Raw genomic sequence first — 144179 nt, 5'->3', positions numbered from 1 at the left:
GAGATAGACCTTGTGGAGTTACCCAGGTGGGAGTCAATGCTGGATAGGCATTGTGTCAGTGGTTAAGTTCTGGAAATATTTAGGAGATGGAGTCCATCTAAAGACGTGGGGATGGGATGTGGGCAGCAAAGGGAGATGGCAGATTCCCAGGCTTCTAGAAGGCTTGAGTAACAGGACTGGGGGTGCTGTTTTCGGCAGGAACAAACTGGCAGGAAGGTGTTGGCTATAGATTTTTAAAGCCATGTTTGCATATAACATTCTTGGCAATTTATTATATAAAGATTAATTAATGCCTTGTCATCTTTATTTTAAGTAAATAACATTGAATATCTTTTGGCCTTAGTTAAATAGAGATTTATAATTTGCTTTAGAAGAGAATTTCTAGTCAATCTCAATGACATTATTATAGCTTAATAATCCATTATTCATTGGGATTCCCCAGACTGATAAGAAACTGTTGGGTCTATTTACACAATTCTATAACCCTGAAGGAAGTTCAAGATTTAGCTGATGATAAAGAAAAATACTTTTTTTCATTAAATTTTTTTTTACATTTCAGTGTATTTAACATACAGTGTTATATTGTTTCAGGTGTGCAATGTAGTGATTCAACAATTCTACACATTACTCACCGCTTATTATGATAAGTGTACTCTTAATCCCCATCACCTATTTAACCCATCCCCTCATGTCCCTCCCCCCTGTAACTATCAGTTTATTCTCTACACTTAAGAGTCTGTTTTTTGGGTTGTCTCTTTTTTCCTTTGTTCATTTGTTTTGTTTCTTAAATTTCATATATGAGTGAAATCATGTTATTTGTCTTTCCCTGACTGACTTATTTCATCTAGCGTAATACATTCTAATTCCATCTATGTTGTTGCAAGTGGCAAGATTTCATTCTTTTTTATGGCTGAGTAATATTCCACTATATATATATATATATATATATATATATATATATATATGTATATATATATATATATATATATATATATATATATATGCCAAATCTTATTTTTCCATTCATCTATTGATAGACACTTGGGCTGTTTCCATAATTTGAAATAACATTATAAATAATGCTATTATAAATAATGCTCCAATAAACATGATGTGCATATGTCTTTTTGAATTAGTGTAGGACAAAGATGTTTTAAAGGAATAAACGATTATTTATCATCTTCAAAGAATGCACATAAATGAAGATTCAGAGATAATTTAAAATTTTGCAAGTTGGAACATCTTCACTATCTTTTATACATAGTAACTCATAGCAGATAAATGAGTTTATACCTATTCTTATACATCCTTAGAATTAGGTGGGAAGTGATATATGGATGTATGAGAAATTAGCCTTTTACTTGGAGGGGTGAAAGCTGTTTTCCAGAGGGGATGCTTTTCTCCATTTCCTTCAGGAGGGAAAGTAAATGCATAAGGCAGAGAACCTGGGTAATCCTCAAAAGTATGGCTAACAAAGTAAAACATAAATGATTTTGGCAAAAGGTCCTGGGACACATAACTTTTATTATAGTTATACACTAGTGTCTTTTGGGCTCGCCTACAAGCACTAAAAAATTTGTTTTCTAAACAGTAGTTGAGAACATTTCTTGTACTTTACAGCATTCTTAATGGCTCATTTGGAAGCTAAATAAATTCCTATTGAGAGTATCATGTTCTCAGGTATACTAGACTCTTGAGCGTAATGTAGCTTCTGAAACTGGCTGTGATAATTTTAAATCCCAACAGTGGTAAAATGGCACACTCTCTTTTTCTCTCTTTGTAGTCATGTAGTCTTGAAGAATACTGCCACAGTTTAATTTTGTGTCCTGAAAACTTCCACACCAATTAATAATCTAATACTACTGGGATTTGATACTCAGTCTCTGCTTTTGTAAGAGCAAACAAGTGGTGTTGGAAAGGACTTGATGCATGCCAGTGAATGTGAATGAGCTGCAGGGTCCTTATTACCTAACCAAAACCTGCAGTAAAACATTTCTCAAAAATATTATTGGGTCTATCCTGTCCAAACTAGAGGAAACTCACATACACCACATTTATTTTCTATCACATACACAGCCCAAATGGCTAGCTGTCTAAAGTCGTTTTGTGACTTGCACATTTGGTTTGAAAGCTGCTTAATCAAACCAGAAATCATGTCTCTTAGATAGGGAATTTAAAGTTGTATTTATGAATCTGATTTCATACTATACATATATATATATATATACACACACACACATATATATATATAAAATATCAAATACATAATGAATAAATAAACATAGGAATAAATATATAAATAAATATGTATCTCAACTCATTTCTGAACTCTAAGACCCTTAGAACTAAAGCTCTTGTTTGCTTTCTGTTTAAGGCTAAAACACAGCAACAGTGGATTTTCCCTTTTATTTTATTTTTTTCAACTTCACTCAATTCAATAGACAATAGGCAATAAGCCATAGGCAAGACATTCTGCAGGGTATAGTGAAGACTTCCAACATGGTTCAAAATTGACTTCCAATTTTTAGAACAAAGTTTGTCCCTAGCTGTTCCTTGATGATAAGGTAATTGTGAATAGTATTACCACTTTTTTAGCCAAATAATTTGTTCAATATGTTTTGGGGATTAGGGTGTGGTGGGGAAGAATTTTGTCTCATGTGCAATTGGCTTTTGTTGAATTAGTTTTCAATTTAGCAATGCAACCGATTTTAATCTTCTTGGAATTTTGCAACTTTATATTACTTCAAGGCTTAAACTGAAAAAGCACAGTATTTGGTGACCTTCTGGGAAGCGAATTGCACCAACTTTGCATTTAGAATCCTGATAGTATCATCAAAGTTTTGAAGTTTCTGAATTTAAGTATGTGCATCTAAACAATTATCTTCACAGCCTCCATGGAATATGATTTCATAATAGTGTAAACTGTAAATCCTGTGGAAAGGGAGCTTTTGCCCATAAGGTAGTTTACATAGGGAATGGGCATATTGTTGAGAAATACAAGCTTGAGGACATTGTGTACGTAAGAGCTTACCAACCAAAGACAAACAAGACAAAATCTTTTTTTTTTTTTTTTTTTTTTTTTTTTAGTGAATACTAACTAAAATTCTGGAATCTAAGAGAAAGGATTCATCTAGGAAGGGGTATATGAAAAAGAACAAAAAGAGTTTCTTTTTCTCTTTTTGGATTAGCAGAACAAAATTTTGTAATGCAGGAGATTTAATTCTGGCACTGCCTCACCTTGTTTTCCACACTTGTCTCCTTCCATTTAGCCTCAATCCTTAGAACTGCCATATTGCTCTAAGTGCTCCATTGCAAGTTGTTAATATCTGACACCCTCCTCCTCCACGGATCCATATGCCATGACTACCTTCCTCCCACAATGCGGTCAAAACTCCCAAACCAGAGTGCTATTCACTTCAACACATCACTACAAGGGAAATAATTGGGTCAAGCAAATCATACTAAAATTTGATTGGAAAATAGTCACATAACTTTCAAAATGGTATTTACACTTTAAAGAGAAGATGCTTTTCTAACCTAAATGAATTTAGGTTTAATGTCATTCTGATGAGGAAACCAGTTAGTTAGCTCCCCTAAACTGGTTTTATCTTCTAGGGTTTTTTTTTTTCTTCACCTTTGCCCTATAAGGAATTAAAAAAATGATTGGTTTGGGAGCACCTGGGTGGCTCTGTGAGTTAAGAGTCCGACTTCAGCTCAGGTCATGATCTCGCAGTTTGTGGGTTTGAGACCTTTGTGGGGTTTTGTGTTGACAGCTCAGAGCCTGGAGCCTGCTTTGCATTCTGTGTCTCCCCCTCTCTCTGCCCCTCCCATGCTCATGCTCTGTTTCTCTCTCTCAATAATAAATATTTAAAAAAGTTCTTTTAAAAATAAAAAAAAAAAGGTAGGCTTTTCTTATAATGGGTGATTCTGGTTCCGAAGATAGAATGGGTGATTCTAAAGCAGTAGGAATGGGTGATTCTGGTTCAGAAGATAGAGTATCAGTAGGATAATCATTTCTGTGTATGTGTGAAGTGGATGGTATGTGTTTGCAAGTATGAAACTGTCTGATTATAACAGAATAAAGAAGAAAGCTGTTTACCAAATTATAAACCTCTACAGAGGTTTAAGTTTAATTGATATTTTACACATGTTGTTTGTATACCTACGGCCTGCTTGTAAATTAATAAAGCATGATACATTTGATTGGAACTCAGACATAAAAGCTGACTGGAGCTGTATATGTGATTCATCCATCATGTGTCAGGGGAGAACAGAAGGTGCTATGATTCTCTCTTTCTTTTACCCCTTTTCTACTCTGTTGAAAGCTAGACCATATATTTAATAATTTTTTAGTTATTTTCAGTGACCCAGAAATAATGTCAATCATATCACAGGATCCCCCAACTCAGTAAATATTACCTTAGATCAAAGAATGAGTTCAGCAATGGAACATACTGACCCTGACACTGACTTTAGTTTATTGTAGAAGAATTCTCTTTGTGCATGGTAGCAGTAAAGCAAACTCAACATGGTGTATATTAACTAGGCTCAAAGGAGAAAGACTGGAAATCAAGAGATATGATGGATGGTTATAGAAGAATTGGCTAGCAACCACATTTCTCTCTTCCCACAATATGTGGGTTTTTCTTGGCTTGGAGAAGGAGACCTTGCATGTAGTAGCACCCAGTTTTTTTCAACAATGATAATGGGAAAATCAGAAAGTTCAACTTCACTTTAAAAGCTTTCTGGGAGTGTTTAAGATTGCTAACATTTTTTTCTTCTAACAAAACACATGACAAACACACACACAAAATAGAATGAATGTGTGTAGAGTCCCCTGTATACTAGCTTTATCCATAGGTAATCTAGTAAATTAAATGTCACCTATCAAAATATTTCTCTTCTGGCTTCCTCAGGACCTGACAATCCACTATTAAAGATTTGCAGTTTGAGTTAAGCTTTTTGGTTATTCCTATTGTCTTCTTTCACGGACTAAATGCATCTAAGTGGGGGAAGTGTGTAAAGGGTCATGGCTTTTAGGAGCCCTAAATTCATTTATTCATTAGGTCAACAAAAAGCTATTCAATGTCTCCTATGTGTCAGGTGTACCACTAGCACTGAGGATAGAAGAGTGAGTAAGGTAGGGTTCCTGTCCTGAAGGTGCATATAGTCTTTTTCTAACTTTTATCTTTAGCAGCAGTAGGATTATGCATTTCCAGTGTCAATGGCTTGAACTTTCCTTGATGGTCTATCAGCCTCTCTAGGTCAATATATCTGTGATGTAACATATCATCTTTTCTTACAAATTTGCCATACTTTCCACCTTTTTTTTTTTAAATTAAGTTTTATTTACTTACTTTTGAGAGAGAGACAGAGAGAGTGAGCAGAGGGGCAGAGAAAGAGAGGGAGAGAGAGAATCCCAAGGAGACTCGCACTGTCAGCAAGAGCCCGATGTAGGGCTCAAACTCACAAACCGTGAGGTCATGACCTGAGCTGAAACTAAGAGTAGGACGCTTAATGGACTGAGCCACCCAGGTGCCCCACGACCTAATCAGTGGTGCCACCATTTCCCCAGCCAACAGAACTTTTCCTGACAACTCAACTCCACACTAATCCTTCTTTTCTCAAAACTACTGCATTAAAGTAAAAATCATCCAGATTGGCATAATTAAGTGCTCAATTTGTGATCAATTTCATCCCCAGCTATATTATAAAACACTTAAGGGCAAAGATCAATCTTGGCTTCTTTTATATCCTCTAGACCTGAGGTTTCTACAAATGTAGACCCTATAACAAAGCACCTCAATGATTCTGATTAAGCTAAACCACCGCTCTAGACCATAGTATCTCAAATTTTAATGTATTTACAAATCACTTGAGGATTATGTTAAAATGCAGATTCCAATTTAGTTGGTCTGAGAGTCTGAATTTCTAACAAGCTTGCAGATAATACTGATGTTTTGGAGGATGGGTTGAAGATCAAAGTAAGATAGTTTTTAACCCGCAAGTACAGAGTTTGGTCCATGGGGAGATGTTCAACAAATATTTAGTGATTTTATTCAAGACAACCTTAGTGTGAATTAGTTTATACAACTAACTGAATAATTGTGTTCACAGCTGAGAAAAAACGTCATGAAGAAGGATGAGGAGAGTGAAGGAAGATAAAATTTACCTATTTTACTTACCTATGTAACAATTTTAATTAAAGGCTTACCTGAACCTCCGATTTGACACATTTGTAAAGTCTTATATTGTTTTCTAATGTTTCTTATAACTTTCTCCTCAATATCCCTGTAAGTATAAGCAAATATGCTAATCTTATCTTTGAAAAAATAGTATATCTATAAGATATATCACAATACCAGTCACTTAACTTGACATAAGCTTGTTAAATTGAGCTTCTCTAAGTAGACCTAATAGGTACAGAAAAAAAAACGTTATCTATCTCTGTATAATTTTTAGAGCATAGCACTAAAAATTACAGAACTTCTACAGTTTATGTTCTTGAAGCAATTGAAAAATGTTCTAAATACTGACTTGGTGGAATGTAGTAGCTGAATGGCAAATGGACAAGAAGAAAATATATATTCTGAAAGAACCAACTGGTGTAGAGAAGTGCATAGTTAATCATTAAGCCTTTTCAGGGAAACATGAATGAAATAATGAACATCATTGTCCTAGATCGGATGAATTTTGTATTAAACTATGACAATATTATCCTTGGTTTTCTGCTATTTCAGAACTACACTCTTAACATAAAACACTGTCATGCCTGGTACATGGTGCGCTCACCAGCAGTCAAAAGCAATTAAATGAATGGTTTGGAGAAAGCCAATTTTTGTATATTGCATGCACATTGAGAAAACAAGTTCAAATAAACCTCAAACAAGACTAAAATTTAATAATGAATGGGTTTTATATTTCATGAGACTCTTAACTACAGACAAGTAACACCTACAGCCTGTTACTCTACATCTGTCTCAAAGTTGGAATAAGGTGTTACTGAAATGACACTTTTGCCAAGACCTTTTAAAAAAATTATGGCAAAAATAACGCTTTTATTAAAATTTTGTTTAATCATGAAGAGGAGAAAAGACAAAAGTAACACGATTTCCCTTCAGTGACTCAGATCTATGGAAGCCTTTCCAATAATTTCACCTCTAACTGCTGTGGAACTTGTTCACAAGGGCACAAATGAACATTCAGTTCAGGAACCAGTTGTATGACTCAGAGAAAAAAATGAGTGGACTAACTTATACCCCAGATCAAACCAGAACTGAATGCTTTCCAGGGTTTTAAAGCATCTGGAAAATCTTTCAACAGTGTCTCTTCTTTTGGTCCTATCTTTTCACTCATTTCCATCCAAGATTGGGGTGGGGGAGCTGAAATGTCATGAGAAAGTTATACTGAACTAAAGTTTATGTAAGAAGAACCAATGCTTTTTCCTACTTGACTTCCATTCCAATGTCGCATACTTAAGGGCTGGTCTTTTAAGGGTGCCAGCATTCCCCTGAACCAAAATAAGCAAACATTCAAGTACTTTGAATTTTCTTCCTCAAAATTGTGCTTCATTATCCTGGGATCTTGACAGAATAAAAGACCACTGCTCAATTCTAAAAGGTTTTCAAATTTATCTGGATATAGAGTAATATGGAGGAATTTATCCATTGGATTTACCTTTTCCCATTTGAATTTTACCCTGCAGAATTCCTGACAAATTTGAATTATCATCTGTATAAAGAAGAGGCAATCCAGAGAAAAGCTCCTCCTTTTCTCCCAGAATCCCCCAATCCACAGCCTAGTCCAGCAGTTTAACGAGACTTAAGGGAGTTCTGCTATAAGACATTGCTCCCACTGACATGGTCACTGTTAGAAATTACTTTGAATGAAGGCATTGAAGACCCCTGTGAAAACAAGTTTTACTGCTTTTGTGTATAAGAGACCCCAAGTGAATTAAGACTGGAGAGTTTTCCACTGTGGCTTTCACAAATCCTTGTACCCCCACCCTCAAATCTCTTGAACCCCATAGCTTTTCCTTCCCATCCCCTCTTGCAAATGACTTTAACCCCTAATTCTTCCTCTTCACCTCTCTCAATAAAATCCAGACTGCCCCAAAAGTGACTCTTATTCCACAAGAACAATCCTTGTATTCCCATTTCCGAAACTAGCTGGACTGCAGCCAAACCCTGTCCTGCTAAGTCTAGCTGAATTTTGGCCAACCCCCTCCTGCTAAAGCCATGCAAAATTTTCCACTGTCCTTCTCCAAGTTAAAATGGTTCTTTGGAGCCTTCCTTCAGAGCCTTATGCTAATGGCTCTCTAGTTGATTTTATTCCATAGTTTTGCTGCTACGATTCAGGCCGGATTGGCCCCTTTGCTGTTCAGCCCAGGCCACTTAGTTAGAGGACCAACTCCTTCTATGGACTAGACCAGTGCCTGGCTCTCTTGGTCTTGAAGCACTGTCTAAGCCTTTATTCTTCCTCTTTGTCTTGTATACAAATTGTATACATCTCTTGGTTTGATTTTTTCTACTAATGAGGTTTTCAGTCGTAGTGGGGCCATGACGCTAAGGAGATTTTCTTAACTTGTTCAGGGCACTTGAATATAGGCGTAACATTATAAAGCCAATAACACTAAACTTTGGAAGCTCTGTGAGTATTCTAGGATTTTGGTGGCCACCCTGGGGAACTTGGAATACAAAGTGAACTTGGAATACAAATAAGGCAATCCATTTTTATGGTAACTTAGCATCAAAGGATTCAAAGATTCCAAACATTTAATGGTCAACAAGTTTTTAACTGGTATGAAGAGGCCTCTTAAAGACAAAAATCCTCTAAGAGAAAAATTAAATTACTTCTCTTAAGGACTCCTTAGGAAAATCTAATACAAATGTGGAGGATCTAAAAATGCAAACTTAAAAAAAAATGCAAACTTAAGTTCTCTTTTTTCTCTTTTGCCTTATCTTTGGATTGGCTTTCCTCCTGGCCTCCGGTCTCTCAACTTCCTCTTTCCCATGCTTTATTCCTCTTGCTTATCCTCCTGCACATTCTCTCACCCCCTCTTTCCTATTCTCCACTGTCCCTTCCTAAATATAGTCCTTTCACTGGAAAATGTCCCTTCATGATATCTTTTAATGTAGATAGAATGGTCCCACAGCTTTAAACCTTAGTCAAGGTCAGATTTCCATAATGTAGCAAAGGACTTTCTAATCCCTTCTAAGGAAAGTCAAAAATTAGTTTAAGAATTTAAACCTTTTTACCTATAGTCAGGGACTCCCTGATCTCTTTCAATTAGCTCATCTTTTTGTGGGAGCCAGAGATGCTAGCACTTGGTTTGAAAAGCATGATGGATTGATTAATAAAATGGTAGAAAAAAATGTGACAAAATTTAACTGCAGGTGGATATAAAAAGTGTGCAAATAAGACAAGCTGTCTTAGTAGCTATTCCTGAGGCCTTTCCTGTCAAAACCAATTGGTCAAAAATCCAGTTATGGAAGGAGGGAAAAAAGCAGACCCATCCCTAATTTCAGAGATGGCATAGCTACTACCTTCTAGAATACTCTTTTCTCAATAAGATCAAAGATATCACAACTGCCCTAACCACCTTCTTTGTTGATGGTTTTAAACCTGAAGTGACAGATTTAGTTAGGAAACAGAAAGCAGAATGGTAGACTGTCTTCTTTCTGAACTACAAGAGCTGGATGAGCACTTTGAAGATACTTTGGCTCAGAAAAAATATTACAGATTAAATTAATAACTCTCCAGATTAAGCAATTAGATAAACACAGGAACAAAAACTGTCTATAGCCAGTTGGAACATATATGTGGAAGATATATGTGGATGTTATAAGGAAAAGAGACACTGGAAAAAACCTTGCTCGGCCTTCAATTGAAAGAATCTAAAATAACTTTTTGTGACAAAATGCCTCCCTTTTGAGTAAGTAGATCCTTTGGTTTGTCCAAAATCACCTTTAAAACAAAAGGGAGAAATTTCCATGCAGTTGCAAAAACTCCAAGCATGTTTCTTTTTTGTTGACACCGGACCTACACATTCTACCATAAACTTACCTTTCCATCATTCCTTCCTTGGAGTAACCAAATGACAAGAATTTCAGATACTCCTCTCACTAATCAACATGCTTTTCTGCATAATGATTCCACGCTGGTGGATCTGTTGGAGTGAGGTCTACTTTGCAAATGGGGTGCCACTCAAATGTGGACTGGGCAACCTATTTCTGCAACTCCATGGAAGAAAAGATTATTTTATTTTGGTACAGGTTAATTTCCCAGTACCAGAGACTTTGCCTGAGACAGACTCACCTAGAGCCTTCTGTAACTTAAAAGTTGCTCTTCAAAACTCCTGTGCTTGCACTCCTTAATTACCGTAGATAGGCCTTTCCGTCTATTTGTATATGAAGCACCCAAAGATAAACTTTAAGGTTTCTAATTCAATAGCACAATGGGCTTCAGACATTCATCACGCATAGTAGCCTCTCATTTTACCCTATAGCAAAAGCCTACCCTCTTTGTCTTCCCTCAGTGACAACAGTAGCACAGTTAATTGAGGCTTCTATTGATTTAGTTTTAGGATCTCCTCTTAACATTATGGTTCCTCATGTCATTCAGACCTCACTCTTGAATGAAAACACTCAATGTTTTTCTGCTTTGAGATTGACCTTCTATGAAATCCTTCGCTTTTCACTCACACATATTTCTATCCATTGCTGTAGCCCCTAGCCTGCCCTCCCCCACAACTTGCTTTCTCTTCCAGAGGAGAAAAAACCCTAATGACTGTAATGCACTTATTCGGGAATTTTCCTTACTTCACTCTAATCTCTTTGAAACTCTTTGACAAGCCAGATTTAGAAATGTTTATAGATGGAGCCTATTAGAGAACTGAACAAGGAAGCTGTCAAGCTCAGTATGTGATTGCAACTTACTTAGACTTACTCAAATATTATCCTTTCCCAGGGGCCAAATCTGTACAAGTTGCTGAAATTGTAGCACTTACTACAGCCTTCTAATTAGGCAAAGATAAGAGAGGAACTAACTATGCAGATAGCAAATATGGTTTTGGGATAGTTCGTGATTTTGGTATGCTTTGGAGGCAATGTGGCTTAACTGCATCTGGTATTTCAATTAAACATGGTACTCACATAAAATTCCCATTAGTGCTTTGTTTTTCCAAAGGAACTGGCTGTATTAAGGTTGGGTCCCATAGTAAAAAGGAGACTCAAGAAGCAAAGGGTAATGCTTTAGCAGATTACTATACTAAATGAGTTGCTTTAACACCTCCAAGCTTTCCAACAAGGCTAAGAGTCAAAGCCAAAACTAACTCCTAGCTGTTGGCACTAGGTCTTGAGTTAATTTTAGTATCAAGCATTTGATTATGAAGAAATGTATTGGAAAAGATTAAATTTTTTCTCCTCCCAGGTAGCTATGATGGCACCAAGATAGTCTCTTGGTCTTCCCCAAAATACTGAAATGGATTTTCTCAAAAAGTGTTACATGCTATCACTCATTATGGAAAGGAAATCTAAAAAACCATCATAGGGGCACCTGGGTGTTCAGTCAGTTGAGTGTCTGACTCTTGATTTCAGCTCAGGTCATGATCCCATGGTTGTGGGATCAAACCCCATGTTGGGCTCTTCAGTGAGCATGGAGTCTGCTTAAGATTCTCTCTCTCTCTCTCTCTCTCTCTCTCTCTCTCTCTCTCTCTCCCCCTCCCTCCCTCCCTCTCTCTCTCTCTTTCTCTCTCTCTCCCTCCCTGTCTCTCTTTCTCTCTGCCTCGTTCCACTGCTTATGCTCTCTCTCTCTCTCTCAAATTAAAAAAAAACATCATAAATAAGCATTGGTGGGGACACTTCAATAAGATTTTAGAGGACACCTCTGGTGCATTTCTCGTCTGTCAAACCTACTATCTTGAGAAAATTGTAAAGCTGGGGCATAAGCACAAGCCAAAATCTTTAGGATATTTTGAGCATCTATTTACAGATGAATTTCATTCAGTTACTCATCTCATGTGGTTGTAAGTATGTCCTTACTATTGTTTTTATTTCTCGGTCTTCTAGAAGACTTTCATTGCCATAAAACAAATGCTTTGATAGTAGCAAAGAAACTTTAAGACCTTGTGTTTTCCACTTGGCAATACTCACCTATTTGTTTGGTGATAGAGGTACCAACTGAGACTTGTAAAACTATCTGAGGAACTTTCGTTACTGAGGCCAAAGATTTTGTTCATAATTCTCAGGATGTTAGGGCCAGTCTCACAGAAACCTATAGACTATCCCTATATTAAATAGTCATTGGATGCACATTGAATCTAGAGATCTTACCCTCTATCTTAACTATTCTTTTTCAGTCCAACATGGCACAATATTGTAAGGGATTAATGCAGCATACTCAAGTTTATAATCAACAGGTACAAACAGCTTTTCCCAATGATACTCCACAGGAACTCTTGCATGTCCTTCAGACTTGAGTCTTGGATTATAGGAAATGGCAACAACATAAGACTATTCTCAAACTTCATTGTAAAGGACCATATCAGGTGTTGTTACCTACATAGACTGCAGTAAAACTTTAGGGAATCCCAATCTTTGGATCCTTGTCTCCCAGTTAAAAAGTTATAATACATCTATTCCCTGGACTTCTGTGTCAACAGGAGATCTAAAACTGAGAATCCTTTAGAATCTTCCAGAAGGTGACATCATGAAGATGATAGTTTTCCAAGATTTTTCAATCAAGCAGCAGGCTGCTGAATGTTGATAGCTCTATGCAAAGTCACTAGCTCAAAACCCTTGCACCCCAAGAGTAATTGACTATGATATACTCCTTCATCTCTTTCTCCTATTTTTCATAGTCATCTTTGATATTCTTAAAGTTTCTTTCCATGGTCTTTTTTTTTTTTAATTTAATGTTTATTTATTTTTGAGAGAGAGAGAGAGAGAAAGAGAGAGAGAGAGCAAGCAAGGGAGGGGCAGAGAGAGAGGAGGCACAGAATCTGAAGCAGGCTCCAGGCTGTTAGCACAGAGCCCCATGTGGGGCTCAAACTCAAGAACCGTCAGATCATGACCTGAGCCATAGCTGGACACTTAACCCATGGAGCCACCCAGATGCCCCACTGTGGTCTTTTTTTTTTTTTTTTAATCCAAGTATAATTTTTTTCTGGGTAAATCAGGGGAATGAAAAGTATTACACAATCCTATTGATGTCAAACCTCTCTTCTCTGTAAATTCAGGGTGGAGATAAAATTTTTCTTCTGGGATAATCCCAGATGGGGTAGGATATTGGCTAAGAGGCATTGTCCAAGGCCTTCTTATAATTCTTATGTCCATATGTATCTCCACAGTCATTTGCTATATTCTCTTTAGAATTTTAAATGACTCAGGCACTCACTGAGAAATGATTAAAATTGGATTACAAAGGCAGAATTCACTAGAAGGACAGGTATAATTAAAAAAAAAAGCCCTAATGGCAGTCATACTAAAGAGTCTGAGACTATAGCTGTCTCAAGTGGTACAGATCTAGAAAACTGAACAAACCAAGGCTAGGCTAAATGATGAGACTCAGTATGCCCATTAACCTAAAGGAGGGACTATGAGAATTCCCAGTGTGGCCTGGTCTCCTTCAGATGTTGCTCCATACCCGTCTTGCATATGGCTTTAGTTCCTAACTGTTTATCTTCATCCTTGACAAAATCCACACTGCCCAAGCAATGGCTGCAGATCTACAAATTTAATTTCTTCTATTTCTAATTGAACTCCAGACAGGGGAGTGAGAAGGATGGAACAATGCTTAGAAAAGGGAGAAAATCCTGGGAAAATGAATAATGACAAATAAACAAAGGAGGCAAGAATTCAAACACTGATTTTGGGAAGCCTAGAAAAATATCACATAAACCCAGGCACAGCTTTGCATGAAATTGTAACCATCCTAGAGAATCATATTTGAGACAGAAACTGTATTAGGTAGGATAAAAGCTGTAACTTTGAGACCCCAAGATGCAGTAGCTTATAGAACAAAGAAGTTCTCCTCTCTTTCCATAATAGTCCTTGATTTAGCAGTCCAGATTCAGACACGTTTCTGATCCATGTGGACATTTAGAGGTATGCAATCTTGTTGGTCTATTGTCCTTTAAAGCACAACAGAAGCTGGTGACAGGCACTAGCTTTTAGTCTATAGAAAAGGGAAGAAGATGCACAGTAACAAATGTCTTGTGTCTTAATGCCTAAATTCAAGGGGCACACACCTCTTCTGCTCATATTCAGTTGTTGAGAAGATGGTCAAATGTTCACACCTATCTGCAAGAAGGTCTGAGAAACTTGTACTAACTGAGCATTCACGTACTTTATATTATCTATCTATCTATCGATCTATCTATCTATCTATCTATTCATCTCTAGCTTATAAATCACTTTCTGGATTTAATTTCCAAAGGCCTAAGAAGTTATGAGAGCAGAGCAGATTTGTGATATAGATAAAATGATGAGTATTTTGACAGCTTGCCACTCAGGGTCTATTTCCTTTCCATCTTTTTCAAGGGAACTCCCATTCTTTCAACTAAAGCCCCTTGCAGGGCATACTCTCTTGTAGTCTAAGTTGGTCATATGACACAATTTAGCCAATGGGATGGAAGTGATGTATTTCTGAGAGTCTTTTCCTTCTTTTTCTTTTATGCTTTTATACTTTAATATTTCTTTCTGTCTGTGCGTAGATGCACAAATATGATGCTTGGAGGAGGAGCAACCATCTTAGATGAGCCATAAGACAACCAGAGTGAGTATGAAAGCAAAAATGTCAAGGACTCTAGAGCGGAAAGATGGAGAGGCTCTGGGTCCTTGGTAGCCCAATGGATCATAAAACTAGCTATGTGAGCCAGATAAACCTTTTTGTGTTTAAGCCAATATATGGCAGACACGGTAGTATTTGCAGTTGAATAGGTTCCTAGGAAATGGGGAGGCAGAGTGGAGAATGAGAGAGAGAGCACTTCCTTTCTGCCTCTGCCAGTTCCCACCTCTCTCTCTCTCTCCCTCCCTCTCTCTCTGTCTCTCTGTCTCTGTCTCTCTCTCTCTCTCTCTATATATATATATATATATATATGTATGTATATTACTTTTTTCCTAGCCATGGGAGAAAAGAGAAGGAAAGGGAAGAGGAATGATAAAAGTATAGTGAGGAAGAATGATGAAAGCAATGATAAAAGCTTATGATGGTCATTGTATACTTTACCCCACAGATCCACTTCACACCCTTCATCCTGCCTGGTGCCCTGGGTGACTATCCATATGGGCAATATGAACAATTTCCTTGCCCTCCAGTCTTTCATTGGGTTTGGCCAGTAGAAGACATTGGCAAGAGATCTGGAGAACAGGAGGAAAATAAGAACAGGATATTTATTCCCTCGCCTTCCCAGCTGTGCTCCTTAAATAAAAGCCACAGCTTCTGTCAGATGGCTCTTTCTGCACCGCTCACTTTTTGGTTCCCATAGCCACTTCCTCCCCTCATTTATTCTGGCTGGGTATAGGGTGGTGATGGCTCCCTGTCCCCTCCTGCCCACATTTTTGTTAACATTTCCTTTATGAAATCATAAATTACCCAGTTTGGAAGTGCATTTGATTTCTGCCAGGATCCTGGTTGATCCATTTCCACAGAGTGGGGCCCAGAGCCCTGATTCCAGGATTAGAGTCACATGGAAGCAGCAAGCTCCAGACTGTCTAGGGACAGTGTCATAGAAGTCCCCATGCACCAAAGCAGCTTGGTTATACCATACCATGGCAGAATGAGAAGAATCAGGAAGATAGGAAACAGAGGTATAGAACCAGACAGTGTGAGTTGGAATCCTGACTCTGACTCCTTCCAGAGGGTCAGATGCCATTAACTCTGTGCCTCACTTTCTTCGCCTGTAAAGTGACATAATAATATTACCTGCATGCTAAGATTGCAATCAGGGTTAAATGAAATGTGCATGTAAAACATGGCAGTTCTTGGGACTTTGATATTAATCAGTAACAATAACCATAATAATAATTATTATTGAAGACCAAGTATCAGGCAAGATTCTGGTTGCTTCAGAAGATTTTTGTGTGGACAAATGAAATCAAAGACTAATGACTTTGTAATGAAGGCTCAGACTCTGTATTTTGGTATTTGATTGTTGACAGCTGTTATATCTCACTTCTCCCTCTTCCCCTTATGTCTACATCTGGACAAGCTGATAAGAAGCCTGGGCGCTCACAATTTTGGCACCAGTAAAACCACAAGCTCCTGCTTTATGGAGACTCTCATCTTCAGCCCCAAACCCTCACTACAATTAAAAACCTACACCAGTCTCCTTCCCTTGCTTTCTCATTTCAGGTTTGCTTGAGAGGCCTGCCCTGCTCTCCCAGACACTCAGTTATGTTAGTAATGAGCCTTTTTATACCTTTTTGGGGTGTGTGTGTGTGTGTGCATGTGATAGCATCAGTATCAACATCCAAAACCAAACTTTGGGTGGGGAGCCACCTGTCTCTGCAAGTGACATAACAGGCTTTCCTTTGAAACACGTTGTCATTAAAACCACTGTTCCACCATCCTATTTCAGACCCACTTTGGGGCAAAGATGAAAAACTTTGAACTCACTGAACTTAGTTTTCTTTCTACAGTGAACGGGCATCTCAAAAATAGAAAATAAGTTGAATCACAGAAAATAAAGTTCTATTTTTTTCCAATCTTGAGTTGTAGACTGAGATTTATACCTGCTATATCAGGTTACCTGATGATTTAGTCACCAAGCAAGGCAACATCTTGGCCAGCCTTAAAAGTCTGCCCCCAACCAGTCAAAGCAGAACAAGGGCTGCAAAAAGGGAAAGACTTGATGGTGCCTATGGTTTGAGAACATACATTTAAAATTTTTTTTAATGTGTATTCATTTTTGAGAGACAGATGGAGACAGAGTGTGAGTGGGGGAGGGGCAGAGAGAGAGAGACACACACACACACACACAGAATCCGAAGCAGGCTCCAGGCCCTGAGTTGTCAGCACAGAGCCCAACACGGGGCTGGAACCCATGGAACGCGAGATCATGACCTGAGCTGAAGTCGGACGCTTAACCATCTGAGCCACCCAGGCGCCCCGAGAACACACATTTTAAACTGTACTGCTTTATTTCTACTTCCTTCTCTTGACCTCCATATTGACCGCCACTGCCTGCTGACCTCTTACATCTTTACCAGGCCCTTCCAGTTAGCACACTTTCTTGGCCACCAGCAGTCTCCTTTTCCTCCTTAATGCCTTATTTCTCTCTCTCTTTTTTTTTTGTAAGTTCAAGTACTGAAAGAATTGTGACATATGCATGACCCATATAGACAGCTCTTTTCTGGGTATGGTTAGCCCAGAAAACACCCAAACCTTTATGGATAGACATAAGAATCAATAGAGGAACTTTTTATTTTTTATCTTTTTAAATAAGTTTACTTATTTATTTTGAGAGAGAGAGAGTGAGCGAGAGAGCAGGGTAGGGACAGAGAAAGAACAAGAAAGAGAGAATCCCAAGCAGGCTCCACAGTGTCAGCACCAAGCCCAACCATGGAGCTCCATCTCATGAATGTGAGATCATGACTTGAGCTGAAATCAAGAGTCAGATGCTTAACCGACTGAGCCACCCAGATGCCCCGTGGAATCATTAAAGGAACTTTTTTAAAAATTGCAGATGCTGGGAACCTATCCCAGACCTGTGAAGTGAAAATTTGCTGGCCTAGGATAGACAGGGATGGGAAGAGATAGGTTAGGAAGATACATGTTTTAAAAAACTTCCCCAGCTGACTCCAATGATGAATCAGGTATAGAGCATATTGGAAAGATTAATTTTGTGACACTGGATTGTTTTAGCCCCTAGAATATCATGATGCAGAGACATTTGGCCCCAAGGATGTTCTGATCCCACCATTTGCTCTTTGCTGGGCCATCAGCATAGGTGGCTGGTGGAAATATGTTAAATATGTTGATTGGAAATATGTTAAAGAATTAGATCATCAATATAGAGAAATTCCAGAAGGCAGAATAAACTTTGGCATAGCCGAGGGAACTTACAGTTTTCTTGTGTATTAGCTAAAACAGAAAAAAAAAATCCAAACTGTCAGTCCTTTATCCAATTTATACTATATATTACTGGTGGGAATGATCAACACAAAAGAGAAGTCAACGGTTGAACCTGCACATGTTAAAATTTGTCAGAGATGAAAATCTGATGACAAATCATGTCTTGATGCTCTCATTGAAACATGCAAATATTGAACAGGGAAAAATTAGACGTGGCAAAAGTAATCAACATGAAATAAAACTGCCAACAGCTAAACTGGGCACATATTGAAACTTATTATTGCATAAAAACTGATGCAGGAATCCAATTTTTTGACTAAGTTTGGGTGTGAATAATTTGACCTGAGACAATTGGACTTGGTACAAATAGTGACCATAAAAGAGCACATGCAATTGCAGAAACTATATTCAGGAAAAATTTGATATGAACGGCAAGGAAAAAAAACCCACATTGAATAACATTTTCATTTAAACCTTATGTGGAAAATAATTGATTCCAATGAAAGGAATTTCAGTAAATTAAAAAATCAAAAGGGAAAAAATTTAGAAATGCCTTAATGCCTTGGAATAAAAATTTTATCTAGGAATTGAAGCTTGGGGTGCCAGAGTGGCTCAGTCGGTTGAGTGTCTGACTCTTGATAACAGCTCATGTCATGATCTCATGGTTCCTGGGATCCAGCTCCATGTCTGGCTCTGCACTGACAGCGTGGAGCCTGCTTGGGATTCTCTATCTCTCTCTCTCTCTGCCCCTCCCCACTCACCTGCAAGCACACATGTGCTCTCTGAAAATAAAGAGATAAACACTTAAAAAGAGAAATTAAAGAAGCTTAATACAAATCAGCTCTAAAAAGTACTTTCTAAATGAATGAGTATTCATTCATGTAAACATAATTTTGATATAAAGGTTTCTACTCCTAAATATAGGAGTCAAAAGATTCTCAGATCAGAGAGTCAACTGGATCTGAATAGATGGGTTAAAACAAAGGGCTCAAAACTTCCTGCACCCAGTTATTTATAGTGAGCGTCAAGAAAGGAGTGATTAGGAAAAGTCTGGAACATGGGGTAAACCCAAGGAGGGCAAGCATTCATGGAATCCCACAACATAACCTCAGGTTTCTGGGCATCCAGATGGCAGATTAAGTACCTGGGAGAAAGAGCACAGAAGAGAAATCCTTTAAAATTCTTCTTACGGCTCTCTGTCCTTACCTACCTTCTTACCAGAGGAACTGAGCCACAATCCTAAGTTTGAAGTTGGCAGAAATAGTCATCTTTCAAAATGCAAATCCCACTATAATAAAAAAGATGAATAATAAGTGTTGGGAAGGCTGTGGAGAAAATAGAGCACTCCGCCCTGCTATGAAGATTGTAAAATGGCACAACCACTTTGGAAAACAGCCTGACAGTTCCTCAAAAAAGGTAACACACAGGTTACCATATGACCCAGCTATTTCATTTCCAGGTATATACTCAAGAAAAATAAAAACATGTTCACATAAAAACTTGTTCACAAGTGGTTATAGCAGCATCATTCATGATAAGCAAAAATGGAAACAATCCAAGTGTCTATCATTTGATCAATGGTTAAACAAATTTGTGGCATATCCATAAAATGGAATATTGTTGGTCAATAAAAAGAAATAAAATACTGATACATGCTACAACCTGGATAAACCTTGAAAACATTATGCTAAGTGAAAGAAGCCAGTCACAAAGACCACATATTGTATGATTCCATTTAATAGTTTATTTATTTTTAATTAATTTATATTTGAGAGAGAGAGAGAAAGAGTTGGGGAGGGGAAGAGAGAGAGAGAGAGAGAGAGAGAGAGGAAGATAGAATCCCAAGCAGGCTCCACCCTGTCAGCGCAGAGCCTGATGCAGTGTTCAAATTCATGAACTGTGAGATCATGACCCGAGCTGAAACCAAGGGTTAGAGGCTTAAGCAACTGAGCCACCCAGTGTGATTCCATTTATATTAAATGTCCAGAAAAGGCAAATCTATAAATATAGGAAAAGTGGGTTAGTGGTTGCTTAGGGTTGGAAGGGACTAAGGAGGAAATGAGAAGGAAATACTACTGAGCACACATTTCTTTTGGAGATGATAAAAGTGTTCTAAAATTGACCATGGTGATGGTTGCACAACTCTGTGAATTAATATACTAAAAATCACTGAAGTGTATTTTTAAGTTGGTGAATTGTGTAGTATGTAAATTATATCTCAAGAAAGCCTGTATTAAAAATGCAAATCTTGGGGCACCTATCTCTAGGTGTGTCTCCTCCTCTGTATAATGGGAATGATATTAATATCTGATGAAGACGTTGACAGAATTAATGAAAGAATGTACATGAGAATGCTCACACACCGTAAGACATGCATGATTAAAAGAGCTAAATGTCCAACAAGATCTGTGCTTTTCCTTTCATGGCATGGAATCAGCACAGGGAAAGAGTTGCTCAAGCAGAGACTAATTCCATGACTCCTTGCGTCCAGTTATACCATGATCTAGTTTCTTTAAAAAAGACTTATTTTAATGTTTATTTATATTTGAGAGAGAGAAACAGTGCAAGCAGGGGAGGGGCAGAAAGAGAGAGAGAGACAGAATCTGAATCAGGCTCCAGATTCCAAGCTGTCAGCACAGAGCCCAATATGGGGCTCGAACCCACAAGCTGTAAGATCATGACCCGTGCAGAAGTCGGATGCCTAATTGACTGAGCACCCAGGGACCCCATACCATGATCTAGTTCTGACCAATGGTATGTGAGCAGAAGTAATGTGTATGGTCAAGGTGGTCAGGCAACTGCTATCTATTTCACCCTTTGTTTTCTCTCCCTCCTGGTTGTTGGAGAATGGAGCCATAAGTTGGAAATGCCTGGGTCCTTCAACCCCCTCAATTCCCAGCTGTATATAACATATTGGGCTGATAGTCCCAGCGAAGAGTTGAAATGTTTTAGTTACAGTGTTTATCTTCACTAATGCAAAAATGTAAGTAGGCCCTCAATAATTTTTTGACAAAAATTAAGACATTTTTGTCATTTGTTGGTAGCTTTGGAGTTTTAAAATGAAAGCCAGTAAAGACTGAGATGATGAAAATATGGAAACCTGAAAAGGGAAGAACATGAATGCAAGGGGGAAGCCTGTTACTGGCTCCATCTCACTCAGAATCTTATTGTTTATTGCACCTTTCATTGTTCATGCTTTCTTGGGGGCTTGATGTGCTTCATTGAATCTCATGGTCATGGAGGAGGTACCACATTAACTCTGAGCTCTCTGCACTATTTGCCAGCCCTAATGTCTAGAGTGAGCCTATATTCTTAAGGAGGGAGATAGACAATAAACCAAACAAATAAGTAAATTATATGATATATTGAATAATGACAATTGCCATGGAAATAAATAAACAAGGGAATGTGGGAGCGATGTTCAGTTTTAAATAAGATGATCAAGGAATATATTATATGGAAGGTGACATCAGAGCAAAGTCTCAAACACAGTGAAGAAGCAAACCATGATACCAGACAGAGGGGCTAGCAGCATAAAGACCCTAAGACAGGAACATGCCAGGTATGTTCAAGGAAAAGAGAGGTCTATGTAGTTGGGGAAGGGTAGGCAAAGGGAAGAATGACAGAAAAGAAGTCAGAGAAGTAAGGGAATGAGACCAGATTGCATGGAAGCCTTGGGGGACTAGACAAAGAGCATAATGGGGGGACCTGAAAAAGTTCAAGACCAGAGATAAATGGCCACTGTTCTTGACTTCGGCAGCAAATGCCAGTGCAATGCCCTGCGGACAGTCTGTTTCAGTTTCACCTTAGCAGATATCAGTTCAAGAGCTAGGTAGCAATTCCACAGTAAGAACTAACAAGAATTCAGATGGTGAATGGGATTCAAGACGTCCCATCCTCTACTCCCTGCCACCATGAAGTCACATCAGTGGCTGTGTACTCCACAATGGCATATGCTGTAGGACCAAGAGAGAAAGAGAAAGCTTGAAGTATTGAGCATTTACCAGACAGCAATTATTTAATCTGGAAGAGACTGAATTAATAAGGATAAGAAAAAAACGATGCTACATTGTCTTTGCACATCTAGTTCTACTGGATTAGCTTTATAGTGTTCCACAGGCCCCACAAGCTCTGTTTGCTTTCCTTCAATCTTTTTTTTTCTTTTTGTTCCTCATACCTGATAATTTCCATTGTCCTATCTTCAGGTTCTCTGATACTTACTTCTGCCTGTTCAAATTGCCGTTGAATCCCTATAGTGATTTTTTTTTCACTTCAGTTATTGTACTTTTGAGTTCCAGAATTTTTTTTTGGGGGGGGGGAAGAGGGTCTTTTTAGACTTCCTATCAATTGATATTTCCATTTTTGTTCACATATTATTTTCTTGACTGTCTCCACATCTTACTTTAGTTCCTTGAACATTTTTAAGACAGGTGCTTTAAAGTCTTTGTCTACGAGATCTGCTAGTAAGTCTTTACAGGGGGAGTTTCCGTTGATTTATTGATTTACTTTTTCCTTTAAATGAGCCATACTTTCCTATTTTGTTGTACGCTTTGTGCTTTTTTGTTGCACCCTGGACATAATAACATGGTAACTCTGGAAATCAGATCTTCACTCTTCCCGAGTGTTGACTGGTTTTTGTTACTGTCTTTGTCTTTTGTTTGTTTGCTTTTGATTGTTGTAGGATGTCTCTATGCTGAAGAAGAGCCTGACATGTAAGCCTAAGGTCTTTCGTAGTTTGTTTCTGAGCTTTTCCCTGGGCATGCACAGTCACTTTCTAATTTTCTCCAAATATGGAATTGTTTTTGAATGGCCTAGTCTTCAATGTCTGGCTTCTGAAAGGGGAAGAAGTGAAAAGTGAAGACTGCTTCATTAAATCCCTTAGCATTCACTTCAGCTGGCAGGGGAGGGGCTTGCAACCATGGGCGGGGAGGTTCAACAATAATGGCTGGCCGCCTCTTTGCACCTCTGTGATCAGAAGCAGCAATCAATGAGCAGAACACAGAGTTCCGATAATGAGAAGACAGTGTCCTTTTTGCCTAGCCTAACTCCAGGAAACTGAGTGCAGGCTGCTCCAGGATCGCTGGCAGAGCAGCCTGTCACAGGACAGAGGGTGGAGGATGGTTAGCTACTACTCTGCTAAGAACTGAAATTGACTGAAATTAACTTCAGTTTACCATCCAAGTCTTCCCCTGGAAATTAAAAGCCTTTGACTGAATCCAGAGTTCCAAAATAGTTACATCAGAAGAGATTCTGCCAGTGCAATTGCTATCTAGGTGGAGAGACAGATCCCTGGTGCTTCTTACTCTGCCATCTTCCCAGAGTCCTCTATTAGTGAATAGAATCCTCTGTGTTGAATAAAATGTTAAATCTTATGTGTTGTTTTATTCAGGGTTCTTGAGAGAAGCAGAACCAATAGGATGTGTATATGAAAAGATTTATTACAAGGAATTGGCTCATGGGATTATGGAGGCTGGTAGGTTTCAAGATCTGCAGGATGAGCTGGTGAAGCTGGAGACCAGGAGAGCCAATGGATGGTGTAGTTCCAGTCTGAAGGCTGATTGACTCAAGATTCAGGAAAGGCAATATTTCAGTTCAAGTTCAAAGGCAGGAGAAAACCAAGGTACCAGTATGAAGGCCTTCAGGCAGGAAGAATCCTTTTTTTACTTGGTGGAGAGTCAGATCTTTTGTTCCGTTCAGGCCTTCAACTGATTGGATGAGGCCCACTCCCATTATGGAGAGCAATCTGCCTTCCTCAGTCTACCAATTTAAATGTTAATCTCATCCAAAAACACTCTCACAGAAACAGCAGATAATATTTGACCAAATATCTGGATATATCATGGCCCAGTCAAGTTGATACATAAAATTAACCATCACACTTCTAATACAGAAATTGTATCTGGAAATAACTAGATGTTATGGTCTCTTTAGGGAAGGTTCATAAAAAACTTAGTGGCTACATCTTCTCAGCGTGTTACTCAAATATCTGTTGAATATGCCGAGTATACTACAATCCCAGCCCTGGACAAAAAAGGGCAGTTTATGATTTTGGTGATGATGATGATGAAGTGCAAGTCATTTAAACACTTGACAGTTATATTTATGGAGCAAGACATTTCCTTTCATGCTATTTTATAGGCAAGAGGGAAAAGTCTGCAAACATATTTTGGATGACATACAAGTTTGTCAGGGTCTTGGGTTACTCTATGCTCAGAGAGCAGGAGTACTTTACATCAACACGGAACATTGACACTTTATATAAGCAGGGCTTGGGGAAGGTTCAAAATATCTGGAAAACAGACTTTGTATAAAGATGTTCGTATTGGAATGATGAGTCTATCACAATTTCCCCAGGGAGGAGGTTAGTAGTCCCTCCCCCCAGGGAGGAGGCCGATTCAAAGGCAGCCTTTGACCTGGTGAAAAGTCCTTAATCTGTGGAGTTTAATGTTGCAGGAATATGGAACAGTAAAATCAAGACTGAATGGCATCTTATACTCTCACTACCTTATTTAAAACTCAAGCACTTCTTTCAATGCCAAACCAGGGAACAAAGCCTGGACTTTAGAGAGAGGAGCTGTGGATAGAAATGTTAATCACACTTGCTTTGAAGAAAGCTACTCACCCGGAGCACAACACATCTAGGAACTTTGTCCTGGGCCATTCTGGTTGGTAAATTAAGGGCCAGGTGCTTGTGACATCAGTCCTTTGGCAACTACTCCCTCTCCCTTTTCTCCTAATCTAAGTCACAGAATCATATCTTAGAGTTGGGAGCATATTTGGATTGGTTAGAATTCAGAATTTGGGGGCTCACGAGGTCTGGCTGGGCCACATATCTCACCAGGAGAGAGCTGATTTCAAAATGCTGTGAGTGCACATCTTAAGGGATGTTTCTAATTGAACTTTAGACTAGAGCAGGCCTTCTTTTCTCAGTCACACATATGCCATTGGGGGAAGTGTTTCATTCTCTTTTACAAGTGTCATTTACAAATGCAGATGATTCACTTATTTCATTTACTTCATTCAACAAATATTTATTGGTAATTAGGCACTGCAGTAGGCATTGGAGATAAAGGTGATCAAAAACAGGGAAGGACCCAGTCCTTAATAGAAGTTATAGGTTAGTGATTTTATTAGTAATTTTTGTAATAGTTTAATTATTATTTAGATCTTTTATATTAATATAATTTATCAACCAAAAAGAGAAGAGAAAAGAAATAAGATTTAAAATTCCTCCTCTGCTATCACCTTTCAGCTTCTTTTTTTTTTCTTTTTTCTTTTCATGTTTATTTATTTATTTTGAGAGAGGAAGAGAGCACAAATATGTGTGAGCAAGCAAGGGGCAAAGAGAGAGAGTGAGAGAGAGAGAACCCCTGATGTGGGGATCAATCCCACCAACAATGAGATCATGATCTGAGCCAAAATTAAGAGCCTGATGCTTAACCAACTGAGCCACCCAAGTGCCCCTTGGCTTCTTCTATTTTAACAAGTTCCTTTTGTATCATTGTCCTATGCCTGTCTTTTTACCTTAGTTTTAATCATGGTATATATTTTGCATTAACTTTTCATGTGTGAATAATCTTAGCAGACTCTTCTCCATGAATGTTACATCACAAGCATTTTCCCTATCACTATCTGCAAAATCATCATTTCTGCAAATGCAGATAGCTTGACATATGACATATCTAATTATTCTTTTTTTGGCGGGCAGATAGTTGTATATAACTCAATATATAACATTGTAGTAGTTTCTTTTTTCTTCTCTTGAACTTTACCTTAGAAACTAAAGAGTTGAAATTCTATAAATTGGAGTGATGAGATGCTTTACTTCTGTGTTGAGCAAGACAAAAAATAGTGACATACTTTTGAGCCACTCAGTTTAGCATAGAATTCCAGATGACTAGAAGAACCAGTGGGAGGCACAAAAACAAACCAAACATTTTGTCACCAGATGCATGATACAAAAATGTCTTTCTCCTCTTTTTATTAAAAAGAAAAAAGAAAACAGAGGGGAATATTTCCATGTACACACATTCACAAGATTGCACGCACATGAGAATAGGAACACTGAAACCACTGACAAGGTTTCAAAATGTATTTTTCTAGGCTTATATTACACTTATCACATTTTTATGTTAACCTGCTGAATTCTGAAGTGTGGGATCATCATCAAAATGACCACAATATCTTGTAATGTAGAAAGAATTATTTTTGCCCATTCTTGTGATAGATCCATCACTGGTAACATTCCTTCCCTTGTCAACCACAGACTGCTTCCTTCTTGTAAAAATGAGCATGGGCTTACTAGAAGTAATGTCTGTACCATCTTACCTTTCTTGGCTTGATCTCTAAAGGGTTATTGATGGGGAGGAGGGGCTGATATTCCTACTGGGAGTCCTCATGTGGCTATCATGGGAATGTCTCTAATGAAAGACAAGTAGGATCTAATGAAGAGCAGGATACAGTGGAGCAGTTAAGTCGAGTCTTGCATGCTTCTTCTGGATTTCAATTATTCTGGGCAGTCTAGTAGATTCTGAATTACCAGCAGCTGCTCACTTGCTCACTTTCTTGTCTGCCACAGCTGCCACCAGCTGTTCTCTCTTTTTTACCCGCGATCCAGATGCAAACAGCTGTTCTTTCTTTCTTTACAATTGTCAACAGTGGCTCATTTTGCCCCAAACACACGGACACCTGCAGCAATAGGAATTCTATTTTTCAGTTGTGGTGAAATACTGGACAGCTTTAGGAAGGTTGAATGGAGGAAGGGAAAGAAGGAATGAGAGGTGGTTAGATGTAGAAGGAGCCTGTGTTGGCCGACTGGAAGATGGATTGGATACTTCTAGTTGTTTTGGGGGCTGACTAAAACAATGACGGAAGATACTCATACCTCTTCCTTACTATGACATTCACTTTAGAAAGCAGAGAGTCATCACTTATAAAAATAATTCCAGGAAACTGAGCATCTATAAAGAAATTATGATGGTGCTTTAAGGGCTTGGTCTTCATTTATTTATTTAAGAAGTATTTATGGACAATTATGTCAAGCACTATTCTAGGCACACAGTAGATGTTAAATAAGTGAGTATGCACATATTTATCAGTCTAGTCTCAATGATATCAAAAGACAATATTAAAAAAATTTTTTTTCTGTTGGATTGAGCCTCTCTTCTACCTGCCCTTCCCCCTCCCCCCATCATTAGGATTGGGGACTTTGGGATTATCTCCTTGACCAAGAAATACTCCTGGTTCTCACATCTCTCCCTTTTTTGCTGGGACTAGAGTGAGGAAAGTAGAGATGGAGAGGAAGGGAATTCATATTTATTGAGCATTTAATGTGTCCCCATTACTGTGCGTTATTCTTTATATAGGTTATCTCATTTCATCTTCATCAGAAGCTTAGAAAATTGGCATTACTATTCCCACGTAGCTTATGGAAGCGTGAAGTTACTAAGGCCACAGAGCCAGGGAATGATAGCCAGGATTAGACAAACTCTCCCACTCCAGAGCATAAACTCTTTTCTCTATAGCCTGCTTCCTTACATGCTTTTTCTTTCTGCTATTCAGAGAATATTCATGTGAATATTAGAGGATAGTAATAGTGATAATTGGGTTTAATGCTGTGATTGTAGAAGTAGTAGTCTAATTGGTTCAAAGTCTCCATCTTCAACCGGAAATTGGGTCAAATTTCATTCACCATTGTAAGCTGCAGAGCACTGTCATAAAGGCTGAAATAAAATATGAGATACTGAGGAGTCATAGATAAAGTTGTTGTCACAGAAATAATCTCTACATCCCCAGGATGTTTTCTGTTAACAATGGGTTTTGAAAGAGTATTTGACCAAAGTAAGGGGGACCTTGATACCCTCATTTCATACCCTAAGTCCATCCATTAGTATCCAAAGAACGTTAATGATTATCCTTTGGGATACTGAGTGGGAAGAAACTGGCTGAGGCTCTAAGGAAACTTCCTATGGTTTAAGGAGCCATTAGGAAAAGCTCCTTATTCTTGTAAAAATTTCCCGAACCTTCAGGGCTGGGTTTCTGCAGCTGGCCAAGAATCAGCCTCAGTTAGGATCCTGCCAAATTGGGCATCAACAGCTCATTTGGCTTGGAAAAAAAAGAAAGGAGAAACAACTGACGTTTGTATACTTGAAATTATGAGCTGTTTCTCTAACAAAGAGACCAAACACTTTCGGCTTGTTTTACAGTAAACATACACATTGAACAATCTGGTTGGTTAGCAACTGGCTGTGCATATGTAGGACATATGTGAACACATATGGATGCATAAACTCACATATGTTCACTTAAAAGGACACTGTCAAGTCATTTTATGAGGTTTTTTGTTCTCTGGGCTACATTGTTTATAAAATCTTCTTAGAAGCTTAAAAATACAATTTCTTTTCCTACTGATTTTTGTTCTTTTTTTTTTTAAAGCAAGTATTTTGAATGACACTCAAATAAATGGGACTGGTTCTATTTAATACCAACTCCTACTTAAACATATACAGCAGTAGAATGTCCAATCAGAAGCAGAGCACTCAGAGTGAGACAATTCCTTATGAAGAGAAGAATAGCCAACATCTGCCCTTAGAGTAGACATTCCAGAATTGAAGAGTACTCACAAGATTATTTTCTGGCATCCCAGTGCTTTTATGTATGTATGCATGTATGTATGAATGTATTTTTAAAGTAGGGAATGCTTTACGAATATGCATGTAATCCTTGCACAGAGGCCATGCTAATCTTCTCTGTATTGTTCTAATTTCATTGTATAGATTCTGCTGAAGCGAGCACCCAAGTGCTTTTGGGGTTAGATATCAAATATAGATAATGGCGACCATGATAAAACATATTTTTCTATTTTCTATAATATTTTAGCAATATTTTTATAGCTTATTTACTAAGCAAAACCCCCTGTAAAATATCCTTGCTTTGGGCAAGAGCTGTGAAGAATCAAATCAGAATGTCTAAAACACCTGGAAGGATGCTCAAAATCACAACTAGCTGGGAAAACAAAAAGTTAAATAATGATGTTATCTCACTTTATATTCATCAGGCTGGCAAAAGAAAAAAGCAACATTGCACATCACTAGTGGAGATGTGAGGAAAAGGGCACTTTCATATGTTGCTGGTGGAAATGGGGATTTTAAAGAGCCTTTTTGAATGTAAATCTAGCAACATTTCTTAAAATTGAAAGTATATACTTACCCTTCAATGCATGCTTCCTCTCTTGCGAATCTAACTTATAGAGACAGGAACACTACTATATAGGATATAAACGCAAGATTTCCACAGCAGCATTATGTATTGTGGCAAAACAACAACAACAAATTTGAAATCAAGTGAGTACCCTTTAATAACGGACTGTTGTTGAATGAATTAATGTATGTCTATACCATGGAATATATGCAACCTCCCAAAAAAGTGAATTGGAACAATACTAGTTGCTTATAAGGATTACCATCAGATACTGTGGAGGGAGAAAAGCAAGATGTATAAAAGAGTAAATTATAAGAGCCCATTTTCTAAATCATTGATCTAAAACACTTTTATAGGTATACATTTGTCTCTGTCTATATCTCTCTTGTCTGTACATGCATTTGTATAATGTCATATGGTAATGGAAACAAACATGAATGGATACATACTAGGTTGTTAAATGGGTTGTCTGGAAGGGGGTAAGGAGGAATTATAGGGGTGGTTCATGAGGCAAATAAACAAGAAAGGAAAAGCCTAACATGAGAAACATCTGGTGTGGTCACATTTATGCAAATTATATGTGTATATGCCTACAAAGGAATTTTTGAAATAACAAGAAATCATTAAAATAAAACATTCTCATCTTCTAGTTTTCAGGATTTCCACTGATTGAGATAAAGGAGGATGTGAAAGTTCTGGAAGAAGTCAGATAATCATGAAAAAAATGGAACTTGAGGGTTGGCCGAAGACTTTTTTTTATGAGTGCGAAGTTTCCCCGTTTAAGATCTAGAATAGCAGGTTACATTTCAATCATTTCAGGGTACTGGTGCCACCAAGTGGTGTCTGGAGCAATTGTTGGTGGCATTTTATTACCCTACCAGTGAAGGAAGCTCTTGGCTTACCTACGCTTTACATGGTAGCAAGCGGTCTGTGGAGGGCTCCCCTTCTCCTTGGCATGAAGCGCACACCTGTGAGCCTGGCACTGACATGAACAGGAAGTATGAGAACAGATAGGGAGCAAACAGCTTTTCCCTAGAATCGGAGCTCCCTTGGTTTTTCCTACTATCAGGTGCTCTGCTATGCCTGTTGTTGACCTGTCAAGTCCTTCGAAATGTGTGTAATGTTTTTTAACTACTTGCACAAGTAGTACAACCTATTTGACTTCTTTAACTGCCGACGTCTCCTATAGGTTTTCTCTTTTCATTGACACCATCCTCGCTGGGCCTCTTGTTTCTTTTCTAGCGCCCTAAGAACATTTTCATGGGCTTTCCTATCCTCAGTCTCTTTCCGGTCTGTTCCGGCCAAAACTCACTTCGGTACTAAACTTCCTGAAGTTATGGTCATTTAACAACACTATTCAAAAGCTTTCAATTGTTTCTCCCTGCCCAGCATCAAATTCTGACATCAGAGCAGAAGCTTTTAATAGGGTGACAATATGCCTCAGTTTGCCTGGGACGGTCCCAGGTTACTTCTGTTGCCCCAATGTAATTATTGTGATTTTATTCACTCGCAGAAGTGCTGTGATTTGGATAATATACTGTATGAACATTCTAGCTCTTAACCACTTGGTTCCCCAGCCTGTGGTACATACAATAAGCAAGCCAACAGAAGAATGTCTAAAGTTTGTGGCAGATGGGGGCGCCTGGGTGGCTCAGTCGGTTGAGCATCCGACTCTTGGTTTCGACTCAGGTCCTGATCTCACGGTTCCTGTGTTCCAGCCCCGCATCAGGCTTTACGCTGACAGCGTGGAACTTGCCTGGGATTCTCTTTCTCCTTCTCTCTCTCTGCCCCTCCTCTGCACGCTGTCTCCCAAAATAAATAAACCTAAAAAAGTAAATAAATAAAGTTTGTGGCAGATGGAGGAATTAGATCCGAGAAGAAAGTATATCGTTTTTCTTTAAATGTTAAAAAGCTACTAAATATGAATTATTTGGTATTTATTACCTTATTTAAAATTTATTTGCTCTGTCATTTAAATGATAACTAGTATTTTTTTGTTTGTTTGAACTCGAGTAAGAAAATCGACCTTAGTAGTTTTTACATAGCTCTTTTGGTTTTTCATAAGATGAGAAGAATCCTGTTTGGGGTCTGGGGAATGTCACATTCATAATTTGTTACCCAATGTGAAGAATATTCAACTAAGTGATAACACAGAAATTCTAAAAATTTGGAGGAGGTAGAAACACCTGTTCTGTGAATTCCTTCAGCACAAGAGGTCATGACTTATTTATCCAGCAGTTAGCAGAGTCCTTGAGCATTAATGTTCTTGAGAAAAATTTTGAGCAACGTCTGCCCATTTGTGGAACTGAAATGTGGGCACTGCACTCTGGTTTAGGTATCTTCTATTCCTGCTTGCTGCATCTTGGTTGTATTAATAGGTTGAGTGTACGCTGAGGAAAATGCTTTGCTCTTAGATCACTGTTGCTAGGAATGTACTGAGTTTTGCTGTTTTTTTTGTTTTTGCAGTAGAATAGATTTTGAGCTCAACCACCCATTTTCTCTTACCCGGTCCTTTTCATAACTGGTTAAATACATTTTCAACACAATGATAGTTTGTGTTCTTCAAAAGGATTTTCTGTGAGAACCAGACCTATAAAGGCTCGGAGCTGTGACCTCATTAACCCACGCACTCACCAAGTGACTAATAGTCATTTAATGCCTGCCCGCCTCCAGTGCAGATCTTTTCCCTTACTTATGGTCTAGATTCGAGCCACTCTAAAGTCCAGGAAGTTGGAGATCAGTTTAAGCTATTCTTTAACTAGCTGAGAGTCATTCATTCATCATCATCCATTTATCTCCCAGGTGCCCCACCAGATTCCGGGTATATGATGGAGAACCGGCATGCCTTTTGGGAGGGGAATTTTCCGGCAGACACACACACACACACACACACACACACACACACACACCCGAGTGGTCAAATGCCTACGCATGCACAGGCACACACACACACAGGGAAGCTTTAGCTTGTTATGTTAATGGACAGTGAGAAACCTCCCTCTTCATCCTCTTTTCCAATGTAGCTTATTTTTTGATACTTTTTCCTGATTCCATCAGCATCATCAGGAGCAGAATCAGGCTTTAGACACGATGCATCGACAGTTATTTGGCATTCTGTCAGCTATTGGCTTTCCTTTGTGTACTTCTTTTTTTCTGAGTGTGTGTTTAATGGATCTGCATAATTTAGATACAAGGGCAAGATGTTTATGCCTCATGTTTCTAAAGATGCCCCAGATTGTGAGTTCTTCCAGGTCAAGGACTGTATAGTATTTAGTGTATGGACTCTGCCTCTTTGACTACCTGTATGGGAAATCCCAGTCCTGTCACTTAGTAGCTTTGTGGCCTTCGATAAATGATATAACCTCTGTGTGCCTCAAATTACTATCTGCATGATCTATGTCTTGGATTTTACTGTTTTTTAACAGCCTTATTGAAATATAATTCATATATCATAAAATTCACCCATTTAATGTACAAGTCAGTGTTTTCTAGCATATTTACAGTTGGTGAAGCCATGCCCACGATTTAGTTTTAGAACATCTTTATCATCCCAAAAAGAAATCCTGAACCCATAAATAATCACTCCCCATTCCAGCCTACCGGTTTTTATGATGATTAAATGAATTACTATATGAAGAGCACTGAAAATATTGTCTGGCACCAAGTAAGTGTTATGTAAATAATGGCCATTATTATCCTTCATGTCATTATTAGCAATGTCATTACTACTGTCTCTGTGCCTTCAGTCAGTACAGTGCCTGATACTTACTAGCTCCTGGCTAAATAAATAAAACAGTGAAAGATAGTGGAAGGCACCATTATGTCTTAAGTATTCTAATAATGGTGAGGGAAATGCCCTATATTATATATTATAAAGACATAATGAAACGCACCACAGAATCTGTATTAGAGCACAATACTTTCATGAAGAATGATATTTTTAAATGGGTTTTTTTTCCACAACAGCTTGATGGGATGGCATTGATGATTGAAGAAAATTAGTCCCAAATCCTGAATGCTGATAAGTAGACTTGTGACCCAAGGAAAGGCACAGATGCTGAGTCTCTGTATAGTTACCTGTAGAATGAAGTTGGATTCATTCAATGATTTCTAAATTTACTCCTCTTTCTAACATCCTGAGATAGTGTCTGCCAATAAATGTCATGAGGATTTGTATTTATATATGGTAACCTACACACAAAACCACATGACACTCATTTTATGATCTTATTTGTTACTGTTCCACAGTGTCTTGTGTTCCCAAAGAGAACATAAGCATGGGTCACCTCCATCCTTACATCCCCCAGTGGCTTCCCTCTGCCTATAGGATAAAGTCCAAACTCCTTGACAGAGCACGCAGGCCTCTCATGGGTCTTTTTTTGCCTGTGGAATATCCACCCTTGGTTCTCCTGGGAGCCATACAACTATTAGCTTGCAGATCCAGATTCCAGTGCCTGTAGGCTTTGCAGGACTGCTGTTCAAGAAGCTCTCTGCTCTCCCGGCCAAGATAGGCCAATTTTCTCCCGGAAATTTTCAATAAAGAGAAGGAAAGATTGAAAGTAGTTGGAAGTGGTTTGTTTCAAGCTGTTGCTGACACGTATTATAGATTAAGGCACTCTAGGAAGATGGTCCTTCGCAACCATTACCTGGATCCCTTCGGCTGTCTTGGATTCTTTCAAAGACACGCTTGTTTAAGTTTCCTTTGCTTCTGTATGTTATCCACATTCTTTGAATTAATTGTCTTCTCCTTTTCCCTATTTTCTTTGGCATAAGCTGGCAAAATGCTGTTTCTCCTGACTGAAGAGAACTGCTAACCAAACAGAACTAACATGAGCTTCTCTTATGATCTGCCACATCCCATCTTCTGACTTAGGTTCCTAAAACAGAACATAGTTTCTTATGGCCTCCTGTCAGAAAAGTCTTTCTTGTCTGCCTAATGAATTCCTATTCCTTCAATGATGGGCTGAGGCACTCTGTGGCAAGGCCTTTCCTGGCCTCTTTCCATGCAGTTAGCAGCTCTGACCTCCCTGATCCTATTGTATCTTGGATGCACGCAGCGATATTTAGAGCCAACGGCTACTTTTTCTTATTTTTGGAGAATATGGAGGGGAGCAAAATGCACCACCCCAAAATATACCACTTTGGCACATTGATTATTTTGAATTAAAGTTATTTAGGAAACAGCCAGTGCAGGAAAGACACTCTGACCTCCATATTCCCCTGAAGTAGGAAGTCAGGCTCCCATGTGAGGGTAGCGTTCCTATACAAAGACGGTAGAAGGCATCCGTATCACCAGAGATAAGGAGTTCGAGGCTGAGAAGGCTGTATACACAAACTTTGTCACTTCTTCCTTAATTTGCTACCCCACGCCCATATTCCTTTGTTTTGTCAAATCTTCAGAAATAATTGTTTCTTTGTCTAAAAGATGTAAAAGCTGCCTGCTTGGCCACTTCTCTGAGTCATCTATCTTTGGGGCTTCAGTGCATATAATTCTGAAGTTATTTTTCTCCTGTTAATCCGTATTGTGTCAATTTAATTATTAGACCAGACGAAGAACCAAGAAGGAAAGGAGGGTACAGCTTTCTTCCCCTACATCGTAGGATCAGTGTAATTTTCTTTATCTGCCTGCCCTTTTCCCTCAACCATGAGACCTATATTAGAATGATGACTGTGTGCTGTAGGTGTGGTTGCTGAAGTGTCTCTTGGATTTGCTCCAACTTTTTCCTTCCCAGAGAAACAGCCTCTAACTTGCTGACCTTGCTCTCTAGTCCTTCCCCTACTGGGGTTTGACTACTTACCATAGTAAAACCAACTAGATCTACTCACTTGTTTAAAATACCCATACTACCCCTCCCTTACTTTCCAGAATGGAGTCCCTTGCATGTAAATGGATAGTCGCAATCTGGTTTCTGTTGGGACTTTAAGGAAAGGTTCTATAGCATATTTTTTCAATGTTAGGATGTCATGGATGTCAAGTTACCCTTTTGATTTAATGCAACCTTTCCGAGGAGAAATGACAAACCACAAACCGGTCTTTTCTGTTTTTGAAAACAAGTATGGTAAAATGTATTCTGAGCCCGTGGTAGCTAGTATATGGTTAGAATTTCCCAAAATTGAATTCTTCCAGGTCAGCTGGAGGTACCTTTTAGTTGTCGTGAGCAAATGCTTGGCCAGAGATCTCCAGAGATGACTTTTTTCTCCCCCCACCCCAAACTCAGATAGTTTGATTGTTATTTGCAGGAAAGAATAAGGCAGATCTTCCTTATTCTGTGGAAAACATTTAATTGGTTTACCTTACTATGTAAGTGTGAGAAAATAAGAATCGTTTTTCTGATGGAAGGGTATAACTAGCTCTTTTATATTTTGATGTGTTTAAACCAAAATCTAGGAAATTTCCTCCAGCCTGGGGGAGAAGGTGATGTTGGGAAGAGTCCTTTATGTGGGAAAGGAAGGAGCAGTGCTCTGGCAAGTGGCCGTACAGGTCACCAGAAAGCGAGCAGCTATAAACTAGGAGGGCGGGACCCTGTGCTCCTGCTGCTACCACAGGACAGATAAGGATGAAGGGGTCCTTTATTCGCAGAACCTTAGAGGGTGACTCTTGCAGTCCCCAGAGCCTACATCCAAAGAAGTCCAAGTCCAGTGGCTTTTATTGTTAGGAAATCAGTACCCATCTTGATCCTGGAACATTCATTTTCAGATTTCACTTTTTATTCATCTCTAGCAAAAGAGATATTTTAAGTCTTGAATACTAATTTGAGTTAAACATATTATAATTCTCCTCACCTCTACCTCTCCTCAGCCCTGAAAGAGAGGAAGAAAGGAAGAAAGGAAGAAAGAAAGAAAGAAAGAAAGAAAGAAAGAAAGAAAGAAAACGATAACCAAATTGACGGTTTCTTTAAAGACTTACTCTCCTGCTGTTAGTTAACATAGGCTGGTGTTCATACTCCCAGCATTATGAGTCTGTCATAGCAACTCAGGGTTTGGGTTTTTAAAAACTAAGTTTCTTCTTGGCCCCTAGCTACCTCTAGCCTTAAGTAGGATGGTAGATCCTTCATATAAAGTACATTTGAGTGCAGCTTCCATGTGCAAGGATTCCTTTCTGGGCTTCACAAAGGACATAGCAACGATGGTTCAGCCTTCATGAAGAATCTAAGGTGAGAGGTGAGAGATGAGAGGTCTCCTACAGAACTAACCAAAGGCACACACCTATAATAGGACCACAACTAAGAAGAAAATTCTGGCAGACTAAATTGTTTTTCTCTCCCTTTAGATTTTTAGGAGAAAGAGGCAAATGGCCATAGCATAACTCTACAATAGAGATTTATTTAAATTTAAAAAAACAAACAAATAACTTTGAAAGTACAGCTTAGATGTGTCTCCTCTCACCTAGAAGAAAGGTAACCAAAAATAGAACAGTGCCTGGTACAGTATAGTACTCAATTATAATTCTTAAGTAAATAAATCTTGCTTTCTCCATCCATTTTGCCAACTCCCTTACACTTTCTTAATCTTTTAGCTTCAGTATTTTTTCCAATGTCCCAGATGTTAATGTTAATCATAATGGCTAATACTTACAAACTCCAGTAGGGTTATTACTGTTGCTAAGCTTTGTGTATATGTATGTATGTGTGTATATATGTTTCTATACATATATATTTCCATACAACAACCCTAAGAGCTTAACAATTAGGTATTCTTTTTTTCTTCTTTATTAATTTATTTTTTGGGGGATAGAGAGAGACAGAGGATGAACGGGGGAGGGACAGAGAGAGAGGGAGACACAGAATCGGAAACAGGTTCCAGGCTCTGAGCCATCAGCCCAGAGCCTGACGCGGGGCTCGACCTCACGGACCGCCAGATCGTGACCTGGCTGAAGTCGGACGCTTAACCGACTGCGCCACCCAGGCGCCCCATCAATTAGGTATTCTTATTTTAAAGACAGAGGAATGAGGCATTTAAAGGGTTAAAAAACTTGCAAGGTCATATAGCTAGTAGATGACAGCATTCAACTCTAGACACAGTCATTGCTGGGTCCTCAGTTACAAAAAAAAAAAAAAAATCCCTAAATATATCCCTCTAGGCTTGCTTAGTGAAGTAAGAAAGTGAATCCAGGTCACAGTGATTGAGGAAGGGGGATCGCTGTGTAACCTCAGTTTACCAGAAAGCCAATTACATGGGCTCCGTTCTGACTTTTCAAGGCTTTCAAGTAGAGATCAGCATAATATGTCTCTTAAAATTGGCCATGATTGGAAACTTGTTCTGTTCTGGATGCTGTCTTAAGTCTTCTTACAGACAGTGTGTCTGGAATGATCACAACAAACCCATGGGTAGAATTCCTACCCCTGTTTGACAGGTGAGGACCCTAAGGCTTGAGGAGTGGACATCACTTGTCTGAGGTGACACTATTGTTAGATACCTGAGGTGGAACTCAAATCTGGGCCCATCTGACTCTAATGTTTATTTTACCCCAAGTATTATCCCCTATTTTTTAGGCATTTCCAATTGATCTGCCTTTCCAACACAGTTAGTGGCAATATGGTAACTGATGTGTATTTTAATGAGCTGAACGTTCCACAGAGAATTTCTTGAGCTTTGTTCTTACTACCAAATATTAGTGAAGCAAATGGTAGAAATTCTTGCCAAACTTAAATTGGGATTATTCCTCTTACATATTTTTCTTACACATGGTTGATTAACCATTAAAACCATTATGTTAGTATTGAATAACCAATGTATTCTGGTTACAAATGTGGGGGAAAAAAGGAAAAGAATCTGTAAGGCTGTAAGCTTAATATATCATTATACTGCACATTTCATTATGGGTTATTTTGAATGAAAATGGATATTTCCAAAATTATCAGTAAACTTTGGCTTTTTTACTAGAGTTCAGTTGACCTTTTATCTTAATTTTAGCTATTATTAACACAGGATGAATGTCTCAATCATATTTCTGCGTTTGCGAGCATCATGAAGGTGAAGGTTCTGATTGCCAAGCACTTTGGCCCGAGCAAGAGCTCAATAAATGCTACGGAATGAATGACAAGGATCTACTTAGCCTGAACTATGAAACTGGCAAAGTTTGAGTGCTTCCTTCTTGTTGACCTGCTTTCTCCTTCTCGAATGCCTGATCACCCCTAGACCCTACCTGCTGTTTGCTCCAAGCCCTGAGTAAAATAACCTGATCAACGCTAACATTGGTGATTTGTGTTATTTTCTTTTCATAAGTATTTACAATTTCCAAAGGAGGATAAAGATAAGACTGAGTGTACCTGGTAGAATTTTACTAGCCACAATGAGCAGGAGGCCTCCAAGACCTGTCAGACCAGTTTGGGAGCAGGTGACTATTGATATATTAGATGAGCTATTTAAGAGAGAACACTGCACTTCATTTGCAGGCATTGGCATGGCCTTGCCTTTACTGTGTTTGGACTCTTGCCTTTATCTTTCTTCTAGTCTCATGGTGATTCTGTGCCAAGGGCAGGATCAGAGATCAGAGTACTTGCCACCTGGCTTAGGACTTGCTGCATTCCTCTGCTTGTCTTTATTTCAGTGCCACATATGAGATTTTTTTTCCCTCTCTCACTGTATTTACTTAGTGCAGTGTCTTTGATCCATGGACACAATCACCATACATTGTGAGGGTTACTGGTGCTGAAGACAATTAATAACAGCAAAATGTAACCCAAATAGACATCTCAACAGAGTCCAAATGAAAAACCTGTCTAATTTCCTAACATTCATTTGGAAATTGGCAAACTAAAGTTCTTGGGCCAAATTCCAGCCAACACCTGCTTTTGTACACTCAAGAGCTAAGAATGGTCTTCACATTTTTAAATAATTGAAATAAAAATCAAAATAATAATATTTTGGGGTGCCTGCATGGCTCAGTTGGTTAAGCATCCAACTTCAGCTCAGGTCATGATCTCACAGTCTGTGAGTTTGAGCCCCACATCGGGCTCTGTGCTGACAACTCAGAGCCTAGAGCCTGCTTTGGATTCTCGGTCTCTCTCTCTGTCTCAAAAATAAATAAAAACATAAAAAAAAAACTCAGAAAATAATAATATTTTGTGATGTATAAAAATTATATGAAATTCACATATCAGCGACCATAAATAAAGTTTCATTGGAATACAGCCATACTCATTTACTTACATGTTGCCTATACCTACTTTTGGGTAGTAATGGCAGAGTTGAATAGCTTTGACAAAGACCTGCAAATCCTGAAATATTTTTTATCTGGACTTTTATAGGAAAATTTGCTGAATCCTGATTTGGTCACTCATCTGGCACCAACTAAGAGGGCTGCCTGGAAACCATTGTGAAGCAGACCCATGCCACTTTACCCTTGTAGCCATTTGTTTTCCCAGGAACCTTTTCCAGCTTGATTAATTGCATCAGTGGGTATTAATACGGGACAGTCAAGCTCATATTTGCCCGTGCCACTGAACTGTCTAGGTTGCATAGCAATGCTGACGTGTTACCAGTTCCCTACATGGAAATGATGAGATAAAAATAGGAGATAGAACTGCAAGTGAACATTAACAATACCATTGACATTATTAGTTTTATAATGTAATGTTTCTGCCTTGTACACATTTCTATAACTGAGTTTAAAAGCCATTATGGGAACAAAGCAAAGCAAGACCAACAAACATAGCTCTCTATTTGGAAAATGTGAACAAATGAAGGCCCAGAGAACCTCAACAACCTTCCAAACACCCCATAGCTACTGAATGGTAAAACCAGGACTGGAAACCAGGTATCCCGACACCTCATTGCACTACGCTGTTTCTTGTTGATGAAACTGCCATCTGTACAAAACTGTGAAGAATACCTTTATAGATTTCAGACTGGGGTTCTTCTTTTTGCTCATTTCCCTGAAAAAGCAATGTGAAGGGATTTAGCTAATTTAAATTAGGCCTAATCTATCCACTTTTTCCATTAGCAGGTAATGAAATTAACGGGATCTTGGGGGGAAATGTTTTCTAACTTCTTCACTTGAGAGGATGAGATTGTTGCTAGATGAAGCTTGGAATTAATATCAAATGCATCTGTGGCCCTTAGATTTCATCCCCAATCAGTAGATCACAGATGCATACATTTAGTTTGAATATAGATTGTTTTTTTTTTTCTACAGACAAGAACTTCTCACGATACAGGATATACTTAGGTGGTGATTGATACACCTGTGATCAGGGATGCTGTGTACAAATACTTGGCTAGCAGTGGTTTGGCAGTGTGAGTTAGAATTAATGGCTTTTGACACTGGAGTTATTGCACTGCTAGGTTTTTAGAACTGTAACCATACCTCCTGGAGGTGATGAGTTTCCAGTCTTCTGAATATGTTGCCCAACCAGGAGGCATGTGTTTGCAAAGTTGCATCCTAAGCAACTCAAAAGGAACAGTATTGCTTTGGAGAACAATGCAAAACTTCTGATCTTAGCGAGTTTTTCTTTATATATGGAAATCCTCAGGAAAAAAGAGGACCAGATGTGTGAAATTAAAGAGAATTAAAGGATTAATGCTGTACATCCAAAATGTGTGTAAATTTAGTGTCAGCATTTCCTTTAATTGATTTCCAGGGCTTTGTCTTGGGAGTTCTATATTATTGATGGCGATTCTATGTGCATTGTATGGATGAACATCTGATGAGTTTATTAAAGCAGAGTGTATTTATGTTTGTCTTAACAGCTAAAATGTTTTCTTTAATTTGTTCTTAGACATTTGTCCATGTGTCTTTGTTTATTGTGGAAAACAGTTTGTTGAATTGTAACCAGTTTGAAACATAGTGTAGTGAAGTCAGATTATTCAAATAATGGGGAATGGGGTGCTCTTTACCTCTTCTTATTGGCCAAGCGATGTCATGATAGGTAATATGTGTAAGATTCATTCCTATGTTTCATTAACTGAGGCCAGCAGGGCAAATGGATACTTTTTGTCTCTATCCTGACTCCTGTCCAAGGGTAATTGACTTATGCTAAAAATAATGCAACTGTTATGTTGATTAGTCATGAAAAGAAAAAAAAAAGAAAGACCAGAGCAAACCCTTATAGAAAACGCTTTTTCTTTCCTCCTTTCCTCTGTTCCTTCCATCCATTCATCCTCTCTCCCTCCCTCCCTTCATTCCTTTTTAACTGTTAATAGTTTGTTTGTTCTCCCTATAAAGAGTACACTAATGTTGTTCACTTACTCTTATACTCATCTGGGAGAAACAACAATTAACTTTGAACATGGAGACAGGTGGCTGATCAGACTTTTTACAGATCCGGTTAATTAAGTCTAGACTGGAAATGGACCAAAAAGGAATACTCAGTAGTATTTGTGTGAGAGAGACCTGCATTGCAGCTGTTCTCACTAAGCTCATTGAAGACATTTTAAATGAAACAAACTGTTGGCTTTGATGAAACTGTAACACATGATGTAGCATGAAATGGGAGAAGAGTGCAAGTCTCCAAAAGTCACACAAGTGATGAGATTTTTAAATTCGTGTGCTTCCCTTGGGTGTGACGGCCTCATATTTGGAATGCTTTGCATAATTATGAATGTGGAACTGTTTTGTTTTAAAGTCTGTTGTGGGTTTAGCCGGTATCTGTATGCAACTTCATTCTTTTTTATTGTCTAACAAGAGATGCTTATTTTCTAGACTCTTCCTTATAGAAAAAAAAGTCCATTAAAGTGGGCTTAACTCTCTGAAGATGGATTATATAGCGTAGATATACATTCTCTGTGTTTTGATGTCCTTAATTTGTAGATTTGGCATCTATGGCAAGATAGCATTAGTAAGAAAATATAGTTTTACAAGATTTTAAGAGAAATGAGTTATTCTTTTTTTTTTAACTCCTGAGGGCATGGTTTATTATTAAAATGGCCCCGTGCTATGCCAGTCCTTCTGTCTGCTCCAACTGAAATAAATAAAGAAGGGCCCCTTCAACAGCCAAAGAGTATGATGTGAGGAAAGTCAAAACCATAATTAAACAGTTCAGGTAATGGAAATTTCTCACAAAACATTTTTTTGAAGAGGGAGTGCCCAAAGACAGTTTTCACATTGATTCTACATCAAAAACATCTCAAGGTCAGAATAATTTTCTGAGACAAATTTTCCATAGAAAACAGTATTGGTTCCTGGTTCATTGTGAGAAAAGATTGTCCTTTGAATACTGCAAGACAGGGAAGTTCACAGTTAGCATGACTGCTTTCGTAGGAAAGAAATGCAGTTGTTCAGGGAAATGCTTTTGTCTTTTAAAAGGGACCAGACACATCTGTCTGCAGCATCCACGTGGGATTATTAAACCTTGTGTTGCATAACATAAGCTTCAGGAAGGAATAACTATTGTATGATCTTATATTTATAAGTACTTAACATCCTTTGTCTGTTCTTATACTATAAAAAACAGTAAGCTGGTTTAACCTATCAATTCCTGCATTTAAATCATATGGGGAATAGCATGCGCTTTGTGTATCTCTATATAATAGTATACATTTATCATTTCCTGAATGGGTATGGCCTTTTTTTAAAAAAATAAACAAAATATTTACATATTACCAACTCCCCTGGGCCATGTGCAGAAGAGAGACAGGAAGGAGGAACGCAGCCATTCCCAGAGTTACTGCCAGCTACAGTATTGCACTTTCACCCAAACTGTCTGGCCCCACAGTCTCAAGCACATCACTGAGCCAGTGTGAATCTCAATCTTCTTTTCCATACACAAGGATTACAACATATAACTCAAAGTGTTATTGTCAGATTTGACAAAGTGGTATGTAAACAGTTTCTGGCATACAAACAGAAATGCGTATACACCAACAGACACCTACACATGGTCATCTCCAAACCCTAAAGAATTCGGGAAAGATCTTTGTAACAGGAAGGGGTATTTGCATAACTTCTCAGTGAGTGTTAGCTGTATTAAGGACTTGAAGCAAAAGTGCTGTGCAGTGAAGAGGAGAAAGCATGTATGCCACATTTTCCAGTGGACCATTATGCAGGGTTGAGCCCTTTCTTCTGCCCCTGGACCATGGGAGGCAGAGTGGCAGTACACCTGATGTTCCAGGACTCTGGAGGGAGAAAGATGGGCTTGCATTCTGGATGGTCACTTCAAATTCCTTAAAGTGGGGCTAATATTGTACTTGGCGCTTAGGAGAGTAACCGAAGTTGATGAATGTAAACGTATATATGAATGTGAAAAGCTTAGCACAGTATCTGACATATTGCATATTCTCTATCATAGTCTCTATCAAGTTTAGCTTTTTTATGTTTGAAATGCAAACAGGAATGGATCATAATAAAAGGTACATTAATGTGAAAAAATTGAAACTGAAGAGGGTGGAGGTTCCTGGGTGGAGCTCCAGGGCTATGATTTATCATTTGGACGATGTCCAAATGTCCTGTGAGGACATTGTTGATGGCATCCCAGATCCATGTAGGACTAGAAATGCATAGAAAATGTAATGTGATGAACCTGTTGTTGAATTACAATCCCAAAATTAAGTGTAGAGTTTCCAGGGCCTGAGCTGGTAGGTACCACTTGATACTGCTATTGTCTTAGTCTCCTTGAGAGATGCAAATGGGAAAAAAATTTCTTAATTATAAGAAAATACCAAAAAACTTTTTGCTAAGCTATCAGCATAGTTTTTCCTGAAGAGACATTCTCAGTAAGCAGGTGCTTATCAGTGAGTAAAGGATGTGTGTGTGTGTGTGTGTGTGTGTGTGTGTGTACATGAGTACAAGCCCACATTTGCTGTTGTAGGAGTGACTTGAAAGGAAGCAAGAAAATAAACCAGGGATTGTTGAGTGCATTGACCCCATGAAATTTATTTACTTTTATTTATTTTTAATGTTTGAGTTTTTAGTTATTTATTTATTTTGAGATGGACAGAGAGAGAGAGAGAGAGAGACAGCATGAGTGGGGGAGGAACAGAGAGAGAGACAGAGGATCCCAAGCAGGTCCCATACTGTCAGTGCAGAGCCCAGTGTGGGACTCCAACTCACAAGCCGTAAGATCATGACCTGAGCCAAAATCAAGACTCAGATGCTTAACTGACTGAGCCACCCAGGCAACCCCACCCCATGAACTTTAAAAACATAAATACTGGAGACTGATCTTGAAAACTAGGAAGAGTATCTCAAATGTCTAGTAACACTGGGTCTTGAGAATTTAGCATTAGAATGCTGTGTATCCCCTTCTCCTGACTGCTGACATCACTTCATTTTTGTCTTCATCCACATGCACCTTCCCTCCTTTACTGGAGTTTCAGAAGAAGAGGTGTCTCCTCTTCTGTGCAAAGGTTGTGCTCTGTGGGTCAGCTCTTCACCTCTGTCAAGGCCAGGACCCTGTTCTCTTATTGTTTCCTCTCTCATTTGTATTTTCAATCTCTCATTTTCTGACCCTAATGTTGCACCTGGTGTACATGCTCAAGCCTCTCATGGATATTTAACAAACATAAAACTCGTGTCCTTCTTTACCTACCTCTTTATCTCTTACCTTTCCCTTCTCACCAAATTCATCCAAAAATCTTGTGTGCTTATCCTTACATCCTTAACTCCTATTCACTTGCTAAAAATTTAGTTTAGGGGCTCCTGGGTGGCTCAGTCGGTTGAGTGTCCGACTTCAGCTCAGGTCACGATCCACAGTTTGTGGGTTCGAGCCCCACATCAGGCTCTGTGCTGACAGCTCAGAGCCTGGAGCCTGCTTCGGATTCTGTGTCTCCCTCTCTCTCTGCCCCTCCCCTGCTCATTCTCTGTCTCTCTCTGTCTCTCTCTCTCTCAAAAATAAAGAAACACCAAAATTTTTTTTAATTTAGTTTATATTTTTACCAAAATGTACAATTTGGTAAAAATCTCAGTTTAAATAGCCAAATAGTTCCCCAAGGCAATATGCTTTAATTTTCTTTATCTTTGTATTCTTCGTATACCTGCAAAACATACTATTCTCTGATTTTTCCATTGTCAGCAACACCTGTTGATCATTTCTGTTCTATGAAAGATGAAGATTTCTCTCTAACACCATCCTTCACACATGTACTCCAAGCCCTTCCTTTCCAATATAGTTATATATTAATTTTGGTGACACACAACTATAACTGTCAAATGTCATGCATAGGTAAATAACATGATATTTCCTTTGCCACACACCTTTTTCTACTTCCTGGAGTTAACATTTTTTATTTCCCTCATTTGCTCAGTCTTCTGTGTATTTATTTAACCCGTCCTCAGTTGTCTAAATCTGCTCTCACGGTGTTCAAACACATCAGGGATTCTATCAATTTCACCTTTTGCAGACTTCTCTCCTGGAGCCTTCTGACCTGCTCTGGTTTGGGCTGGCTCTGACCCACACCTGGCACACAGCTGTCCTTCTGGAATCTCTCTTCATCACTCAGGATTTCCTCTGCCTCACCCTTGAGGTGGATTCCCTGTTTCCACACCCTCATTTGGGTAGAATACTCCCAGTCATTTCTGGAGAAAGGATGCATGGGTGTGTGTGTGTGTGTGTGTGTGTGTGTGTGTGTGTGTGTGTAAATATTTTGGGTATTTGCATGTCTAAAAATGTGTGCAGTCTATCAGCACACTTAATTGGTGGTGTGGCTGTATATAGAATTCTGAGTCAGAAATCACTTTTAGAATTTTGAAGCTAAGAAATCCAAAGCTATGCTAATTCCTCATCTTTTGCATGTGACTTAATCTTATTTATATTTTAATTAAAATTTTCTACTCTCTGGGATGCCTAGGTGGCTCAGTCAGTTAAGCAGCTGACTCTATATTTGGCTCAGGTCATGTTCTTATGGTTCATGAGTTTGAGCCCTGCATCGGGCTCTGCACTGGCAGTGTGGAGCCTGTTTGGGATTCTCTCTCTCTCTCTCTCTCTCTCTCTCTCACTTTTTTTCTCTATCCCTTCCCAGCTCTCTCTCTCTCTCTTTCAAAGTAAATTTGGACTTAAAAAAATTTTTTTTCTCTCCAGTTGCTTTTTAGGAACGTAGATTGGTCCACAGTGTTCTACACCTTCTCACAGTGTGCCTGATACTAATATATTTGTACCTCTTTTTTTTTTTCTGGGCTCTCTACAGATGCTTTCAATATAGGAAATGCTCTTACATTTATTCGATGATTTCCTTTCCTCCATTTTCTCTGTTCATTCTTTCTGAAATGTCCACTATTTGGACATTGGGCTTCTTTGATCAATTCTCCAATGTTCTTTTCTCTCTTATCTATCCCTTTATCGTTTGCTCTATGTTAGAGATTTCCTGAATATCTTCTTACCTTCTTCCTAAGTATTTTGTTTCTGCAAACATTTTTATTTTTTCAAGGGCTCTTTCTTATTCTTTGGTTGTCCCTTTATTTGTAACATTTTGTTCATATTTCAAGGGCAGTACACTTTCTGACTATATGAATTGTAGCTTTTTACGGTTTTCACCTCCCTGTGGAGTTGGTTATTTGTCGAGAGGCTTTCTTTAATCATTTGGGGATTTTTGCCTGTCTGCTCGTGTTAAGGTGGCAGCACTAAACACTGATGGCAGATTCTCAGAGAATAGGGTACATTCTGCACTGTGGACCATGGTCGTGGTGGCAGGAGTCAGGTAAGCCTGTTTCTTTGGGGAATCCTCAATGTCGGTATTTTTAAGGTCTTTTCTCTTTGGCTGGCTAGGGTCTCTGAAGAAGATTCTTTTAGTCTGAAGTTTATTTATTATTTCTGTCTCCACTGTGTTCTGTATAAACCTTTATTATAAGCCCCCTGGGACTTTTTTTGCCCTCATTTGTTTTCACATATATTTTAAGCTTTTTGAGGGTAGGAACCATGAATGATTCATGTCTTAGTCTCCAGAGATTAGCATTCTGTCTGGCATACAGGAATATTTCAATATACATTTGTGGATGAACAGATATGGGAATAACAGTGGAAAGTATATGTGTCATTTGCACTGTAGGGAAAAATTTTCCCTACAATGGAAAAACTTCAGTGCTCCAATGGAAAACTCTGCTTAGGTTAGGTCTTTCCTTACTGGGTTGGGTTAACCAGTTTTGATTTTATGGAGGCTCTGGGCCTTTTATTGCCTTTGAGCTACTTTACAATCCTGTAAATTGTAGACAATTGATAGCAATGAATAATAATTCTTGTTTTAGGCATGAAAATAAATTAAGCACAATAGAGATTCAATTGACTTCTCTCTCTCACTCCTGAAGTAGCTAACTATGCCTTCATTTGCACATTCCTTTCAATATTCTTGACCTACAGACTGTCTTTACAGTCTTCATTAAATCACTTATAACTTTTTTTTAATGTTTATTTATTTTGGGGAGATAGATAGAGAGGGAGAGAGCATGAGCAGGGAAGGGGCAGAGAGAGAGGGAGACACAGAATCCGAAGCAGGCTCAAAGCTCTGAGCTATCAGCACAGAGCAGGGCTCGAACCTACGAACCATGAAATCATGACAAATCGTGAGATGTTGACCTGAGCCGAAGCCGGGCGCTCAACCGACTGAGCCACCTAGGCTCCCTGAAATCACTTGTAACCTCGTATCAACTGCTTCATTAATGACGAATTAAATAAAATCTTTAACGCATCTTCATTTGATATCTATATGCTTATTATGACATTTATTATTATTATTATTTTAATTCTTTAACTGTGACCCAAACTTGTCTAATGATGATCTTGGAAATTTTAAAATATTTTATGAGATGGTCTAAATAAAACTCATTCTAGAGATGATCTGAAACCATCCCTCCTATGGGGCATCAAGATTATCATTGAAGATGAATAAAACGCACTAGTCATACAGGATCAAGTTTGAAGCCTTTTGTCTAATGGGAGGCCTGACTTCAGGATCTGTGTGCTAAAACTTGCACAACTTTTCTAATAACTCCTCTTATCCCATGAGGCACAGAACAAAGACAACTTTTTTTTAAGTATGTAGAAAATCATATGGGACCCTTATGGGCCTCTGGGCATATGGAATCAGAGATGTGGGGATAGTCTTGAGGATTATAGAAAGGAAGATTTGGCAGAATAATAAAGAAAGGAAAATTACATCTCAAACACCCTTTCAATCTTTATCAAATTGTAACTGTTACAAAGATTATTTAACCATAAAGGAGTCCACCTTAATTAGATCCACTGACTTCTGGGAAATGCAACATATAAATTATGAAAAGCTACTCAAGGAAAGCAGGTCAGTTTAAGACCGGCCATACAGAAAACTAATTTGGACCAACTGAAGAAAAAAATGAGAGTTAATGGCATGCCTTATTTATGGCAAACTTTGACAAGAAATCTAAGTTTACAAAGGCTGTTACAGAGTAAGATCTTAACTAGCTTTGCTTTAATGAGAAAATTCAAGTCATTTGTAATCAGCACATTAATTGTATGCAAATGTATGTGGTTAAAGCTGCCCGAAAACAACAGGTTTCCTGAATTAAATTAGCATTTTGCCCCTTACGTTTTGATTGCATTATTTATTTGCTTCACAGAACAAATGTGAAATCCCTAATTATCAGCATATGAATTAGTAAGCTTTAGTCATAATACAGAAATCCAGATGAAGGACTAATCAAAGAAAGAAGAGAAAAAAGATACTAAACTTCTCATGAGATTTGTCTCTATGTTTTACAAAATTTTTGATATATATTTTCTTCTAGATTAAAGATGTAACTACTAATGCTTTTTTTTTTGAGTGTCTGCTAGGGTTTAAAAGATCTCTCAGTGGTCTGTAGGCTTTTATACATGGCTACCAGGTATATATGGTCAACAGCCATAGCAATAACAAGAATGATCACTTATGAGAATTTACGAAGGGCCAGTTCTGTGCCAAGCACTTTGTGTATAAACTTTCATGTGCTCACTTCGGCTGCACATATATTGTAATAAACTCTCACGAGAGCACCCATCTTAAAAATGAAGCAAAACAGGGGCGTCTGAGGGCTCAGTCTGTTAAGCATCCTACTCAGCTCAGGTCATGATCTCACAGTCCGTGAGTTCGAGCCCTGCATCGGGCTTTGTGCTGACAGCTCAGAGCCTGGAGCCTGCTTTGGATTCTGTGTCTCCCTCTCTCTGCCCCTACCCTGCTTGTGCTGTCTCTCATAAATGAATAAATATATAAAAAAAAGAATGAAGCAAAACACCTTTTCCTCTCTCTGATCATGTCCTCTCTCTGATCATGTCACCCACACTCTTTGTATAGTTGGCTCCTTATTTTTCATATTAACTAACTCATGACCTCCCAACAGGTTTCTTCAAAGTAGGGCTCTTACTGTCATTGATGCTTTTGACACCTGTCTTTTTCCTTCATAGCACTCATTATAATTTGTAGGTACAAACTGATTTGTTGGTTTATTTGCTTTGTGTTTATGCATTGCTAGATTGTAAACTTTACCAGAGCTGAGACTGTATTTGCTCTACTGACTATCATACCCAGAATCTAACACTTTATGGGCACTTAAAAATATTTGTTGACTAGACAAAAAGAACAAAGTTCTCTGAGATGGTACGAAGCAGAGTCTTCCTTTTCAACTCAGGACTCTGAAGCAAAGCCCATGCTTTTGCCAAGAGCATTTGACTTGTACCTCTGTCTCTTTGGATAGCTCAGCATCCCCTCCCTGTGCTCTTCCCCTCCACCCCCACCCCCACTGTTTTGTTTTGTTTTGTTTTGTTTTGTTTTGTTTTGTTTTTGCCAGTTTGCTTCACAGTCTCTGATGCAGACTTCTTTGCAAGCTGAGCTGCCTTGTGTGTTACTGTTTCTGGGGAAAAAAAGTTGTGAGCCTTTCATTCTTGAAAACGTGTTATTCTGATGTCAGTGGACACTGTTTTCAACCTGCTGTCTGTTAGCTTAATTGGAACCTGCTCTCCTTGTGGGAGGGCTGGGTCGTGCAAGGTGACTTCAGGATAAGCAATGGTAACATGAAAGCACTCGAAGGATGTCAAATAGGAAAGTTGGTGAAGGATTTCAGTTAAGAGATAAAAGGGATTAAATAGAGGGATGTTGACAAGTCAGAATGCAGTTTTTGGTTTTGCTTTGCTACTTTCACATTAGGTTAAAATATTACAGCAAATTTAATAAAAGGAAACACTGAGTTTTGTGCCAAAACAACTAGAAAGTCTAAAAAATATCTCTAATTATGGTGATGATGAGAAGAAGTTGGTGATTTGGGGAACAGTTGTTTTATTGATAAAAGATGGTTGTTTTATCATACCCTTGTATCTCCTTAGAAATCCCTGAGGGAAAAAACAAAAATCAAAGCATTTATTTACTCTTCCATTCATTCAGTATGTGGTTGACACAGTTCATGGTAAGACAGACACAACGTTGAAGAAATCTAGACCCTGGTTACTTGCATGCTAGTAGAGAGAAAATACAAATAGACAACTAAGTCTAATGGAGAATGTTTAAATTGACTTATTGGGGGGGGGATGCTATAAGAGTTCAAGAGAAGGAAGAGATCTATTAAAAAAAAGCCTCATGTGAGAGGTATCATTTGAATTCAGAATTGAACAGATCTGATTGTATGATTGAGTTGTTGACATGGGAGAGCACTTGGGACAGGGAGAATGGGAGGAATAAAAGGATAGAGCTGATAAAAACAGGAAAAAGGAAGAAAAATCCATATTGGTTGACATAGGTGGTACCAGTTGGGAAGTCTTTTTTAAAAAAATTTTTTAAATGTTCATTTATTTTCGAGAGAAAGAGAGAGTCAGAGTTCAAGCAGGGGAAGGACAGAGAGAGACGGAGACACAGAATCTGAAGCAGGCTCCAGCTGTCAGCATAGGGTCCGATGCAGGGCTCAAACTCTGAAACTGCGAGATCATGACCTACGCTGACGTCAGAAGCTCAACTGACTGAGCCACCCAGGTGCCCCTGGAAGTCTTAGGAATATAAGAGTGGAAGGGGAGATTGGGAGATTGGTGTTGAAGGGCCTTGAATGCTCTGCTAAGGAGTTTATATTTTGTTTAGGAAATAGGGAATTATAAAAGATATTTTTGTTAAGAAATTTAAAAAATTTAATTCTTACTCTTACCTTACTCTTACTCTTACTCTTACCATGAGTGATAAAAGATTATTTTGGGAGAAAATTCTTCATGGGTCCCACATTTCTGCACAACTTCTGAGCAAAGACATTGAAAGCTTTTGGTTTTTTTTCCAAGAATGTCCTTGGAAGTCAGAGGCAGAGAGAAGATTTTTAAGGGAGATTGAGATGTAAGAGATTGGAGTTTCTTAAACTCAGAGTTCCTCAGTGTGATACAAATTTACTGTGTACTCAGCATTCATCTGGACTGCTGGGCATCTTTACTATGGGACATAGGGATCAAGAGACCTGATATAAACATGAAACTCATAGAGTTTGCTGTGCTGTGAGTTGTGAAGCCCTTTGTTCCTGACCTGGGAGTCTCATGTCTTTTGACAGCAACCATTAAACTGTAGCAAATTAACTTGTTAATTTGTAAGTGGGGTAAAATCTCCTAGCCTTCAAAGTTCTTGACAGGCTGAAATCTTGAAGTTCCAGGAGACAGTTATTATAACTCAATAAGGCGCTATAAGGTATTGGTAGTGGACATAAGTCTAACATTTTCTAGAGATAGAATTGACAAAATGTATCCATACATTGAGAAAATAATTCATTAAGAATAATGGTTTTTGAGGGGTGACTGGGTGGCTCAGTTTGTTGAGAGTCTGACTTTGTCTCAGGTCACGATCTTGCCATTCCCAACTTCAAGCCTCGCGTCAGGCTCTGTACTGACAGCTCAGAGCCTGGAGTCTGCTTTGGATTCTGTGTCTCCCTCTCTTTCTGCCCCTCCCCTGCTCATGCTCTGTCTTTCTTTGTCTCTCAAAAATAAACGTTAAAAAAATAATGGGTTTTGAGCCTCAGTTTCCCATGGGATGATGCTTATCTCATTAATAACAAATAGGATTAAGAGAATTAAAAGGGGGCAGCTGGGTGGCTCAGTCAGTTAGGCGTCCAACTTCAGCTTAGGTCATGATCTCGTGGTTCATGAGTTCAAGTCCTGCATCAGGCTCTGTGCTAACAGCCCAGAGCCTGGAGCCTTCTTCAGATTCTCTGTCTCCCTCTCTTCCTGCCCCTTCTCCATTTGTGTTCTGTCTCTCTCTCTCAAAAAAAATAAACATTAAAAGAAAAATTTTAAAAAAAGAGAATGAAAGGTACACCACATAATGGGAGAGAATATTTGCAAAACACATATCAGATAAAAAGACTGATCTCCAAAAACTTAGCGATAGGAAAATAACCTAATTAAAAACTGGGCAAAAGATATGAAAACATCTCACAAAAGAAGATACACAGATGGTAAATAAGCATATGAAAAATACTCAAATCAATTGTCATTAGGGAATTGCACATTAAGCCAACAATAAGATATCACTACACACCTATTAGAATAACCCAAATCCAGCACCAACCCCACCAAAAGCTGGTAAGATTGTGAAGAATCAAGAACTCTCATTCATTACTAATGGGAATACAAAATGGTGAAGCCACTTTGGAAGACAGCTTGGCAGTTTCTTACAAAATAATCATATACCATACAATCCCTGAATAGCCAAAGCAATCTTGAGAAAGAAGAACAAACCTGGAGGTATCACAATCCCATATTTCAAGATATACTACAAAGCTATAGTGATCAAAACAGTATTGGGATGCCTGGTGTCCCAGTCAGTTAAGCATCTGACTCTTGATTTCTGCTTAGGTCATGATCTCATGGTTTGTGAGTTTGAGCCCTGCTTTAGCTCTGCACTGGTGGTGCAGAGCCTGCTTGGGACTCTTTCTCTCTCCCTCTCTCTCTGCCCCTCCCTTGCTTGCTCTCTCTCTCTCTCTCTCTTAAATTTTTTTTAATGTTTATTAATTTTTTGCACGAGAGAGAGAGAGAGAGAGAGAGAACACAAGTGGTAGAGGGGCAGAGAGAGAGAGGGAGACACAGAATATGAAACAGACTCCAGGCTCTGAGCATCAGCACAGAGCCCGATGTGGGGCTCAAACGTGGAAACGGCAAGATCATGACCTGAGCTGGAGTCGGACGCTTAACCGACTGAGCCACCCAGCCCCTGCCCCCTTCTCTTAAAATAAATATAAGTAAACTTTTTTAAAAAAGTCTATCAAAAAAAACAAAAGCAAAAACAGCGTGGTCCTGGCAAAAAAATGGACACATAAATCAATGACACAGAATAAACCCACACTTACGTGGTCCATTAATCTACTACAAAGGAGGCAAGAATATATAATGAGGAAAAGACACTCTCTTCAATAAATGGTATGGGGAAAACTGGATGGCTACATGCAAAAGAATGAGACTGGACCACTTTCTTATGCCATTCACAAAAACAAACTCAAATGGATTAAAGACTTAAGTGTGAGACCCGAAACTATAAAAATCCTTGGGGTGCCTGGGTAGCTCAGTCGGTTGAGTGTCTGACTTTGGCTCAGGTAATGACCTCACTGCTTGTGAGTTCGAGGCCTCCGTCAGGCTCTGTGCTGACAGCTCAGAGCCTGGAGCCTGCTTTGGATTCTGTATTTCCCTCTCTCTCTGTCCCTCCCTCGCTCGTGCTCTGTCTCTCTCAGTCTCTCAGAAATAAATAAATGTTAAAAAATTAAAAAAAAAGAAACTATAAAAATCCTTAAAGAAAATATAGGTAGTAATCCCTTGGATATCAACCTTAGCAACATTTTCCTGGACATGTCTCCTCAGGCAAGGGAAACAAAAGCAAAAATAAACTACTGTGACTACACTAAAATAAAAAGTTTTTGCACAGTAAAGAAAACCATCAACAAAATAAAAATACAACCCACTGACGAAGAGAGAATATTTGCAAATGATATGCCCTATAAAGGGTTAATATCCAAATATATAAGGAACTTGTATAACTCAACACCAAAAAACAATACCATTAAAAATGGGCAGAGTATCTGAATAGACATTTTCCCAAAGAAGACATACAGATAACCAATAGACACATGAAAAAATGCTCAATATCACTAATCATCAGGGAAATTCAAATCAAAACCACAATAAGATGTCACCATATCCAAGGCAAGAAATAACAAGTGTTGGTGAATGTGGAAACACTTGTGCTTTATTGGTGGGAATAGAAATCAGTGCAATCACTGTGGAAAATAGTATGAATGGTCCTCAAAAAATTAAAAATAGAGATACCATATGATCCAGAAATTCCGCTACTGGGTATTTACCCAAAGAAAATGAAAACACAAATTAAAAAAGATATATGCAGGGGTGCCTGGGTGGCTCAGTTGGTTAAATCATCTGACTTCAGCCCAGGTCATGATCTCGCTGTTTGTGGGTTTGAGCCCTGCATCAGGCTCTGTGCTGACCCCTCAGAGCCTGGAGCCTGCTTCAGATTCTGTGTCTCCCTCTTTCTCTCTGCCCCTCCCCCACTCATGCTCACGCTTTCTCTCTCTCTCAAAAATAAATAAAATTTCAAAAAAAATTAAAAAATAGATATATGCATTCCTATGTTTGTTACAGCATTATTTACAATAGCCAAGATAAGGAAGCAACTTAAGTGTTCATCAGGAGATTAATGGATCATGAAGATGTGGTTATACACACACACACACACACACACACACACACACACACACAATGGAACATTACTCAGCCATAAAAAAGAATGAGATCTTGCCATTTTTGACAGACAACATGGATGAACCTAGAGGATATTATGCTAAGTAAAATACCAGGCAGAGAAAGACAAATACCATATAATTTCATTTATATGTGGAATCTAAAACAAAACAAAAAAACCCAAAAAACAAAAATGTAATCATAAATACAGAGATGAAACTGGTGATTGCCAGAGGGGAAGGGATTTGGTGGGGGGGAGGGGTAGGTGAAAGAGGTGAAAGGGATTAAGAAGTATAAACTTCTAGTTATAAAATATATAGGGGCACCTGGGTGGCTCAGTCGGTTAAGTGGGTGACTTCAGCTCAGGTCATGATCTTGCTGTTCCCAAATTCAAGCCCCACATCTGGCTCTGTGCTGATGCTCATAGCCTGGAGCCTGTTTCTGATTCTGTGTCTCCCTCTCTCTCTCTGCCCCTCCCCTGCTTGCTCTATGTCTCTCTCTCTCTCTCAAAAATAATAAACATTAAAAGAAATTTTTTTTGAAGAATAAAATATATAAATCAGGGGGATAAAAATTACAGCATATGGAATATAGTCAATAACATTGTAATAACATCATGTGGTGACAGATGGTAACTAGACTTCTGTGAATATAGCATAATGTAGAGTTGTTGAATCACTATGTTGTACACCTGAAATTAATATAACACTGTATGTCAACTATACTTCAATTAAAAAATAAAAAAAAGAAGCTGCCATAGCCAACTCAACCTTTATCAATACCACCCTGATCAGTCAACAACCATCAACATCAAGGCAAGACCTTCCACCAGCAAAAAGATTTTGACTCATCGAAAGTTCAGATGATTGTTAGCATTTTTCAGCAATAATTTTTAAATTAAGGTATGCACATTGTTTTTTAGACATAATGCTATTGCACTTAATAGACTAAAGTATAGTGTAAGTATAACTTTTATATGCACTGGGAAACCAAAAAATTCATTTGACTTGCTTTATTGCAATATTCACTTTATTGCGGTGGTCTGGAGCCAAACCCACAATATCTCCAAGGTATGCCTGTATATAAATTCTGGCTATAAATTTGGGATTTCCACATTCCTTCCTCAGTTTTGATAATTTGCTAGAATGAGTCACAGAACTTAGGAAAGTGCTTTACTTACTATTATTGGTTTATTATAAAAAATACAAGTTTGGAACAGCCAAATGGAAAACCCATAGGAGAAGGTATGGGGGCAGTTGCTGTGTGCACAGCTTTCATGCCCTCGCTAGACATGCCACCCTCCCAGCACCTCAATGTGTTCACGGACTTGGAAGCTCTCTGAACACAATTGTTTAGGGATTTTTATGGAGTTTTCATTACTTAGGCAAGATTGATTAAATCAGTGGCCCTTGATGATTGAATTAACCTACCCTCCCTGGAAGCCAGGGGGTAGGGCTGAAAGTTGCAATTGTGCCTTGGTCTTCTGGCAACCAGCCACTATCCAGAAGTCCTTTAGGGACCCATGTTACCAATTACCTCATTAGCATGCAGATGACATTATTATTCCTTCTGAGATTCCAGGGGTTTTAGGAGCTTGTGTGCCGGGAACCCAGGGGGAACAAAGACCAAATATACTCCTTATTATGCCACAGGTATGTATGATTCCAAGTATATGACATTCTGAAAGAGGCAAACTATGGAGACAATAACCAAACCAGTGGTTGCCAGGAGTGGAGGGAGAGAGGGATGAGTCAGTGAAGCACAGGGCATTTTTAGTGCAATGAAACTCTACTGTATGATGCTGTAATGGTGGGTGCCTGTAATGATACATTCGTCAATACCCATAGAAGGTACAACACCAAGAATGAACCCTAATGTGAACTATGGGCTTTAATTATTAATAATGTATTAATGCTGGCCCCTCAGTTGTAACAAATGTGCCCTACTGATGCAAGATGCTAAAGAGGAAGAAGCCCCCTGGTGGGGGGCAGGGGAGGGAGATTAGAGGAACTCTACACTCTGCTCGAGTTTTCTATAAACATACAACTGCTCTATAAAAATAAAGTCTATTAATTAAAAAAAAAATAGTAAAGAGGAAGACGGTGATTGGGAGAGCAAATTCATTTAATTTGACAGTTTTGAGTTTGAGGTCCTGAGATATATAAAGATATCAGTAAGGCACATAAAGCAATTAAACAGTCAGAGGGTCAAAAGTGACCCACCAAGGAAGGCCAACAAAATACTGGGTAAAACAGCAACAAAACTGATAACAATAATTTATCCTGGTGGTGAGAATAGAGGGACCACCACATTCAGAATACAGCTTGTATCTGACTGATATACCTCTTGAAAGACATGCCATATCTAGGCCTCAAGCCTCCAGCAAGTTTGAGAGGAACTCGTCCTGTTGTCATCATTAACTTCTAGTTTTGGAAGAACTCATTTTCTTTTTCTTCCGGAGAGTAATCTAACATGTCCCAAATTGGTCTTTATTCTCTGAGAATACCATTGTAATCAAAGCATGGGCAAAAGTGGCCTTGTCCCACAGTAGATGCTCATAGAACATTGTTCTTTTATACATATCTGTCTGCTTGCATCATCTCCTGATATAATTAAGCCCCCTTTCCCTATCCTGAAAAATTTCCTAAGTATTTGTTTGGTCCTTGATCACTGACTTCCCCTTTATGTATTTAGACTCTGTCTCTACCCAGCTGGCATAGAGCTTATACCTTTCTGGCTCCCCTCTGATATGACCCAAAGCAGATCTTAAATGCCATCTGCAAGCCTGTCTGCTGGCATCTGTCCAGTTATCTGTCTTCTCAGCTTTGAATTGAAACTCAAATTTAAATTGAAATTAAAAAATTTAATTTTCTGGATAGCTAATATATTTGCATAGTTCAAAAATCAAAAGAAAATAAAAGATATACCATGAGAAGTCTTGCCTCCACTCCCTATTCATTCCTTAACCTTAAGTTTCCTTGTTTATTTAGGTATTTTATAATTATGTATGTGTAAGCAAGTCTGAGCTCGTTCTGCTCACCGTATGACAGGCTGATAAGTTGAGAGGCAAGATATTGGGGTAAGGAAAGCAACTTTATTTGGAAAGCCAGCAAATCGAGGAGATAGTGGACTATTGTCCCAAAGAAGTATCTCCTGTCAGTATGAAATTTGGGCTTCTTTTGTCAGTGAAAGGGAGAAGCAGGACGGGGTTGGATTCAAAAGGTGACTGACATCTGTAGGCATCTAAGGAAGGTCATGTAACTTCTTCATCCTTAGTTGATCTTTGCGTACGGCATCTGGTCATGTCATTCCTGTAAATCTTAAACATAGCATAGGTAGTTCTGTATGTACCTTTCTTATCTCCTTGGGTGAAGTAGGTTTGGGGTAAAGAGTGGTATTTGCAAATGTTAGCTGTAACATGCCAATGTGCAGGGTTAAACAGAACTTTCTAAGCTATACATCATAGCAACAAAGGAAATAGAAGCAATATGGAGTCAGACATGCTAAGTTTCTCCCTGTTACATGTATATTTCTGTAAGTTGCCTAAGAAGGTTGTTCTTTCTGGAACATGGTATGATATAGCTATTAAAATTCTGACCATTAGTTTTCCTTAACTTCCCATTTAATACTGTTAATATTTGATTGGATTTATTAATTCTGTTGATAAGTAATGTTTCTTTCTTATTAATATCTATTGTGCAAGTTACGATTCTTAGTTACCAAAGCATTTGAGAGGAAATTTACCTAAGAACTTACAAGAATTTAGCATCCAAGAAACTCTATATTTCTATTTTTCCTGTTATATATTGCAGTTTACTAACCTGTGATCTGCATTTATGATTTCCTACAGACTTTTATAGAACGAATGAAGAGTTTAATTCTACATGGTACAACATCATAATTTTAATGGTACATATGTTAAGAAACCCTCCAATTTAATTTACGTGGGAACGTATTTCCACATCCCTCTGAAATTCCCAGTGATTGCTCCCCTTTACAGTGAAACTTGAAATAATTGTCTAAAGTAAATGATTTTACTTTCATACTTCTTATTCCTTCTTCAACCCTTTCTAATTGGACTCTGTCTTTACTATGTGATTAAGACTAGTCTTCTCTCAAAGGCAGCAGTAATCTCCATGCTGCCCAAACCAGTGGTGATCGGGAGTGCTCATATTTCCAGACCTCTTGACATCTGCCCTATCTCTCCATAAGACACTTTCCTTTTCTCGCTTCCTGGAGACTGCTCTGCTAGTTTTCCTCTTGCATCACTTGTAACTGCTTTTTAGTCTGATGTACTTACTCCTTTGTTAAACTTTAAATATTGGTATGCTGCAGGAATTGGGCCAGGGTTCTCATGTTTTATCTATGTATGTCTTCTCCTTAGATCATCTTATCCAGTACTTTGGCTTTAAATATCTCCCGTGTGGCAAAGATGCCCAGGTTTATATCGGGCTCTGACTTTGTCCCAGAATTCCAGATTCATATAGTCAGCTGCCTACCTGACGTCTGCACGTGGATGTCTAATAGGCATCTCAAATCTGAGACGTTCAAAACAGAACTTCTCCCCCAGTTGTCTCCATCTTTGTGGCATCACTATCCACCAAGTTATTCACGTTAAAATCTTGCCATCCATGTTCCTCTCTTTCTCTCCCCTCTCAATGTTCATCTCACCTCTAAAGTCTTGAATCCAATCACTTCTCTTCCTCTACAGTGCTGTCACCCTAGACCAGCCACCAGCATCTTCTGCCTGGATCACTGCATCATGTCACTGCAACTGCTTGAAACCTGCTGTATTAATTTGCTAGGGCTGCTGTTACAAATTACCACAGACAGGGTGACCTAAATAACAGAAATTAATCTTCTTGCAATTTTGGGTGTTATAAGTCTGAGATCAAGGTGTCAGCAGGGTTGATTTCTTCTGTGGGCTCCCTCCTTGGCTTGTAGGAGGCTGTCTTCTCTTTGTGTCTTGACATAATCATTCCTCTGTGTATGTCTGTGTCCTAATTTCCTCTTATTATAAGGACATTAATCATATTGGTTGAAGGCCCATCTTAATGACTTCATTTTACTTTAATTGTCTCTTTAAAGACTTTGTGTCCAAACATAGCCACATCTTGTTTGTTTGTTTGTTTATTATTTTGAGATAAAAACTTAACATGAGATCTATTAACAGATTTTAAGTGTCCAATAAGTTATTATTGCATATAGGCCCAATATTGTAAAACTGAAACTTGATGCCTCCTGATAAATAACTCCCCATTTTGCCCTCCTGCAGTCCCCAGCATTTTGGTCTCTGATTTTTATGAATTTGATTATTTTAGGTACTTCATTTAAGTGGAATCCTGTAGTACTTGCTTATCTGTGTGTGGCTTAGCTCACTTAGCATAATGTCCTCAAAGTCCATCCCTGTTGTCACATGGTGCACAATTTCCTGTTTTTAAAGATGAATATTATTTCATTTTATGTTTGTATCTCATTTTCTTTATTTATTCATATGCTGATCACAATTTAGGTTGTTTCCTCATCCTAGCTAATGTGAATAGTGCTGCATTGGACATGTAGTACAAATATATCAGTGAAAACCTGATTTCAATTCATTTGGATATATGCCCAGAAGTGGGATGGTTGGATGATACAGTAGTTCTATTTTTATTTAGTTGAAGAACCCCCATACAGTTTTCTATAGTGGCTGTACCATTTGCATTCCCACTAATAGTATGTAAGAGTTTTATTTTCTGCACATCCTCACCAAAATTTGTTAAGTTCTTGGATTTTTTTTTTTTTTTTTGATGATAACTGTCCTAACAGGTGTTGAGTGATATCTCATTGTGGTTTTGATTTGCATTTCCCTTATGGTTAGTGACTAAGCATTTTTTCATATACCCGTTGGTCATTTGTATGTCTTCTTTGGAAAGATTTCTACTCAAGTCCTTAGCACATTTTAAAATTGGGTCTAAGCTCCAACACTGGTAGGTCAGTTTACTGGGGAGGCCCCTCAAAAAAGAGTACTGGATAGGCAAACCAACCTCTACTTTACCTGGGAGTAAAGCCGGGAGCCGGGAGATCTCCTTCTGACCATGTGACATGGCCCCAGGGGAAGCAACTCTAGGAGGAAAGTGTCCTGAATCTCCTTACTGACATCAATAAATCTGCTTTCGTGATTGCCCAGCATTCAAGAGCCTTTCACTTAATTTCTAGATTTTCCCATAAAGAGCATTTGTTCATGAATTGTTGCTCAATTGGTCTGTTTGTGGGCAGAAGGATGGTCCAGGGCCTCCTACCCCAGCACCTTTCTGATCTTGCTAATATAGTCACTTTCTGAGTTATTGGGGATTAGGACTTTAGCATGAATTTTGGGGAGCACGATTCTGTCCATAACACCTACCCTACATTTCTAATCACACTTAAATATATCCACTCTCTTTTCCCTATCTTACACCTCTCTATAGGATCTGACCTGAATCTGCTTCTGATTTCATCTCAGACCTTGCCCCCTGTAACTCATTATGTTACATACACATCAGCCTTTTTCCTCCAGCATGCCATGTTTGTGCTCACCCTAGGGTCTTTGTACTATCTGTTGCCTTTGTGTGGAATTTTCTGACCATACATCGTAACATGGCTTGTGCCTTTTTCTCATGCAAGACTCTGTTTCTTTGTTTACAGTGTATTCATTTTTAATAATAAGGGTATCACTTGAGAGCTTACTTTGCATAAGGCATTGTGCTAAACATTTATATGTCCTTTTGATAGAAACAACACGCATAGTGGCTGAAAATTTCATAGTTTGGAGCTAGACTGCCTGGGTTCACATCCAGGCTTTGTTACAAACTATGGGAATTTGGGAAAGTTATTTAACTTTTCTCTGCCTCAATTATTTTACCCTCACGGAGACCATTTATCTTTATTCCAAACAATTTGAACCTACAGAAAAGTTACAAGACTGATACAAAGAATCCCCATGTTTCCCTGCCAAGAGATCCCAGTCATGTTGATTAATTTCACCAGTAACAACTTTTTTATAGCAAAGGCTCTAATTCAGGATCACATTTCCCCCAAGTTACGTGTCTCTCACCAGCCTCTTTGAATATGGAATAAGTCCTCAGTCTTTCCTAACTTTCCTTGTCTGAGCATTTAAATGATTTAGGGCAGTTATCTCATAGAATGCCCTTGATTTGGGCTTGTTTTGTGCTTCCTCATGATTTGACCCAAGTCAGGACTCAGTTTGAATGTCAAGTTTTCAAGGTTCCATCTAATGTAAAGTATTTGCCTCAGTTACTTTGCAACACGAGATCCTGCCATTTTTCTCTTCTTAGTGTTTTCTTGCATATTTATTTGTGTATTTGTTTGTGTGTGTGTGTGTGTGTGTGTGTGTGTGTGTCAAGTTGGTGGAATATAAAGTTCATAAGGACATTGTGGACTTTAATTTTCTTTTGCAGTGTTGCATCCTAGCACATGTGGTGATTATATCTGCTAGTCACTGTGGTAGGCAGTAGGAATAAAATGGGGAACACAAACAGGTGCTCTTTGTTATTCTTAAAAAATAAGTTAGAAAATATAGTTAGATAACTTGCTATTTAGACATTCGGTCAATGCATATTTATTGAACACCTACTATGTTCTGAACCCAAGGGATATGTTATCCTGTGAACAACACAGAAAGTGCTCCTGATCCCCTGAAATTTACATTCCAGAAAGGAAGCAGACAATAATATGAATAAATAAATATGTAATGGTGTGAGTGGAGAGGATGAACCATCTAGCTCTTATAGATGAAGAGGATTCCAGAAAGAGGAGGAAGTGGGAAGGCCCTGAGTCGGGAATATACTTGGCAAGTCCAAGGATCAACAAGGAGTCCGCTGTGGCTGGAGCAGCATGAGTGAGGGAGAAAGTGGGAGGAAATGGGGTCAGTGAGGCAGCCAAGGGCCCATCTTGTGTGGCTTTGGATTTGATTCTAATTGTGATGGGAATCCATTAGAGCGTTCAAAGCATGGGAGTGACATAATCCTTTACTGCACAGAGAATTGCTTTATGAACTATTTCCTTTTCAGAGAGCTCCTTAGGGGATTGGCTGAGAATCTGTGATTCTCAAGAAACTTGAAATTTCTGGCTATTTCTTATACATCAGGCCCTGAACTGGTAGCTAGAAATCCTGGAATGTGTTCCCAGATTTGCACATTCCTTTTTGAGGGACCTTGGCTAGGCCAATCTTCCTGGCTTAATAGCACCTCTTCACACTTGTGGATTCAAGAAACCATGAAGAGTGAATAGGAAACAGAGCAGAGCACTTACGGGAATTTTCTGGCTATCTGAAGCCTCAAGTATGAATATGGTATAAATAAATTAGTATGCAGAAAGAATCTGGACCTATTCCACAATTAGAAAAAAATCAGTAAGTTCTCTTTTGGAATATTTTCTTAAGGTTTAATGATTAGTGTAGGCTAAATGAGAGGTCAACTTGATTCTGTAGAAAGCAAAAACAATTCCTCAGCTTTGTTTTACCCATAGACACTTTAATAACCCCAAGAGTATCTTATTTAAAATTTTTTTGACTTCCTCACATGATTCGCCTACGGATGAAGCATTTTCTGAATAAATCAATGTGCTAATAATAAAATAATTACTGGGAAGAGTTAGGGAAGGATACTTTAATACCTGAATATAAATGAAAAATGGAACTCGAAGAGAATTCTGGGAGAAATGGTGTATTCCATTTCTGGAAATAGTGCATTTAGATATTATATTCCTAAATATGTATAGTTTTATTTGATATGGATTGAGATTGGGGTGATCCATTTAAACAGTATGATAGTGAAGAAAATGCAGCCAGGCACGGTCGTTGTGGGAACGATGGTTTAGGTGTTTATCCACAGGTTTTCTGGTTTTCTCAGTTTTGCTTTCTCACGGTAAGGGAAAATCAAGTCTTTCAAGTGCTCAGGGAAAATATAAATAGGACTCTCTGTAGTTTAAAAAAAAAATTCAAAACAGAGTCTGAGTTGTTTTCTACCTGGGCTTAATTTGGGATATATTTGGTGCTTCTTATAAAGGTGTGAAATGGAAGTTTGGGATTTCCTCATAAATGACCTTTTACAGCGACTTTCTGTTATTTTATTTTCTCCTGGGAACTAGAATAGCCATGCAATACATTCCCACTGTGTGAGGTTGAATAAACCTTTCTAATTTAGAATCAGTCACTTGTGAGATCCTAATTAGCATTATGAGTAAAACGTCTATGTTTATTTCTGACCAGTCAAGGGATACGCCTGTGTTAAATTCAGTGTAACGTTTTGTTGGCTCTTTCAGTTTGAGAAACTGGTGTCTGATATAAGCATGAAACATCCCCACCCGCGTATTTTTTCTTTTTCTTTTTAAAATTCTGTGTTGGTGGCCTCTGCTCATTTCCCTACCTCTTAATCACTGTTACCTCAGAGCCTAATCATGCCTGGCAGCTAATGTGTACCTTGTGAACTGACCAAACAAAGGACTGATTCAGAGAGAACTCAGAGAAAAGCAGGTTGGCATTTACACTTTAAACTTAAAAAGCAAACAGCCAGGCAAATTCAGCACGAAAATGGAGTATCCAATGATCCTGGGCTGGAGATGACAGAGCTCTGTTTTGTATTCTTCATTCTCCTGTTAAGTATTCTAGTCTGTATGTGGGCACACATCCTGATTTGGAGAGAAGGAAAATAGGATTGACCTCGGAGAGACCAACTAGTAAAATCTATAGGACTGGACCAAGAGAGCAATTGTTTTTAAGTGAAGAATTTTAAAAATATGTAAAATGCAATTAAAATGTGATCTTGGAAGCAGGACTGAATTGTAATTATGGTCGAGTAAATGGATACCCAATGTTCACGTCCTCTTGCCTGGGGATAGACTGTGATCACAGAGAGGGCATGGACTGAACAGAAGACAGAGAAGGCAATCTGGAGGAGAAGGAGTTTGTGGTTTGTCACAGCAATGTTCGTGGAGAGGCTGCTGCCTCTGCTGAGGGTGTCATTTGGTGGGTTTGGCTGTGGGATCCCTGAGATGGTGCTAGACTCATCAGCCTATCAAATCTTAGCAATGCATCCACCGACTCCTTTACTGAATTTCCCCTCCAAGAGACCATGTGTGCATGCTCTGGCTTCCGTGCTGCTTTCTGACAGGGAGTGGTTTTTCTGGTCAGCCACTGTCTTATGCTGGATGGCTTAATGGGTACATTTCTCACCATAAACTAAGAAATTGACATTCTGGCTCCTGTGAGATCATTGAAAGTGAATCTGTCCTAAGAAGCAGATCACTTCAGGAAAGGTTGGCAAAGCTGAGCTTCGGGGGCTGTCAAGCCAAGGACCCGACCCTGGACCCCAACGAGCAACTGGGCCCTTTCTCATCTTACTGCAAAGCGTGAAGAGAGTATAAACACTATAGTGAGATCTAATAAGAATTCATGGGCATCTCTAATCCGTCACGGTCAAAACTGCATTTGTAATGACTGTACTATTTTCACTAATCTTCACTATAACTAATAAACTAATCTTCACTAATCTTCACTAATAAACACTTAAAAATGGATTTTGGTGATCTAAGGTCTATTTTCTTATGCACGTTTTCATATTTTTCCTTTTGTAACCAATATGGTTAGTGACTTTATGTCTAGGTACAAATCATGACAATTTTAGAGTAAAAATATCTGTAAAAGAGGAAGAATATTCATTGGCTATCCATTGTTCATGAACACCATTTTGGTACTTTACAAAGAGAATTCTAAGTCATTTATTTTTGAGCTGGAATTAACACCACAACTAGATATTGTTGTTTCAAAATTTCCTGCAATGGAAGGAGACAGATCATTCTCATACCAGATACTTCCCATCCCCAGTGGGAATATGCAAGAGGTTTTTATGAGCTAGGCTCCATAAGCACACAGGATAGGAAGCATAGAGTATTATGTTCAAATGAAAACAGAAGAAAAATGTTGGTCTTGGGAATGTTGGAATTGGCCTAGAGGACAAGAGCCAGGCCTCTGCTCCTGTGAAAGGGATCATAAAACCTGTAAGTGAGCGACCTTTATTTTCCAAAACTAGGAAAAAAGTTTTTTTTTTCAAAATGAGAAATGCTAAAGAGCATCAGAACTTTCTCTTCACTCTAATTATTTAGAATGCATGACCTCATATCTTCATGCACTTACACACCCACACCTAAGTAGTCATAAGGAAGAGAAACTTCAACATCATTTCTCTCGCTAGTGCTATTAGCCTTTGAGGAAATTAATATTTACAATGCTATTAAAAAAACGATATAGTATATAGTGACAGTGATGATGGGAAAATATATAACATAAAGTAGAATATAATCTTTTCTCTGGGAGGTGGGTAGAGGACAGCTTGCCCTGTGCTATCAGTGCCATTCTAAGAAATCTGAAATTTTTCCTGTGACAGGAAGCCATCCTTAGAATGTTTTTTTAAATGTTTATTTATTTTTGAGAGAGACAGAGAGAGAGAGAGAGACACGCTCATGTATGCACATGCACACACACACACACACACACACACACACAGTGTGAGTGGGGGAGGGGCAGAGATAGAGGGAGACGCAGAATCTGGAGCAGGTTCCAGGCTCTGAGCTGTCAGCACAAACCTGACATGGGGCTTGAACCCACACAGTGAGATTATGACCTGAGCCAAAGTCGGGCGCTCAACTGACTGAGCCACCCAGGAGCCCTTTAGAATGGTTTTTAACCAGGAGAATTACATAGTCAATAAGTATTCATGAAAAGAATTATGGGAAGGGAAAGAGAGAAAATTTTGGAGTGTTAAGGCAGATAAGAGGGGGAAGAGACTGGCAGGAAAACTAATTAAGATTCTAGTGGAATGGCCCACGTATGAGATGATAACAGGTTGAATAATGACAGTAGCTAAAGGAGAGATGGGGGAACCAGATTTGAAGGAAATTGAGGAGCTCCACGAACTGTGGGGAGTGACTGGATACCAGGCAAGAAAAAAAGAGGACCACAAAGGGATTCCACAATATTTAGCTTGGGCAAGTTTTATGTGATCATAACATTTACCAGGATAGGAATTCAGAAGAATGAACTCCTTCATACAGATTTTGAATTGGACTGGGGATTCTTTTACAAAGAGTAATTTTTCTGTAAAACACATCCATTGATTTTTATGTTTCAGGGTTCCACAGTGATTTAACTAAGGCTTATATTCTTTACAAGCAGATTTAAAGAAGTATATTCCAAACTGAAATTTGTTAAGTACTCAATACATTCTTGTCAACAAAACAGCATTTTTATCTGTATATTTCTTTTGATTTTACCTCTAAATGATAATCATTTGTAGGACTCCAAATCCATTTGGTTTTTCAGTTCAATCAAAAACTCTTTCTTCTTTCAGCGATGGATATGCACTATATGCACTATTATCTCAGTAGAAGTAGGAGTGAAATTATTTCCATTTTCTAGAAGAAATAGCATAGAACACCAACAATTTTAATGATTATTTAAATATTAAGCCATTCTTTTTGAACTAATCCTAAATTTGGCCTTAGCACTAAACATTATTGGTGCTCATACATTGAAAATACATTTTGTTCATAGTCAGGGAGTGGAATTGTTTCAAAAGCATCTTTGTATGTTTGTGAAAAGTAGAAAAATATTCTTCCAACTAATCCATTTTTTTTACTAGCCGACACTTGCTTATTGTACAGAACTTAACAAAGATTTAAAGAGGTATTTCCCCCAACAGCATTTTGAAGTATGGGGTTCTTTCCTTTAGGGGGAAAAGAACTCCCTTTTAGATGCAGGATGTGAAAATTAGCATGACCCAAATTGTTTACACAAAAGCAGTCCACACCTCCCTGATTAGGTCAGAGAATTTTGCCTTTACCTGCAGCAGCTGCCTTCTATTAGCACTAGAAACAAACTGTACCATCTATGGTCGCTGAACTATGACCACCTTCACATTTTGAATTTTTTTTTTTTTGTCCGAGAGGACCCGGAATCCAGAAACTGGGTTGGTGGAGAGGAGCTGTTGCTAGGTATAACTTATCAGAGAACGGGAAGTACAGTGCCTGCCTTAACAGTAAACTGAACTATCAAAATAGCTACACATTATAAAATGAACATAATGGGGCAGTCAGAGAATGACTCCTGAATTTTTTTTCTTTTCCACTGTAAGAAATGAAGATAAAAACCGTATGGTCTTATCATAGGCAGGGCAATCTCTTCTTCCTCACTTCCTCTATGAGTCATTCATAGCAGCTCCGTGGACTTGTTTTGAGTTTAGTTCAGAGGCTTTGCAAGGTGGTACCTGTAATGGTTGTTCCCACTATTTTGGGGTTAAGAATGAAAGGTGGCTACGTGTAAGCCTTCAGATTTTGCAGATTTCTCGATGTATTTTATTGCACCCGGAAGAAATTGTGCATTGTTGAGAAAATACAATGCAAAAACGAGTTGAGACACAATGCCCCTTTATCTGTAAGCAAAACCAGTCTTACTTCTCTAAAGTGGAAATAGAGAGCAGGGAAGTTGTGGGTTCTGAAATCCAACAACCAAGTATCGCTGTGCCACTCTCTCCCCGACCCAGCGCCACTCCTTAACTTGATATCTGTTTACTTTACAGGAGGCAGTTTTGGAGAAAGGATCATAAATATCCTGGCCCAGTGCCCCAGGAGCCATGACAAGCAAAAGAACATACTCGCCTAGAGATAGCCCTTGTGATATTTAAATGTGTGGGTTAATTTTTTATCCACTTTAATAACTGGATTATTCCCCTCCACCCCTCCTTTGCTTTCTATTTCTGCTCGGAAGTCGTGGGCACAGAAATCTCTGCAGGCAGATTACTCCTCAGCATATTGCAGGACAATCCTATAACCAACAGATACATTTGCAGCATCTGGATTCCTGATCTTTCTTCGACATGGCAGGTGTGAGTGGCTGTTTAAAATATTCTATGTTTATCTTCAACTTCTTGTTCTGGGTAAGTGTTTTCTTTTTTTCCCTAATTATCAATTTTATGCAAGAAAGGGGATCTTGATATCAATAGCACAAATAAGAACAGACTCTGCACTAGAGAAATAGGAGGAGGAAGAAAATGTATTTTCCATTTACTTGTTTGGATTTGTTTGTTCTTTCTTTGGTTATTTCAGTAATTGAAAATGAGCCAGTGACTCAAGAAAGTAGACTTCAGGATCTGCGAGGGTAAACATTTCATAAATGTTTTGATATTGTTGCAAAACAATCACAGAAGAAAAAATACCCTTTAATTAAAGGACAACTATTCTTAGTTGTATATCATATAGGCCTCCCTAGTTTTAAGGACCTTGTGGGAAAAATTTGGTCTGATTCCACCAGAACCCAGCCCCTGAATTCTAATCTTTACATCTGGGTCTGAAACAGGTGAGTGGTGGGTTGTCAGATGATAGACATGAGGAAGGGATCATTTTCAGAGACCCAAAGAAGAAACAGTGAGTCATAAAATAACTTGAGAGGGAAACAATAAAATTGTTTAATCAAGGAAAAATTAAACTTTCATCATGGAAAAAATAAAAATTAAACTTACTAGGTTTATATCAACCACTGAAAGTCAGTATTTTGATTTTGATGTGTCATCACCCCACCTTTTAATCAACAGCGTTGGTATTTTAACAGGTTCTTAGGTGGTTTTTTTTTGAAAGCTTATTGACATAAGACAGCAAATAAGTTGGTAAGTAGCATCAAATGTTAAAAAATGGAAAAATAAGATCTGGAAGGCAAAAGGTAAAAGGCAGGCTGGGATGTTGGAAAATTGCCATTATCACTTTTAGTATATATGGTACAGTTAAAGATTGTTCAGAAGTAAATCATTAAAAATAGCCCAAAGTTCTTAAATGAAAAAGTCATTTTGTATACTGAATTAAAAAATGGCTTATGCGGTGTGAGCAGGAGAGAATTCTGGTTTTGTTTTTTACCTGGTTACCTTTGGTAAACAGGCAGCTGGTATTTATGTTGGTAAATTTCTGTCCAATTAAAATAATGATGTACCTAATTAATCTCAATTGCAGGAATACAGTCTTATTGTCCAAAATTACTTTCATTCAATGTCAGTAGCCCTAATGACTACAGATGAAATATTGATGAAGTAAGCAAATGAGGATATAAATAAATAAAATAAAATAAAGAAGAAAATTTGTCTTTTACTTCCTCTTTTCCCTAGGAAAAATGGGCTGCTTTTGCAAATATTAAATGTAGGTCATGAATATATACCAGTTTTTTAAAGTTACTCCAGATTAATTTCTTCCCTTGAAATATTTAAAATTGGTTAAAGCTTGAGAGTAGAAGATAAACAAAGGAATGTCTCTGTACTTTTGATTGGCCTTGTTTGTAGCTTTTTGTTACGGAGAATTTTGAACATTCACAGAACAGAAAAGGATAATCAACCTATCACCCAGCCCCAACAGCCAGGACATCATGGCAATCCTTCCGGGTGCTCTCATCCACTTTCTCCACCCTATGTAAATTGAAGCAAATCCTAGATATTTCACCTATAAATATTTTAATATATATCTCTAAAAGAGAAATAATTCTTTAAAAAATATAACCACAATGTTAAAATTTAATAAGAATTTCTTAATCGATTATCAAATATCCACCTAGGGTTTAAATTTTTAATTGCTTCATACATATTCTTCTTTGAATCAGAATCTAAATAAGGTTCAGACATTGTGATTGGTTGATATATCCTTTATGTCCATTTTCATCTTTAGGTTCCCCTTCTGTCTTCATCTCTTTCTCCCCACCTTGAAATTTTATGAATTGGTGTCATTGTTTGTGTTATCACATTACCCACAGGCTGGAGTTTGCTATTTACATATCCATGGTATAGTTTATCATGTTCCCCTGTCCTCCGTATTATCTCCAATCTAGTGATGGCATTTGTCACCTTGAAAAGATTCAGGTTGCTATTTGGGTAGGAGCACAACTACTTTATAAGTGACGTTGTGTTCTTTCTTCACACACTCTCTGACCATATCACATTTTGTGATGTTAGTTGCCACTGATGCTGGAGAACCTAAGAATCAGTCCATTAAGAGTTCCAAACTGGTGATACTCTGCTCGCTTCGGAAGCACATATACAAACTGGTGATACTCTATGTCTATCACCTTTTCTTCATTTATTAGCTGGAATATTTTCAACAAAGAGAAACTTGGCATTTACTGATTGGTTACCAGTAGTATCCAGTTTTTATTAAAAAAAAGAAAGGCAGCATAAAGGCTTCTTACTCTTCAGTTAACAAAATGATGAGTTAGAGGGAGACACAGAATCTGAAACAGGCTCCAGGCTCTGAGCTGTCAGCACAGAGCCTGACGCGGGGCTCGAACTCACGGACCATGAGATCATGACCTGAGCCGAAGTCAGCCGCTTAACTGACTGAGCCACCCAGGCGCCCCTGGAATCAGTTTTTTCTTCAAGAAGTCCTCATATTTGTTTTTAAGAAACTATGACCATTGTCTTTTTATGGTACACGACGTACATGGGCCATTTAAACAACCAAAATGTGAAAATGCTAATAAATGCATGGCTCCTATTTTAATAAGATGTTCCTTAGTAAGATGTTCTAAAGTGCCTAAACTGGTGGCAATCTTCAAATCATGAAATCATTAAAATATATCTGTTGCATAAAAACAGCATATAAATTGCCGGTTGCTATTATGAATACATCAGAGGTCAATGTTTCATTAAATAGCTAATTGGGAATTTGAAATAGATCTGAATTTTAAACTGAAATGATAAAGACACATTAGGAAAGGGGCATGCTATATGTTTAGGATTATATATGTAAGATTAGAGATCTGTACCATGCTGAACCTAGATATTGTCACTGCTTTCCTGGGGACCTCTGATTATTTTATGGTTGCTATTGTCTCTTTGTTTTCTGATAATGAATACAAAGTCTTTCTGATGCATTATATTTCAGTTAGACATTTCTAATTTCGCTGGGGTAAAAGGCCTTGTTCTTTCCATCAACATATTGGTACGACCTACAATCTCTATATGACATATCTTGAAATGTAGTCTTTGAGTGAGAACAATGGTGGTAAAGACCAATGATAACTTCTCAGCCAACAGGTGACATCAATATTCTCATTCAAAATCAAGACAGCAGGAGTCTCTGAGGTTAGGGAATCACTGCTATTTCTATTCTCCCCTCTATCCCCCAGCCCAAAGTTCTCAGTTAGGATTTTATGACTCTTCATAGGAAATTAGCGATTTGTCACATTCCTAATGTTTACTTAAGTAAAAATTTTAATGGTCCCACTGATGTGGTTTTCTTATAGATATCCATGGCTTTATGTTTTCAAATGCATTCTTTCTGGTATATCTTGCAAAACTAAGCTTTTGCAAAGTAGGGCCAGATGTTGAAATATCTCTGAGATATGCATATGGTCGTGTAAGCTAAACATACCAGTTTCTTTTGTGAGAGAACTTGAGATGTGTCACATAAATAGGCAGCAATTTTCATTTGTCAGAATTAGCATTTGAAGAAGAACACGTGGAAGCAGAAATCATTCTTAATCACTGATGCTAACATTTGATGTAAGTTTCAGTGAATGGAAGGTGCCGTAGAGAATGGATAAATTCCAGGTTCAAAGTCTATTTCTCCAAGTCTTGTGTGTGAACAGATGAGACGCCCAAATTTTCTTGTGCTCCTCTCAGATATCTGAGAGGGAATATGGTAGATGTTGGGGCATATGGCAGATGCTCGGATATGGTAGTTGTCCAGATAAACACGGGACACAGCCGTTAGCCCAGGGATGCAGTGGAACTCCTGCCAGAAGTAGAGACCTATAGAGAGGCCAGCCCTGTGTGCAGGAAAGCAGAGTGAAGCCACATTACCAATCCCAAATGAGGTAAGGGGAGAAGGAGAAGCCAGGTTGTAAAAACCAAATGTATCAGCAACTGCAGGAAGCCAGTGTGTGAAGCAGTGTGAAGAGAGCAGAAGGAAGTCAGACTTGGAGAGAGTCCAGGAACCAGAATTTTGATATTCCTCATTGTATTTTATGTGGTGCCTGGGTCTCTTGGCTGGCTGTGCTGAGAGCAATGAAGAGAGTTAAGGCAGACAGAACTGAGATAGGGGAACCTTAAAAAATCAGGCCCAGGGGCCCCTGGGTGGCTCAGTTACTTGAGCTTCTGACTCTTGATTTCAGCTCAGGTCATGATCTCAGGTCGTGGGATTGAGCCCCATGTTGGACTCTGTGCTGAGTGTGGAGCCTGCTTAGTACTCTCTCTCTCCTGTCTATGCCTCTCTCCGCTTATGCCTCTCTCCCTCACTCCTGTGCTCTCTCTCTCTCTCCCAAAAAACAAAGAAAGAAAGAAAGAAAGAAAGAAAGAAAGAAAGAAAGAAAGAAACAAACAATCAGGCCCAATTATATTACATCCTGTCAGTTGTTGAAATCTCCCATGATAAAGACTTGACTGTGGCTAGAATGTGTGAACTTTTTATATACAGTGGCTTTCTGACACTGTGCCATCAGTGTAGAATTACAACAATGACAGAAGCTCAGTGTAGAATTACAACATGGAAGCCCAGTGGTTGAGAGTTCAGACTGAACCTCAGCTCCTTCATCACTAGCTGTGTGACCTAGGGGAAATTAGTTAATTTCTCTGTGCTTTAAAGTTCTTCATCTTTAAAACTGGGGATCATAGTAGTATCTACTTCATGGCGTTGCTGGGAAAGTCGTTGATTGAGTTAATGCATAGGAAAGAACTCAGAACAATGCAAAAGAAATGTCCAAGAAACGGACATTTTGACCAATGTTGTATAGACATTTTTATGAGACAAAAATATGAAAGTACTCTGTGTAGTGATAAATCAATTCCAATGCTGGAGTTTGAAACAGAGGAGGAAATAAGATGGCAAGAATTATGATGAAGGCAGAAATTCTTCTATTACAAATTAGGGGAATGGAAAGAAAGCATATTTTTGTAAGCCGACTTGAGATGCAAATCCTGAATTCACTCTACATTGCTCTGTGGCCTGGAACATGTCCCTTGACTTTTCTGTGCCCCAGTCTCTGTATTTGTAAAATGAGGATGATAATTTTACCCAGCAGAGTTAATTGTGAAGATTAAATAAGATACTTTCTGAAAGCCTATAACCAAGGACTGTCATGCAATAATAGTTCAATTAATGCAATTTTCCTCAATTCCAACCATTATATTGCTTTTTCATTTTAAGTATTAGAATCTGGTATGGTAACATTTTATACCTCATTGGCTTTTAAAACTTAAATATTATTTTAGCCCTACTCTGGTCCTCTTCTCGCCTCATGGGGCAAGGGATCGGCGGGGCTAGAGAACTATGCTCACTCTGAGCCTGGCCTCCACTTTGGGGACTTGGGACCCCAAATTTCCCTTCCCAAATGGCTCCAAACCTGTGTCCAGAGTCTGCACAGGCCCTTCTCCTGAAGCGATCAAGGGGGGGCTGTTTGGCAGAAGGAGAGCAAGTTGTAACGGAGCTGGCTTGCACTGAGGTATCCACACTTATTCCTATCATGTCCCTCAGAGTTCAGGACGGAACCGGAAGTGAGGGCCTGGGCGGGGCTGGCTCTCCCCAGGCCACCAGCTGCTGGTAGCAGATTCTGAGGAGTCAGAGCATTCTAAATCAAACCTCATCTTCCAGGTCATTAAGTGGGCACCCTTGTCAAGGTTGAAGCTAGGAAACATTTTATATATGTTTATTACTGTGAATTCTAACTTCTCAATATAGAGACCTGTGGTCTGTGGACCGTCTGTGATTTGTGTCCTTGCCCCCCAGGGGGCCCTGCAAACGTATGTTCAGGTCTGCAGGTGTTACTGCCATGGCAGTTGTGCTTTTGACACAAAGCGATAAAAACATCCCTGAATTTGCATCTGTTTTATGATTCAGAAACATTCGGGTGCTAATCAAATGCTGAACATCTCTCTTTACCTATTTTGAAGTTATGTAAATTTTAGTGATTGTGTGCTTTCATGCAGCAAAGATAACCCGAAGCGCGTTCACCCAGACCCTACTTATGTCAGAAAGGAATGTGTTTGATTTCTTCCCCCTACATTTAGAGCTGTTTGAAATTAGAATTTGCAGCAGTTGTACTGGGTGTTTGGCTTACTTACTAGGTTTAGAAGATACCCATGAATGCGACTATAGAGACACTTTGCTGTGTACTTAATACTCACTGTTACAATAAATACCAGTCATTTGGGGCTGAAGATAGCAAAACCATGAAGGCAGAGCCTGCTAAGAATTGAAGTTTTTAATTGACTCCACTGGTTTAGAGCAGAAAAGCAGTGTGTGAGTGGCAGAAGGCCGTGTCAGTAAATCAGAGCTGCATTAGGCCATGGCTGTGGAGAGAATGTAGAGTGACCTCTCCTCCAACAGGAAGTCTGAGAATTACCATGACCCACGTTGTTAGAGAGTGAGGCAAAGGGCAGACCCTACTCTCAATGAATAACATAGCAGACAAGGTCTCATCTTATTCAAGGATGAATAAAGGAAAATCTAGCCCAAGTCCCAGTAAAAGGACTGAGGAACAAGTGACAGGGAATGTCCCTCTGAAACCTTAGAGGACAAGCACACATCCCTGAAACACTCCAGCATCGTGGAAGAAGGATCCTGAAATCGGTCTCCACAATGCAATGCCAGAAAATAATAACTCCCTGTGAAACAGAGGAGAGAGACTATGAGAGAAGAAAAAAGTTAACCGGAAAAGCATAGAATGGGAAGAAAAGGAAAATGGATACAATAAAGAAATGGTTCATGTAAACCCGATATGCAATGATAGAATTAAAATCCACTCCAGAAACTACATGAAATGGATACAGTGATATAGAATCCCAAATTGAGAAGCTCTCCCAGAGGAAAATCAAAAAGAGATAAATGAGGTGGAAGAAGACGGTAGAACAGAGAATGGAAAACCAGGGCAATTTGTATTCCTGAGGAAGAGGATACAATAAATGGAAAGCAAATAATTTAATCTAAAAAGTTCACATAAGCAACAGTTGCACACTCTGCATTATCTTACCACGATACAATGAAACTAGACTTTAAAAATAAATGTTTAAGAGAAGAAGAAACTTGAAAATTAACAACTTTCCTAAAATGTTAGTACTGTCTTAAAATGTTAGGGCTGTTGGGATTCTCACCGCCTGTAATCATGGTGTCTAGTGTCCTGGGATTACCACAAAGACAAATCTTGTAGTTTTCCAGGTTATCCATTTGGGTGTGTTCTTATTCTTTCATAAACTTTTAGGAAGCTTTCCCCTAAGCTTATTTATCTAAAATGTATCCATTCTGGACCAATAATGATGTAGCTCACAATCCATGCTCCCTCATAGCATAGTGCTATGCACTTCCCTCCATGTGCGACACTCTTCAAATACAATGTGATAAAATCCAAAGATAGAATTGAGGGGCATCTAGGTGGCTGAGTTGGTTGAGAGTCTGCCTCTTGGTTTCAGCTCGGGTCATGATCTCACGGTTGATGAGATCAAGCCTGTGTCAGGCTCCGTGCTAACAGCACAGAGCCTGCTTGGGATTGTTTTCTCTCTCTCTCTCTCTCTCTGCCTTCCGCCCCCCACCCCCAAATAAATAAATAAACTTTAAAAAAAGATAGAATTGAGAGGAAGGAGTAGGGATGATTGGCGGACACACTATCAGAGAAGAGGACAGAGCAGCTTGTTCTATGCCATTTATCCTTGATCTAGATGGTGCTTCCATTTTTCTTCCTGACACTTTGTAGTTTTCAGCTTCTTTCCTGTCTCAGTCTGCTTGGATTGCCAAAGCAAAATACCACAGGCTTGGTGGGTTAAACAACAGAAATTTATTTTCTCGCCATCTTGGAGGTTAGAAGTCCAAGATCAAGGTGCCAACCAATTTGATTTCTGGTGAGAGCTCTTTTCCTGGCTTGCAGATGGCTGCCTTCTTGCTGTGTCCTCGCATGTTTTTTCCTCCATGCATCAGTGCAGAGAGAAAGTGAAAGACACAGAGGCAGAGACACAGAAGTCTCTTCCTCTTGTTATGAGGTCACCAGTAATGTCAGATTAGAACCCCATTACACAGCAATTAACCTCATAAAGTCCTATCTCAAAATACAGTCAAACTGTAGGGTAGGGCTTTAATATGTAAATTTGGGGGGATATAATTCAGTCCATAGCATGCTCAAAAGCAAACATCAAAATTATTACCTAATTTTTTAGAATGCTGGCTCAGACAAAATGCAGCCTAATTCCATAAAAAGAAAGAGGTCTCATGAGAGCTGAGTAGCAACCACAATGATCTTCCTTCAAAGAGAAGCCAGAATGGGGCGCCTGGGTGGCACGGTCGGTTAAGCGTCCGACTTCAGCCAGGTCACGATCTCGCGGTCCGTGAGTTCGAGCCCCGCGTCAGGCTCTGGGCTGATGGCTCGGAGCCTGGAGCCTGTTTCCGATTCTGTGTCTCCCTCTCTTTCTGCCCCTCCCCCGTTCATGCTCTGTCTCTCTCTGTCCCAAAAATAAATAAACGTTGAAAAAAAATTAAAAACAAACAAAAAACAAAAACAAAGAGAAGACAGAAGGTGGGCACTGGGGGGAAGGAGGCCTGTTCTGCCACGTCTACTTTGGGCTCAGAGGCCCAAAATATCTACTCATTTCCTTTACAACCTGATCAACAGAAAGTAGGACAGAGCTGGATACTTATTTCTTGATTTATACTCTCAATTATTTAAACAACATAAGAAGGCTGGAGACAAACACCCAAAACCAAACTGGAAAAAGGCTCAAAGAACCATTATGATAGCCAGTCTTTAACAACTGGGATAACATAGGTTAATACCAACCATGACTCTAGAATGATTATTCTTTTTTTTAAAAAAAAAAAGTGTATTTATTTTTTGAGAGGGAGAGAGAGAGAGAGAATGGGGGAGGGGCAGAGAGAGAGGGAGACGGAGAATCCCAAGCAGCCTCTGCACTTCAGTGTAGAGCTGGACTTGGCACTCAACTTCACACACTGTGAGATCATGACCTGAGCTACCCAGGCGCCCCTGGAATGATTATTCTTTACAGAAAATCAATTTACTTTTAAAGTCAGTCAGCATAAAATTTAATAATTTTATATCTTTAAGACTAAGTTTTACATGCCAATATCTTCAAAAAGATGAGAATGGCATGTTCTCAACATTTGTTTCTTCTGTTTTTAAGAGGAAGTTTGAAGAAAAAATAGAGAGATAGGAATGGAAATGATAGTTTGCCCGACTTCAAGATTTCTAAGAAAATTGATCTAATTGTAAAGATTGAAATTGGGCAAAATACTCTTGACTCCTGAAATAATTGGATGTTCTTTCTTTAGGAAGAAAACCTTAATTTTGGGGGGGGGGGTGCCTGGGTCATTCAGTTGGTTAAGCATCCAACTTCAGCTCAGGTCATGATCTGACCATTCAGTTCATGAATTTGAGCTCTGTATTGGGCTCTGTGCTGACAGCTCAAAGCCTGGAGCCTGCTTCAGATTCTGTCTCTTTCTCTCTTTTTGCTCTTTCTCTTAGAAAAACAAAAATAAACATTAAAAAAATACTTAATTTTTTAGAGCAGTTTTAGATTTACAGCCAAATGGAGAGGAAGGTACAAAAATTTCCCATATACCTACCCTCACACATGCATAGCCTAACTTGTTATTAGTGTCACTCACCAGAGCAGTAAACATCCGTTATAATTGATGAGCCGCCATTGACACATCATAACCATCCAAAGATCATAGTTTTCATTAGGGTCCTCTCTTGGTTTTATACACTCTATGAGTTTGAACAAATGTATAATGGCCTTGATATGTATCCATAATTATAATGTTTTATAGAGTATTTTTGTTGCCTTAAAAATCATCTGTGCTCTAGCTCTGCATTCTGTCCCCCCCCCCCCAGCAGCCCCCAATCTTTTAACTGTCTCCATAGTTTTGCCTTTTTCAGAGAGTCATATAGTCCAAATCATGCAGTATGTAGCCTTTTCGGATTGGCTTCTTTTACTTAGTAATATGCTTTCAAGCTTCTTCCATGTCTCTTCATGATGTGATAGCTTATATTGTTTAAGTCTGAATAATGCTTTCTTGTCTGGATGTACCACAGATTATTTATTCATTTGTTCACCTACTAGAAGACATCTTGGCTGCTTCTAAGTTTCAGCAAGGGTGAACAATGCTGCTGTAAATATCCTTGTGCAGGTTTTTGTGTGGATAAATACCCAGGAGCATGATTGCTGGATCATATAGTAAAAGCATGTTTAGTTTGGTAAGAAACTGCCAAGCCGTTTTTGAGAGTGGCTGTGACATTTTGCATTTCCACCAGCATCGAATGGGAGGGTTCCTGTTGTTGCTTCACATTTTTGCCAGCATTTGGGGTTGTCAGCATTTCAGATTTTGGCCATTTCAGTGGGCGTGTAGTAGTGTCTCATTTTGATACACCTTCTTTTAAAGATAATGTTACAGGTGACTTATGGTGACTGAGAAGACTAAAAGTTATCATTTGAGGAGCAAATAGAGTTGATTTCATAGGATTTCTCAATGATTTGAGATCTAAAAGCATTGAAAAAGTAAACTAAAAAGTCACACAGAAACAAGCAAAAAAGTTAAGAGTTTAAAAAAAACCACAGTCTTAGTCTCTAGGACCTCCTACAATTTTCTCATTGATAGTCTCATAAATAAATATCAGATAACGATAATAACTATAATACCTATTTGGATAATTAATACTATTTTCAGTTAAGCTAAAAGCCAGGCCAACTATTAAGGCAATCAGTGTAAATCTGCTTGAGAAGAAAAGAAAGAAAATATCAGTGAACAAATTGAATAACAAAAATCCAACTGCTGTAGATTACTGAAAACCTCAGAGGGTCTCATTGTCATTCAACATAAATTTTTATAGACTTACTTATTAACACAGAACTGCTAAAATGAGCATTTATCTCCATCTGCAAGGGAAATTAGGATTTAGTGGAAAACAGGAGGAAAAAAATGAGGGTTTCCAGGCTCTAAAGCTGTCTTTTCAGTGGTTTGTATTTTATAGTGTGTGCGAGTGTGTGCCTACAAGACCATTAAATTGTATAGGTTATTTGGCTATTTGAGAAAGAGCTTTGGTTTTCTACTGCGTTTGTTATTTTGTAAGAGTTGGAGCACATAGAAGGGCGGGATTGGATCAGGAGAGGTGCCAGATTTTCAGGATGTGACTGTTATCTCACAGGGTTCTAGCTTCTTTACCTGAAAGAAAGGGTTTGAACTCAGATGATGTTTTCTGAGATCTTTTAGTGAACACAGATATTCTGCCCTTATTCAGCTGCTCATGGTATGTCCTATTCCCAAAGGCTTTGACTCTATTTCCACGGCAGGCTTCATGAGACGCCATTAAAAGTGAGATTGTTGGGAGCACCTGGGTGGCTCAGTCGGTTAAGCGTCTGACTTCAGCTCAAGTCATGATCTCATAGCTCATGAGTTCAAGCCCCATGTTGGACTCTGTGCTGATAGCTGGGAGCCTGGAGCCTGCTTCAGATTCTGTGTCTCCCTCTTTCTCTGCCCCTCCCCCACTCATGCTCTGTCTCTTTGTCCTTCAAGATTAAATAAACATTACAAAAAAAGTGAAACTGCTGTTTTGACATTCCAAGCATATGGCTCAACCATGCACAAAAGCAATGATACTACAAGGTCACCGGGCTTCAGAGGACTCGGGCATTTCTCCGTTAGAGCACCATACGGCTGGAATAGTCTAGAAAGTCTTGCAAGGCCTGCTGTGTCTGTTATGTTACCAAGCTTGTTCTCAACATCTCTATTTGATAATAGATCTTTGATTTTTTTTTTCGAGGCTGCAACATATATATCTGAAACGAAACAAAAGCAAACCAAACCCTGAAAGACAAGGGTTTTCTTTACACAAAAGTAAAATGTGTTTCACATTTTATGTGTTGGCTTTGGTCCAAATTAAATAATCTGGTAAAGTCATTAAATGCATTTAAGAGTTTAAGTACTGTCGCTCATTGTTCTTCCTTTCTGGGTAAGCTTTACAACCTAAAAGTGCTGGTTTTTAAAAGAGTTTATTTGGGTACAAAAAGTGTTGTAAACCCTTGTTGTTTACCTGCAGATTTTGTCAGATGTCCTACTGTTCCCTGTCTATCCTGATTTCTTGCTTCTTGAATCTTGAAGGAATGTTTGATAATTAGTTATTTTCTTCCTTTTTGGTTCAAGACAGCTTCTTAGAAACAAACCCAGGGCTCTAGTAAGGATATTTTGCCTTTAAGCTGTTGTGACTTATCTTTTGTGTATTACAATCTAGCGAAAACAGAGTTCGAGTTGAAACATGAAAAAATCATTTTTCCCCTCCCCTGTAGTGGTGATGATTTCTTGTCTGTACACCCATGAATGGATCATGGGCAGGAAAAAGAATTATTCTTATCAAATTTACCAGTCACAGAAGAACATTTTAGCAATTACCTGCATGTGAATATACCAGATTTTCTTTTAGGTGGTAATATATAATTAATGATAAACCATCGTAACCGGAAGGCTGGGAGTGTGTTCAATTAGAGTTGCAGTTCACCTTGGTTGTCTAACATTTTTTTTCCTTTCTACAGCTATGTGGCATCGTGATCCTGGCAATAGCGATTTGGGTACGAGTAAGCAAAGACGGTCAAGAGGTAAGTAAGCTTCTCTGTTTCCAAAACAGTTTATTTCTCTTATGATGAAAGTAATGACAATAATAATGTAAATATTTCTGTAGCATATTCCTTCATTGCCTCATGTAGTCATTTGTGCTGGTATGTGATTTTATCATTTAAAAATTCAGTTTAATTAATCAAGATCACTCACTCACTGTGTGCCTGGCACTTTGCTAGGCGTGGATCAAGCCTTCTGGAGACGGGAGAGGTGTTATGCCAAAGATAGGGAGATTGCCGTGAAAGTGGGGGTTGAAGGGGCCAAAATGGAAATCAGCCTCCTTTGTTATTTGCATAGGCCAGGCTGAAGTGTGGCTGGAGGGTACAGACTACCATTCCTCCACATCAAGAACAAATTTTGCGATACGAGGTATTGACAATCATTTGGCTGATCCCAAGGTGGGAGGCTGGTCCAAAAGTAAAGAAGGTGAGAAGTTCTCTTGGAGAAGAAGAATCTGGATCTGTGTTTTAAAGGCAACAGGTACCACGATGGTTGGCAATTCCTGCATCAACTGGCATTGAGGGTAACTCCTTATAGCAGTAAGAAGCTGGTCACACTAGCGTGACTCAGCAGCTGGCTGGGGGCGTCCAGCTTCTTGCTCTCTAGATAAGATTAGCACGAGCCTCTTTCCTTCAACATGCACCATTCCACGCCCTGTGGCAAAGCTCTTACCAAGATCTCCACGGGTCTGGAGGAAGCTTAGTTCATAGAGTCAATTTTGGCTCCAGTCTTTCGACTGCACGTGTGCTGTTTCTGTTCCATACCATGCACACATTTGTGAAGGTGGAAAGAGAGTGTGTGGGAGAAAAGGGGAGGGCGTGTAGGGCCGTTCTCTTTCTTGGTTTTCCCCAGCATAATACCTGGCATTGTTTCCTGGCTCTCCTGCTCCCATTTTCCTCTCTCCCTTCTTCTCAGGAGCACTGTCTCCACCCAACCCTCACAAAATTCCTAAATTATTGTTCTTAACCGTATGCACCGTAGTCCCCTTGTTCTTTGTTGTCTGGGCTCTTGCCAGTATTCAGGATCACATCTTCTACTGCTAGCGCCCTTTCAAGGTATTTATTTGCCCAAATAAAATTTCTCTCTGTAAAAGGAATTTTGATTCTTAGTTGATAATCATTAAGATATATTAAGCCAGCAATTAAAGCAATGTATTTTCTGTAAAAACTTATTACATCATGATTAAGCTGAATGCCTTTGGAGACAGCCTCGTTGTAAGAAAGATTGAAAACAAATTAACATCTGTTCTGATTCCTTTCCTAAACTGGGTGACTTTTCTGCCCCTTCCTTTCCTCCCTCCCCTCCTCCCTTCCTTCATTCTCTGTCTTCTCTTTTGAAAAATTGCTTTCTACCCTTAGAGAACCTAGGGAATCACAGTGACAGCTGCTTCCTCATTCTGTGCCTACCCATGATGAAGAAATTGGGTGGGAGACAGGTGTAGCAACTAGTTGATAATACCCTAGTCCATCCAGACTTGATGTATTTTTTTATACTGGTAAATGTTAACTGTGGCTTTCTGGTGGGCTTGGGCTCTGGGTTTGAACGCTGGAAGGGTATTTGAAGATGCGCTGAATCTCTGCTATCTAGAAGCGGATGTCTGACTTTGGAACTCATAATTAAGCACAGAGATTAAACAGCCACCTATTGAGAGGGTGCTTTGGCCTTTTTAAGATATGTGTGCAGCCTGTATTTTATTTATGTTATTTTATTTCTGGTTGATGTGGGAACATTTTCTTTCCCCCAAGTGCTTCTGGTAAACAAATTTGGTGTTTAGTCTGTTAAGAAATTCCACACATTGAATGTATTAAGAGAAAAACTGCTGTCCTGGAGAGGGTGGGACTCCACATCCGGGGACACGAATGAATTACTAGAGCTAGGCAGCATCTTCGGTTACATTTTTACTCTTGTGTTCTGTCAGCCTCACGCCCTGAATAAAAGTCCTTATCTGCCAGGACATCATTAACCAGCTTGACTTCTGTGAAACTGGCTTGATTTGTCTTTATCTGCAGTCAGTGACAAAGAATCAAGACTGCAAAAAACCGAATTTAGCAGTGGAAAAACAAAGGCAACAGTTTTAGAAGGAAAAGCATGAGCATAAACACAGAAAGGAAGAATGTCAGGGAGGTCTTTGTGCACAACCTCTAGCGTATCTCTTTGTGCTAAAAATGTCTCTCTCATAAGGACACTTTGTTTTTCCTCAGGGAAAAAAGCCTATGGACAGTCATTCTTGTCCCAGGAGATCCCTTATAATCCAAAGATCAAGGTTCAGCCATTAGAAATTCTCCCCTTGTCCTAATACACACAGACACTGTTCATCCAAGACAGCTTTTAAAACTCTGCTGTGCCTCTCCTGGAACAAACAGCTGAACTCAGATTTCCATTTCTTGCCTGAAAAAGAATAGCCACTTGTGTAGCTGGACTTGAAACAGTGACCTCCAGGCATCCAACACACTGCTTTCTGGCCAGTAGTACCTGGCAGGGGGTCACCCTGCCCAGACCAGTCTTAGGGAAGTACTTCACTACCTGCTGAATAAATGCTGGTTGCACCATCCATCACACTTGTAGATATTTGACCTGTTATTTCTATATCTGGCCTATCTAAGCAGAGTTCTGATAACTCAGACAGTGAGTTATTCCTCTCAGAAGCCTTAAGTTTTGCCTGCACCAGCCACGACATTCTAGTGAAGGGGTATTTGATGGTGAGGGGGTAGAGTGGATTTCCTAATGCTGTCATTATCTATTTTGACCCAGATGTCATGCATGTTTATTAACAAAACTGATTTCTTAGCTCCAATATGAGCAAGCAAACAAAAATCAAACAAATAAAAAACCTGAAAAAAAAAAGTCTTTGGGACATAACCAAGCTTTCTAAATCTGTAAGTTGAAACATTGTCTGTAAGCATAGACTTTTAGAGACAAAGAGGCCTTAGATACCACAGAGGCTGACCCAATTTCCTTTATAAATGGGAAACTGGGGCCCAGCAGGGTTAGTTGACTATTCCAGGGATAAATAATAAACTTAGTTATATATAAGGACCCTGAATAGAATATAAATCTTTGTTTTACTGCTTTTACAATTTCAATGCATTACTTTCCACTGATCATTGAATGAAGCTTTCCTCTAGGCTATGAGTTGATTTTTAAAGTCTTTAAAAATGTATGCATCATTATCAGTAGTTTTTTGTTTTTGCTTTTTGTTGTTGTTGTTGTCATTGTTTTGTATTTCCTGTTAAGGGAGCTAACTTACATGCTGTGCAGCAGATTCTAGGAGGCAGAGTCTCTGAGTTAGTCTAACAAGTAGTGTTCCACTTGGAAATAGCCCAGTAGATAGAGATCATACAAGACAGATGGGCCATATGGAGTACTCATGTATAACACAGGCACAAGGCTTCACTTTTTGATTGTGATATATCTAGAGGACAAGTGGTAGATTGAGGCAGGGTATGATGAAGGTGATGAAGGACAGTATGTGTGTTGCTGGAGAGAAGAACTGAATTACAGAAGATGGGTAGCCCAAGCCAACATAAAGAGCTCTAGGATGTTTTCTTCAATATCCCATTACTTAACAGGCAAAATAAAGAGTTTCTGGAAGACTCTGCAGACTATACTTTCTGGGAACAAGGAGATAGAATTATATGGAATATCAAGAACTATACTTATTTTCTTAGTTTTTTTTTCAAACCTTTTTAAAAAGTTGATTTATTTATTTTGAGAGAGAGAGAGAGAGAGAGAGAGAGAGAGAGCGAGCACAAGTGTGCGAACAGCAGAGAGAAAGAGAGGGGGATAGAGAGAATCCCAAGCAGGCTCTGTGCTGTCAGCTGTGGAGCCCAAAGTGGGACTCGAACTCATGAACCATGAGATGATGACCTGAGCCAAAATCAAGAGTCAGATGCCACCCAGGCGACCCTATTTTCTTAGTTTAAATGTTTTTGTTTGTCTTGGCAAATATATAGACCTCTGTAATCACCATTGCAGTCAGTATGCAAAGCATTTTTATAAACCTAGAGATGTTCCCTCCTATCCCTTTGCTGTCAGTTCCGTCTTTCCTTCCTACCTCGCTCAAAGTCAAGCACCGCTGTGATTTCTGAGTTACCTGTTCTTGGATGTCATATAAATGGAATTGTACAGTTTTGAATATGGCTTATTTAGCTCACTGCAATGTTTTTTGAAATTCATTCATATTGTCGCGTCTGTCAGTAGTTTGAGAAATTTGCCTTTCTAATTTAGATAATTAAATTGGCATAAAAATGCATGCTTTACAATGCTACTCTTACATATAAAACACAAAACATGCAAACCAAAGATCACATCATGGGTGAAAGTACTTGTCCTAAGCTTTTAAAAATAATTGGTATTTTAAAAGTATATTTCTTCCACACCACATGGAAGTTGGAAATGTTATTCAGATAAGTAACACCTCAATAGATTGTAAGCTCCTCAAGGGCAAGGATTTTTGCTTGTTTAGATCACTGAAGTATCTCAAGGTTCTAGAATAGGGTCAGGCACATACTAAGTACTCAATGGATATTTGTTGAAAAACAAACACCAAAGAAAGGGATTTTCTGTCATTAATTTCCTTTCTTATTTTCAGATTCTCAGCCCTGGGGATTCTAGCACTAACCCCTATGTTTCAGTGAATATCTTGATTGCTGTGGGTTCTGTCATCATGATTCTGGGTTTCCTGGGATGCTGTGGTGCCGTGAAAGAAAGCCGCTGCATGCTTCTTTTGGTGAGTTCTCCAGACAAATCAAAGTACTCAGTCTTCAGACTTGGGAGGATTATCTCCCATCCCCGTTGTCTGTCAAAAGAACTTGCCAAGATTGATGAAACTTTAACTTTTGTTTAAAGAGTTTGATTATAGAGAGTACTATTTTTAGCTTAGATTAGAGGTACCCTGAGAAATTTCATTTATTCATCCATTCATTTATTCATTCGTTCATTCATTCATTCATTCATTCATTCACTCTTACTGAGTATGTGCTGTGTGCCAGATACTGTGCTAAAAGACATAGACATTAAGACATTAGGGAAGACTGACACGCAAAGTATTAGCTACAAGTGTGAATGGTCCAAGAAGAGGAGGGCAAGAGTAGAGGAGAGAATTTTCAAACTAGGAGCAGAAGGGAAAAAGGTGGCTGTGTGGGTGAGGGTGTGATGGGCTTTCCAGGGAGAGAGCCTGGCAGGACAATGCTGGCACATTTAGAGAATTACAAGGCCTTGGGTATGGCTGTATGGCTGGAGCGTGGCAGGCAGAGGCTGCTTTCAGTAAATGATGGGAGATGGGTCTGAATGTGGACGGCACCAAATCATATCCCACGGTAACAAAATTATAAGGGACTGAAGTAATCAAATTTGCTACTTAGAAAGCTTCAAGGAGGATGGATTGGGTTGGGATAACCCACAGACATTTACTTTTCACATGTACAATAGAATGATAAATGGGTGTAGAAAAATATTAGATAAAGACCAAGACATATTTGTTAAATAAAATCTAACAGAGTTTACAGAACTCATTTAAGCTTGTTCCTCCAATAAAATAAGTATTGTGTGTGTCCCTGAAAAGATATTTGTTAACTGTTTGTTTATTAAGAGAGAAGGTAGAGACAGAGCTTTAGCAGGACTTTAATAGTATCCCTAGTGGTTACTTTTTGATCAATAGGTCTCATTTGCAGTTTGGGGGAATTTAATTACTCAAGGAGCTGGTTTTAAAAAGAGAAAACCTAATCCGTGGACCGCATTCTTTAAAGTTATGATTCAGTAGACCTGAGACAGGTTTCAGGAGTCTACATTTATAACAAGACCCCGGGTGATTTTGGTAGCGGTAGAAAACTTGTTTTGAAGTCACTTCTGAAATTTGCTTTAAAGTTTGTGTGAGTTTGTGTTTGATGAAGAAAGAGGAGAAAGATAATACACAAGTAACTGTATCTAAGTTTTCAAACTTCCCTCCACTCAACATCACACTGATGTCTACAATCCTATCCATACATTTTTGTTTTAAACACTGCTTGATTGGTGTCTGAAGCAAATGTTTCTGACCACTAATGGCCCCCAAATTGGCTTTTTGAGGCAAAGGGTAGAATAAATGAAGAACACAGTTATTATTCCAACAGTAATATGATCCCGACTGGAGAAAGAAACGTCATGCTCAAATGTCCCAAGATGTCACTGAATGCCCTGGAGATAATATGTGTTCCATTTCTTTCTTTTTCCAGTTTTTCATAGGCTTGCTTTTGATCCTGCTTCTGCAAGTAGCAGCAGGCATCTTAGGAGCTACTTTCAAATCTGAGGTGCGTACGCATGACGTATGATGATTTTGGAAAAGTCTGAAAAATCAAAATAGTACTTTCTGGCATGAATAATTTAACAATGCTTTTCAATTTTCAGTCCGAGCGCATTCTGAATGAGACTCTCTATGAAAATGTAAAGCTTTTGGAAGCAGCAGATAATGATGCCAAAGCATTCCAGAAAGCCCTGGCTGAATTTCAAGAAGAGGTAATTTGAATTTGTAGGTCATCTGGGTAGTTTGCCATAGGTTTCGTGTTTACCTAATTTTTAAAGATATTATTTAACGTTAAAACATGTCTCCACTTTGCAGATTTCGACTGATTATTCTGTCACTCTGCAATAGTAAAAATCCAAGAATATTTCTAACTCTGTTTCCAGCTTCTTATGAGGTTTTGAAGCAGTTTAGAAGGACAGAGATTAAGAAAACTTTATGATCAATCAAGCCTCAGTTGAGCCAAATCAATAGTTGTTTTCATATTTACCATTTAGTAGGGTAGTGTGTTTGGAGCATTTTGAGAGTCTCTCTCTCTCTCTCTCTGCCTCCATATCGGCCCCCTCTGTCATAAAAATAATTGTACCTACCATTTATTGCTATTTAGTGTTACTAGACTTTACCTTTGGTAGCTCATTTCATTCTTAAGACAACTCTTTGAGATGGATAATATTATCTTTATTATCCCTATTTTACAGATAAGTAGGTTAGGGCTTAGAGAGGTCTGACAGCTAACAAGTAATGGGATTAGAATTTGAACTCAGCTGTCTGACTAGTTAATTTTTTAAACTGGCATATCAACCCCTCCCTTATTTAGTTATTGAAACTGCTTCTCTGTCATTAGGGTATAGTCAAAACTTGGGCAGATGTTGAAGGTGTTACATTCTCTGGCTCTTACTTAATATTTTAACGTTAGTAGGCACTACCCCATCAAACAAAATAACACAAAACCACCCTAGTCCAGTCAGGTTTGTCTACTCAGGCTCCCTTACATAATTCTGCCTTCCTGACTTGGCATCATTCCCTACCTTATCTTAGAAATTACTTACTCCTTTTCTCTTTCTTTTAAATATGACACATGCTTTAAGGTGTGTCTAAAAAATTGCTTTGTGAAACTCCTAATCACACCTTCTTTGTTCAGAGTTCAAATCATATTAGCTACATGGAAGATTCATTTCACATATAGAAATTCTCAGAATCTTAGAGGAGAGCTGGACATTTAGGGCATTTGACCTGACATGACTTGACATGATTCATTTAACATGATCCATTGATTGGAGTATTTTATATTTATGTTCATCCAGTCTCTCATTAAATATTGAAGAATTGTTGGGGTGCCTGGGTGGCTCAGTCAGTTGAGTGTCCGGTCATGATCTCACAGTCTGTGAGTTCGAGCCCCACGTCAGGCTCTGTGCTGACAGCTCGGAGCCTGGAGCCTGTTTCTGATTCTGTGTCTCCCTCTCTCTCTGCCCCTCCCCTGCTCATGCTCTGTCTCTCTCACTCTCAAAAATGAATAAATGTTAAAAAAGTTTTTTTTAAAAAATGGAAGAATTGAAAGTGCCCCGATTTTTGCCATCCCATCCCATTTATGTCCACGTCTGATGATTAGCATGTTTTTTCTTAATTTGAAACAAAATCTGCTTCCCTAGGATTTACATCATCTAGTTCTTCCTTCTGGAGTTTTTTTTTTTTTTCAACGTTTACTTATTTTTGGGACAGAGAGAGACAGAGCATGAACGGGGGAGGGGCAGAAAGAGAGGGAGACACAGAATCGGAAACAGGCTCCAGGCTCCGAGCCATCAGCCCAGAGCCTGACGCGGGGCTCGAACTCACGGACCGCGAGATCGTGACCTGGCTGAAGTCGGATGCTTAACCGACTGCGCCACCCAGGCGCCCCCCTTCTGGAGTTTTAGAGGGAAAAGAAAATCTACTGATGCTTTAGCACATTGCAACTTCTTTGACAATGGCTGTTGTATGACTTGTAAAAAGCTTTGCTTTTCAAGTTGAAACATCCTTGGTTTCTTGAACTATTTATCAGATGACTTTTTATTCCAGAGCATTCCCCAGTTCCTGTTTGAATAGACTCCAGCTTGTAAAAATTCTGCTGAAAGCATCATTTCCAAGAGCTGAAATGTGATAGGAGTCAGTCCCTGCTTCACTTCCTCTGTGTTGTGCTTTTCCCGGCTTCCCCATAGCGGCATTTCTTGATCCCCTCCCCTCTAGCATCCTACTCTAGAGCCCAGACCAATCCAGGTTTAAAGCAGGAATGATTTAAGCAACCCAATTCTTTCCCTGGGTGGGACTGAGCATCCTTGATCCTCCCAGGTGGTTGACCTAAGACAAAATGTACTGTAGGTATCCACTGGATCTCTGGATTGGGTCCTGAATCATCTTTGCTGCACATTGTTTCTGATATCCAAGATCTCAGTGCCAACCATGGGATTCTAAATGTTCTGTGTGTTGTAGCACGCTTCTGAATTACTTTTGTTCTTGTACACTAATCCTATGCCTGAAGCTTCCTGTTTCACAGTACTATAGTTCTTTCTTAATGTCCATTTTAAGTCTCTTTCTTTCTTTTCTTTTCTTTCTTTCTTTCTTTCTTTCTTTCTTTCTTTCTTTCTTTCTTTCTTTTCCTTCCTTCCTTCCTTCCTTCCTTCCTTCCTTCCTTCCTTCCTTCTTTCCTTCCTTCCTTCCTTCCTTCCTTCCTTCCTTCCTTCCTTCCACCAGGGTTTTTCCCTTTTAGTAACGGATAGGATTAGGATAAAGAGTCCTACACCAAACTCTGGCTGGATGACCTGGGGCCCCACCACACGACAAAAATTGTAGGCACTAAGTGGTTTTCTCTTTGAATTTCAGGGAATTCTCACATGAACTCTCTGCTAACATACTAATGGAATGTGCCCCTCTCGGATTCTTGGTGATGACTATTTGTCTAGAGGTTGTTGTATTATTCCGTGCACAGTGCCTTGTTCATTCAGCTTTTATAACACTTTCAACAAGTTTTGACCAACTTTTTCTTCAACTTGGCTCACAACTGATCTGGTGACCAGATATCATACCAAGTTTAGCCTTTCTACCTCCTACCCTGTCTTCTGTTTCTAGGCTTCCCTGAGGAATCCTGAGGTATATTGTATTCAAAATATGGACTGATTTGTGAGTGCATACAATGGGACTTTCTCTTTTTTGATCTAGGTCTCTATATAAATTAATATTATTCTAGATTATTTAATCAGAAAGCATGCGCAATTAATCATGTCTATTCGCGGACATGATAGGAAGACAAGAAAGGAGGCTATTTCAAGATTGCCCTCTTTGCTAATATGGATTGACCTTGGGACCAGCTGAAATCTTTAGCTTTTTGTCATATGGATGGCTGATGAGTCATATATTTGTGCAATTAAGTCTTTGAGCCAAAGTCCAAGGCTTTATATCTGCCTCTGTTGAACTTGTTGGTTTGAGTCCATTGTTTGAACTAACTTTGGAACTTGATTCCAGTCTTTAATGTGTTAACCATCACTCTCAGCTCTGCATCAACTACAGAGTTGAAAAGGTACTTTCCAAATATTTATCTAAATCATTGATATCAGTGTTGAACAGATCATGTTCATGTGAGAGCATCATGGAAACAACAACCACTGCAAAATAGAAACAACAGCAATAATACCTAACATATACTGAGTACTTCCTACAAGTCAGGCACTGGGTTAAGCACTTCAAATCTTCACATCAATTTTCCCATTTTTGTCTTTACAACAAATCTACAACTTACATACTATTGGGAACAACTACTATTATCTGCATTTTTACAGATGAAAAAACTGTAGCACGGAGAGGTTAAGTAATGTGGGTCACCCAGTGAGGAAGTGAAGGTTTTCTCAAAATCCTGGCATTACAATGCATCTGAGCCTAGAAAACAAGGTACTCTTGGTTCTGTTTTCTTCAGCAATTTTTTTTCTACCTTTCTTCATGAAGAGTTGAATAGTACATGAAGAGTAGAACATGAAAAGGACATGCTCTTCATGAAGAGCAAATAGGACAAGATGAGGGACAGTTATTTTTCTCTTTCATCTAATAATATGATGTGCCATATACCCTGAGTCATTGGGCTTTTGGTTTCCTTGTTTTTCTTCCCAAAACATGACCACAATTTCTCTAAGTGTTTCAGTATATTCTGGGCCTTAAACTTCCTTGACATTATCCTAAGAGTTTCATCCTTCATTTGCACCCCTCCCCCATTTTGCAGATGTCCATGTTAAATTCAGACTTATGGGAAGCCTGCTAAGCCACTTTGTCCTTTGAGAAGCCTCTCACTCTTTTCCTCCTCTCCTCCAAAAATGATCAAAGATCAAAGATGGAAATATCATTTTTTTAAAACCTCTCATCTCTTTTGGGCAAACGTTCTTTAAAGAGACCTTGACTCTCTCATGAACTCTTTGGAAGCTTCTTTCCCAAAATCTAGGATACATAGATTTGATTCTGCCCCTCTCTTTTGTCATTTAAAACTAGGTGGGTTTTTCATCTTTTCTCCGACTTCCTGAGACTTATGCATCTGCAACCCTATTTTTCGTTCATTAATATTAAAGTCAAAATGGAAGATTCCTGTATTTTTGCTTCTACATTCAGAGAAGTTGGTGAGGTGATTTAGATGATATTTTAGTATAAGAAACATCTTAATAATAGTTTTAGAGGAATATGATTCAGTGTATTGACAACATTTTTATCTTCTTTAACGATAGCTTTTTATATCTATTTTTCATCCAACAGTTTAAATGCTGTGGTTTGGTCAATGGACCTGCCGACTGGGGAAATAATTTTCAACAGAATTCCAAGTCATGTGCATGTCCAAGTCCATCAGATTCTTCTTGTACATTGTATGATGGCAAATATGTTTACAAACAGGTGAGGACAAATCAAATTTGATACAGTAAGTGGTTCCATTAATTTTTTTTCACAATGAAAGTCTCTATAGAAAAATTAAATTGCAGTGATTACAATAGGAATCATGATATAAAAGTCCCAGGAATTTCCCAAATAAAAAATAAATCCTATTTAAAGATAAAAGCAGATATAAAAAAGTGAAATTAGTTCATTTTTTTCTGAGTCTGATATCATTTGAAGTCAACTTTAATAGATCAAAGAAACATCCCACTGCAAGGAGAATGAAAGTACAAGCTAACTGATGAAAGTTTATCATGTCCTTTCTTTGGTGACCTTAATCATTATTCTTCTCTTTTTTTTCCCTATTTTAACATAAATCCTGGAAATCTATATTTTCACTTTAGTTATCAAATAAAGACCTCTTTTTCTTATGAAATGTTCCTTTTCTCAAGTAATTGCGTAGACCTGCCCTTTCGGGGTTGGGCTCTGGATACTAAATGTTATCAAAAAATCTGCCTAATTTTTGCTCCAGTTGAGAAGTTGCCTCAGACATTGAAAGTATATTGAAAAAGCTGGGTTTATCTTTTATGTGTTGTAAATGTCACATTTGTGTCACTTGTAAACATCAATATATGGATGTCAATTTCTTATTATTGCTTAATTCATCAATTAATATTGACTCCCTCCGATTCTCCAGACCTTCTATTGGCCACTGGAAATCCATTCTTGACAGGCACAATGTCTGCACTCATGGAACTGATGTTCAAATAGTGAAAAGAGAGAGATAATTAGGCAATTTCAATCAAAGGAATTATTGGTAATTCTTAGATAGGGGCAGGCACGAGGTATTATGGAACTCTGTCTAACTCAGTCTTCAGGGTTCAAGGTATCCTAGAGGATATGATATCTGTCTCTTACCAGAGGGCTTTACATAAATTGTTCCTTCTGCCTGGGAGGAATGCATACAAAAATGATAATTAATATTAATGTTTAATGTATTTGCTGTTATCCTTCAGTGCCCACTATGTCTCAGACAGACCCTTGCTAAAATCGCACATACTTCTGGACCCTCTGGGAGATCATAATCTAGTTGGCAGAGGGATATGTTAAAGCTATTATAATCCAATGAATTAATTTCTGTAATACCTGAAGATTAGTTTGATTTTGCCATTGGCTTAGTAATGGCTACTAAGGTTAGTTACATATTAGGAAATAGAAAGCATCTCAGGGGAAATTTCTCTCCTGCTATCACATCCCTTTTTACTAATCCAATCAAAATAAGGAGACTTTTTTCTAAAGGAAAATTGCTATTACCAATATTTAAAATAATTCATGTGGAGAAGTTATCTACCAGACTACAGAGCTACCATGTTTTTTTTTAATTGTCCAAGTGGTATCACTAAACAGTTTTATTTTTACTTTTTATACTCCTAATTTAGTGCTGCAGTATCTGCAAGGAAGGGGGGAAATAAATATGGTGTAAATGAGTGCAGTTTGTACTTCGGATAATGAGGAACTTAGTAAATTCAGTTGCAGTTGTTATCTGTTTAAGATTCAACTCAAAGATGTTTTTCCTCAGGATAGATTTTGCAAAGCTCTAGCATTATCCTAAAAAGTAATTGACATTCCCTTCAAATTCACACATAATTCAGCTGAAGATAGGCTGATAGCTGCACTAGTTTCCCAAAAGGAGGGTCATAAATTCATAAAATACTTCCATCTGTACTTGCAAACTTCTGTAGTTTGCAAGAAGTCTGGAAAAATAAGAAATCTGGAATGGCCATAATTCACATTTCTTTTTTTTTTTTTTTTTTGTCCTCTCCCTTTTGCCAAGATAACCTGGTTATCTGGAAGGGAAAGAGGGAGAAAGCTCCTCAAATATAATAAATGTGACTCAGTAGATAAGATCATTAATCTCATAGTTAACCCTAAAAGACATAATAATTTACTCTAATGTTTACCACTTTGGATCAGATGTGAATGGAGAAACCAATTACATTCAAGAATGAGAGGGAAAAGAATGTTTTACTCATTTTTACGGAGAACTCTTATTTTATTAACCAGAGCAATGTTTTGTTAGCCCTTTGTGCATATATAACTATCATAGGGATAGTGATATATTTTCTGGCAATATGGATAATACCACTATTACATTATGTAGTATTTTTCCATTTTGAAAATTAGCCATATAATTTAAAATTGTTGGAATTTTTAGGTTTGGTCTGAAATGTTATAAGCTTGAAATTGCATGCTAGCTTGAATAAATTCAATAAATGTGGCAGATAAGCAGCTTTCTAAATTCTCTTTTTTATCTAAAGTAAGGACAAAATAGTGGACATAATATTTTTTTTCCTTTTTAAGGTAAAAATAACCCTGATATATATTATTAAGGGATTTTTTTAAAAAACCTTGTTCTAAAAATGAAAATTTGTTAGCTGAAACCCCAACTAGGGAACTCTTTGCTACAGATTACAAGCCTAAAAAATACACAGTCAAAGTGATAATAACTCTAAAATGAAAAATTGGAAGTTAGGATAAAATTATTATTTATGCCTAAAGATCCCTAGATTTAGCAACGAGACAGTTGAAGCAAAAGTTTACTTCTTGGTGCTTTCTAATGTATGAACAAACCACAGTTAACAATCTTTTGAGGAGTGTGGAGGGGCAGAGTGATATAATCCAATTCCTCTTGGTTGAGTGTGTTCCTCAGTAGTAATGTAAAAAGTCAACCCAATGGGCAAATATCTTAAAGTGAGGTCCAAGTTTTGATTCAAGGTAACTTCTTATGTTTTGTTTTTTAACAGCCATGCATTTCTTTGATAAAAGACGTAGTTGCAAAACATATTCTCATAGTAATTGGAATTGCGTTTGGACTGGCAGTAATTGAGGTATAGTATTATCTTGTAATGTTGATTCTTCATTCATTCCCTTGTTTATTCATTAATTCTTCCAACAAATATTTTTAGTGAGCCAAATGTAGACCAGGTTCTTGAGAAAAACATTGGGTAGCAACGCCCAAGGTCTAGCATCTTTTTCTAGCAGTCTTTGGTCTGGGGAGAGGATTATAATCTTATCAATCGAGCAGAGCTGAGACCATTATTTATGAATGATCTCTCTATGGGGAAACAAAAATTGAATTAATTTCCACCCAGTTCTTAGTCCTAGATAAGGACTAACAAGATAAATCTAACAATTTTTAAAAACTAGAGACAGTTGCCTTAAGGACTATGGACTCACTTGAAGAAGTTTTAAAGGAAATTTAAGGTTTATATATTTACTATCAACAATGTGATTACTGATGTTGAAAAAAAATCCTGTGTAGGATTTTTATCTTGATGGACTTTCTTGGCATGACTTTTTAAAGAATCCAAGGATGCTTTCTATATGGCCTAAAATTCTTTGCTAAAAAGATGAAATAAAACTATTTCAGAGAAGCATTTTTTGAATAATTCCAGATTTTGGTTAATTTAGGTATCAAATGAGTCAATTCACTCTTGATTCCCTATCAGGACATTGGCAAGAATTCTAATATGTGATGTGTTTTCCTGGTTACTGCCTCTGAGGGCTGGTTAGGTCAGATGAGTGACTTATGCTTCACTGTCATGGAACGTAGTACAATGTCTTCCTTGGGATTTCTGGTAACTTTCTACCTCTTACTTGTGCCACTTTACCAACAGAGAGGAATTTTGATTTTTTTTTTCATGTTTATTTACTTTTGAGAGAGAAAGAGAGAAAGAAAGAGAGAGAATGAGTGGGGGAGGGTCAGAGAGAGAGGGAGACACAGAATCAGAAACACGGTCCAGACTCTGAGCTGTCAGCACAGAGCCCGACACGGGGCTTGAACCCACGCACCTCGAGATCATGACCTGAGCTGTCAGCACAGAGCCTGATGCTGGGCTTGAACCCAGGAGCCGTGAGATCATGACCTGAGCCAAAGCTGGAAGCTTAACTGACTGAGCCACCCAACCGCTCCTCCAACAGAGAGGAATTTTAGCTGGGAATGAAGCAATTTAGTGTTCTAAGTGGTCTTTTGGTTAGTGGTAGAGTTTCCCACCAACCATTAGGGAAAGGGTAAGTACTATAAGCAGTAAATTGGGCTGTTGAGTATTGCTTCCTCGTAGTCCAAATGAATAGGTCTAAATATGACACATTCTCTGTTGGTAGATATGGCTGTCTTTCTTTTTGTCTGATATATGGTGGAAGTCAAATGGTGCCATATACTAGGTCTGTTTTTCTTGATTCTGCCTTTTGTAAAATGTCCTTTTTTTCTCTGTTTTCCGTATTGGTTGTAGAGTTGAGTTAGGAATCACACACATATGCACTCATACATTTATAAGCATAAAACACACACAAATATATGTTGGTGACTAGACTTCAAATGAATGTTTGAAAGATCAGGCTTTAAATGAGGTATTCAATGTAAGTGTCAATATTATTAAGTGTCAAATCCATGTTAGACTCGAATTCAGACAATTGACTATGACTGGCTACAACCCACTGATGCTTTTAAGAATCTTCTCCAAAGCAAAGCCAGAGAAAATAAAGACATAATCAACTGGGAAGATTGATGTCTCTCATATCTTAGCCAAAGACATTGCCAAGAATCTAAATACATCTAATGGAAAATGAGATTACAAGAGGAATAGCATTACAAGAGGAATAACATTTTATGAAATTGGTATATTCCATGTATTTGTTGCATATTTAGATATTTTACTGGTTGTTCTAAAGACATGTATAGGGAAAGACCTTAACAAAAAATTTCCATGGAGTAACTTATAGGTATGGAATTTATATAGTAATATCATAAATTATAACCATTTTATGAGTTAATGCCAGTTAAATTAAGTGTGATTTTTAGACTATATGTAGATATGGCAAATAGTTCAAAGAACTGCTTGACATTTTTTGTTGTTCATTCCCTCAATCTAAAATCTGCCCTCCCTCTAGAATTTCAAGAGAAAAAAAATCCATTTTTATATTCCCTCTCTTTTTATTCAAAAAGGAGCTTTGAAAATATCTAGTCTATAAAACTGTATCCAAAAAATGTACATTAGTCTGTCTTACAGGTGTTAATACTACTTGCCTAACAGGCCTATCTCCATTCTGTTTCCCAAATTCAAATTCAAGAAAACACAAAAATACATAGATAGAAAAATCACTCTAATAGCTTTTTTAAAAAAACTGTATTATTACTATTTTATTGTTAAGGAATCCACTTGTGTGACTAGCATGAAGTCCAGACTGGGTTAACAGCAATGAGTCCTGGAGGCTACAAGCACTGTATTCTCTCTCTACCTGAGCTGAAAACCCAGACTCATGAGGCCTCAATCCCTGCCTCCCAATTCCCAGAAGATGCCAAAGCCAACTATACGGCAAGCTTCTTCAGAGGAGAATACGACTTTGTCTTCCCAGAAGACAAACCCTCTTACTTTGCTTTATGAGGGAGATAGCAAGCCCAAACCACAGACAGGTTGGGACTTGCACAGGCCCCCACGTAACACCTCTTTTTAAGAAGGAAAAAGAAACAAATATCTTCCTGCAGAAATTACATTCAAACTCTTTCCATAGAAAAATCTCACATGAAAAAACTACCCACTGGCATTTAGACTTTTGGTGTTAATCTGTTTACTCACAGGCTGTAGCAGACTGCGGCCGATGGTTATTTTCAAGGCTCTGTTAAAACCACATACCTGAGGAATTTTCCTCAGATAAGATGCTAGGGGTCTATGCAGGATGCTTTATTTTGTAAGAAAATTTTATCTATAGGCATCGGAATTCTCCTTGTTCAGAATTAAATGACCAGGTTATCATATCTCTCCTTATTTGACTACAGCAAATTACAAGCATAAAACATAAGCAGTGCTTTCACTCTCATTTTAATTAGAAAAAAAAAAAAAGAAGCGGTTGATAATGATAGTCACCACTTTGTAGGATACAAGTTAGCTTGGCAGGAGGTCCCAGGAACAGAGCAGTTAAAAGAGGGAAAGGAGAACTGTGTAACATTTTTTTAGACTGCTTCACAATGTGGGAATTCACGCACACTACTTAGCAAGTTTATCCTGAGTCTCAGCATGCATTACCATATGACGAATCCCTTTTAATTATTTCCATTTTTATGAGCAACGATAAATTATCTTTTCCAAAGCAAGATAGTGTGACATTCAGTGTCTTGTCTGCCGATGAATGGTGGGCTTCCATTTCAAGGATGTGACAGTGAATGACAATAGAGATTTGTGTTATCCCAGTATTTTGACCACTTTCTTTACTCCGTCCTGGTACTTGTCTCCCAGACTTCAAGCTTGGGACAAAGGCAAAAAGACTGAATTTCAGTGCTTTTCCGGGTCATTCTAAAAGAATGACTTTTAGAACATTCTGGAAGAAAATCATATATATTTTTTTTGCAGAGAATTGGTGTCTACTGCTTTGTTTTTAAGAAGGTATTGGCCATCAGTTCTCATCTGAGATTCGTTTCCAGGAAAGATTTAGTAAGCAGGATGCCTCAGTACAGTAGGAACATTGGAGATGACTAAGCATAAATGGCACCTCATGATCCTCCTGCTTCTGGTGGGGAGGAAACTTTCGATCTTTCCATCATTTCTACATCAAAGCCACAGCATGCAAAGCACTAACTGCAGGGCCAATTAGGGCAAGTTTTGGGGTCCCTCATTCCTTGGGAGAGCCATTTAATGAGATGGAAATTATGCCCCAGATTTTCAGCTGTACTTTTTCACTTCAAAGGAAATTCCTGAATTAAGCTATTCCCCACAGATTTAGAAGCTTTTTAAGAAAAAAAAAAAGTTACTTTCTTCATTCCTCTTGGCGATGCCTAAAAATATGGCAAGAGAAATTCTAGACTCCTTGATTTTCTGCAGATGATCTAAACCAGATGATCATATAACCCTTTCATGGAAGCAGTAGGTGTATTTAGCCCCCAGAGGCCTGACTTCTCCAGAGCTCCAGTGTAGATGCCCCACAGTGTAGATCCAGTGTGTGTTTTCCAGAAAGGTAGGGTGCTCTGGTGGTAGCCAGTTCTGCACCATCAAATTGGGCCAGTTAGAAGCAGATCGGCCATCTAAAAACCCTGATTGAAACACAACAATACTCAGAAAGCTTTCTCAATGCTCTTTTGTCCCACTGGAGGCTCCAATTTCCCAAGAAGAGAGATAACTTAGATAAAATAAGATTAGAACTGTCAGTAGTCAGGATCTTTTCACATGTAATGTTCTTTCTATTTATAATGTCGCCATCATTTTAAGTTCCATGTTAATCTTGTTATTCTATTTTCTAGATACTTGGTCTGGTATTTTCTATGGTCCTGTACTGCCAGATTGGGAACAAATGAATCTGTGGATGTGTCGAGGTATCACCCATCAACCCCCTTTAAAATTTTGCTTTGGTTTTGTAACTTTAAATATATGAGTGCTGTACATGTTAGGAGCAGCTGTCTTATTAAAACGTCTCATTTAGCTAGATCACTGATATATTCCAGACATACTGAACATATTTAAGATTTCCCAAGGAAAATGATATGAATGTGATTTTTACTTAAAATAAAAGTAACACTGTTTGTGCTGGTGTATTTTCATGTCTGATCATTGTGTTCAGGTGGTACTGTGCTTAAAACCTTCTTCTGGAGCCACCCAGTGGAATAATCTTCATTGCTAAGTGACAGACAAGGCCATAGTTAGTTAAAGCAGTGAATGTGGGCTTTTCAGAAGCAACACTCTCTTTTGTGTGCCGTATCAACCATTGGTGATAAGACGGAATTGAGTCTCAAGTTGAAAAATTGTGGCCCAGCTAAAAAAGTCAACATCTCTTTTCCATTTGTGCTCGTGTTTACTAATGGTATCTTTTTTCTCCTATCTATTGGGACGGGGTGGGGAAGGTGAGGCAAGAAGCTCCGAGTGCTGCCTTTTGGTCTTTGAATCTCTGGTGCCTCTTTGGACCTTCCTCTGGGACGTAGATATAACTGCTTTCATCTTTCTAGTTCTCAGACATTTTTACATTTTACTTTTTATTGGGGTATAATATATATATAATAAAGAACAACTCTTAAGACTCTACCTGTGTAAGCACTATCCAGACCAAGATACAGAACATTTTCAGCACACCAGAATGTCCCTTCATGCACCCCCCAGTGGTGTGCTAGGCTGGCTCACACCAGCTTGCCAGGCAGACTGTAGACGTAATCTGTGCTCAGTGATACCACACTAGTAACTTGAAATCCACCATGGTGGGAGTATTTATACCATGGGACCTGGCAAATGCTGTAAAATCAGGCTTTTCTTTCTAGAGCTGGCTGCTAAACATTTACCAGTATACCAGTGCCCTCAGCAAGTACTTCCCCAAAGGTAACCACTCTTCCGATTTCTATGACTATAGCTTCATTTTGCCCATTCTTGAACTTTCTATAAAAGTAACAGTAAAGTGTGTACTCTGGCTTCTTTTGCTCAACATTTTGTTTGTGAGATTCCTAATTGCTGCACGCAACTCTAGTTCACACTCATTGCTATGTAATATTCCATCGTATATGAATATATCACAATGTATTTACCCATCCTCCTGCTGATGGGCATTGGGTTTGCTTCCAGTATGGTGCTAGTATAAATAAAGCTGCTATAAACATTCTTTTAGATCTTTTGGCACTTACAAGTACCGATTTCTGGATAGATATGCGGCAGTGGAATTGCTTTGTATTCATATATTTAGATTTAAAGGATTCTGCCCAAGAAATTATCTTTTTAATTTTTTAAGTTTATTTATTCATTTTTGAGAGAGAGATAGAGATAGTGAGCTGGGGAGGGGCAGAGAGAGAGGGAGAGAGAAAATCCCAAGCAGGCTCCACACTTTCAACATAAGCCCGACACGGGACTCAAACTCACAAACCATGAGATCATGACCTGAGCCAAAACCAAGAGTCGGATGCTTAACTGGCTGAGCCACCCAGGTGCCCCTATCCAAGAAATTTTCCAAAGTGGTTCTGCTAATCTATCCTCATACTAGAAAAGTAGGGGAGACTTAATCTCTTCTGAGGAGGAGGAAGGGAAAGAAAGTCAGTAATTATCAAATAGATCAGAGTGGGGAAGGAGTGGGAAACTTGGTGGAGCGGGGGTTAGGCAGCCTGTTTCTGTGCTCCCCTATTGCTGATAAAGATAATTAACAATCCTTTTCTGCTCACTTGTCATCATCTGGGAACTATACCAGAGAAACTGTATTTTTTATTATCTTGTTTCTTCTCACCACACCTTTATGAGCTAGGTCCTATTATCCTCATTTTTGCAAGTGGGAAAATAGAAGCTTATTGAAGTTAGGTAACTTGTCTAGAGTAAAAGCATTAGTAATTGACAGAACTGGGTCCAAACCTTGACAATCGTCTTCCAAACTTTCCAAACAGTTGCCTCCCAAATGGATCATGCTGTATTTGGCTTTCCCATATATCTATTAATATACTTGCCACATTTTATTTTAATCATTGTTCATGTATTTGTCTCTGTTGGTATAGTGTAACTTTTTGAGGGCATTCGTTGTTTTTATTTGTCTTTATGTCTCCTGTACATATCACAGTGCTTGACACATAATAGGTGCTCAATAAATTGTAGCTAAAAAAGAATATTTAGATTATTCAGAGCATATATATATATACACCTAAAAATAATCTAAGCACTTTGCACAGAGTAGCTCATTTAATCGAGAACAACCTTCTTCCGTTAGTACTATTATTAGGTCCATTTTACAGATAAGATAACGAGATGAATGAGATGAACTTTTCTTAGGTCATGCAGCCAGCAAGGGGTGGAGTTGTAATTCCATCTCTGTGTCTCAAAACCTGTGCTCCTTATGTCATGTCATTTTGCTCTACGTTACAGTATGGTTGGGAGACTAGATAAAGAAATGAATACGGAAGTGCATTTTATGTAGTGTCAGGCACATACTAGGATATTTTATGGTATCAATGATATAAAGAACCGTGTCAGTCACGGTAAACAGGAAAGCAAACATTCTCTTAGTTATTTCAAACAGTGGAAATACAATGCAGGGAATCGCTGTATTAGTCAGCTAGGGCTGATAGAACAAAATACAACAGACTCAGTGGCTTAAACAACAAACATTAATTTTCTCACGGTTTGGAGGCTGGAAGTCCAAGATCAGAGTGCCAGTAAGATGAAGTTTTTGGTGAGAACTCTCTTCCTAGGTTTCAGACAGCCTTCTTCTTGCTGTGTCCTCAAGAGCTGGGGAGAGAGGGAGAGAGAGGGAGAGAGACAGATACAGAGAAAGGGAGCAAGAGAGCACTAGCTCTCTGTTGTCTTCTCTTACAAGGACACTAATGCTATCAAATCAGACCTCCACCCTTATGACTTAATTTGATCTTAATTACTTCTTTACTCCAAATATAACCACACTGAGGGTTAGAGCCCAAACATATGAATTTGAGGGTCCATACCTACTGTTTACACAAGCGAAGGAAGAAATGGGATGGCAAGATAAACCAGAGATTAGCAACAGTGGGAATTTATACCACCCTTAGAACCGGAGGGACAGAGACGGTGTCCCCAGGATCCAGGGTCACCAGGTGGAAGATGGAACCGTGGCAGGGGCCACAGAGGAAGGACTGGCTAGCAGGAGTAGGAGCTACGGAGGTGACTCAAAAACTGTTGTCACAACAGAGAAAGTGAGAAGGGGCCGGCCTTCTTCCCTCTGGCCCACTCCAACCTTTTGCCAGTACCTCCCATTGGCTGAACTCATCTAGAAGCCTGAGAACAAGGGAGCCTGGGAAATGTAGTTTCGTCTCATACAAAGCAAAGCTGAGAATGGCAAGGACTGGACTGAGCAGACCGAGAAGACTGTTGTTATAGCAACTGGACATTCAGTGAGCAAGCACAGGGGCCTGAACTTTATGATTAAAGGTAGTATGAAATTTTAGAATCAGCTTGCCAACTTACGCACGCGCGCGGGCGGACACACACACGAGTCCTACTAGAATTTTTATTGATTGTGAAAAGTATAATTGACATTTAAAATTTTCTTGAGAAATTATACAGTTTCCTGGATTATTTCTGTTTGGGTCAAAATTTAAGGATTTTAAGGATAGAGAGGACTTTAGAATAGCTGCTCTTAACTGGGGGCCATTTGTCCTTCGGGGACTAATTGGCAATGTCTAGAGACGGTCTGTGTTGTCACAACTGGGGTAGAAGGAGAATGTTACTGGCTCCTAGTGGGCAGAGGCCAAGGATGCTGCTAAATATCCTATCATGCATAAGAATGTGCCCCTACAACTAAGAATTATCAGTCCAAACTGCCCATATCAGTCACTGTTGTAATTGATTGAGAAACTCTGCTTTAGAGAGTTGCATCTGAATAATAAAATAGCCTCTTTCCAGGGGACAGTAAGGTATGTAACCATGGAAAGTGAAATGGAGTGGGTCAGGAGTCATCCTAGACCAGGCTCTGATAGGCTGCTGGCTTTATGATTTTTGCAAATCACTTAACTTAAAGTTTCTTCAATTACAATTAAGAAATTTTACCTACAAGAAGAGAGTTATCTGCTTGTGATAGCTCATCAAGATTTTATTTAATTTTGGCCTTTGGTACTGAAGGTGATTATGAGGAAAGCTTTCATTCTCTTCAAGTATATTAAGATTCATTTTAAGAATTAGTCACACTTGGGGCACCTGGGTGGCTCAGTCGGTTAAGCATCCAACTTTGGCTCAGGTCATGATCTTGTGGTTTGTGAGTTTGAGCCCCGTGTCGGGCTCTGTGCTGACAGCTCAGAGCCTGGAGCCTGCTTCAGATTCTGTGTCTCCCTCTCCCTCTGCCCTCCCTCTCTCTCTCTCTTTCAAAAATAAATAAACATTACAAAAAACTAAAAAACAATTTTTAAAAAACAGAATAAACTCATACTTTACCTTCATGGCTCCCAGAACTAACCACAATATTCAAAGACATATTAAATTACTTAACAGCTATAAAATAATAAAAGGTAAATGTCATCAAATTGATCATTGATAATGTAGATGGAAATGCTTCTTCCAATTAAGAGAAATGTAGGAATTATATTCATTATGCTTAAGACTGTACTGTTGCACTAATTTAGATATACACAATTATATAAGATTTTGACAAATGCTTCTCAAATCTGTCCATTTCTCTGCTTCCCTGTTTCTACAATCCTGTGGGATCTTTTTCAATCCCTCTGGATATAGACACAAGTAATAGTCTACTCAACATCCTTTGTTTCTTTGTCTACCTTACTGGTATATCCTGATCTTGTTGGAGCACAATGAACCCAACTAAAATATTTTGTTTCCCATCACCTACTGTAGTGAAACTCCTTTTTTAAAATGTTTATTTATTTTTGAGAGAGAGAGAGAGAGAGAGAGATCGAGAAAGAGAGAGAGAGGGAGAGAATGCACAAATGGGTAAGGGGCAGAGACAGGGGACAGAGGATCCAAAGCAGGCTCTGCACTGACAGCAGAAAGACCAATGTGAGGCTCAAACTCACAAACCATGAGACCATGACCTAAGCTGAAGTCGACGCTTAACCACCTGAGCCACCCAGGTTGCCCCAAAACTCTTCTTGAACATACTTAACAAACACACAAAGAACACACATAATTAGTGAGTGTTTCTCATTTTCCACAGTAGTAGGCTGATCCAATTTTTAATTAATCTAACAATATTGTAAGGACATCTTTTAAACGACTGGATTTACTGGATCCAACTTAGAGCATTAAAGTAGAGTTTTATCATATCGATATAATAGACACTGTCTGATGTTCGTAATCTAAACTGAGCAAGAGTCACATAATTTGAACTGTGCACAGTTGAAAAGTGCAACTTCTTCTCTTCAGAGTCTGTTTCTGGACTCTTCATTTTGTTCTGTCCTTAGATTGATACCATACTGTTGAATGTTATAAGACTTGATATAAAATAGAATAAGCTCTCTCACTTTGTTGTTCTTCATAAGTTTTGTGGTTATTCTTTGCCCTTGCTTTTCTGTAGAAATTTAAAAATCAGCTTGCCAGTTTACACACACACACACACACACACACACACACGCACACAGAGTCCTACTAGAATTTTTATTGAAATTGTTTTGAATTTATAGCTTAGAATGGGGAAAATTGACAGCTTTACAATATTAAGCCTTTCATCCTTGGTATAGCTATCCATTTATTTAGATTCCCCTTAATTTCTCCTAATAATGTTTTAGAATTTCTCTTGAAATCATATGAAAGTTTAGCAAAGTTGTTGGATTTAAAGTCAACACACATGAAATTGTATTTCTACATACCAATGACAAAAGTTACATATTACAAAAATTTTTTTAAAGGTATCATTTATGAAAGAGTCATGAAATGTCAAATACCTAGGGATGAATCTAATAAATAATTGCAAGACTTTTAACAGAAAATTTATAAAACATTATTCAAATAAATTATATAGAAATACAATTTTTGTGTGTTGATCTTGAATCCAGTAACCATGCTAAACTTACTAATTAATTTTAATAATTTACCCGTAGCTTATTTTATTTAAGGATTTTCAATATATATCACTGTGTCATTGGCTCATCACACAGCTTTATTTCTTCCAATACTTACACATTTTTATTCTTTTTTTTTTTCCACTCTATCTCATTGACTAAAACTTCCAGTGGAATGTTAAACAGAAGTCGTATCTTCCATGGGCGTGCAATGTAGATACACGGGCTTTTTTTTTACACATTCTGAAATTAGGGTTTACTTCTGTTAGCTTTGTGAGTAACCAAAATTATGCTAAAATTCAGCATAGCCCTGGGGACTTATGTAAAGAAAAAACATTTTAAGTGACATTCTCGATTAGATGGTTCGTTAGTCTGAAAGAACAAAGAGATTTGGAGGAAGAGCTTGGACCCAGGAAAATAACTAACGGCATTGGAGTGGTGACAGGGGCCAGCTCCCCAGACATATATCTTTCCCCAAGGAAGATGGTAGCGGGCATTGGACTACAGAGAAACGGTGCTAAACACATTTATTTTTATATTAGCAACATCCACATTTGTCATTAGTGAGCATTCAGCCACGTGGAAAACAGTTTGAGTAGGAACATGAACTTTGCATATACTGCAAAAAAATACAAAAATCTGGATTTAAACCCCAGCTCCATCACTGTAGAACCACAGGCAAACCACCCTTTGAAGCTCAGTTTCTCACCTGTAGATTGGGGAAAATGGTTCATACTTATTAGGACCATTATGAAAATGAAATGAGATAATATATGTATGCTATTGGTTATATCAAAAATGTACAGTAAATGTTAGTTTTCTGCCCCTTGTTGGCTTGAATTCTTCTTTGTCCGTAGTGTTGTATATTATTTTCTACATATTAGACTATATTCTTTTATCTTTATCTTTCTCTCTTCCCTGCCTCACCACCACCCCTAAATGCCCACACTGTTCAGGCACATAAGACCCTCAGGGAGGAAGTGAAAAAATGGAAAGCAGACATAGTCTGCTGTGCTTCTAGCTTTTGCATTCAAAAGCTTAAAATTTGAAGGCAGATGTCTTAAATTCATGAGTTCTGGGCCTATTTGCCTTCAGATGTGTTTTGTATTGCTTCACAGTGTTTAAAATATTTTTAATAGCCCCTAGCAGTTAATAATTGGGACACGTAACATAAAAGTCTGGAAGATCTGACACAGCTGGATCTGCAATTTCACAAGGAGGAATTAGCTAGAACACTACAATGCCTGCTCCTTGAGATGGGCTGCTTGAGCTCCAGTCTGGCATCACCACCATGTGCCTGTTTCATTCATCTAAGTAACCTGTCAGTTGTTGTAAGCAGTCCCCACCTGGGGACATTTTATGTATTTGGAGTGTAGACAAATATTTGGGAGAAGCAAGTGGGTGAGATTGTGGCATTGTTGACCCCTCACCATCTTAGAACAGATATCTCCCAGACCCAAACTGTGGGCAAGAGAGAATGAGAGGAGAAATGTGTGAGTGTGCCCGTGTCTGTGTGTGACTCCGTGTGTATATGTGTTTGTGTATGTGTGAACCCAAGTAAGACTTGGCTAAGCACCTGGGGAGGCAGCAAGCCCTCACAGAAGGAAGGACATCACAGCATATATAGAGTAGGCATGTAAATGTTCCAGTCTCCTGCCCAATTTTGGTACCAAACTAATGGAATAAAGTCTTGTCCTCTACTTCAAGTATGGATTTGTCCCTGAAGTGGCCATGAGAACTGAAATGAGGTCTTTTTCATGGGGCTCTGTGTGCAATTCTGGGGTCTGGTGAGTGATAATCAAGCTGGCTCCTCCAACACCCCCATAATATCTTGGCATTGAAACTTCCAGCAATGTGCTTAGATCGAGTTTCTACCTCTATACACTATATGTCCTTCTCCACTCCTCCCCACAGTGGACACTAACATAAGTTTGGTTACATTTCTTTACATTCATTTCAACGAATTGAGAGTATGGGCTTCTATTCTTCTTGACCTCTTTGCCTCCAGGTCACCACAACTTTCTTGAAATCTTGTCTTGTAGCTTCCATAGTCCTACTGCCTGCTTATTCTTCTGCTTCCAACACTGTCATCATCCCTCCAACCCATAGTCAGATACTCGGTGCATTGGCTGCTTTTCCTGTATCTGTTCTATATTCTGTTACTTATTGTCTTTCTCCTGGCACCCCTTTCACTTAGGAGTTTCTCAGGCTTCTAGTCTTAGTCTTCTTGTCCTTCCCCTTTCTCTTCCTTGCTGATCGTAACTATCTCCAAATTTCCAGCAGACTCTCAGGACTTCTAGATCCACAGCCCTCATGAGGACTGCTCTCCTGAGCCCTGAGTTGAATTTTTTAGCTGCCAAATACAGATGGTTTAGACAAATCTGCTTCTCCTTCTGCCTTTTTGATGTTGGCTATCAGCATTAACCAATACTTGGTCATCCAAGCCAGATGTCTTAGAGTCATCTTCAACACCTCCTGTTTGTTATATCTAATTGGTCACTCCATCTTGACACCTCTACTGTATCTTCCCTCTTCCTCATCCCTAGTCCCAGCCCAGGCATGAGACATCTGCATTTCTCTTCAGTATCATTGTAGTAATCTTTTGATGTCTTTTTCTACCTTTGTTTTCTCTTCAAACCTATTCCCCATGGTGCCACAAGAATGATATTTCTAAAATGCAGATGTTACCATGTTACATTACTCTCTCCCAGGTTTAGAATTGACTACAAAACTCTTTTTAAGAACTAATTCCACTTTTCCCTGCTCATCTCCAGACACTCGTCCATAAGCACCTCACAAACCTTCAACTTTCTGTTTTTCTGTTATCCCTTTATATCTTTGCCATGCTGCTCCTTATGTCCGGAATGGCCTTGTTACTTATGTAGTTGGATTCCTTCAAAGTCTGGCTCAAATGTGACCTCCTGAATAAAGTTTTTATGAGTCCATGGGGACCTAATGAATTTTTCCATTCATATGCAGTTTTCCGTAGCACATTATATTTAAATATCACTTATTCTAATGTATTATGGCTAGTTTTCTGTTGTCTCCATTTTATTACATGCTTCTGGAGTATTCCTAAGCTCTATTTTTTTTAATTAAAAGAAGTTTTTTTTTTTTTAATTTAGAGAGAGAGAAAGAGAGAGAGAGGATGAGCAGGGGAGAGGGGCAGAGGGACAGAGAGATCTTGCGCAGGCTCCATGCTCAGTGCAATTCCTGACACGGGGCTTGGTCCTACAACCCTGAGATCATGACCTGAGCCAAAATCAAGTGTCAGATGCTCAACCAACTGAGCCACCCAGGAACCCCATTCCTGAGATCTTGAATTGAATTTGTTCCCCAGACCCTAGTATGGTACCTAGAATATATTAGAGGCTCATAAGTATACATTGTCATTAGTATTTGAAGAAAGCTATTCATCCTCATTTTATACAGCTCTTCCATTGAATATCAATATTTTTATTAAAAATATAATAGCAATAGCTACTATATATAGTACTATTATATATCAGGTGTTGCTCTAAGGAATTTATATATGTTAACTCATTCAATTCTCAAAATGATTCTATTATTAGAATTATTATCTTTATTTAACAAATAAGGAAACTGAGGCACAGAGACATTAGGTAAGTTGCCAAAAATTAATAGAGCCAGGCTTCAAACCCAGCCACCCTGGCTCCACAGCTTCCATTCGTGAACCACAACACTATAGTGTTTCTCTTGGAGAAAAAGCTAATTTGTTTAAGAAACAGAGTTTTAGGGTTTTTTTCCAGAGTAGCTAAATAACTGAGGGTAATAATTGAATATCAGAGTATATTGACATATTGCCATAAATCCAAATGGATCGGTCTCACCCTTCTATTTTGTGCACACCTCCATCACAACCTTTATTACACTATATTTCAAGGCTTTGTTTCCATGTCTGCCTCTTTAATCTGATTATAAACAATTTCAGGCAAAAAAATGTGCCTTTTTAACTTTACGTCCTCACCACACATAGCATAGTATCTCACAGATACTTGTTCAACCAATGTTTATTGAACGAAAGAATAAGAAGCAGTGCTTGCATTTTTAAAGACATTAAAATTGCCATACCATAAATGAAAGTTGACAAGTCCTATGACTTACAACCAATTAACTTGACTGCAGAAATATCTGCAGATTAGAATATCCTGTCCTTTTTAATGAGAGGGGTTTGTTGATTTTCTCCATCTATGAGTGGTGATTAAGAGCTATAGAATCTGTAATCAGATTTGTCTGGGTTTCTTTACAGGGCTTCTGTGAAATTAAATGGGACAATACATGCAAAATATTTTGGACATATGGTACAGTTAGGACTCAGTAGGTGTTAGCAGCTATAATATCATCATTATTATCAGAATAAATAGACAGCGTTGGCATTTAAAAATTTACTTATCAAGTTTTGATTTTGATTATGAAGATTCTTCGCACTTCAAAGAAAGTTTAAGACCATCAGAGACTTCATCTTCAAAGATTTGAATTTTTAAAACGGATTTTGACACCAGCTATATTCCACAGAATAATAAATCTTCTCAGAATCTCCTTCCAAGACTGCTATCCAGCAATCATGTTGAACAGTGAAACCAAAAAGACAGGGAAGGGCTCATGGGCCAGGAACTGAGCTGCATGGAATGACAGACAGCAAATGAAAAGGGATGTAATCCGGGAATCACCTTGATGTTCAACAGCATGCATCAAGCCGAGTGACGAGACAGCTCTTTTGGCATTGCTGGCGAGGTGAGACCCAAATAAGTCATGTCTATTTAATACAATCTGAGCATCAATTGTGGCAAAGCCAAGAGCAATAACTAACCAAGGCGAACACGACATTGCACCTGGATTGTTCTATCTCCAAGAGTAATTTGTGACACTATTTCAAGTGATTCCAATAGAACATGTTGTTCTCTGCAGAAATTATGATTTGGGAAAACAGGTTAGGGTTCATGGCAAATTTTGAGATGGAAATAGTCAGGAATGTCATAAACAAGCAAGAAATCATTAATACGTTCATAACTGGAAGCCATAATAACTGGCAATTGGACTTCTTTTTTTTTTTAATAACCCCAAAAATGCTTAATATAGAAACAGGCAAGTCAAGAAAACTAAGCCCAATAAGTACTCAGAAACAAAATGAGAATCAAATGTGTATAATGAGCACTAGGATGTGGTGAGTATGTGTTGACTTGGGAAAAGCAGTCTCATGGGTCTGAAAGTTGGAGCCATGGGTTGTAAGTCAGGCTGTGGGCCTGGCTCTGTGTGATGCTGGCTAAACTCCCAATACCTTTTTTATCCTCATTAATTACCCCTCAGTGGTTTAAAATGCTGGACTTTGGAAAGCACTTTCCAAAGATCTAAAGATCTAAAAATCCTTAGATAGAAAGAGCAAGTTTCTGATGGAAGAACCAACTTTCTTTCCTGGGAAGCATCCAGCCATAAAAAGCCTAAAAATATCTTGGACAGCATATATTTGAGCAGAAATTCTATTTTCCCTACTACTCAGATTATTCTCATATGTAGTTATCCTATATCTTTACGGTTAAATGGTAGTAATGTGTGTCTGGTGAAAGAACTGAGAAATTTCAATTATTCACTTCAGGGGAGCAGGAAAAAAAGGAATGGTATTGGGATTGTGAGGCCTTTAAGCCTCCAAAGAAAAATGGCTATTCATATAAGATTTTCTGAGATTGCTGGATTAAATTGCAACGTTGGACTATCTGTTGTGAAACAAAATGTTGATAACATAATTAAAATTCTTTAAGTAACAGGGTGCCTGGGTGGCTCAGTTGGTTAAGCGTCCAACTCTTGATTTTGGCTCAGGTCATGATCTCACAGTTCATGAGATCGAGCCCTGTGTTGGGCTCTGCACTGACACAGCCAATTCTGCTTGAGATTCTCTCTCTCTCCCTCTCTCTCTCTGCTCCTACCCCATTCATGGATGTCTCCTTATCTCTTAAAATTAAAAAAATAAACATTTAAAAAATAATTAAAGAAATAAAATTCCTTACGTAACTTATCCTAGGAAAATGAAAGGCCATACCGTGTACATGAAGAAATTGGCCATATCATGTACAAGATTTACTCAGTAGATCCCAGCTATTTGTCAGCCTTAAGATTAGACACCCCAATTCAGAATCTCAATACCAATGCCTGGGTCCCATTTACAGAGAATTTTATTTATTTATTTATTTATTTATTTATTTATTTATTTATTTTAAAGATCTTTGAATTAATTGGTTATTATAATGTGCAGCTGCAGCTGAGAACCACACCCTTAGAGGAGTCCAGCGAGAATTGGTTCTTGCTCCCCAGTGGCTTTTTCTCTTGTGCTATTGAATTCCACAAATTCTCTCAGGCATGTTCCCTCAGAGTACCTGCACACCACCTACAACAGGATCACCTTGTTGTAATTAAATATTTTTATCAAGTAATTAAATATTTTCCACTCTTGAGCCTGTGTACCAACCTTATAAATTCAACATTGGGCATTCCATGGGTTCCATCTTGGCCCTAACTTCAGAGTGGAATTTGAGGCAGTTGATTCATGCTGCCTTTCTAGAGACTGGCTCTAACAATATATAGCCATTATCTCCCCAGGGTTGTGAAGCATATATTAAACTCAGCAGTCTTGTGTTGAAAGCAGCCAACATTGTTCCTTTTTCTATTGTCTAGCGTGGAATGGTTGTCTTTTCTTTAGACTTGAACCTTTGCTTCAGGTGTGCCTGTGGAGTAAGATGCGGTGACCTGCATTCTAAAGCTTCCCCCATCTGGCTTAGGATGGTCTAAAGGCACAAACATACCTTTCCTGAAATTTGAACTGGACCTCTGCACCCCATCCCAGGTATTACCACCCTGATGCCTCTGCTGAGGCCTGTGTGGTCTAAAGATTTGAGTGAAGCTGCCCATGTGTACAATCCTGGTCTACAAAACAGCTAATTGCCTGTGGACACAATGGCCAGAAGCAGCAACCACCTGCCAAGGTCAGGCTGAAGCAGTTACACAGTAAAAACCCTCTTGGCATACCAGACTCTATATGAGACTTTATGGAACCACCAAGGGGACATCCCTCCCCACACATTCAAGTCCATGGCCCACGAATCTAAGCCCTGTGAGAATCCTCTTGACGGTTATTTTGGTCCACTGTTCTATTCCTAATTTCATTTTTCAGTGTTCAAAGCACATACACCAACAGTTGGATTTGAGATAACACTCCCCAAATTATAAAATCCTGCCATAGAGTGAGCTACCCAAGAGATATACCAGTTTCCAAAGGGGAAAAAGGAGGAATTAAGCCAAGCAGGCCCAGGTTATAGCAGGCCCTAATTTACCATTAGATGAATCATTCTACCTTTCCCGGGGAAGAGAAGCCTGTGGGATAGCGAAATCTGGGGAAGATGTTTTTTAAAAGTATAATTATACTAGCTTATAAACTGATAGAAAGTTGAATGCGATATGGTTATAAATGAGATATTTATTGGATAGCAGATTTTCAGCTTCAAATCACACCTAAGTAAGATTCTTCTTTGAGACTTATTTTTAAAGAATTATTTGACATTAATTATAGACTCTGAGTAAAATTGAGCAAGGTAACTAATTATGGATATCTTTTATCAACATGGGTTTGGCTTTGATTTTCTATCTTTTTTGTTTTGTTTCAAATTACAAAATTTGAAACATTTAAAACACACAGACAAAAAAAGAACAAAACAGCTTCCCATGACTAAAATGCATTATTTGATCCAGGTCTGTCTCATACAAAAACGATGTAAATCTTCTGGACACAGCTTAAGTCTTATTTTCCTCTGCCTCGTACAAAGTTTCTCTTCCTTCCTCCCCACAAAGAAAATGTTCTCCCAGAGGTTAATGTTTAAAATTCTCATGTATTTTTTTTATGCTTTAAATAACCTTGTGATTTGAGTTTTAAAATCTTAGATGAATGGTCTCCTGCCCACATCTTTTGGCAATTGACTTAAAAAAAAATTGAACATTGTGATACTGAGAGTTGTTCAAAGAGAGTGAATTATTCTAGAAGATGTAGCATTCCGTGACCCCAGTTTATTCACATACCGAGAAACAGCTCATTCATTTCTGCTGCTTTTGAATTACCAGAGGGCTGTAGTCAGCGTCCATGAGCATATTCATTTCTCCTTGCACATCTATACTACAGTTACTCTAGGGACCATGCCCACTGTGGGGACACATGGGGACACACATCTCCAAACCAACAAACTGCTTTCCCAGATAATCGTCTCATTACTTGTCACACCAACCAACACTGATTGTGTGTTTTGACTGTTGGATGACTATTTCCCTTGGAATTTTATTATTTCATTTGTTTGAGTTTTTTGAGGCCTCAAATGCAGTTGAATCTCTCCAAGATGGTTTGTGTTTGCTTGTACTAGTTGTCTGGGGATGCGACCAATCTGAGTGAACTGACGTTTTTCAGACCATCTTGGTTCTGAAATTCGGACCATACACGACTGTGAGTGATGACTTTGTTACAAATCCTCAGGGGAGATTTTTGGTTTGTACTTTCACTCAATGGAAAGCTTCCCATAAGTGTAAACTTACTGTATAGTAGGTTTATTTCCTCTTCATTTTGACACAGAGGATAAAAAGGTTTTTGGGTAACCAGTTTTAGGCTTTGTTAAGTATTCATTTTATCTAAACCCAAGGCTTATCCTCCATCCTTGCACCATGCAGCCATCAAAATAAAAGCTCACAGTCTTTAGGACTTGGGGCCAGATTCCCTAGGATGGAAACCTGCTGTGGTACACATTGCATCACAGAATTCTAGCATTCCATCAGTTTTGACCTCTGTGTGCTTGCTTTTTGTTTTGTTTTGTTTTGTTTTGTTTGTTGCCGGCTTAGCAAAGCATTCAAAAAGATTTTTAATATTTACATATTTGCTTAGAAGTTTAACAATTTAATTCAAAATATCTACTCTGTAATGTGCCAGAAACAGAAATCACAGTTAGGTCTTTAATCTACCTGTAATTTATTTTTTGTGTGTAGAAAGTAGAGATAACACATTTTTTTTAACCTCCCAAATGAATAGCCAGTTATACCAGCACCATTCAATAATTAAACTGTCTTTCTCCACTGATTTGTAATGTACCTCTATCACACGCCAAGCTCTTATGTAGACATAGATATAGATATATAGATATAGATATAGATATAGATGATATAGATATAGACATAGATACAGACATAGATATAGATATAGACATAGATATAGATATGTTCCTAAGTATTCTTTTCCATTCACTTAATTTTCTTATGTAACTTGGTAGAATCTCATTCTGATTTAATTTCTGTATGTTTGTAATTGAAAGATTAGTAAAATGTGAATCCTCCCCTTTAAAATTCTTTCATTAAAATTGTTTTGTCTGGTTTTAGGTTTTAATTCTTCTGTGTGATTTACAGAATGAACTTGACAACTACAACAAGAGAAAATTGTTAAGCTATTGATTGGTCTTGCAGTTAGCTTATAGACTATTTAATATCTTTACAATATTAAATCTTCCCATTTCTCTCTCTCTCTCTCATCTGTTTTATATCTTTCAATAAAATTCACCAACAAGGCATAATGATTCGAAATGTGTTTGCACATAGATAACAGTGAAAAATTCATCAGGACTTTGAAAAGAAATAGACAAACACACATTCAGAATTGTATACTTTTAGCAAATATTTTTCAGTATTTAACAGAAGAAACTATAAAAAAGTTTATAGAAAACTCAAATTATGTTATTACTTATCTTGCCTTAATTGATACTTCTAGAACATTTCATCTAACAACTACAGGATACACATTCTTTTCCAGCACACATGGGACATTTGCCAAAATAGACCATATGATACATAGTAAATATTAATAAATTGTAAAGGGCTGAAATCAGACTGTAAGTTCTCTGACCACAGTGAAATTCAACTAGAAGTCAGTAACAGCAGCAAAGGTCCTAGAAAAATTCCCAAATGTTTGGAAATTAAGCCACATACTCATATTTTGAGCAGCATGACCCATATTTTGTTTTAAAAAGAAAGATAGAATTGGAAAGTGTTTTGAATTAAATGAAAATAAAAATATGACATATCAAAATTGCAGGGGTGCAGCTGAAGCAATGTTTTGAGGGACCTTGCATTTTCAAGAAGCTATAAAAAGAGAGCAAATTAAATTCAAAATGCAGAAAGCAAAAAAAGAAAAAAGAAAAAAAACAGAAAAACACTAAAGATGAAAGAAAAAAGCAATGCAATAAAAACCAAATGTTTAATAAATAAAATCAGCAAAGGGAGAAATTGGTTCTTTGAAAAGATTAATAAATCGGTAAAATCAATCAACCCCTAGTAGTATTGACCAAGATAAAATACAGGCAAAAAATGTCAATATGAAGAATGAAAAAGAAGATACTATTATTGATCCTTCAGATATTAAAAGGATAATAAAAGATGCTGTGGACAAGTTTATGCTGATAAACTTCACAGCTCAGCTTAAAAGGAAAAATTCCTTGGAAATCACAACTAATCAAAACTACACAAAAAGAAACACAGCTTATGAATTATTAGAGCTAATAAGTAAGTTTAGCAAGGTTGATGGATACTGAAAAATTGTTTTTCTATATACTAACAACAAGCAAGTGGAAATTGAAATGAAAAATTATGCCTTTTACAATAGTATCAAAACCCATTAAGTACATAGGTTTGAACCTAATGAAAAACATGTAAAAACACTATGGTGAAAGTTACAAAGCAGTTTTGTGAGGAATTAAGCAAGTCTTAAATACAAACTAGGAGTTGTCATGTTCATGAATATATCCCTTTGGTTACCATGAAAAAAATCGACATTGTAAAATGTCCACTCTTTCCAAGTCGGTCTATAGACACAAAGCAATCTCAATAATAATCTGAGCATTTTTAAGTGGAAATTGATGAGTTGATTCTAAATTCTCGTGGAAATGTAGCATCTAGAAGAGCCAAGACGACACTTGTAGAAAAACAAAAGCGCATGACTGTTAGATATTAAGACTTACTACAATAATACAGTAATTAATACAGTGTGGTACTGGCACAAGGACACACAAATAAACTCATGACACAGAATAGAAGCCAAGAGCACACCCATTTATATGAAGTCACCTGATTTGCGGTGACATTCCCCCGCAATTCAGTGAGTGAACAGATGGTGCATCAGTCGAGGTTCTGAAAGGAGATAGAAACCACACTAGTAGTTTGAACAAAGAGAAGATAATATGAAGCATTGCTCACAGAGGACGATGTTATTAACTACTAAAAGGGCAAACAGAGAATCCAAGTCTAACAACTGCAGAAAGCAAACTGCAGCCACCATCCCTGTAGTTGAGGGATCAAAGGGAAAAGCTTGAGAAGTTAGGGAAAGGGCTTGCAGGGCAGATTCTCAGCTCTGAGGAGGGCTGGCCTCAGCTGGTACGTCCTCAGCTGGAGGATGAACCTGTGTGATGGGTCCCAGGCCCCTGAAAAGGGAGTGTTGTTGCTGCACAAGGGCAAAACATTCTTTTGCCACCATAAGGATGAAGTGTTGATGGGCTGCCACACAAAGAGACCACCAGCCCCAGAAACCCTCGGGAAAGAAACAACAAACTAACAAACAGGAACAGTAGGTTTTCCTTCTCCTCCAGCTTTGACACCTCTTTCTAGCAAGTTCTATTGGTACAGCTTAACAGCAAGCCAGCTGGCAAAGCAGAAACATGCTTTGCAAAGTCTCAGCCCCAGCATCACAAAACAGCATACAGCTAGGTGGGTTTGGAGTTGGAAGACAGTAACTAGTGAAAAATTGGCACATGCAATGTTTGGAATAAATGTTATTGGAGCAGCTATATTTCCATGTGATAAAAAATTAACTTTAACCACTATTTCAAGCCATATATAAAATTAATTCAAGATGGACCATAGACCTAAATGAAAGAAAGCAAACTTTTAGAAGACAACAGGCTAGTCTGACAGCCTTGAGATGGGCAAAGATTTCTTAAACAGCCACAAGAGCCATCAACCTTAAAAAATTGATAAAATATTAAATAAATAATAAACTTCTGTTTATAAAAAAACATCAATAAAAGGGTGAAAAGGTAAATCAGAGACTGGGCAAAAATATTCAAAATACACATAAATGATGGAACAAAAACAATGTAATTATAAAAAGGACAGAATGAGAGATGGCTTATAAAAATCCAGAAATTTCACCAGCCAGTTATTGTCAAGTCCTCCAGTTCTGGGAATGGGGAGAGTCTTTGATCAGACTCCAGTTCAAAGGACTTATAGATATATAGGATGACCCTCAAATTATTACAAAGATAGATAATTTAAAAATAAAGACTTGAAGAAGCAATCCACAAGAAAGACCATCCAAATGTCCTATAAATATATGCATCATTAATTATCAAAGAAATTCAAGTGAAAATTATGGTAAGATACCACAATTTACCCACTAGGATTGCGAAAATTAAAGACTGGCGTTAATAAGCATTGCTGAGGATGTGAACCTCTCTTACATTGATGGGGGGGGTAAAAATTGGAATAATCATTTCAAAAAACTGACAGTTCTGAAAAAAGCTAAACATAAGAATTCTCTATTACACAAAGATTTCACTTGGGAGCATATACCTAACAAATAAAAATGTTTATGTGCACCAAAAGCCATACGCAAGAATGCTCACAGAAACCTTATTTATAATAGTAAAAAAACTGAAAAGAGGTCAGGAATTGTATCTTATTTGTCTCAGGATTTAAAACATCTTGCATAGTATGTAACATATCATTGGTATTCAGTAAATTCAATAAGTATTTTGGAATATGAGAATGAAGGGAGACATTAGGAAGACCATGTTATTGGGAAACAAAGAAAAATAAAGCCTTCTGTCACTGGAGCATATTGTGTTTTTTATTCCTTCCCTTGCTACCATACATCAAAGCATTATTTAGCTATCCTGGGATTGCAGTACGTATGTCTTTCTCTCTTATGGTTTGTTTTCTTGATTTACATTAACTGGGTCTTCTCCAGCCCTGCCTCCCCTCTATGTCCTCTCCTTATGTTCTCTTGTAAAAAAAGAAAACAAAAAAACAATCCTGGAACACCAAAGTATTTTTTCCTCCTTCTTTTAAGTATATAAAATATATATTTCCTAAATACAAAGTTATATTATTAGCCAAGTTGATGAACAATGATACTTAGAAACCACAATTTTGAATGAAAGTCTTTTTTTTTTTTTGGAGATTATATTCTTGTTGAATTGCCCAGATAGAATTTATTTGCTACCACAATGAGCAATTACGTATCAGGCATAGTCATTGTAGAACTGCTTAGAATTACTTATAAAACGAAGTTACAGGTCAAGTAAAAATTTCCACAAACTGCTCTACCATGGTTCAGTTATTACCATCCTCTAGGAACTTAACCCTTTGAAAGGGGATAAAAGGCTCAGGAAATAAGAATAATTCCATTTATTTCCTTAATAATCTTATCAATGGGTAGTGTCAGATGAAAAGGAAAGCTAGTATTTTTAAGAATGGAAACATTGTGCTCTGACTCACAAAAGAAATCCAGGACTAGGGGCATCATCTTGAACATAACTGTGAAGTCAGAAATACGTTTCTTTCGTTCTCTTCTACCTTGTCCTTCTGAACTCTTTCCCTAGCACCCTCCTTTCCGCTGTTCCTTCAACCCTCTTCTTACCCTGTAGCCACAAACTTGGAGCCGACATCTGGTGTTTCAACTTTATGTGTATATTTGGCTTTTAATTGACTGCTACTTATTATTATTATTTTTTTATCTTTTAAGGTGCTAGAACATAAAGCTGAAAGTCCTACAAAATGCAATGAATACTTGGTTGAGACCCAAACAAATGAATGTCAAGTATTTTTTGGCACCTACTAGAATATAGGGAGGTATTTGTGGGGCAAGAGGACATGCCCACATTCCTTAATGTCAAGTTGCTCTCCTACTGAGTTACTCATAAATCAAATCATACGTTGATGACTAATAAATATAATCAGTAAATGTAAGTAAAGGTATACTCGCCGGACAGCCAGCTATAAACTAATGAACATCTTGCTTGATTCTAAAGCATAGTTAAAGGAAAAATAGAATCAGGCTAGGTTCAAGGCTTGCTCTTCTTATGATCATAATAATAAATATTTTTATTTATTTTCAATAAACATAGTTTAAAACGCTTTAAAAGGATATAGTGGAATACATATTTAACTTAGTTTTGCAAAGACAGATGATAATGCAGTGATATCACTTAATAAACATATAATCTGAACTAAATTTGGCAAACGAAACATGTTAGGCTATGACCATACAATGGGCACTCAATACACTTGTTGATGATGTTGATGCGAGCAAAATCAATTTCTCCAGATTTATAGTAGAGCAAGCATAGGCAACTAACTACAGCCTGAAGGTCAAATCCAGCTGCTGTCATCCTTTTTAAAAAACTTTAAAAAGTTGGGGCACCTGGGTGGCTTAGTCGGTTAAGCGTCCAACTCTTGGTTTTGGCTCAGGTCATGATCTCACGGTTTGTGAGTTCCAGACCCGCATCAGGTTCTGCCCTGATAGTGTGGAGCCAGCTTGGATTCTCCCTTTTCCTCTCTCCCTTCCCCTCCCTCACTCACTCCCTCTGTCTATCTCAAAATAAATAAATAAATAAACTTAAAAGAAAAAACTTTAAAAAGTGTATTTATTTTGAGAGAGAGAGAGAGAGAGAGAAAGAGAGAGAGAGAGAGAGAGAGAACGTGTGCACATGCCAGTGGGGGGGAGGGACAGAGAGCAAGGAGAGAGAGAATCCCAAGCAGGCTCCACACTTGTAGCATGGGGCTTGAACCCACCAACCAAGAGATCATGACCTGAGCTGAAATCAAGTTGGCCGCTCAACCAACCGAGCCACCCATTTTTGTATGGCCTGTGAGCTAAGAATGGTTTCTACACTTTAAATGGTTGGTAAAAGAATGAAGAAGAGTAATATTTTGTGATATGTGAAACTGTATAATATTTGAATTTCAGTGTTCATGAATAAAGTTTCATTGGAACACAACTGCATTCATTTATGAATGGTTTATGGCTGCTTTTTTGCTAAATGGCAGATTTGAGTAGGTGCAATAGAGACCATGTGGCTCACAAAGGCTAAAATAATTACTTTTTGATCTTTTACAGTAAAAAAACTGCCTATGTGTGGTGTAGAGCATGAAATGAAGAAGATAAAATAGAGCATGGGCTACTAAATGTATAATACTCTTTCTTTTTTTTATATGAAATTTATTATCAAATTGGTTTCCATACAACACCCAGTGCTCATCCCAACAGGTGCCCTCCTCAATGCCCATCACCCACTTTCCCCTCCCTCCCACCCCCCTTCAACCCTTAGTTTATTCTCAGTTTTTAAGAGAGTCTCTTATGGTTTGTCTCCCTCCCTCTATTTTTTTTTCCTTCCCCTCCCCCATGGTCTTAAGTTTCTCAGGATCCACATAAGTATAATATCCTTTCTAGAGCAAAGACAACTTTTCAATCCAGCAAAAAAATTTTGTGTAAGGCTTGGGTTCAGTACATTTTAATGTCTGGAAACCAATCTAAGATCAATATTTTTATGGGGCACCTGGGTAGCTCAGTTGGTTAAGTGTCCGACTCTTGATTTTTGCTCAGGCCACGATCTCACGGTTCATCAATTTGATACCCGCATCAGGCTCTGGCCTGACAGTGTGGAGACTGCTTGGGATTCTCTCTCTCTCCCTCTCTCTCTGTTCTTCCCTCTCTCTCTCTCTCTCAAAAAAAAAAAAAACAAAAACAAAAAAACACAAAAAAAAACAAAAACAACTTTATTTTTTTGATGTTTATTTTTTGAGAGACAGAGAAAGACAGAGCGTGAGTGGGGGAAGGGCAGAGAGGGGGAGACACAGAATCTGAAGCAGGCTCCAGGCTCTGAGCTGTCAGCACAGAGTCCGACGCTGGGCTCGAACCCCCAAACCACGAGGTCATGACCTGAGCTGAAGTCAGACGCTTAAACGACTGAGCCACCCAGGTGCCCCCCAAAATAAACTTAAAAATAAAAAGAAGATTAATATTTTTATGGCTTTTTTTTTCCAGAAGCTTAGAATTTGCAATAATATCTTCACCCTTCAGATCTATGTGAAAAACGTATGGTCGTTTCATTGAAAACTCACTTTCTTTTATTTTAATGAGTTTCATCAAGGATTTACAGTGACAGATTAGGGCTATAAAGATGAAGAAAAAATTGGCCCTGCCCCAGTGGAGCTGACAGTTAGTAGAGAAAATAGAGAAAGCTCGTGAACATTGGCTTACAATTTTTTCCAGTTTTCCTGAGAAATAATGACATACATCACTGTGTAATTTGAAGGTGTACAACATGATGATGTAATTTGCATATATTGGGAAATGTCTGCCGCAATAGGTTTAGTTAACATCCGTTGTCTCACATAGATACAATAAAAAGAAAGGGAAAAAAACTTCTTATGATACAAACTTAGAATCTACTAGTCTCTTCAAAACTTTTCTCTGTATCATGTAGCAGTGTTAGCTGTAGTCATCATATTGTACTTACAGCCCTAGTATTTGTTACTTTATAACTGAAGGTTTGTACCTTTTGACCACCTTCTTCCAATCCCCTCCTCCCCCACCGCCATCTCGGCTTTCTAGTAAATTTCTAGTAACCACAAGTCTGATCTCTTTTGCACGAATTTCTTTTTTTAAGATTCCATATACATGTGAGATTGAATAGTATTTGTCTTTCTCTGCCTGACTTATTTTGCTTAGCATAATGCCTGCAAGGCCCATCCATATCACAAATAATAGAATTTCCTTATTTTTGATGGCTGACCAATATTCCATTGTGTATATATATCATAGTTTCTTTATCCATTCATCCATCAAGGGACACTTAAGTTATTTCTATGTCTTGGTTACTATAAATAATGCACTATTATTTATAAACATACCTTACTATTTTAAAATAATAATATAATATTCTATAATAAAAATTTATGAAAATAACTTACCAGTATTAAAAATACCTAGGACTGCAGGTATTTTTATGACTTAATGTTTTCACTTCTTTGGGGTGTAATCCTACAAGTGGGATTGCTGGGTCATATGATAGTTCTATTTCTTATTTTTTGAGAAAACTCCATACTGCTTTCCATAGTGGCAATACCAGATATATTAAATATATTAATATATTGTTATTAATATTGTTAATATTATTAATATATTCAATATACCAGTATATTAAAATACTTATTAAGTATTAAGTATTAAGTATACTCTAAGTATTAACTATTACATACTTAATAGTAGAAGTATTTTAACATAGGTTAAAAAATATGTAGACTTTTCCTCCTTCCAATCCACCTTTCATCTGGCTTTCAGAATGAGCTACCCCAATAACACAAATATGATCCCACTTTCTTGCTTTAAATTCTTCAGTTGCTACCCTCCTGGTTTCAGGGTGAACTCCAAGCCCTGAGTAGGACATTCCAGGTCCTTCATTATCCAGTAGTCTCTCCCTAACTCTCTCTGCTGCCTCATCTCCATGTTTTCCTCCTTTCCAAATATTTTTCCTGAATGCTGTGCTTTGTAATTCCCCAGAAACTCCACCTTCCTTTGATTGTAAGTCTTTGTCCTTCTTTCTTGTTATTTTCTCTGCTTAGAATGGATCTTCTACCTGGCTGGCAAGAGAGGATTCCCTCTGACCAATTAGAGCATTACATGCCCAGGCTCAGTGATGGGTTCAGAGAAGGACAAAATACCCAAGCCAGTCCTGTGAAAGACAAATCTAGGGTTCCCTGAAGGAGCCGAGCTGTTGGATAAAAGATGCAATTTTTCTGCGGGAGTTGTTAAGTTTTGTACAATGTAAGTCAAACACCCTCTGACTTTTTAATTATACAAACTGGGCTTCCCCCTGCCCCCCTTCAGCCAGTTTGAGCTGCATTTCTTTCACTTGAAACCAAAAGAATTCTAACACCTTTGGCCTCCCAAAAAGGTGACATGCAAACCAGGTCGGGAAGAGCGAGTATGAGGTTTAATGGCAGAACAAGTGGAAAGACAGGTTTTACACAAGTTAGTACATGTACGTATTTCCTTTTCAGAGTGAAAAAACTCAGAACTATTTTCGTGAGGCTTCTGAATCCCTGCTTAGAAAAGAGAATTATTATATGCTTGGATTTTAAAATTCCTGTGGATGTTTATCTCTGCAAAAGAGGAAAGAAGAAGAAGAAGAAGAAGAAGAAGAAGAAGAAGAAGAAGAAGAAAAGTTTGATTAATCAGTCCAATGATTTTGTAAGAATCCATAATAACAGGAGCATGTCTATTACCATCTTATGATGCTCCTGGCTAATTGGCTTCTAGATATAGTGCAAGAAAACCAAAAAAAAATTCATGTCAAAATAAAAGGCAAAAAAAAAAGAAAAAAAGAAAAAAAAAGGAACATGCCCAGCATTAAAAATCTAACAAGCAAAATTTTCACCAGAAATACTCAATATTCAACAATAAGTATATTCCTATATTGTATCCCAGTTCCCTGTTATAAATTTATTTCATAAGGGGCAAATAGAAATAGAGCAAACTAATGCCTGATTGAACCTATAACTTGAAAAAAAAATCTTTTGTTTGTTGTACTTCTAAGATTACCAGTCTCCTCAAAGGCGTTGGCACAAGGGACACTGCACGTTTGCAGTGGCAACATTTGTCAGCAAACAGCCTTTTGGCAAGTAAATGTGTTCTTGTGTGAATCTTTAAGATATAATTACAGAATGCTAAAGTTAAAGACATGTTTATACCCTAGATGGCTTCCTATTACTTGGAGAGGAAGCCCAAACTCAGCCTGAAAGGTTTCCTATAATCAATCTCCAAAATGCCTTTGGTAAAGAGTGTCTCTTTACCACCTCCTTATACAGTGAGTCAGGACCAGCTGAACTAATTTTCTGGAAATCTCTTCCTCTGTTTCTTTGCTAGTGAAATTCTCCTTACCTACCACACCATTTTTGCTCTAATATCCCACTAAAAATATCTCTTAAGTGTCAAAATTATCTTTTTATGGTTATAAGTGGTTGTGTGTCCTTACTGGAACACTTGGAAAATAGTGTTTTACAAAAGTAAAAAAAAAAAAAAAAAAAGAAAGCAAAATTACCACGGTCTTATTATCCAGAGTGAACTAGTCTAAACATTTTCATGCATTTGCCTCCAATCCTTGCTTTGACATATATCCTGTAGTAATTTTGCTCATGCTATATATGCAATATCATATCCTGGGGTTTTTTTTTCCTTCTAAAAATTATGTAATCAGCAATTGCCAGCATCATTTAAGGTAATTTGAAAACTTTATTTCATTGGTTCTATCATTCACTTAAAAGGGCACCCTTATTGTAGAAAATGTAGGTTGTTCCCAATGTAGGGGCATCGTAATTAAAGAAGTCGTGCACATTATGGAAGAATATAACCGAAGGGCATGAGTTCTGCAGTCCGATGGATCAGGGTTTGAGTTTGGGTTCTGTATTTTACAAGTTATGTGATTTTCAGCTTATTGATTCACTCATTATTTAGCAGATATTTATGGAAAGGCAGCTATGAGCTGGGTATCTGGTGACACAGCATAAATAAGTCAGTTCCTCCTTGAACATAGCTGAGGAGTATGACAATAAACAACTAAATGCATAGCATTGGTTAGTGACAAGGGCCAGGAAACAGAAGCAACCGAGCAAGTGGGCACTCAGCTCGACAAACTCTCCATGCGCAGAAACACTTCGATCTTACTCATCTTCTATCCCTGTGCCTAAAATAGGTGCCCATCGAATCACTGTTGACTAATTGATTCATTTACATTACCAACTGGGATCATCATTTTAAATATAAGTAAATTTCCAACTAAAGTTATTATTATCTGTCAGTAGATGGCAATGTATGAATTTTCCAGACTAAATATGCTTAAATTTAATATAACTTTGTGGTAGAGTTTGCCTCATCTCAAATAATTTTTTCATTTTCTTTTTATTCTGCTTTAAGAGAAAATTGTCTTTCCCAGGAAATTTGTGTCATTGAAACTTGCATCGTAAACACAGTGACTCCTTGAGAAATGGGGTTTAGCAGTTACTGATTTTCTGATTCAAAGTAAGATTATTTTGTGCATGTTATTTCAGTGACATCAGCTTATAAAAATCCTTTTGCCTGTTTCCAAATGCTGGCCAAAATTTATGAATTTATGGATCTAAGTGGTGGGAACCAAACCTAAATGTGGTGCATTTGCCTTTGTACCCATTTATGCAGGAGCCTTTTTGAGTCTTTCACTGGCTCTTGGCCTTGACTGCACTATTTAGCTTGGAGCACACTTCAGAACAGTCTCAAGAGAAAGGAGTGCAATGGCAAATAAAAGGTGTTACCAGAGCAGGTTGTGTTTTCCAGGTTCTGTTGTCTCTACTTTTTTCCTATTCTCTAAGTGATGCTCTGACTCCCAGTTGTGATCTGGTTGAGAACACAACGTAAATTGGGTTCCTTAATTCATCGGCCTTGACTTATATCATGTTTGTATGACCCACAAATCCATGCCACAGGGAAAATGCTTGCATTATAATGTATGAGAAAGACATAAGACCTTATTTCAATAATCTTCTGAACAGGATAGAGAGCCCATAGCCTTGTTAGAGACCATAGCTTTCTCCCTGGTTGTAGATGTTAGCACCTGTTTGACAGCCCATAGCAAACTTGCTATTTCTACATGGTGCATCTGTGTCTCAGCTGGGAAGAGTCATTGCTTGTTATTCTTTTTATACTCCTATCACTACATGAATGCCTAAGCTGGGAAGCAGTCAGTCATGCATAATCACACTGAGAAATGTGTACTGTGCTCTGAAAGTGAGTTCTGTCTAGTAGCAGAGGAAGTCACATGCAGTCTCCTCCAAACATTGGGAGGTCACTAAGTGGGTCGCTGCCAGAGTAATTCATCCAAACATGGCCTGGAGGAATGATGACTTTTTAAAACAGCAGGCATACCACTCTGTTGGGGTCTGAGACAAGGGCAATAATAAAAGCAATTGTCCAATAGTTTCCATTGTCTTGCTCACTAAACTTGTTTTGTTCTGCCCTTGGACTTGATTTAATTTTAATGGTATTCTCCAAAGAGCAGCCAAATGTTATTTCAAAAATATAAATCAGATCATGTGACTTCTCTGCTTAATACTCCCCCACCCACCACCATGGCTGTCAATTGGTTAGAATGAAATCCAAAGTCCTTCAAGGTTATGCATGACCTAGCTCTTGTACTCTGTCCCCCATCAGCTGTGACCCTTGATGCCTATCTTCCAGTCACTCTGAAGATGTTTCTTCTGAGTCCCAAGCATTTAGAATAGTCCCAGGACATAGCTGATACTCAGTATATATTTGTTGAATGATTGATCAAATGAATGAATGAATGGCTCAGAGCAGCTGTTATCAAATTTGACTGCACATTTGAATCATCTAGAGAACTATTAAAAATAAAGATGTCTCAAATGCATTCCTAGAGTTTCTGGCTTAATGTCTGCTATGAAGTGGAGCATTGGTATGTTAAAATAACATAAAATAAAATAAAATAAAATAACATAAAATAAAATAAAATAAAATAAAATGTATTTCAGCTGAGTCTAATGTGCAGGTAGGGTTGAGAAGCCATGACCTGGAAGAAAGGGCAATCATTCATAAACTACTAAAATGCCTTACTTAGACCCCTGAGCTTTCACCCTACGTGCTGTCAGTGCCATACAATCCCATATATTCTCAAAAAGTAAATCTTTTCCTATTTGTTGCTACAAAGCCTGTTAGATTTCAAATTACTGGTACATATTGGCTGTTATGACGCAACAAAGCTTGGTTCAATTTTCTCTGCTCTGTGCTAGAATCACTAACTTGGGTTTCTGGAAATTTCTGACATGGTAAAGGAAGGACCATTTGAAGCTGTTTCACACACTACAGCTCTGCTGATTAGAAATATCTGGGTCTCAGCCAGAGGTGTCGTCATGTTGGCGACATGACTATTGCAAACATACCCCAGCACCCAGGCAGATATGAAGTTCAAAGCTTATTTAGACTGGGAACACTTATTAAAGAAAATGTCATTTGTGCTCAGAATAATGGCTTGTAACTCTTCCAGCATTATTTTTCACCTAATCGGATTTGTCTTCTACAGAGCAAATTCCAAGGAGGAAATCTGGAAATTTTGGCCTGGTGTGTACAAAGAGACCAGATGGCCGACAGGTACTGAGCTGGTTTTTGTAGTGGGGTATGCTGAATGAAAAAGACAAGTCTTTTTAAGATGACAATAAATTTCCCAAATGGTCTGTGTGAAATGTTTCAAGGTTGAAGATAAGGGTTTTGGGTTACATTGTCCTTAATATGAAAGGGGGATAAATGGAGCCAGGTGGACTGCTATTTCAGACTTAAGCAGGACTGAATTCTGAAACTGTGAACATTTTAAAAGGAACTGGATGGAGTTTGGAAGCAGTAAATTACTATAGGGTCTACACTGGAAGCACATACACGTGCTGTCTACTTCAAATGATCCTTTTGAAGATGTGACAGTGAGGTCTCAATTAGAAAGGATCAACCCTCAAAAGAATCTATTAACTATTGGAAATGCAAAAATAGTTTCTTCTCTAGATGGCAGAGTGTTAAAATAACGTGAATTCTCTTTCCTTGTTCTCTTCTCACACTCCAATACTACTCCCACTCCAGTCTACCACCCATTAATTAGCCCCAACTCCCAAATCCAAAGAGTTCTTGAGAGAAAATTGTTTTTTCCAGAATTCATTTGAGCACAAAACTTGTCCTAAATTGATGTGGGGCTATTGATAATCTTTATTTATTTATATGTTTCACTGACAAGATCATATGTCTGGGTGTTTCCTCAGACTTTCCAGGGGAGGCTACCTGGTGCTCAGTATATGAGCCATATTGCCTTTTCAAAATCTGAAAAATCTGCATCGCAAAGTACATCTGGCTTAGGTTATGAATATACCTACTCAGACTTGTTAATCTTCAAAAATTAAAACCCTCATGAGGGTTGGTAGATCAGTGATGCTATACCAAGTTCTTTTATTTATATCATGCCAAAATGAGGCAGTATATATGTCTGTTTTCAGGGGAACGCACCTCTGAGATTGTGAGAAGAGAGAGAGCAGGAAGACTCCCATATTGACTTGTTAATTAAAACAATAGAAGTCAACATCCAGTAATATACTGAAGGTTCCTTTTAGCACTCTAGGGCTGGTAAAGGTGGGATTTGACATGAAGTTGTTACTTTTTAAAAATTATTATTATTGTTTTGGCAGCCCTTAAGCCAAATCTTGAGAGATGATTTTGATAAGGTTTATGTAAATATAACTGAGATAAAATAATTGGCCAACTGAACTGGGTTTGAGCTTCGATAATTATTCTGGACTGATACGGAACAGATTTATTTGTACTAGATTTGTAAGTTCCTTTTCGGTGAAGTGCTCAAAGTTGGAAAAAATGAATTGACTGCTTTGATCTTCACTATTGTGATGCCAGACCCCTGTTCATCTCGAATCAGGAGGCATCATACCTGGTGTGACTGAGGCAGAGCACTGATCCTGTGATTCTCCATTGTTACTACTCCATTGCCCATGGTTGAGATGTCTTACAGAGCATAGATTCCCAGATAACTTAACCTAGCCTCACGATCTTGATATTTTAGATACTTTTGAGGAAAATAGTTCTAAAATATATTATGGATTTTCCCAAAGCATAATGACCATACAGATTTTTTTTTTTTTTTTTGGTATCTCAAGGTAGCATCAGGAACATTTTCTTTAAAATTTCATTTCTATGGGGGTGCTTCTGTGGCTTGGTTGGTTGAGTGCCTGACTTCGGCGTGGGTGGTGGTCTCATGGATGAGTTCGAGTCCCGTGTTGGGCTCTGTGCTGACAGCTCAGAGCCTGGAAACTGCTTCGGGTTCTGTGTCTCCCTCTCTCTCTGCTCCTTCACCAGCTCACACTCTGTCTCTCTCTCTCTCTCTCTAAAAAATAAACAATTTTTTTAAAATTTCATTTCTATGAAGTAATGACCTCAAGAACTTTTGATACACGTAGAGCTGTTTGATAGAACTATTCGCACTCATAACCTGACCATCCCTGGATCCCATGAGTTAGTGGTGCTTAACCAAAGACAGCCTAACCATTTGTGTTCAGTTCTGCTGAATCAACAGCCCCCACTTGTCAAGTGACAGGATCTCCGCTCTTTCCCTCAGAGGGAAATTCACAGCTTTCCAAGCTTCTATCATTCCTCTGCTCTAGCTGCTCTCACTTTCTCTTGTGCTGATTGCTGGGGATCTACTCAGTGCCTGCACTTTGTGCACAAGTCTGTTGACTGATTCACCCATCAAAATCATCAACACCTACTATTTTCCAAGTACTCTTCTATGATCTTGGGCTATCTCAGTAAACAAAATAGACAAAAGTTCCTTCTCTCCTGGAATATTCTACTGGAAGGAGGCAAACAATAAAATAGATCTTTTGAGGATGCTCTTTCCAATACACTACTTTGAGTAGTAGTAGGCCCACGGGCCTCTGGGTCTCAGGCTCTTAACTTTCTCTCTTTGGCTAGCATCCCCCTCTTGTTCCTTATAGCAGAGTTGCTAGGAGTCCCGAAATTATACTCTTTCAGTGATGGGATGGAAGGACTTAAGTCCAGGTGTTATGCTTTACCCCAGAACAACTGTTTTTTTTTTTTTTTTTTTTTTTTTCCTATACATCATGTCCAGTTTCTGGACTTCCTTTTAAAATGATGGTGATTTTTTTTTTTTTTTATTCAGGGGCTCTAGGTAACTTGAATACTGTGGCATCCCTCTCTCATTCTATCTAACATGGTTGGCTGCATATGTCCAATTTTTAATTATGTATAGCCCTTGTTCTTCCCATGACATATTTCTGCACAATGAAAGTTTTTGGATTCTGCTAGATACCAGCGGTAATGTCACCTAAATTCATACAGGGCATATCTGAGCCTCAAATTTGCCTCTGGCATCAATGTTAATGCATTCAACAATAAATGTCGTTTATTGTCATTATTATCTAGTGGTCCCTTTTTCCTTTTCTGATTGATTACAGGTCCGCAAATCATATTAATGTTGTTAGACTGCTATATAAAGTAAAGGTAAATAGTCTTAAGGAAGGCTTAAGGGTTCTCTTTTAAGAAAAATGTATGAGGTTAGCTTCCTTGCTTTAGATTGTCCAAAGATTTGTTTTCTGTTTTTGATCTCCATTTTATTATCTTTTCTTTCTTTTTTAATTGAAGTATAGCTAACATACAATATTATATTAATTTCAGGTATATGGCAGTGTTTTGTGTTTTTTATTCACCATTCTTCCTTCTGGTTCTGATCCTGTTCTTGCTAGGTAGCATTTTTGGCATGTGAAGTGTTATTGAGTAAACATTTCTCCTGGCACATTTCAAAACATTGACATCAGGAACTGAATGAGAGCACAGGGCTAGAATTCCAAAGGTTTTGTCTAGGTCTTCCAGTGACCATGACTCTGGGACAAATCCCAGAGCCACTCCGTCTTTCCTTCTTTATATTGAAATTTGGCATGACAATTTTCTTACTTTCTTTAGAAGTTTCAGGTGTGACTCTTTCTACTTTCTTATTTATTTATTTATTTATTTATTTATTTTTAACTAAACTCTACACCCAACATGGGGCTCGAACCATGACTTGAGATCAAGAGTCACATGCTCCACCGACTGGGCCAGCCAGGCGCCCCTTTCCACTTTCTTATTTTAACTTCAAGGGCATCAGACAGTTAATATTCTTCCAAAGTATTGAAGGCAACACTTTACTCTAAAGAGACTGAGTGGCAAATCTGGTATCTCAGGGAGGCCTACTGGTTCCAAAGTTTTTGTCTTTTGCATGACACTTGATAGGGACAAACATATGGGTTCTTACATACATTATTGAAGTATTAGAAAAATAGAATAATCAAACTTTTAAAAATTTGAAAGAAAATTGCCATTATATCCAAGTTGAGGACATATTTTTTCATTATCCATAAATTATGCTTCGAAGACCATGGGGAATTTTTGGCATGTTGGCTCCCTGTCCCGTGTGGCATGAGGAGAATCAGGTTTAGGTGATGCAGGCAAAGTTAAGTGAATAAAACCAGAGTCCTTCTTTAGCCTAACAGACAGAACCATATTTATAAACTCTGCAAGGTTTGTTTTCATATTTGTGTATTCCTTGGCTTTTCATTCCAGATTCTTCTATGCAAAGAGGCAAAGAGAGGGAAGGGAGAAGTACCGGGGGGTGGGGGCCCGGGGGGGATGTTGTGAGGACAAACTGCTCCAGAAAAGAAAGATTTTTAAGCCAGTTATGTAGGCTCACAAGGTTTATATCATTTCGACATGCTTGGAATAAGTATCTAAGTTGAAACAGAGCTAGAAATCATTTGATGTTCATCCATCACTAAATTTAACCTGTTTTTTGCATTATGCGTGTTGCCATGTTGCTTTACCAGTACTTTGTGTCCCTGGGGACAGTTTTTCGGCCTCAGAGTTTCTTCTCCTGTGGTTAGGAAAGCAAATGTCACTCTGTCCCATGAAGAATTTGGTGGAATTTAAGGCCCGTGGATGTGACAGACCAGGGCCTGAGAACATTCGAAAGAGCATCTTACTTTTCTCATCTGCACTACAAAAACATTTCATTCCCTTTCATTCAAATGAGACTCTTTCCAAAATCAGTTTCTCAAAATGTGACATGTTAGATTGCATTCAGTATGGTGGCGAATAGAGCATGAAGCACAGAAATGCTTTTTTTGTGGGAAAAAAAGCAGAATAACTGTAAACTAGCTCCTATTATTTTGGTTAGGCTTACTAACACGTAAACTGTCTACACCACATCTTCAGCAGAGACTGCATTGCCCTAGCCATCCTAGAAACACTTCTTATTCACAAGGCATTGGAACATGGATTTGCAGACAGGATCCAGCAGAATATGTTTACTATAACCTCCCCAAATCAGACCTCAGGCAGATGTTACATCTTGTCCTCTGGAATTTTTTTGCTCTCTGTGGTTTGCCCTAGAACCTTGACCTTCAGGCAATGCTATGAGATCTTTTCCATCTGACCTGTTCTCCCTGTGCAGGTGTAATGATGGAGGGTGGGGAGGCATTGTTTTAAATAATTCAGGGGTGTTTCATGTGGTTAATCATTGTTGTCTCTGACTGTTTCTTCTAATATATTTTCATTAACATTTTATTGTAGCCTGAGGCTAGTTAAAACCCAGGAGACACTTTTATAAACCCACACCCTTTCTCTTCCAGTTCTCCATCTGTACTCACTAACTGGTTCACTGGGGGTCACTTGCAGAACTGCAAATGATAAAGATTTTAAGGACAGCTGGCTTTATTTTGAGTGGAAGAGGAACTAAACTTTGATCAATGAAACAACCATAAAAGAAAAAAAACGCATATGAGTTTCTTTTTTAACTAGCTGTTTCAGTGAGGAAATACAAGCAAAACCATGTTGAAATTCTCTTTTCTAAAATAGAAAAGTGCAAAGATGGTGACCTTGACCTATGGATATTATAAAATCTTTTCTCTCTATTCTCTTAGATTTCCCACATTGATTGGGTTTATCCGACACATGCAAATAGGTATCTTAGTTGTAGAACAACCCAGGGAACTTGAGAGAAACAGAGCGGGTGAGCTGAAGCCTGGATCAGATAGAAAAGGTACTAGACAACCCTAGTTTTTAAGGCCTGGGAACTTTCTGGTCTGATGGCCTGCCCTCATGTTGTACCTCTTTTCAAACTGCCCACTCCTTTTCTACCTCTGTCCCATCCCCACTTCTAGAGCCCAGTTTCAGCCATGGAACTTCTTCCATTATGTATACGATTGTTCTGATCAGTGAACACCTGATCTTGTTTGTTTTCCTAAAACTCTTCCCTGAAATTTACTTGTCAAAGAGACTTTAGTCATGGTTTGCATTTTTTCCTGCCTCTGTTAATCATAATGTTCAGAATTTTTAGTTACAGTGACTTCACACAGACTCTAATTCCTGAATACATATTTTACTTGAGAATTTAGCTTTGATCTTCTTTAAGACTATCATTCGATGATAAATCTGGCTGGAGTGGCTGTGAGAGAAGAGCAATAACACAGTCTCCATGGATGGACCCTCTCCATTGGAAGTCACTCCCTTCCACCTGCTGGCTGGGTCGAAGGGCGTGGGGGTGCAGGAGCTGCCCACACAGTCTTTCAAGAGCTTCCCACAATATTTGGCCCTCTTTGCCCATGGGAGGACTGGACTCTCTCTGAAATGGTTTAAGTGGATGGTCTGTATTCTTGGTCCTGCTATGTTCAAACATTCATTTTAGAAGTGGTGAGAACTGATCCTGATTATCTCTTTACATCCATTCCTTCCTATGGAGCTCATGATCTCCTCCTTAACCAGTTAGGGTTAACAGAAGACCTCATTGTGATTCACCAAATGAACTGTATATTTATTGAGCACTAATAGATATTTTATTTGTAATACAGAGAATTATGGCAGCTGCAGTGGGGAAAGGAAAAAGTTACTCAGAAGTAAAAATGCACCTTGGCCCTTCCTGCTCTCAAAAAGTTTACCATCTAATTGGGAAGACAGCTTATGTAGAATTTGCTAAAAACTGAAAAAGTTAGAGAATGGAGGGCAGCTCATTTGCGCTGGCATGACCCAGAAGTTCTTCATAAAGGAGTTTGGAGCTAAAACTAAGTATTGAAGAATGTGAAGGGTTCTACCAAGAGGAGTGATGTTTGTAAAAATGTATTTGTTAGGCATGGCTTCTATGTCTAACATCCACTTTCCTGTATGTTTCTACTTGATAGCCACACATCCATTGCATTATTGTTGGTTGACTTTGATCATAGGTTTCAAGAGGTAAAAAATAAATTTTCCTTCACTCTTTGTGATAAGCACCAGTGAATAGAATTGGTGAAAAATAATAAATAATGGAATTATAGTTTCTAGCTTTCTTGTATAACAATTGAAGTGAGTGTGTTGGAATTTGTACTGTTTGAACTTTTTTTATTTAAAAAAGAAGCAACACATTTTCATTACAGAAATTTCGGAAAGTGTAGAAAATTTACAAAGAGGGAAATAAGAATGCCTGTGATTTCATCAGACAGATGAATAAAAACATTTTGGTAGATGTTTGGAAGGGTGGTCATGCACAATTAGCCTGGTTATGCTTTTCATAGCTGCTGGGATTGCCTTTCACGTAGGATACAAATGTCAACAGTGCTCCAGGGGCATGAGAGGCAGTGGTCCTGATGCCCATAATTGGGACATATCCAGCAAACTCACATAGCCTCTTTTCATTTTTTAATCTCAAAATAATTTATGTGTAATAAATATTTATCTCAAATATATTTTTAAATAGCTAGCAAAATTTAATTTTTAAACATATCCACAATTTTAAACACATTTCCTACTATTTGCCACTATTTGCCATTTAGAGTTTTGTTTTGTTTTGTTTTTCAATTTAAATTAATGTCATAATGACTATCCTTATAGGATTTATATCTGAATTTTATTGTAATTTGTCATTTCCAAGGTTAAATTCCTAGAATAAGACTTGATGGGAAAAACAGTCTGAGCACCTTAAGAAACTTTTTATTGGAGTATAACATGTTCACAAAAAGCACACAAATCATAACTGTACAGCTTATTGAAGCAGCACTTAGAACAAAGAACAACTTCCCCTTGGGCTTTCCTTTAGTCATGAGCCCCCAAAGGTGACCACTACATTGCCTTCTAGTACCTTAAACAACTTGGTCAACTTTCGTACTTTGCATAAATGAGATCATGTAGTGTTCACCACTTATGAGGCTCATTCATATTGTGGCATATAGTCAAGGACTGTTCGTTCCATCACTGATAGAATTCCATTACAGGACTATACCACAATTTATCCATTCCATTTATTGAAGAACCTTTGGATGGCTTCTGGATCTTGACCTCTGCAAATAGTATTGCTAGGAATACTTTAGTGCCTGTCTTTTGGTGAGCATAAGCAGGAACTTCTGTTCAGTGTGTGCCTAGGTAGGAAGTAATTGGGTTAGAGGAAACGTAATATTCAGCTTTAGAAAACTGCCAAACCTTTCTTTAGAGTGGTTTTATTTGTATACCCTCCCACCAGCAATGCGAGAGCTCTGGTTGCTCCACATCATTGCAGTTCCTGGATTGTGGGTCTTGGCCATACTTTGCTGTAGTTTTAATTCTCATGTTTGCTGGCTAACGTAAGCACCTTTTCATATGTTTAGTTATTGGCCATTTGGAAATCCTCTTTTGTGGACTTATCTATTCAAGTCTTTTGCCCATGTTTTAACCAGTTATCTGTCTTTCTCCTACTGATTTGTAGAAGGGAACCAAACATTTTGTTTAAAGATCCTCTGCAAAGCTTTAGGGACATGCATGAATACTTAATCGGCTGATCATTAGGGAGAAGAGATAGTCCCTGGAATTCACATAACCATAAGGAATATCTGTTGTGTGAAGAGAACCAAAAGGCTTTATGTTAGACATTAGGGCATATTTTAATTCTAATATGAAATTTTAAAGATAATGCTTTCTATAAAATTCCCAGTGTCTCAGAGTGCTTGAACCAAAGTGCCAAAACATAGGTGTTTATCCTGACATCTTATTTAGAAGGATCTTTAAAAAAGCAAATCGTGTGAATGTTCCAGTCTGGCAATATGAAAATAAAGTGACAAGGAAACAGTTTTAAATTCTCTAAAGAAGAAACGAAGAAAAAAATTATTCTAAAAATGTTCAAGTTTCAAAATGTATCTCTATTTAGATGGTGATGATATATCCAGGGATATATAGCAGATGTGCTGGCCTGTGTCCAAGCCCTGCTTGGAGGTTTGGAATCAAGGAAGACTGTTACATTATGTGTGAAATGTCACTTCAGTTCAGAGTCTGCTAGTAAATGGGTAACACCAACTTCATAGTCTTTTCGGGCTGATTAGTGGGAAAAGCATTCCCAGGTGCAAATATCCACACGTTTAAATCATTTTTAAGAAAAAAAATAGGGCATCATATGATCCATCTACTGGTCCCTTCTAGAAACTGTAGGTTGAATGATCTTATATTTCTCAAATTAGGTGGGTTTCAGGGCCATAATATTCCTCTTTCTCAAAGAAAATAATAATTCTATGCCATTTTTAACGACACTACATTAAATTTTGCAGGTTAAAAAAAAGTTGAAGTTGAAAGTTAAGTGGAGTGAAATCTCCCTAGTCCACTTGGGCATTCTTCCAAAAATCTCTACAAATTGTATAACTTTCATCAATTTGGGACTGAACAAACTACTGTTGAAGGCTGTGTCCATTACTTTCTTAGCTGGGAAAGGAATATCATCCTCAAATATTAATCACAATGTATGTGTGCGATTGTTAAGACTATGTGGCCTTTGAAACATTTAGAAAAGTATATTGTGTAGAGATCAGACCAAAAGGGGCTTAATGAGTGTGTGCTCAATCTTTGCGCATCTGGCTTTACTCTTGATCCCTTTTTCTTTCTTGTATAGCAGAGAAGTTTTTACTGGCTTGTAGCAAGGTCACAAAGAGAAAGATATTTTAACTCGATAATAAAAGGCAAATAGGACATATAAACAAGCCATGAAGGAACAAAGGTTTTCCTTTCCATCAAGGATTTCCTGAAGAAGTCACAGATTTCACCCAGGTAATCAATACCTTATTAAGTTCATTTCTGTGAAATCTTACCTAAGTTCACACAGGAAACTTTTTAAACACACACCAAAGCACAAAACTTGGGCCATTATCAATAAGATAAAAAAGTGGGGGTTACTCTTAAAGAAATTTTGGTGAACTGGAAGAGAAAAGAACAGCTGCTCTTTATGGATTTTATCAACCCATGTGATTTCATCAGCAAATGTTGCCTTTCTTTCTTCTGTGGACTTTTGACCTATGATGATCATCAATTTAAGATCAAGGCTCATGACCCAGCATCATCACTCTGGGACTTATTATAGAAAACAAATAAATCAAGAAATGAGGAGTGAGGTCCAAATTAACACAGCATCATATAAAAGAGATCGGTGGGGCTTTTATGCGATTTAACTAGGACTAGTATGATTTCTTTTTTTTTTTTTTAATTTTTAATGTGTATTTATTTTTGAGAGACAAAGAGAGAGACAAAGCACAAGCAGGGGAGGAACAGAGAGAGAGGGAGACACAGAATCTGAAGCAGGTTCCAGGCTCTGAGCTGTCAGCACAGAGCCAGACACAGGGTTCGAACCCACGAACTGTGAGATCATGACCTGAGCCTAAGTTGGACATTTAACCGACTGAGTCACCCAGGCACCCTGGGCTAGAATGATTTCTAAGTGGTATGAGTAAATCAGATGTAATTTGTTTTAGGATATTGTGTCAGAATGGAAGTACCATCATATTTAAGTTATATAAACAAAGAAGTAAATGTTAAGGTATTATATCTTATTTTTCTTTGAGTGCTCGGCAAACATATTTTCCAGATATACTTTTCCTTTACTATTTATAAGACAATACTTTAAGTCATGAGACTGGTATTTGTAAGTGGCTTGTGGAAACAATATCATTACTTCTTATGCCTCATGCTTTTCTCAGGCATGAATTTCAATCTCTGCACATTATGGCTGTATGAACAAGAAGAGTCAAAAGATCATTACTGACTATACTTGGAAGAGATCTCTCCAAGTAAAAAAAAAAAGTAAAAAAAAAAAAAAGAAATGCAAAATTATGAGGGAATAGTTTACCTGAAACTTACTGCTCTAATCATGTCTCCTATCTACCATGCTCATAGTATGGAGATCTAGTCCATTTTTAATCAGGTTTTAGGTGCTTTTTAAAGGTAAGCTTTAAGGTAACCACGGAATTAGAGAAGCTAGATTTGACCGAAAGTCTGAGAAAATACTAACTGAATTCAGATCTTCTCTTTGTGCACAGAAGGTTTCAGGCAATATTGTCTCTGATGCACAGAGGTGCCACGCTAGAGTCACCCTGTGTAAAATTGAATACCTGATTCATGTCATTCTCCTGCTCAAAAAAATTTACTTGAGGGCACCTGGGTGACCCTACCTCTCCACCTGAGTATATCTAGATGGTTGTGAGTTTATGTAGATTTATGTAGACCTCGGCAAGTCAGTATCTGGTCCAGGGGAGACAGAGATAGGTGGAATTCAGACTCTCCTCAAATGCTTCCAGATTTGTATAGACTACCTAAAATACAAGGAAGTAGGGGGAAAGCTTTGAAATAAAACTTGCTCTAGAGACGGTCTACAAATCAGGGTCCTATACCAGAAAGCAGTGAACAACAATTAACAAGTACGTATATATCTGTTCAGGAAGGGGTGAGGACACTGAGACTTAGTGAGCAACGGGCTTGTTTAGGCTGTGGGAAACTCCCTTGTCCCAAGTTTCTGACTCATTCTATTTACTCCCACACAGCTTTTTGTTAATGAATGTATGGTTCCACACCGCTATCTCTGCATCGTCTGTTAGCTTACTCCCTTCTCAGACAAAAAGACATTTCTGAAGGGCTTTTTAAATTTCTTTCAACTGGTTCTTCCAGTGTACTTCCTTAATAGCTTCACTTTATTGTTGCTTTAATTTGAAATGCAAATACGTAACCATTTGGATGAGGAAATTTACAAGTAAAATCCTTAGATTTTTTTAATTCGCCGGGAATAGGAAAGCAAGGAATCAAACACGTACTTACCAGCAAACTCAATTTCAAAAATGGGGAAAGACTCCTTGAAGACGTCACAAATGGAAAACGCCTGAGCTCAACCGCTTGGCATCTGAGACTAGTTACCCTGGATGGTAACTGAATGTTGGAAAATATTCTGGCCAGGGAAAATTTGCACTCACGCTTGCAGGGGGAACAGAGCTTTTCTGACAAAAGGCCTCTGCACACTCAGAAGCATTACCAGTTTTCAAATTCTAAGGGTTTGCGTGAGGAGAGAAAGGAGATAGTCAAGGGAATGGGGCAAGATTGAATTAAAGATGAGTGGGGGATTATGTCAACAAATGTTCATATTGCCTATCATCAGTTCATTTGACACAAACATCTTGGGATCCTGGAACCAGGAAATGTGAATTCACTTAATGAGATAGATACAGTGGATGTTGGATTTCCCATGGTAAAAGAGAACCTTCAAGCTTATCTGAACCATTCTACTTTTCCCTCCATTTCCATCTTAAAATTCTCTACTAGTGTGTTGTATTTTTTAATTTCCAGAATTCCTACTGAGGTTTTTCTTCAAATCATCTCCTCTCCTCCAGTTTCAGAATCTGATAGATCTGGCTTTAATCTTTGTAACGGATTGAATGCTTGTGTCCTCTCCATCCCTGTCCCCCACCATTTGTATGTTAAATTTCTAACCTCTCAGTGTGACCGTATTTGGAGATGAGATCTTTCAAGGAAGTAATTGAGGTTAAATGAGGTCATAAGAATGGGTCCCGGATTCAATAAGATTAATGAACTTAAAAGAGGAAATACCAGAAATTCTATATGAAAAAACACTATGTGAGGACATAGTGAGAGGGCAGTCATCTGCAAGACAGGAAGATAGCTCTCACCAGAAGCCAATCTGCTAGAACCTTGATCTTGGACTTCTAGCCTCCAAACTGTGAGAAAATAAATTTCTGTTACTTAAACCACTCAGTCCGTGCTATTTTTGTTATTGCAACACAAGCTAACTAATACAATCTTGTTTTCTCTCATCATTGTGGGGTCTAAAAACTCAAGCTCTCTGAGCCACAGTTTTGTCAACTGTGAAAATAGTTTAATGACATCCAACTCCAAGGAAAGTTTAAAGGTTAAGCACACACACACACACACACACACACACGTAAAAGTTGTTCGAATATAACAACAGCATAACAAATTTAACCTTACCCTTCCCTTTCCTGTGGTTGGACATCTCCAGAAATGAGGACCCACTCCACTCTCAGGTGCTGGTTGGAACACATCTGATTTTTTTCTAATCCCTTCTTCTGAGTATGTCATTTGCGCTTTTATATCTCTTGGATATAAGATCCCTCTATGGGGGGGGGGGAGTGTTTGGGGATCAAAAAACAAACCTTCTCTTACCCATCCTATTCCCAAAACAACTGAAAAATAAAGCACAGGTGTCAGATGGGCATCAAAATATCAGCACACTGGTGAAGCTGGATTGGCAGAAGCAGCTTGAGATAGCACCTATGTGGGCCTACCTAACTGGTCACACTTCCAATAGGAGCCCTTTCCCCATACAGGGGATGGAGGCTGCCCCAGAAACAGACCAGAGGTATCACCTCTGCAGGGAAATCTGGAGGAAAGACACAAGGGCAGAGCTGAGCATGCTCTGTTCTCTCTTCCAGACTTGTAGGTCAGATAACTCATTTCCTCTCGTAGAGGTGGGGTGGGGGGCAGGGGGGAGGGGAGGAGGGCTAGACATGTCACTTCAGTACCATTCACACCTGGGAATAGAGGTTTCCACATGGAAACATTAGGAGAAGGGAAGAAGGTTTTCCCTCATCATAACTTTAGTTGTCAAAAATAAAATGTGACTTAAACATTGAGGGAAGATGGGAAGGCCCAGCATGTGCTGACATGTCTTAACATAAGTCATAAAGAGAAACCTGAAACTGTAAGGGAGTACACGGAGGCAGTCCTGCAGTGCAAGGTCGGTGTCAGACATCAGAAAACACAGGTAGCAGGGAAGGAAAGTGTAGAGCAGGGAAGAATTAAAAGCACATTGAAAAGACAGACAGGTAAGAAGATTTGTACACGAGTCTGAAAGGAGGGGAGGCGGGTATTCAGGAAGGTCTGGAGGAAGAACTCCACCTAAAAGAAGTGAAGGAAAAGAGGGAAAGTGAGGTGGAGATTATTTTTTTTTAAAGTAAACCAGAAGATGAAAGGGAACTTTTTAAGATGAAAAGCAAAAATGTAAGACAATCTTCTGGCTGGAGAACGTTTTTCACATATGTGGAAGAGATAACGTAGACACTTCAAGGAAAAATTAAATTAAGAGAAATTTAGCACAAGCCAGAAAGAAGCACTCAGCAAGTAAAAGAAGTTAGGCTAAATGGAGATACAAATTTCTGTAAAAATTTGAAATGCTTCCTTTCATCCTACTCTTTATATGCTTTTCCACCATCAAGGTAATTTGATACACCTTAGCTATCTAGTGCTGGAAATAGTCAAGTTATGAACTTGTCACATGATTGTGAGTGTCACAATGGAGCTGCAATGTGTTAGTGGCTTCCACATGTCCTATCATTTTCATTGAATCTCGTCATTGTTAGTTGTAAGATGCATCATTATTCTATGTTCCACAAAGAAAGAGAAATGCTATCAATTTAAAGCTAGATATATGAGCAGATTTTAAGGTATTTCAAGATCTCAGAATTACTGAAATGTAAAAAGGAAGAAAGAAAGAAAGAAGAAAGAAAGAGAGAAAAGAAAAAAGAAAAGAAAGATTACATTTTAAAATTTAAGAAATTCAGTATTTTAGTTTGATCTATTTATTTATTGCATCTCATTTCTATCTCTTTCCTTCAGAATTTAATTCCTTGAATGAAGGCAGGCACTTTGCCTGCCATATTTATGACTGTTTCTATCTGGGACTATATATGCACATAACGGAATATTGTTTGATGACTAGTTATTCTTATACAAGAAGGTGATGAAAAGAGAGAATAAGAAGCTGATATTTATTTGGTTCCCTCAGTCACTCACCCAAGAAAGATATTCTTCCTAAATCAATCCTCCCATTCAAAAATATTTTTAGGTGCATCTGGGCGGCTCAGTCGGTTAAGCATCCAACTTTGACTCAGGTCATGATCTCACAGTTTGTGAGTTCGAGCCCCACATCGGGCTCTGTGCTGACAGCTCAGAGCCTGGAATCTGCTTCAGATTCTGTGTCTCCCCCTCTTTCTGCCTCTCCCACACTCATGCTCTGTCTCTGTCTCTCAAAAATGAATAAAAAAAGCATTAAAAAATTAAAAAACATATTTTTAACTGTTGCCCTTTTAGCAGCACACAGTGCCCTATCTGTGCCACACCAGGTCCACCCTCTTCCAGTGCTTGGCTTTAACCTCCATTTTATGGGGTTATACTCTACCTTCGGTGAGTAATGCGACCATTGTGCATAGCTGGAATACCCTAAGGATCCCCTAGGGTGGTGCCATATTGCAGAATAACAACATCCCTCAGTAATTCCAGCAATTACCAACTTTTCCGTTAGAGGGGGAGCAGGTCATGGTTTCTTTTGATGGGCACCAGATGAAAGAACTGGCATATATTTAGAGGCCATGCATGCGAAAAGAATGTATCTCTAAATCTTGAAGTCACATGGGGTGGTGAGATGCCCTCATCAGGAGCTGGTGGAATGTAGGCATGGAGTCTGATGGAGAGTAACTAACCCCTGTCTCCCATTACAAGAGCATGAGCTCACTGAGTGCAAGGCAGATGAATCACGTGCAATGTTTAGAACTTTTTTTCCTTCCTTTGTCTTTCTATACGCAATGGTGAAAGTAGAGTATGTCCTAAGTGCATAGCATCCCATTCCACAGACCACGTTTGTCTTTACCGTGTGCATCCTGGTAGGATGTTGTCTTCCAAGATGAAGAAGGGATTGAGTTATATTTCCACTATTATTAATTACTTATATGTATAAAACCATGTCTTATTTCTGATAATACTACTTCGTATTTCCTGACTCCTTTAAAATAATGCTCACGTGGCTCCACTGTTTCACTGTACCATGCTCCTGGATTAGGTAATATACCATAGAACAGCTTCTAGATTCAAAACGCCCAGCTTCAGTAATGAGTCCACCACCTACAAGCCGTGAAGCCTTGGCAAAATGACTTGTCTTCCCTGTGCTTAAGTCTTCCGTCATCTCTAAAGTGGGAATAAAATTATATTTTCTTGGGGTTTTTATAAAGA

The 144179-nt window shown here is 38.3% G+C and overlaps 1 protein-coding gene and 1 non-coding gene across 2 annotated transcripts; one reads left to right on the top strand and one right to left on the bottom strand.

Annotated features, from left to right (window-relative positions):
• Window positions 1–28760: 28760 nt before the first annotated feature.
• On the bottom strand, window positions 28761–28864 carry LOC113602953 (U6 spliceosomal RNA). Its single transcript, XR_003424466.1, has one exon. It is a non-coding gene; the product is annotated as a U6 spliceosomal RNA (small nuclear RNA).
• A 17963-nt stretch (window positions 28865–46827) lies between these two features.
• Window positions 46828–100258, top strand: TSPAN8 (tetraspanin 8). Its single transcript, XM_027071249.2, has 9 exons — window positions 46828–46845; window positions 68653–68821; window positions 81440–81502; window positions 86113–86250; window positions 87734–87808; window positions 87906–88013; window positions 92563–92697; window positions 95481–95564; window positions 99968–100258. Exons 2-9 carry the CDS (start codon window positions 68762–68764, stop codon window positions 100019–100021), a joined length of 717 nt encoding a protein of 238 aa, XP_026927050.1. The 5' UTR covers window positions 46828–46845; window positions 68653–68761; the 3' UTR covers window positions 100022–100258.
• Window positions 100259–144179: the final 43921 nt, after the last annotated feature.

The sequence above is a fragment of the Acinonyx jubatus genome, chromosome B4 (genome assembly GCF_027475565.1).
Source record: "Acinonyx jubatus isolate Ajub_Pintada_27869175 chromosome B4, VMU_Ajub_asm_v1.0, whole genome shotgun sequence".
NCBI lineage: Eukaryota > Metazoa > Chordata > Mammalia > Carnivora > Felidae > Acinonyx > Acinonyx jubatus.
The sequence above is the reverse complement of the archived record's forward strand: the minus strand, read 5'-3'. Positions and strand labels throughout refer to the sequence as shown.

Bases quoted from the DNA above. Each gene is read 5' to 3' on its own strand.
- TSPAN8 (XM_027071249.2), top strand. From the start codon at position 68,762: ATGGCAGGTGTGAGTGGCTGTTTAAAATATTCTATGTTTATCTTCAAC. The intron at 88,014-92,562 runs GTAATTTGAATT...TTCATCCAACAG, and splicing joins TGGCTGAATTTCAAGAAGAG to TTTAAATGCTGTGGTTTGGT. The intron at 95,565-99,967 runs GTATAGTATTAT...TCTATTTTCTAG, and splicing joins TTGGACTGGCAGTAATTGAG to ATACTTGGTCTGGTATTTTC.